General features: G+C 49.1%; 2 protein-coding genes across 2 annotated transcripts; one reads left to right on the top strand and one right to left on the bottom strand.

The window, feature by feature from the left end:
* Window positions 1-8,170: 8,170 nt before the first annotated feature.
* Window positions 8,171-84,463, bottom strand: LOC147101877 (RING finger protein 225-like). Its single transcript, XM_085965990.1, has 2 exons — window positions 84,128-84,463; window positions 8,171-9,017 (listed from the first exon to the last, which is right to left on the bottom strand). Exons 1-2 carry the CDS (start codon window positions 84,265-84,267, stop codon window positions 8,474-8,476), a joined length of 684 nt encoding a protein of 227 aa, XP_085822116.1. The 5' UTR covers window positions 84,268-84,463; the 3' UTR covers window positions 8,171-8,473.
* Window positions 84,464-103,839: 19,376 nt separating this feature from the next.
* LOC147101878 (E3 ubiquitin-protein ligase RNF183-like) lies at window positions 103,840-104,394 on the top strand. The gene has a single exon (XM_085965148.1). It carries the CDS (start codon window positions 103,840-103,842, stop codon window positions 104,392-104,394), a length of 555 nt encoding a protein of 184 aa, XP_085821274.1.
* The last annotated feature ends 39,785 nt before the right edge of the window (window positions 104,395-144,179 follow it).

The following is a 144,179-nucleotide window of genomic DNA, read 5'->3' on the forward strand; positions in this document are numbered from 1 at the left end:
TTGGATACTACTTTATGTTGGATACTACTTTATGTTGGATACTACTTTATGTTGGTTACTACTTTATGTTGGCTACTACTTTATGTTGGGTATTTCTTTATGTTGGACACTAATTTATGTTTGAATCTACTTCATGCTGGAAACTACTTGGTGTTGGATACTACTTTATGTCGGATACTAATTTATGTCAGCTACTACTTTATGTTGGATACTGCTTTATGTTGGATACTGCTTTATGTTGGTTACTACTTTATGTTGGATACTACTTTATGTTGGATACTGCTTTATGTTGGGTACTACATTATGTTGGATACTGCTTTATGTTAGGTACTACTTTATGTTGGACACTAATTTATGTTTGAATCTACTTTATGTTGGAAACTACTTTATGTTGGATACTACTTTATGTTGGACACTACTTTCTGTTGGACACGACTTTATTTTGGACACTACTTTATGTAGGACACTAATTTATGTTGGATACTTATTTAAGTTGGATATTACTTTATGTTGGATACAGCTTTATGTCGGATGCTAATTTATGTTGCACCCCACTTTGTGTTGGATACTTATTTGTGTTGGATACTACTTTATGTTGGATACTCCATTGTGTTGGTTGCTACTTTGTGTTGGATACTACTTTGTGTTGGATAATAATCTATGTTGGATACTAATCTATGTTGGAGGCTACAATATGTTGGATACTACTTTGTGTTGGATACTACTTTATGATGGATACTACGTTATGTTGGATACTACTTTATGTGGGATCGTAACTTCTGTTGGATTCTGCTTTGTGTTGGATACTACTTTGTGTTGGATGCTACTGTGTCGGATACGACTTTACGTTGGATGCTACTTTATGTCGGATACTTATTTATGTTGGCTACTACTTTATGTTGGATACTACTTTATGACGGATACTACTTTATGTCAGATATTAATTTACGTTGGACACTTCTTTATGTTGCATACTACTTTGTGTTGAATACTACTTTATGTTGGTTACTGCTTTATGTTGGATACTACTTTATGTTGGATCATATTTCTTTTTGGATATGGCTTCATGTTGGATACAGCTTTGTGCTGGCTGCTAATTTATGTTGGATACTACAATATGTTGGATACTACTTTATGTTGGATATTACTTTATGTTGGCTACTACTTTATGTTGGCTACTACTTTATGTTGGCTACTACTTTATGTTGGATACTTCTTTCTGTTGGATACTAATTTATGTTGGATACTACTTTATGTTGAGTACTACTTTATGCTGGATACTATTTTATGTTGGACACTAATTCATGTTTGAATCTACTTAATGTTGGAAAATACTTTATGTTGGATACTACTTTATGTTGGGTACTACTTTATGTTGGACACTACTTTATGTTGGATACTACGTTATGTTCGACACTACATTATGTTGGAAAATACTTGATGTTGGATGCTAATATATGTTGGGTACTACTTTATGTTGGACACTACTTTATGTTGGACACTAATTTATGTTGGATACTGCTTTATGTTGGGTACCACTTTATGTTGGATACTGCTTTATGTTGGATACTGCTTTATGTTGGATACTACTTTATGTTGGATACTGCTTTATGTTGGATATTACTTTATGATGGATACTACTTTACGTTGGACACTTCTTTATGTTGGAGTCTACTTTCTGTTGGACACTACTTTATGTTGGAAACGACTTTTGGTTGGATACTACTTTATTTTGGAATCTACTTTGTGTTGGATACTACTTTGTGTTGAACACTACTTTCTGTTGGACACGACTTTATTTTGGACACTACTTTATTTAGGACACTACTTTATGTTGGATAGTATTATGTTTTGGATATGGCTTTATGTTGCATACTGCTTTGTGTTGGATACTGCTTTATGTTGGATACTACTTTATGTTGGTTAATACTTTATATTGGATGCTGCTTTATGTTGGGTACTACTTTATGTTGGATACTGCTTTATGTTGGATACTACTTTATGTTGGATACTTCTTTATGTTGGATTCTACTTTACGTTGGTTACTACTTTATTTTGAATGCTACTTTATGTTGGATACTACTTTGTGTTGGGTCCTCCTTTATGCTGGTTACTACTTTATGTTGGATGCTGCTTTATGTTGGGTATTACTTTATGTTGGATACTACTTTATGTTGCATACTACTTTATGTTGGATACTATTTTATATTGGGCACTAATTTATGTTGGATACTACTTTATGCTGGATACTACTTTATGCTGGATACTACTTTATGTTGGCTACAACTTTATGTTGGATACAACTTTATGCTGGATACTACTTTATGTTGGACACTAATTTATGTTGGATACTACTTTATGTTGGACACTAATTTATGTTTGAATCTACTTAATGTTGGAAAATCCTTGATGTTGGATACTGTGGTAAACCACTGTTGTTGTTGTTGTTACACACTGTTGTACCTATGCATGCCTCAACATGTCTCGGCTGGCTCCACCCACACAGGCCCAGGTATAAAGGTGATTGACCTGCAGCCCCCTGCCTTCTTGGAACCCAGTCAACCACGAGAGGCATGCTCTGTTCTTTGCTAATAAAAGCCTTTAGTTACTCTCTTAACTCTCAGTCTTTTATGAGTAATTGATAGCGCATCAGATACTATTTTATGTTGGGTACTACTTTATGTAGGACACTACTTTATGTTGGGTACTACTTTATGTTGTATACTAATTTATGTTGGATACTACTTTATGTTGGATTCTAATTTATGTTGGATACTACTTTATGTTGGATTCTACTTTATGTTGGATACTACTTTGTGTTGGATACTACTTTATGTTGGTTACTACTTTATGTTGGCTACTACTTTATGTTGGGTATTTCTTTATGTTGGACACTAATTTATGTTTGAATCTACTTCATGCTGGAAACTACTTGGTGTTGGATACTACTTTATGTCGGATACTAATTTATGTCAGCTACTACTTTATGTTGGATACTGCTTTATGTTGCATACTACTTTATGTTGGTTACTGCTTTATGTTGGATACTGCTTTATGTTGGACACTAATTTATGTTTGAATCTACTTTATGTTGGATACTATGTTATGTTGGACACTTCTTTATGTTGGATACTACTTTATGTCGGATACTAATTTAAGTTGGATACTACTTTATGTCGGGTATTAATTTATGTTGCACCCTACTTTGTGATGGATACTACTTTGTTTTGGATACTACTTTGTTTTGGATACTACTTTGTGCTGGATACTACTTTGTGTTGGATAATAATCTGTGTTGGATACTACAATATGTTGGATACTACTTTGTGTTGGATACTACTTTATGATGGATACTATGTTCTGTTGGATAATACTTTATGTGGGATCGTAACTTATCAGGGAATCACAGAATCACAGAATCTACAGTGCAGATAGAGGCCATTTCGGCCCATCGAGCCTGCACCGACACATATCCCACCCTTTCCCCGTAACCCCACGTATTTAATCCCCTAACACTAAGGGTCAATTTATCATAGCCAAATCAACCTAACCTGCACATCTTTGGACTGTGGGAGGAAACCGGAGCACCCGGAGGAGACCCACGCAGACACAGGGAGAATGTGCAAACTCCACACAGACAGTCGCCCAAGGCCAGATTTGAACCCGGGTCCCTGGCGCTGTGAGGCAACAGTGCTAACCACTATGCCACCGTGCCCCCCATCTGCTTTGTGTTGGATACTACTTTGTGTTGGATACTACTGTGTCGGATACTCCTTTACGTTGGACGCTACTTTACGCCGGGTACTTATTTAAGTTGGATACTACTTTATGATGGATACTACTTTACGTTGGACACTTCTTTATGTTGGAGACTACTTTCTGTTGGACACTACTTTATGTTGGAAACTACTTTTGGTTGGATACTACTTTATTTTGGAATCTACTTTATGTTGGATACTACTTTCTGTTGGACACTACTTTCTGTTGGACACTACTTTCTGTTGGACACGACTTTATTTTGGACACTACTTTTTGTTGGACACTAATTTATGTTGGATACTGTTATATTTTGGATATGGTTTTATGTTGCATACTGCTTTGTGTTGGATACTACTTTATGTTGGATACTACTTTGTGTTGGATACTACTTTGTGTTGGATACTACTTTATGTTGGATACTACATTATGTTGGATACTAAATTATATGGGCAAACAAGGGCATCCTCTTTCGTACTACATCCTTGTAGGTTTGGTTCAATCCATGTTAGTTTTTCTAACTGTATTAACCATTGTGGTGCTGTGAGAAGTCAGTTAATGGTATTTCCTTTTACTACTCCTACATTCTCTATTCTAAATAAAGGGTTGAGCCTGGTTCGATTCATTAGACTAGGAATTTGTAGTTTTAGTCCCATCAAACTTTGACCCACTACCTCATGGCATTCATGTTTGACGGGTGAACCCTAATCAAACTTCTGATCTTACATAGTTCTGCATCATCATAATAGCTGGATAGCCCTGATATCTGTTTATTAGTGACTCAAGTGGGGAGACGTCCCTTATTGATGGTCTGAAGGTTTTCCCTAGTTTGTTCGACCTGCCAATTCCCATACATAACGCATACATCATTATGGGCTGCTTGATCAGAGGCATTTCTGTTTTCTCTAATCAGATCATTAATTCGTTTGGCGTGATCCTCTATCCCGTGTATGATGTCTCACAGGTGTATGGTCATTAACTGATTCTCCCCTAGCTCCTCGCTTTCTATACTGTATTCCTCACTGAATATCTCCTTCAATTTCTCCCTTACCGTTTGTAACTGTCTCTGTAAATCTGCAGAGTCCATTGAGTTAACTACTGAGGTTACTGTGTTGAAACCCGTGAGCCCATTTATCAATCCTCTTCTTCACCTACTCTTTCCCTGGCCTTCCTCTTGAATGGTACTAAGCTCGTGGCGGAAGGCCCCTTCTGATTTCTCTGTGCTCATCGACAAAGCCGCCTTTTCCCAGTATTGGCTAAAAACCTGCTGCAGCATTCTGAGTTAATTGTGTTGTTTTGTCAGGGCACCCCTTTGGTAGTATTAGGTCTGTTAAATTGAGGATAACAGGGGCCACGTCTGGTATTACTTGATGATACACTGCTTTATAGGTAGGGGTAATTACAAGACCATTCCCAGGTCCTGGTTTTAATTGGGGGCATTATTTCTCGAGTACTCCCTCTTGGGGTTCTGAATGGTTTGTTTTCTCATAGGGTGTGAGCCTAACGCCATAGAAATACCCATCCTCCCTTACACATCCGGTTATCGCATTTTTGAATTCTACTTTGCTGCTATCCTCGTTCTTGGGGTCTCTATAATTTCCCCAATGTTTAAAGGTTGTCATAAAGGGTTCATCCCCTGTTGTGGTAATCTTGGTATTACCTTCGGGTATAGGAAGCCAATCATCACTCTGATTTTTAAGGTCCGAGATTATATTTGACCCAATACAAGAATACTGGCCGCTGTATTTCTTCCACCACTGAGGCCAACATCATTGTATGTATTCCTTGCTCTCTAAAGTTACTGGGCCCTGGTTTGATTCTTGTACCTGTTCCCAGATTCCATTATTTTTCCTCAGGAATTTCCACGCATTTGGGCCTATTTTGTTCCTTATCCCGCACCTGATACACACACCACACCCATCTTTTATTTTCCCAACTCTACACTTTTTTCTTGTAGTGTACCACAACCCATCACATATGATGTTGTTACATTATCTTTTGTACTGTTTCTGAGCCAAACTGGCACATCCCCACCATATGTCTCAGGTGAACCACTATGGTTCTTTGATTGTTTATGTCCGCCAATAATTTGAGGTTCCGTTCCATAGATGGGGAGTGGAGCGCATTTGCCTCCTTGGTCCAATGTACAGATGTTGCTGGTAATGTTAAGTTTTTGTTACCTCCGTAGAGCTTGTTGCACATCCAAACATCAATATCAGTATAGAGAGACACATCTTTAACCTGTGGGTAGACCAAAATGTAACATCTTACTTCTTAACCGTTTTCATCTGATTGACATGGAACCACTTTAGTTTAGGTTCTCCCTTCAGGCCATATGGAACATTCAGTACACAGCTGGATTTAATTTATCTACTATGGTCTGAGGGCCTGTCCATTTTACCTCGAACGAGTGTTTTTTGTAGAGAAATTTTGTAACATTACCTGGTCCCCAACCTCATACTCAAATGGTTTTACCCTCTTATCATATCGCTTGATTTGTTCACACACTTTGTGTGTTAATGGCCACCAGCCTGTTCACCTCGTCCATATGGGGCCAGAACTTTGGGTCCCCACGGGTGAATACGCGCTGGGTACTCATGCGTAGGCCCAATGGAAGTGCCGGTTTCGTGCATGCACTGCGCATGCGTGGGAAACCGGAACTTCCGTTCCCTTAAAGGAAGGGGTTCACAGGTCGAACGCGTGCGCCGGAGAGGCAGCGCGTACGCCTGGAACTTCCGTTTTTTTGCAGGTTTCTCCGGGAGGGTGAGTCTCCAGGAGCTACGCTTTTAAAAAGCAGTCGCAAGGCCTGCTTTTAGCAAGGTAAGTGGTGAATTAAGGAAAATTAAAACATTTTTTCCACAGGTTTATTATTTTTAAACACTTTAAAGAAAGGTAAGTTTATTTTTAGCCCCATTAGAAACTGTAATTAACTTTTTCAAAAATTTAAATTATTGTTTAAAATAGTTATTTATGTCATTTATAGTTATTTTTAAAATGTGATGTTTTTAAAAATTTATTTGAAGTTTTAGTTATGTTTTGGGGCTGAATTGTATTCATAGATTTGACAGGTCTTCCTGTCAAATCTATGAATACAGATTCCCTGCTACCATTTGCTCTCCATGGCCCACGTGATCCCAGGGGACGCATCGAACTAACTGCACCCCTGGGATACGCGAGCACTGCGCGCCGGCAGTTGGAGGAGGCCCAGGATCGGAACCCCACGCGGGCCCACAGCTCAACGGCCGGCGCGCTAGGTAAGGACAGGTCGGGGGCTTACACCCGCGGGAAGCCCCCGACCCGAATTTCTAGGCCATGATCTATCAAGATTTGTAACCATTTTTGGCTATAGGGTTGTAAGTTTAATGGGGTGTTATTTCCCAATGTTACGTGTCCTGGTATCCGCATTTGTCTCCCAGTCATAGCCTCATATGGACTTGCCCTCGCAGTCCCATGTGGGGTAGAACGTATTGCCATCAAACATAAGGGCAGCATGTTAGCCCACTGAGTGGGGTGTTCTGTACACAGCTTCTGCAGCATTGTTTTTAGAGTTCGATTCCCCCCCTCCATAATCCCCGATGATTGTGGATGGTGTGCAATGTGCAATTTATGTTTTATCTGTAACATTTCTTGTAGGGTTGTGAAAACTTCCCCCGTGAAGTGTGGACCCTGATCACTATCCGCTTGTAGCGGTAATCCCCACCTACAGAACACCTCGCTCAGGAGAATTCGGGCAGCAGTGCGCGCCTTATTGTTTCTTGTGGGAAACGCCTCGATCCATTTAGTGAACTGATCAATTACCACAAACGCGCACTCGTAGTCACCCTTGGATTTTGTGAACGGGCCAATAAAGTCAATCTGTAGGTGTGTCCATGGTCCCTCGGGAGGGGGCGGTGACCTAAGCAAGGCACAATTGGAACACGAAGGAGGGTTTGTCTGTAGGCAGGGCAGGCAGCGATTAGCATATTGTTATGCTACTCCATTTCAGGCCACCAGCAAACGGGTAATAACTTTTGTAGTGTAGTGGCTGCTGAGTAATGTCCCGCCGTCGGGTGAGAACGGACACTACTTTGTGTTGGACACAACTTTATGATGGACGCTAGTTCATTTTGGACACTACATTGGATACATTTTATGTTGGACACTACTTTTTGTTGGACACTACATTGTATTGGACATTTGGACACTCCTTTATGTTTGACCCTACTTTATATTGGCTATTACTCTGTGTTGGACATTACTTTGTGTTGGACACTAATTTGTATTGGCCGATACTTTGTTTTGGATATTCTTCCTTTTAATCACTTCCTTTTTAGACAGGAGTTGAGTAATGCAGGTACCCAGCAGATGGAGAACAGTGTCGAGAACGCCTAGCAGGATCCTGGTCATCACTTAAAAAAACTTGGAGCCTGTTAGCTTCAGCGTGGTTGATTTAACAAAAGTAAAATCAGATATAAGCATGTGAAAATGACATTATATACATGGTGGCCTGTACTTAGAAGATACACAAGATAGAAATACAATTGCAATCCATGTCAATGCTCCAGCAAATTCGATAGTCTGAATATCCTTTTCCATGCACACCAGGAATTGTCATTCTCCATGAAGTTCCTATTTCTGGTCACTTTGAGGTGTTGAATGAATTGGTGCGGGAAGCTGTGATTAATTACCGCTGCTGGTGGTGACTTTTGGGCGGATTATATCCGTTGCCCTTCGATGGCTAATAGACCATAAACACCCAAATGGAACTGATGAGAAGACCTATAATCAGCAGGATAACAATAATTGTCACTGCGCAGGTGCACTTGTTGTGAATCCAACACCAGCAGCTCTTGCCTTGCTCCCTGTGACTGTCCTGTTCGGCTGGGTGACCCACGTCTAGGCTCTGACTCACTGTGCGGATGAAGAACGTCTTGACTTTCTTCTTCTTTGTCTGGGAGCTCGGCCCCTTCACGAAAAGCTTCCCTTTGTTCCGGTTGAAGCGGATGCTGTACGCCCTCTGCATCGCCTCCGGCAGGCCGGACAGGATGGCTGGGTCGTTGCCCAATCTGGGCAGCCCATCCTTGGGCAACGACGTCAGGCCGCGACACATGGGGCACTTGATGGCCTCGGCCTCGTGCGACTTCATGTTCATGCGGGCCAAGCACTCCAGGCAGAACGTGTGGCCGCAGTTCAGCACCTTTGGCGTTTTGAAGACGTTGTTGTAGATGCTGAAGCAGATGGCGCACTCCAAATTGCACGACTTCTCCTCGGACATGCTTCCGCTAGCGGCGGTCCCATTGGAGGGAAAAAAACACAGAACAAGGTCACTCAGGAAGGAATGACTCACCTGCCCCCACTCCCCAATTTCTCCCACTTTCCTTTCATTTTTCACCCAGGTATGGTAGTGTAGTGGTTATGTTACTGCGCTAGTAATCCAGGAACTGGACTATTAATCTCAGTAGAACGTGAGTTCGTAATCCCACCAGGGCAGTTTGTGAATTTGTATTCAGGATTAGCAAAATCTGGAAATAGGAAGCTGGTGTCAGTAACAGTGGCCATGAAGTTGTTGGGTTGTCATAAAAACCCAACTGGCTCACTTATACCCTTTGGGGAATGAAACCTGCTGCACTTACCTGGTCTGGCCAACATGTAACTCCAATGTGGTTGACTCTTAACTGCCCTTTGAAGTGGCCACTTGTATCAAACCGCCCACCACCACCTTCTCAATGGGCCAGAAATTCCAGGCCAGAAGCGTGAGTGCGCTCGGGGTACTCACGCTTCTGGCCGTTGGAAATGCCGGCGTTCAGCAGGAACAGCGCATGCGGGGAACGCCGGCATTTCCAGACCTCGAGCGCGTGCGACTGCACAGGCAGCGCTTGCGCAGTGAACTTCGTGGATTTCATTCATGAAATCCGTGAGGGTAAGTCCTCAGAACTTACACTGAAAAAAAGCAAGTGTAAAGTGGTTCATTGGCTGCGGAGGAAGATATATTTTATCGTGGAGCTTTTGAAATGCAATATTTTTGTTTGGGAAAGGGAGGGAAGTTATTTTAAGAAATTTTAAGTAAGTTTTAAAGTTAAAATTTTTTTTTTTTTTTTTTTTTTTAAAAGGGTTTTCAGAACGGTAGGTAGAAGGAGCAATTGTGGCTGTGTGAATGGAATGTGAGAATGAGTTATGTATGTATGTCCACATATATTCCTTTACGTATATGTATGTATGTTTTATATTCCTTTACTATGAATGTATGTTTTTAATTATGATTTTCCAATAAGTTACTTTCTCTGAAAGTCATAATTAAATAATACATTCATACACATAAGTAAAGGAATATATACATAACACGCAAAGGAATATATACAGACATACATACTTTCAGAAGCTCCACGATAAGAAATATCTTCCTCCGCAGCCTCTGTAGCAACTGTACCCATGCTTTTTTCATGTGTAAGTTGTAATGACTGGACCTCACTGAAAGCATTAATGAAAGCGGCGAATTATACTGCGCACGCGCTGCATGTGCAGTCGCACGCGTTCTGCCTCTGAACCCCTTCATTCAGAGGACAGGAAATGCCGGTTTTCCCCACATGCACTGTGCATGCTGAAAACCGGCATTTCATCCGGCCAGATGCGTAAGTACCCCGACCGTACTAGCGCATTTGGAAGGGAATTATTGGGCCAACATTTTACATGTCAATAAAATAAAAAATTTAACACTTGCACGACTTGCCCCCTCGCATCTGTGACTGAGGGTCCAAGGAGGTGCATTGCGCAAGAGGTCATCATCGGACGTATCCTCACACTGTTCCCTTTGGGGAACTGTATGAAGTGGTGGAAGGATTTATGGCCGTGATTAACGCTCATTCCATGACCGTAACCATCTTTGAACCAGCCATTAGGGTGGTTAGTCCTATGGCGGGAGGGTTTTACGGGCTCCCACAACCCATCTGAGGGGGGGGGGCCACCAACACCCACGGACGCAAGTATCCCGCTGGATGTCCACCCAGAATTTAAAGTTGGAGCTCCGACTCCACTTGCCGGGACTGTCTGGAGTGGGGTTCAAAACCCTACTCCTTCTGGCCCAGCGGAGGGGATGCTTACTGCTACGCAAAAGGCCCACTCCGCACAAAAGGTGACACCCATACGTTTCCTGCGCCTTTTCCCTCCCCGTGACTGGAGCCCTATGCTGCCATTTCACGTTGCTAATCGGATTGGGCGTTTGTCATAGCGGTAGGATCCCCGCCGCTGGGCCAGATCAGGGTAGGGTTTCGAACCCCGCTCCAGACAGTCCCGGCAAGTGGAGTCGGAGCTCCGGCTCTAAATTCTGGGTTGACATCCAGTGGGATATTTGCGTCCGTGGGTGTGGGTGGCACCCCCTCCTTGTATAGCTTGTGGGAGCCCGTAAAACCCTCCCGCCATAGGACTAACCGCCCTAATGGTTGGTTCAAAGATGGTTACGGTCACGGAATGAGCGTTAATCACGGCCATAAATCCTTCCACCACTTCATACAGTTCCCCAAAGGGAACAGTGTGAAGACACGTATGACGACGACATTGCTAAATAAATAAATGGAATTAAAAAAATTCTTTTGGGGCTTTTAAAAGTCTTTAAATTGCTTTAATTCTCTTTAAAACTACTTCAGATTACTCAAAATAATGTAAACATTTAAAAAAGTTTATAAAAGTTACCAAAATCTTAAAAAAACTTCCAAAAACCTATTTAAACTGCTGCTTTGCATGTAAAAAAGCAAAGCAGCTTGACAGAAACATTGGGGGCGTGCCCAGTGAAACTGAGACCTCAAGGGGCGTGTCTCACTTAACACTGCACGCTCCTGGGGCCGCGCTGGCTGCACTCCTGGGCGGCGTGACGTCATACGCTGCCCGGGATTCTTGTTTCAGTTTCTGGAAGTGCAGGCGTCCCTGGAGCTGATTGGCAGGAGCGCGGGGTAAGTGCAAATACGGGGCTTGCACGCGCTGCAAGCCCCGTTCTGGAATTTCTGGCCCAATAAGTGCCAGCATTGCCAGCGACGCCCGAATCCTGAGAATGAATTTCTCGGGCAGCGCTCAACTGGTCGTTATTTGTCATAACTGAATGTAAATGGTTAGTATCAGCAGGTTATTGAACCATGGAGTGCATCACAGCATGAGCTCATTCTCAGCCTCATTCACACTTCCAGTAGGGTAGCTGGAACCGCAGGGGCTGGACATCAGAGCAGTCGGAAAATTTGGAATTGCACTGTCGGGCAGTCAGCGTGTATGGAGAGAACAGGGAGAAAACAAGCGGGTTGTGTGTCATGAATCTTATCATGACTCATGAGGTAACTCTGGGCGGCCAGCTGGTGGTGCCGTCCAAGGAGTATAAATACTCGGGCGTGGGCCCAGCTTGCTCAGGATGTTTCGGTAACCAGGAACTAGTGATGTAACTAGAAATCTCATGGTTTTGAAACAGTTGATTAAAGCCTTGTTTTATACTCAAACCAAGCTCTCAGTAATCTTTTTACATCAGTGTGCAGGGAGAGAACGGGCGGTGTGCAGGGAGAGAACGGGCGGTGTGCAGGGAGAGAACGGGCGGTGTGCAGGGAGAGAACGGGCGGTGTGCACGCAGTGGACGGGCGGTGTGCACGCAGTGGACGGGCGGTGTGCACGCAGAGGACGGGCGGTGTGCACGCAGAGGACGGGCGGTGTGCACGCAGAGGACGGGCGGTGTGCACGCAGAGGACGGGCGGTGTGCACGCAGAGGACGGGCGGTGTGCACGCAGAGGACGGGCGGTGTGCACGCAGAGGACGGGCGGTGTGCACGCAGAGGACGGGCGGTGTGCACGCAGAGGACGGGCGGTGTGCACGCAGAGGACGGGCGGTGTGCACGCAGAGGACGGGCGGTGTGCACGCAGAGGACGGGCGGTGTGCACGCAGAGGACGGGCGGTGTAAGAAAGGGATTAATTAAGAAAGGAAAAATAGAATGAGAGTAAGCTTGCAGGGAACATAAAAACTGACTGTAAAAGCTTTTATAGATATGTGAAGAGAAAAAGATTGGTGAAGTCAAGCGCAGGTCCCTTGCAGTCAGAATCAGGGGAATTTATAATGGGGAACAAAGAAATGGCAGACAAATTAAATACATATTTTGGTTCTGTCTTCACAAAGGAGGGCACAAATAACCTCCCAGAGATGTCGTGGAACATAGGGTCTGATGAAGGGGAGGAACTGAAGGAAATCAGTATTTGTAAGGAAATGGTGTTAAGGAAATTGATGGGACTGAAGGCCGATAAATCCCCAGGGCCTGATAATCTACATCCTAGTGTACTTAAGGAAGTGGCCCTAGAAATAGTAGATGCATTGCTGATCATCGTCCAACATTCGATAGAATCTGGAACAGTACCCATGGATTGGAGGGTAGCTAATGTTACCCCACTGTTCAAAAAAGGTGGTAGAGAGAAAACAGGGAATTACAGACCAGTAAGCCTGACATCGGTAGTGGGGAAAATGCTAGAGTCCATTATAAAAGATGTAATAGCAAAGCACTTGGAAAACAGTGACAGGATTGGACAAAGTTAACATGAATTTACAAAAGGTACATTTTTTGAGGATGTAACTAGTAAAATAGATAAGGGAGAACCAGTGGATGTGGTGTATTTGGACTTTCAGAAGGCTTTCGATAAGGTCCCGCATAAGAGATTAGCGTGTATAGTTAAGGCGCATGGGATTGGGGGCAAGGTATTGACTTGGATAGAGAACTGGTCGGCAGACAGAAAGCAAAGAGTTGGAATAAACGGGTCTTTTTCCGAATGGCAGGCAGTGACTAGTGGGGTACCGCAGGGATGGGTCCTTGGACCCCAGCTATTCACAATATATATTAATGATCTAGACAAAGGAACTAGATGTAATATCTCCAAATTTGCAGCAGACACAAAGCTGGGTGGGCGTGTGTGCTGTGAGGAGGATGCTGAGAAACTACAGGATGATTTGGACAGGTTGGGTGATTGGGCAGAAGCATGGCAGATGCAATATAACGTGGATAAATGTGAGGTTATCCACTTTGGTGGCAAAAACAGGAAGGCAGATATCTGAATGGCAATAGATTGGGAGAAGGGGAAGTGCAACGAGACCTGGGTGACCTTGTGCACCAGTCACTGAAGGTAAGCATGCAGGTGCAGCAGGCGGTTAAGAAGGCAAATGGTATGTTGGCCTTTGTAGCGAGAGGGTTTGAGTACAGGAACAAGGATGTCTTGCTGCAGTTGTACAGGGCCCTGGTGAGACCACATCTTGAGTATTGTGTGCAGTTTTGGTCACCTTATCTGAGGAAGGATGTTCTTGCCATGGAAGGAGTTCAGTGAAGATTCACCAGGCTGATACCTGGGATGGCAGGAATGACGTATGAGGAGAGATTGGGACGATTGGGCTTGTACTCGCTGGAGTTTAGAAGAATGAGAGGGGATCTCATTGAAACTTATAAAATTCTGACAGAACTGGACAGACTAGATGCAGGAAGGATGTTCCCAATGGTCGGGGAGTCCAGAACCAGGGGTCACAGTCTAAGGATAAGGGGTAGGCCATTTAGGACAGAAATGAGGAGGAATTTCTTTACCCAGAGTGGTGAACCTGTGGAATTCTCTACCACAGAAGGCAGTAGAGGCCAATTCATTAAATATATTCAAGAAGGAGTTGGATATATTTCTTAAGGCTAAAGGGATCAAGGGATATGGGGAGAAAGCAGGAATCGGGTACTGAATTTGGATGATCAGCCATGATTGCATTGAATGGCGGAGCAGGCTCGAGGGGCTGAATGGCCTACTCCTGCTCCTATCTTCTATGTTTCTATGTGTGCAGGGAGGGAACAGGCGGTGTGCAGGGAGGGAACGGGCGGTGTGTAGGGAGTGAACGGGCGGTGTGCAGGGAGAGAACAGGCGGCGTGTAGGGAGTGAACGGGCGGCGTGCAGGGAGTGAACGGGCGGCGTGCAGGGAGTGAACGGGCGGTGTGCAGGGAGTGAACGGGCGGTGTGCAGGGAGTGAACGGGCGGTGTGCAGGGAGTGAACGGGCGGTGTGCAGGGAGTGAACGGGCGGTGTGCAGGGAGTGAACGGGCGGTGTGCAGGGAGTGAACGGGCGGTGTGCAGGGAGTGAACGGGCGGTGTGCAGGGAGTGAACGGGCGGTGTGCAGGGAGTGAACGGGCGGTGTGCAGAGAGTGAACGGGCGGTGTGCAGGGAGTGAACGGGCGGTGTGCAGGGAGTGAACGGGCGGTGTGCAGAGAGTGAACGGGCGGTGTGCAGAGAGTGAACGGGCGGTGTGCAGAGAGTGAACGGGCGGTGTGCAGAGAGTGAACGGGCGGTGTGCAGAGAGTGAACGGGCGGTGTGCAGAGAGTGAACGGGCGGTGTGCAGAGAGTGAACGGGCGGTGTGCAGAGAGTGAACGGGCGGTGTGCAGAGAGTGAACAGGCGGTGTGCAGAGAACATAAGAACATAAGAAATAGGAGCAGGAGTAGGCCAATTGGCCCCTCGAGCCTGCTCCGCCATTCAATAAGATCATGGCTGATCTGATCCTAACTGCCAATCCACTATGACAGGACTATCTCCTGAATCTAACAGAATTGAACACACGAAACAGGAGCAGGATCAGGCTACATGGCCCCTGGGCCCGCTCCGCTAACCACAGGGCCATGACCTATCCGAACCGAGACTCATGTCCAAATTCCTGCCCGCGCCCCGTAACCCTTAATTCCCTTTTCTTCTAGGAAACTGTCTATTTCTGTTTTAAATTTATGTAATGATGTAGCTTCGACAGCTTTTTGGGGCAGCATATTCCATGGACCTACCACCCTCTGAGTGAAGTAGTTCCTCCTCATCTCAGTTTTGAAAGAGCAGCCCCTTATTCTAAGACTATGCCCCCTAGTTCTAGTTTCACCCATCATCGGGAACATCCTCCCTGCATCCACCCGATCCAACCCCTTCACAATCTTATATGTTTCAATAAGATCGCCTCTCATTCTTCTGAACTCCAATGAGTAGAGTCCCAATCTACTCAACCTCTCCTCATATGTCCATCCCCTCATCCCCGGGATTAACCGAGTGAACCTTCTTTGTACTGACTCGAGAGCAAGTATGTCTTTTCTTAAGTATGGACACCAAAACTGTATGCAGTATTCCAGGTGCGGTCTCACCAATACCTTGTACAACTGAAGCAATACCTCCCTATTTTTATATTCTATCCCCCTAGCAATGAAAGCCAACATTCCATTGGCCTTCTTAATCACTTGCTGCACCTGCATACTAACCTTTTGAGTTTCGTGCACCAGGACCCCCAGATCCCTTTGTACTTCAGTACTTTCAAGTTTCTTGCCATTAAGATAATAACTTGCTCTACGATTTTTCCTGCCAAAGTGCATAACCTCATACTTTCCAGTATTGTATTCCATCTGCCAAATCTCTGCCCACTTACTTAGCCTGTCTATGTCCCCTTGCAGGTTTTTTATGTCCTCCTCACTCACTACTTTCCCTCCCATCTTAGTATCATCTGCAAACTTTGATGTGTTACACTCGGTCCCCTCCTCCAAATCGTTAATATAGATTGTAAAGAGTTGGGGACCCAGCACTGACCCCTGCGGAACACCACTGGTTACTGATTGCCAGTCTGAGAATGAACCATTTATCCCAACTCTCTGCCTTCTGTTAGATAGCCAATCCTCTATCCATGCCAGAATATTACCCCCAATCCCGTGATTTTTTATCTTAAGCAATAATCTTTTGTGTGGCACCTTGTCAAATGCCTTTTGGAAGTCTAAATACACTACGTCCACTGGTTCACCTTTATCCACCCTATATGTTACTTCCTCAAAGAACTCCAGCAAATTTGTCAAACATGACTTCCCCTTCATAAAACCATGCTGACTTTGTCTTATTAAATTATGATTATCCAAATGTCCTGTTACTGTCTCCTTAATAATGGACTCCAAAATTTTACCTACCACAGATGTTAGGCTAACCGGTCTATAGTTTCCAGCCTTCTGTCTGCTGCCCTTTTTAAATAAGGGTGTTACATTAGCAGTTTTCCAGTCTGCCGGGACCTTTGCTGAGTCCAGGGAGTTTTGGAAGATTATTACCAATGCATCCACAATCCCTACCGCCACTTCCCTCAAGACCCTAGGATGTAAGCCATCAGGTCCAGGTGATCTATCCGCCTTGAGTCCCATTATTTTACCGAGTACCACTTCCTTGGTGATTTTGATCGTGTTTATCTCCTCCCCCCCCTCATAGCCCCCTGCTTGTCAAGTGTTGGGATATTCTTGGTGTCCTCTACTGTAAAGACTGATACAAAATATTCATTCAGTGTTTTTGCCATCTCCATATTTCCCACCATTAATTTCCCGGTCTCATCCTCTAAGGGACCAACATTTACTTAGCTGTTAAGTATGTGTATTGTATTGAACAATTAACACAAAGACTTAAACGTATAACTCAAACAGGTCTTTACTGGTTGGAGGTAGGGACTATACATAGGTCTTTACTTCATGCCCACAGGCGGGAACTGAGGGGGATCAGTACCCACAGTACTATTTATACCCCTATGGCCAGGAGTGGTACTGCGTATCACTACGCCCAACAAGTAGTGCAGTCCTGTCCATAGGTTCAAAGTAGCACACATATTACATACACAACATTCCTCCCTTCCTAGCTTTACAGTCATCTCCCCATTTAACATAACGTAATAACATATATACATATATAACTTCAGGTTTACATAACAGAATAACATAGATACATAGATAACTTCATGTCAAAACAGATCACAGATTCAGTCTCTGCGGAAAACAGTTCACAGATTCAATCTCTGTGGTGTAGTCGGTTCACGTTGCTGGAGTGACTCATTCAATAGTCCTTCCATGGATTTAACAGTTTGAACTTCCGAACTGAATTGGTTCCGTTCGGAGGGACCACGTGTGTGATCTGGTAGAGGTGATAATGGTTCAGATAGGTCATCTTCTGTTTTTCCTTTTCCTTTTCTGCTTCTTGGAGACTCTCTGGGCTCCATTGTCAGCTGCCACAGCTGCCAGCTGCATGCGCAGTTCCTCCTTCTCTTCCTCCTGTTTCCGTCGTAGAGCCAGCTTCTCCCGATGTTCCGTAGACTTTTGGTGCTCCTCCATGATTTCTGCACTTTGGGAGTCGAAGTTACAAGCTGGGCAGGACAGGACATCGTAATATTCGGTGTCGTCCTGAGCTAGACCAGTGAGAGGGTCGTCTATTTCCTCCATACCCAGCTGGACGTTAGCCAGCTCTTGTTCCAAATCCAGACATCTTTCCTGAAGAGACTTCTTCATGTGTACCTCTGCATCCAGCTTTTTCTGGGCTTTCAGCAAGTCGTTTACTAGTGACCTCATTTGTGATTTTAATACTTCAACTTCCTTTGGAGATTGATTGATCGGACTATGCAATCCCTCTACCGGAGCAGCTGTTTCAGCGGTCTGTTGTTCTACGTTGACGTGAGTCAGCGTACTTTTGGCATCCAAGGGCTGCTCTGTTGCAGTCATCTCAGTCTGTGTTGCCACCTCAGCTCTTCCAATAACCTTTGAGAGCTCCGAACCCATACTTTGGTTCTGTATTCACAAAGGAGGACACAAATAACCTCCCAGGAATATCGGCAAACATAGGGACTAATGAGAGGGAGGAGCTGACAGAAATTAGTATCTCTAGGGATATGGTGTTGGGTAAGTTGAGGGGACTGAAGGCCGACAAATCCCCGGGGCCTGATAAACTACATCCTAGGGTACTTAAGGAGGTGGCCCTGGAGATAGCAGATGCTCTAAGGATCATCTTCCGGAACTCCATTGACTCGGGAACAGTACCCGTGGATTGGAGGGTAGCTAATGTTACCCCAATATTTAAAAAGGGGGGTAGAGAGAAAGCAGGGAATTATAGACCAGTAAGCCTTACATCGGTTGTGGGCAAAATGCTAGAGTCCATTATTAAGGATAAAATAGCGGAGCACTTGACAAATGGGGAAAGGATCGGACAGAGTCAACATGGATTTACAAAGGGTAAATCGTGTTTGACTAATCTGCTGGAATTTTTTGAGGAAGTAACTGGTAAAATAGATGGGGGAGAGCCAGTGGATGTGGTGTACCTTGACTTCCAGAAAGCCTTCGATAAGGTTCCACACAAAAGATTGTCATGCAAAATTAAGGCTCATGGGATTGGGGGCAAAGTATTAACGTGGATAGAGAACTGGCTGGCGGATAGAAAACAGAGAGTTGGAATAAACGGCTCGTTTTCAGAGTGGCAGGCAGTGACCAGCGGGGTGCCGCAAGGATCTGTCCTGGGACCCCAGCTGTTCACAATATATATAAATGATCTGGATCAGGGAATTGGATGCAATATTTCCAAATTCGCTGACGACACTAAACTAGGAGGAGGGGTGGGCTCTGATGAGGATGTCAGGAGGCTACAGTGCGATTTGGACAGGTTGGGGGAATGGGCGGATACGTGGCAGATGCACTATAATGTGGATAAATGCGAGGTTATCCACTTTGGGGGTAAAAACAGGAGGGTAGATTATTATCTAAATGGCAATAGATTGGGAGATGGGGAAGTGCAGAGGGACCTGGGTGTTCTTGTGCACCAGTCACTGAAGGAGAGCATGCAGGTGCAACAGGCGATTAAGAAGGCAAATGGTATGTTGGCCTTCATATCAAGGGGGTTCGAGTATAGGAATAGGGATACCTTACTACAGCTGTACAAGGTGCTGGTGAGACCGCATCTGGAGTATTGTGTACAGTTTTGGTCGCCCCATCTGCGGAAGGATGTTCTTGCCATGGAAAGAGTGCAACGGCGATTCACCAGGCTGATACCTGGAATGGCGGGAATGACCTACGAAGAGAGATTAAATAGTTTGGGCTTGTACTCACTGGAGTTTAGAAGATTGAGAGGGGATCTCATCGAAACATATAAAATTATGGCAGGCCTGGACAGGCTGAATTCAGAGAGAATGTTTCCAATGGCCAGGGAGCACAGAACCAGGGGCCACAGTCTAAAAATAGCGGGCAAATCATTTAAAACAGAGATGAGGAAGAATTTCTTCACTCAAAGAGTGGTGAGCCTGTGGAATTCCCTGCCACAGAGGGCTGTGAAGGCTAATTCAATAAATATTTTCAAGAGAGAATTGGATATATTTCTGAAGGCTAAGGGGATTAAGGGTTACGGAGAAAAGGCGGGGACGGGGTACTGAACTGGTAAGATCAGCTATGATCTCAGACGAGGATCAGCCATGATCTCATTGAATGGCGGAGCAGGCTCGAAGGGCCGAATGGCCTACTCCTGTTCCTATCTCTATGTTACTATGTTACTATGTAACCCCTTTCGTTTGAATATTGAAGTTCATGTTCAAGTTTTTCCCATTTCAGAGTCCTGTCCTTCAGCATATGCAGGAGTTGGCTGACCGTTAACTCCTCTGACATCAGACGTTTTGTGTGCTCCTGCTCCATTTTCTCCATCAGCTGCTTCTGTTGTCTTTCCAGATTCTCCAACTCTATATCAAAGAACTCTTTCGTTGCATTCAACTCTTGCTCAAAACGGCGAAGCATTTGTTCTAATTGCTGTTGTAGTTTGAAATGGAGTTGAGTTCGAGCCCGGTGTCCCTCAGAAATGGGCACATCAGTAGACTTGCCAGACTCAGAATCCACAGTTAAACTATGTTGTTGTTGCTCAGTGGAATTCTGTGCTGAAACTTTGTCTTTTGCACCTGAGTTGGGCTTACCATCATCCGTTCCAGAGTCTGGGCCGACTATCTTCACCGAGTTCTCACTCGTTATTGTTTGTAGGAAATGCCAGTCCATATTCATTTTCCTAATCCACTCCCGTCCTAGTAGTGGAGGACCTCCTTCAGATATCACATATAAGTCCATTATTTGACTGTCTTCGCCCTTGTGGGCCACTGCAACCTCTATTTTCCCGATGGGGTACACTCTTTGCCCCGTGTATGTTTTCAATATAATCCCCGTATCCTGTAGGGGAATATGTTGGAATAACTTTCCGTAATCTTTCTTATTTATGACCGTCAATGCCGATCCAGTGTCCAATTCCAGTTTTACTTGGACTCCTTCTATCTGAAGAGTGACCCAAATTGTCTGGAGGTCTGCACCCTTACCAGCGTTGAGTACTCTTAAGCTAGCCAGTTCATTACAGCTTAAGCTAGCCAGTTCATTACTGCTAGCGTCTGAATCGGACTCCTGTTCGGTCACCTTGTGTACCTTTGCGTATTTTCCTTGCGGTGACTTCTTGTTGCTGGTCTTCTTCCCTGACCTGCATACTCTAGCTATATGTCCAAGCCTACCACAAGTTCTACATTCTTGGTTTTTAAACCAACACTGGTTCTGATCATGCGTTGTCTTTCCACAACGATAACATTTGCCAGAACTCACACCCAATTTGTGTGCACTGAGCTCCGGTGACCGTAGCTGCATTACTGCCGTGCCTCTCGCTGCGGCTTCGTGTGCTGCTGCCATAGTGACCGCCTTCTCAAGCGTCAGCTCATTCTCCTCGAGCAGTCGCTTTTGTGTATCCTGTTTAAATAAACCACACACAAATTTGTCTCGAAGTGCCTCTGTCAGTCCCGTTCCAAACTGGCAATATTTCGCTAATTTACGCAATTCCAGCAAATAATCAGCATTGCTTTCATGCTGTAGCTGCCTTCTGTCGTAAAATTTAAATCGTTCCGCTAGCATCAGCGGCGTGGGGTTTAGATGATCTTTCAGGACAGTAACAATCTCATCGAACGTCTTATCCGCCGGTTCATCTGGTGATAACAGGTGTTTCAATTGCCCGTATGTCTTCGCACCCATTAAATTTAATAATGTTAGTGCTTTATCAGCCTCACGAATTTTATTGGCCTTACAATAATTTTTAACTCGTTCAACATATATGGCCCAATCTTCGATGTCACTATCAAAGTTGCTAATATTCCCGTGTTTAGGCATTGTAGTACTTTATCAGATTTGCAATTTCTCAGATTTTTTTTTTACTGTTATCCAAGATGGCGGCTTCCCGCTCTTGCCGTCGTCCTCCGCCCACAAAATGGCGGTTTTCCCGCTTCTGCCTTCTTCCCCAGCGGTTTTCCCGCAAAAAATGGCGGCTTTCCCGCGCTTCTCGCTCTCCCCGCCCACTTCAATGGCGGTTTTCCCGCGCTTCTCGTCGCTGACTTTCAGCCCGACTGCGGCTCTTATCTCCTGTGCGATCGCTGGTGCGCCGCCCGCCCGAAACGGTTCTCAGCCCTTATCACCAGTGCGATCGCTGGCCCGCTAAGCGCCTCCCGCTTGAAGCGGCTCCCGGCCTCTGGCTCACCCGCTCGGCGGCTCTTGCTCGCTCCCTCCCGGGCTCTGGCTTACCCGCTCGCGCCCTCCCGGGCTCTGGCTTACCCACGAGGTTATGGAAGCTTCAGGGTCCTAATGCCTGTCGCTTCCAGTCGCTGGAAGCTGTCAGGATTTCTGCTGCCCTTCAGTTTTCAGTGGGGTGTTGAGGATTGGAACCTCTCTTCAACGTCCTGTCTTTGGACGAAGCCGCTGTGGAATAACTGCCGCAGGGTTCGAACCGACTCGTCGCCAGTGTTAAGTATGTGTATTGTATTGAACAATTAACACAAAGACTTAAACGTATAACTCAAACAGGTCTTTACTGGTTGGAGGTAGGGACTATACATAGGTCTTTACTTCATGCCCACAGGCGGGAACTGAGGGGGATCAGTACCCACAGTACTATTTATACCCCTATGGCCAGGAGTGGTACTGCGTATCACTACGCCCAACAAGTAGTGCAGTCCTGTCCATAGGTTCAAAGTAGCACACATATTACATACACAACATTAGCCACCCTTTTTCTTTTTATATAACTATAAAAACTCTTACTATCTGTCTTTATATTTTTTGCTAATTTACTTTCATAATCTATCTTCCCTTTCTTAATCAATCTTTGTTATTTTTTGCTGCCTTTTAAAGTTTTCCCAATCCTCTATCCTCCCACTAGATTTGGCTACCTTATATGCCCTTGTTTTTAGTCGAATACTATCCTTAATTTCTTTACTTAGCCACGGATGGCTGTCTTTTCTTTTACACCCTTTTTTTCTCAGTGGAATATACTTTTTTTGGAAGTTGTAAAATAACTCCTTAAATGTACACCACTGATCATGTATCGTCTTATCCTTTAACCTATTTTCCCAATCCACTTTACTCAATTCTGCTCTCATACCTTCATAGTCTCTTTTATTCAAGCTTAGCACGCTTGTTTGAGATACAACCTCCTCACCCTCTAACTGAATATGGAATTCAACCATGTTATGGTCACTCATTCCAAGGGGATCCTTTACTAGGACATTTTTAATTAATCCTGTCTCGTTACACAGGACCAGATCTAAGGTTGCTTGCCCCCTGGTTGGTTCAGTTACATACTGCTCAAGAAACCCATCCCTAATACACTCAATGAACTCATCCTCAAGGCAGCCCTGCCCAATTTGATTTATCCAATTAATATGATAGTTAAAATCTCCCATAATTATAGATGTTCCCTTATTACAAGCCTCAACTATTTCCTGATTGATACTCCGTCCAACCGAGTTGCAACTGTTCGGAGGCCTACATACTACGCCCACTAGTGTTTTTTTCCCCTTATTATTCCTTATCTCCACCCAAACTGTTTCATTATCCTGATCTTTTGACCCAATATAATTTCTCTGTATTACAGTGATTCCTTCCTTTATTAACATAGCCACCCCACCTCCCCTTCCTTCCTGCCTGTCCTTCCTGATTGTTAAATAACCTGGTATGTTTAATTCCCAGGCATTGTCACCCTGTAGCCATGTTTCTGTAATGGCCACAAGATCATACCCATATGTAGCTATTTGTGCCTTTAACTTGTCTATTTTGTTACGAATGAACAGGCGGCGCGCAGGGAGTGAACAGGCGGTGTGTAGGGAGTGAACAGGTGGCGTGCGGAGAGTGAACAGGCGGTGTGCGGAGAGAACAGGTGGTGTGTAGGGAGTGAACAGGCGGTGCCCTGAAATCGTGAGGGACTCGAGAGTTGGGAAGACTGGGGAATGGCCAGATGTCATCTGATCAGAACGTCACGTGATCAAACCTCCAGGAATGCCTCCAACCATAGTTGGTAACCCTACTCCGTTTCTGCACTGCGTTTAAAATTTTACCATTTAATTTATATTGCCTCTCCTCATTCTTCCTTCCAAAATGCTTCACTTTATTTCAGGGCAATAACCGGATAAGTAACCTGCTCATCTGGGGAGTCTAGAACCAGGGGTCACAGTCTCAGAATAAGGGGTCGGCCATTTAGGACTGAGATGAGGAGAAATTTCTTCACTCAGCGGGTGGTGAATCTTTGGAATTCTCCACCCCAGAGGGCTGTGGAGGCTCAGTCGTTGAGTATATCCAAGACAGAGATCGATAGATATTTGGATATTAAGGGAATCAAGGGATACAGGGCTAGTGCAGGAAAGTGGAGTTGATGTAGAAGATCAGCCATGATCTTATTTTTTTTTATTCGTTCATGGGATGTGGGCGCCGCTGGCAAGGCCAGCAATTATTGCCCAACCCTAATTTCCCTTGAGAAGGTGGTGGTGAGCCACCTTCTTGAACCGCTGCTGTCCGTGTGGTGAAGGAGCTCCCACAGTGCTGTTAGGGAGGGAGTTCCCTGTGGCGGAGCAGGCTCGAACGGCTGAATGGCCTACTCCAGCTCCTATTTCTTACGTTCTTCTGTTCTTAACTGTCCCCCTGCCCGGTGAGCAGGGTTAAATTCGACCACTGTTGTCAGCAGCGGTGGTGAATTGAGAAAGTACTGAAGGAGGTGTGAGTGCTGAGGAGGGAGATTTATTTTCATAGAATTATAGAATCATAGAAAGTTACAGCACGGAAGGAGGCCATTTCGGCCCATCGTGTCCGCGCCGGCCAACAAAGAGCTATCCAGTCTAATCCCACTTCCCAGCTCTTGGTCCGTAGCCCTGCAGGTTACAGCATCCCAAGGGCACATCCAAGTACTTATTTAAATGTGGTTAGGGTTCCTGCCTCTACCACCCTTTCAGGCAGTGAGTTCCAGACCCCCACAACCCTCTGGGTGAAGAAACTTCCCCTCAAATTCCCTCTAAACCTTCCACCAATTACTTTAAATCTGTGCCCCCTGGTTTTTGACCCCTCTGCTAAGGGAAATAGGTCCTTTCTATCCACTTTATCTAGGCCCCTCATAATTTTATACACCTCAGTAAGATCTCCCCTCAGCCTCCTCTGTTCCAAGGAAAATAGACCCAGCCTATCCAGTCTTTCCTCAGAGCTAAGATTCTCTACTCCCGGCAACATCTTTGTAAATCTCCTCTGCACCCTCTCTAGTGCAATCACATCTTTCCTGTAATGTGGTGACCAGAACTGCACGCAGTACTCTAGCTGAGGCCTAACTAGTGTTTTATACAGTTGAAGCATAGCCCCCCTGCTCTTGTATTCTATGGCACGGCTAATAAAGGCAAGCATTCCGTATTCCTTCTTAACCACCTTATCTACCTGGCCTGCTACCTTCAGGGATCTGTGGGCATGCACTCCAATGTCCCTTTGTTCCTCTACACTACTCAGTGTCCTACCATTTAATGAGTATTCCCTTTCCTTGTTAGCCCTCCCCAAATGCATTACCTCACATTTCTCCGGATTGAATTTCATTTGCCACTGTTCTGCCCTCCTGACCAATTTATTGATATCCTCCTGCAGTCTACAGCTTCCTTCTTCAGTATCAACCACACAGCTGATTTTAGTATCATCTGTGAGCTGCTTAATCATACCCCCTATATTCAAGTCTAGATCATTGATATATACAGTACCACAAAAAGCAAGGGACCTAGTACTGAGCCCTGCGGAACCCCACTGGAAACAGCCTTCCAGTCACAAAAACACCCATCAACCATTACCCTTTGCTTCCTGTCGCCGAGCCACTTTTGAATCCAACTTGACACTTTGCCTTGGATCCCATGGGCTTTTAGCTTTGTGACCAGTTTGCCATGTGGAACGTTATCAAATCCTTGCTAAAGTCCATATAAACTACATCAAATGCACTACCCTCATCTACCCTCCTTGTTACCTCCTCAAAAAATTCAACCAAATTTGTCAGACACAACCTCCCCTTAACAAATCCGTGCTAACTATCCTTGATTAATCTGTGTCTTTCTAAATGAAGATTTATCTTGTCCTTCAGAAATCTTTCCAATAATTTACCCACCACCGAGGTTAGGCTGACTTCTGTAATTACTCGGTCTATCCCTTTCTCCCTTTTTAAACAAGGGCACCACATTAGCAGTCCTCCAGTCCTCCGGCACCACACCTGAAGACAGAGAGGATTGGAAAATGATGGTCAGGTCTGCTATTTCCTCTTTTGCTTCGCTTAACAGCCTGGGATACATTTCATCTGGGCCTGGGGATTTATCCACTTTTAAAGCTGCTAACCCCCTTTAATACTTCCTCTCTCACTATGTTTATTGCATCTAATATTTCACACTCCTCCCCCCTGATATCAATGTCTGCTTCGCCCCTCTTCTTTGAAAATAGACGCAAAGTCGTCATTAAGAACCCTACCAACGTCTCCCGCCTCCACACATAGATTACCCTCATGATCTCTAATAGGCCCTCCCCTTTCTTTAGATATCCTCTTACTCTTAATATATTTATAAAACATCTTGGGTTTTCCTTGATTTTACTTGCCAAGAATTTTTCATGCTCTCTCTTTGCTTTCCTAATATCCTTTTTAATTGCACCCCTGCACTTTCTGTACTCCTCTAAAGATTCTCCAGTATTTAACCCTCGGTATCTGTCATACGCCTCCCTTTTTTTTTATCCTACCCTGTATGTTCCTAGACATCCAGGGGGCTCTAGATTTTAGTCCCACCTTTTTTCTTCAGGGGCACAGATTTGGTCTGAACCCTCCAGATCTCCTCCTTGAATGCCTCCCACTGCTCTGACACTGATTTACCTTCAAGTAGCTGTTTCCAGTCCACTATGGCTAAATCCCCTCTGAGCTTAGCAAAATTTGCTTTTCCCCAATTTAGAAATGTATTCCTGGTCTATCCTTGTCCTTTTCCATAACTACCTTAAATCTAACAGAATTATGGTCACTAGCACCAAAATGCTCCCCCACTGATATGCCTTCTACCTGCCCAGCTTCATTCCCTAAAACTAAGTCCAGAACCGCCCCCTCCTTTGTTGGGCTTGCTACATACTGGCTAAAAAAGTTCTCCCGGATGCATTTTAGGAATTCTGCACCCTCTATACCCTTCACACTAATTTTATCCCAGTTAATATTGGGGCAGTTGAAATCCCCTACTATTACTGCCCTATAGTTTTTGCACTTCTCAGAAATTTGTCTACATGTTTGCTCTTCTATCTCCCTCTCTCTGTTTGGGGGTCTGTAGTACACTCCCAGCAGTGTGATCGCCCCTTTTTGTTTTTTCAATTCGACCCATATGGCCTTGTTTGATGATCGCTCCAACATATCATCCTTCCTCACAGCTGTAATAGTTTCTTTAATCAATACCACGACCCCCACTCCCTTTTTTCCTCCCTCTCAATTCCATCTAAAAATCCTGTAACCAGGAATGTTGAGCTGCCATACCTGCCCCTCTTTCAGCCACGTCTCTGTAATATCATAGTCCCAAGTATCTACCTGTGCCCTCAGCTCATCTGCCTTGTTCGCTATACTCCTTGCATTGAAGTCTATACCATTTAGTACAGGCAAACCTCCTTGTTGACTACTATCTAGCCCTTGATTCCTCTGTCCTTCCAATTTACTTTCCACATTGTTATTTTCCAATTCCAGTTTTTCTTCCCTCCCTATTGACTCTATACTTAGGTTCCCATCCCCCTGCCAAGCTAGTTTAAACCCTCCCCAACAGCACTAGCAAACCCTCCCGCGAGGATATTGGTCCCGTTCCCGTTGAGGTGCAACCTGTCTGGCTTGTAGGGAGAATCCGGGAGCCTACTCCCCGAAAAGGGTTTGATTTTTTTAAACTGTATTTTACCCATTTTCCAGGTATTTTGGAGGTGAACATAATTCTACCTTTCAAACCATAAATAGTTTCTCCTGGAAGGGGATAATTTAAATATGAAAATAAGAGTTTGCATAGACTTCAGGACACCAAAACAAATGGCTAACGTCACCTGTTAAAATAACATAGGGCGTGGAATCAAATGCTATTTTGTCCAGTGTTATCCAAACGCTCATTTGCTGGAAATAAAGATGATTACATACTGTAATATATAATGGCCCGTAATTTCCGATAGGAGGTTTCCTGCGTGCGGATACCTCCTATCGGGAGAAAATCTACGCCCTTACCTGAGGGCTCCCGAGGTCCGGACTCTTGCGCTCAGAGGCCCAGGTATCCCAGGGGCGCAGGCAGTTCGCAAGCGTCCCTGGGATCACGTGGGCCATGGTGAGCCAATGGGAGAAGGGAATCCCCCTTCATACTTTTGACAGATAGTCCTGTCAAATATATGAATGGCGATCACTGAAAAAAGACATCAAAACATTAAATCATTTTTTTTTAAATGAGTTAAAATTGCATTAAATTAAATATTTTAAACAAAAATTAAATTTTTTGAAAAAAATAATTAAAGTTTTTTACGGGGCTAAGAATAAACTTACCTTTTTTAAAAGTATTTTAAAATTATAAATGAGTGAAAACATTTTTTTTTCCATTTTAAAACTCTTATGCTGGTAAAAGCAAGCCTTACGTCTGCTTTTACCAGGCGTAAGATTTTTAAGGGATTTCAGCGGGCAGAGGTTCTGCAGAAAGCGGAACTCTCCACCCGCGGAGGCCCTTCTCCAGGGCAGGCGTCCGATCTGTCAAGAAGATTCTTGACAGATCGGAAATGCAAGTTTTCAGCGCATGCACTTCACATGCTTGAAACCGGTACTTGCGAGGTCCCTACGGCTGTGTACACAGCGCGTACACACCCTTAGGGATCGGAAAATATGGGCCATTGTCTCAATCCCCACCATAAACTCCGTTCCCTAGCCACTGATCACATCCGCCTCATTGTCAAATGTCTGAGGCTAAACCAGACTGTTCGCAACCGTGGCATCCTATTTGACCCTGGGCTGAGCTTCCGATCCCCATAACATCACCAAGACCACCTACTTCTACCTCCGTAAAATCGCCATTCTCCACCCCTGCCTCAGCTCATCAGCTACTGAAACCCTCATCACTGCCTTTGTTACCTCTAGACTTGACTATTCCAATGCTCCCCAGGCTGGCCTCTGTAAACTTGAGCATATCCAAACCTCTGCTGCCCGTATCCTCACTCACACCAAGTCCCATTCACCCATCATCCTGTGCTCGCTGACCTACATTGGCTCCCGGTCCGGCAATGCCTCAATTTTAAAATTCTCATCCTCGTTTTCAAATGCCACAGTGGCCTGGCCCTTCCCTATCTCTGTAACCACCTCCAGCCCTACAAGCCTTTGCAATCTCTGCACTCCTCCAATTCTGGCCTCTTGTGCATCCCTGATTTTCATCGCTCCACCATTGGTGGCTGTGCCTTCAGCAGTGGAATTCCCTCCTTAAACCTCTCCGCCTCTCCTCCTTTAAGACGCTCCTTAAAATCTACTTCTTTGGCCAAGCTTTTGGTCATCCCCCCTAATATCTCCTTATGTGGCTCGGTGTCAAATCTTGTCTTATAATCACTCCTGTGAAGTCCCTTGGGACGTTTTACTATGTTAAAGGCGCTATATAAATGCTGTTACATTATAAAGGTTAAGACCCCTGCGGTCGAGTGTCTTTGCTCGGGGTTTTGTGGCAGCAGCCGCGAGGTTCTGACACGCGGATGGAATGCCCGCGAGCAGGCCAGGAATGTGCCCAGGTGCAAACCACAAGCGCGGAGATCTACTTGTGCAGCGGGAATGAAGCAATGACCTTAAGGACATTTGGTTTGAAAGATATTACCCTGGTAAACTGTTGTGTATGTACCTTTAAGAGAATAACTGGTCTCAGACTGCAGTACCGGCAGTGAACACCCCTGTATAAAAGGCGCTAGAGAGCCTCTGTTTTGTTAGATTCGTTTATGCCTTCCACCAGTAAAGATCGTTTTGTTTTCTCTCCTGCTAGTCCGTGTCTCAATCATTCATGGACTTAACACTGGCGACGAGTTAGAAACAAACTTACCTGCAACTCAGCAACAGCTCCGACAACGTTGTTGAAGGTCGGAGCCAGAAAAAAAAAGAGTCCATTGAAACTCGAGGAACGGGCGTCGACCATCAATCATCGGGTTCAAGGCTTTGCAGGAGAGACTGTCCAGAGCCAGGCTGGGTTCCTTGGTCCGTGGTTTCCCAGCTAATCGGGCTGGTGGCAGGTAGTGCTCTGATCCTTCCTGGGCTGCAACGGGGCCGGGCAGCGAGTCGGGAAGCAAGGAGAGAGAGAGAGGGTGGAGCATACAGGGCACGGCCGGTGTTTTGAAGCTGGGCAGCGTTCGGGCCTCAGAAGAGGGAGGGAAGTGTCCCAGAGGGTCCGCTCCACGACGGGAAAATAATAAAAGAAAAAGAATACGCGCAAGAAACCGTGGAAAGCAGCGCTAACAACAGCGGGGAAGAAGGAAAAGCGCGGGAGGCGCCATTTTGTTAAATCGGGGAAGAAGGCAAAGCGCGGGAGGCGCCATTTTAGATTTGCAAGATGCCGAAGACTGGCTGTATCACTGCTTTTGATAATACATTAGAGGACTGGACCACGTATGTGGAAAGAGTCGAGGTATATTTCGAGGCAAATGAAATAGCGGAGGGGAAAAAGGCATCAACATTGCTAAACGTAATGGGCGCTAGAACGTACGGCCTATTGCGGGATCTGATTACTCCAGCCAAACCGAAGGCGAAGAGTTTTAACGAAACTGTTGCTGTTCTACAGGAGCACTTAAACCCTGCACCGCTGTTGATAGCAGAAAGATTTAAATTCCACAGGAGAACTCAGCACAAAGATGAGAGCAATGCTGAGTATCTTACGGAACTACGCAAGCTATCAAAGCACTGCCAGTTCGGAGCAGGACTGGCAGATACCCTACGGGACAAATTTGTCTGTGGACTCCTGAGTGAAGGAACACAGAAGAAGTTACTCGCAGAAAAAGAGCTGACGCTAGATAAGGCTTTCAGCGTGGCAGTATCGTTTGAAGCAGCAGCCAGGGGAGCTGCAGAAATTCAACAAAAACCACAGGAATACGGCACCCACAAAATGACACGGGGATTTGCAAAATGTTATCGCTGCGGCAGAACTAACCATGACCAGAAGGACTGCTGGTCCAAAGACAAAATATGCCGACAATGCGGGAAGATTGGACACATTGCACGAGTTTGTAGGTCGGGGAAGAAGACCAGCGACAACAAAAAGGCTACTAAGGAACCGTACAAGAAAGTACAAAAGATGACGGACAGTAGTTCCGAAGACCAGATGAGCGATAGTGAATCCGGAAACAGGAGACTAAGCTGTCTCAAACTTCACAATGTAATCGCAAAAGAGGATCACCGAACCATTTGGGTCACTCTCACGATAGCAGGGTCCCAAGTTAAAATGGAATTGGATACAGGATCAGCGCTAACCGTCATGAATTGACGAGACTACGAGCGGCTATTTTCACACATACCCTTGAGAGAGACATCCATCGTCTTGACGATGTATACGGGGCAAAAAGTATACCCCAGAGGAAAAATAAGGGTGCCTGTCGAATACAATGGCAAGAAAATACGGAAATTGTATCTCTACATACTGCCAAATGGTGGACTACCGTTATTGGGACGGGAATGGATCAGGAAGATAAACTTAGATTGGCATTCCACTCATGCAATGACGGTGGACGGTAAAAAAGATGAAGACGTCACTCCTGGACGATTGCCAACAATCTTAGCTAACGCCAAAGAGGTATTTCAACAAGAACTGGGCACGCTTAAAGGCGTAACCGCCTCGATAAAAATAGAAGAGAATGCAGTTCCCAAGTTTTTCAAAGCGCGACCGGTACCATATGCAATTCGCCCAGCCGTCGAGGCAGAGCTGGAGAATCTGGAGAAGGCGGGCGTGTTGTCTAAGGTCGACTGGAGCGAGTGGGCGACACCCATCGTTCCTGTCATGAAGAAAACGTTAACCAATAAGTCCAGAGAGCCAAGGAAGATTCGCATCTGTGGGGATTTCAAGGTGACGGTGAACCCTGTCCTTCGCACAGTACAATATCCTCTTCCAAGGATAGAAGACATCTTCACCTCGCTGTCTGGAGGGAAGCGTTTTACAAAAATTGACCTAGCACAAGCATATTTGCAGATGGAGGTTGAAGAGTCCTCTAGGAAGTATCTCACGATAAACACTCACAAAGGTCTTTACCAGTATCATCGATTGGTATTCGGAGTAGCATCGGCTCCGGCGATATGGCAAAGAGCGATGGAACAAGTCCTGCAAGGGATTCCGGGGACTCAGTGTTACTTGGACGACATCCTTGTAACAGGTGAAGATGACAGTGAACACCTTAACAACCTAGAACAGGTGCTCACTAGACTACGGGAACATGGGCTGCGAGCCAACCGCCCCAAGTGCGAATTTTTTAAGAAACAGATATCGTATTGTGGCCACGTGATTGATGAAGAGGGGTTGCATAAGTCCCCTGACAAAATTGAAGCGGTTGTTAAGGCCCCAGCGCCTGAAAATGTGTCGCAGCTGAGGTCATTCCTCGGGTTGGTGAATTACTATCATAAGTTTTTGCCGAATTTGTCGACAATTCTGCACCCACTGAACGCCCTGCTACGAACGGGGGTAGCATGGAAATGGAGCGATGATTGTAAGCGTGCTTTTCAGAAGAGTAAGGACTTAATCACTTCAAAGGAAGTATTGGCTCACTACAACCCAGCACTGCCAATCAGGCTGGCGTGTGATGCGTCTCCCTACGGCATTGGGGCGGTACTGTCACATAAATTCCTTGATGGTTCGGAGAGGCCGATAGCTTTTGCGTCACGCTCGTTAACTTCTGCCGAGCGTAACTACGCCCAGATTGACAGAGAGGCCCTCAGCCTAGTGTGGGGGGTGAAGAAGTTCAATCACTATCTGCACGGTCAAAAATTTACTCTACTAACCGATCATCAACCTCTTGTCTCCATTTTCAACCCTCAGAAGGGCGTACCGATAATGACAGCACAACAGCTGCAGAGATGGTCCCTTTTCCTAGGGGCACACCAATATGACATCGAGTACAAAGGAACTAAACAGCAGGGAAATGCTGATGGATTGTCACGTCTACCGTTGCCGACGGTGGAAGAAGACCTTGCAGTGGATCCAATGGAGTTATTCCACTCGACCATAGTCGAATGTCTACCTGTGACGAATGCAAACATAGAAAAGGAAACACGGAATGACCCGACACTATCACGGGTCTATGATTTAACGGTGAAGGGATGGCCAACACATGGCGAACCACTGCTGCCAGCATTTTCGTCAAGAAGAGAACAGCTGTCAGTGTGCAGAGGAACCTTGATGTGTGGATCCAGAGTAGTAATTCCACCTAAGTTGACGGATAGAGTGCTCAATGAGCTTTATGAGGGTCATCTGGGTGGGGTAAAAATTAAGAGCTTAGCCAGAGCGTTTGTGTGGTGGCCGGGAATCAATAGAGAAATCAAAGAGATGACCAAGAGCTGTGCAGGATGCCAGAAGGTCCAAAACGCCCCACCACAAGCTCTTCTGCATCCATGGGAGTGGCCCTCATCTCCATGGCAAAGGGTGCACATTGATTTTGCTGGTCCCTTCATGGACTCGATGTTTTTAATTGCGGTGGATGCACATTCAAAGTGGCCAGAGGTAATAAAAATGTCCTCAACCACCACGGAAAAAACTATCACAGTCTTATGAACCATATTCGCCAGGAATGGGCTGCCTGAACAGATTTGCTCTGACAATGGACCACAGTTTGTGTCTGAAGAGTTCCGGAGGTTCTTAAAGAACAATGGTGTTAAGCATTACACATCTGCCCCATATCATCCAGCCACTAATGGATTGGCCGAGAGGTTTGTCCAAACATTCAAGAAGACTATCAAGGCAATGTGTAATGAAGATATACCCCTACAACACAAGGTGGACAACTTCTTGTTTGCCTACCGGAATGCGACACATGCGGTTACCAACCAAACTCCAGCCATGATGTTCTTCAATCGAAGACTACGATGCCGCTTGGATTTGGTTAAGCCAAACGTCCGAAGCGATGTGGAGAACAGGCAGTTTCAGAATATGAATGAAAGGCCAACCAGGAGTTTTAAGATAGGTCAACCAGTTTTGGCCCGGGACTACCGCACTGAGAAATGGCAGCCAGGAACGATTTGTACACGACAAGGACCTCTCATGTATACCGTGGACGTTGGGGAGAGCATTGTAAGACGCCATGTTGACCAGATTCTAGAGTCACTGGAAAACGTCAACTCCACACCACGATCTGATACACCTGGTAATGAAATCGACGTTCCAATTGCAGCTACCGCAGAACCAGTAATATTGGAAGCAGATGAACCAAACCACGACATTGATTCTGACTCAACATTGCCAGAAGAACCTGATACCCCAAAGAGGCGTTATCCAGACAGAATCAGGAAGCCTCCTCAAAGACTGAACTTATAATTGCTTAAACTTAACCAATGTATCTAGCAACAGTAATTGTGATTGTAATTCGTTATCATTAGTTGTTAAATGAATGTTATGTACTGTTTATCTAAAAGGGGAGGAATTGTTGTGTATGTACCTTTAAGAGAATAACTGGTCTCAGACTGCAGTACCGGCAGTGACCACCCCTGTATAAAAGGTGCTAGAGAGCCTCTGTTTTGTTAGATTCGTTTATGCCTTCCACCAGTAAAGATCGTTTTGTTTTCTCTCCTGCTAGTCCGTGTCTCAATCATTCACGGACTTAACATAAACAAATTTCACGCTTTGCTGGTAGTGATGTCAGTGATTTGCATCATGTGATAGTCAAATAAATTTTGTTTACGGTGCTATTGGTCAAACTGTGGTGTACCAATCTATTGATAGAAAACGGTCTGATCAGAGTTCATCTGAACTAATTAAAAACGTACTAACCCCTCACGAAAGGCAGAATGATAGATATTAATCTTCCATTTTCAAGGTGTCCTGTCTCCGTCGGGACTCACCCTCTCATCCTGGCCCTGGGGCAGGAAAGGTCATCCCCTCTTGTTGTCCGCACGCGCGTCCCTTGATCTGCGGTGCTAGTGATGTCAGTGCTCACAGGCCAGCGCGAGGCAGCAGTGGGTTTGTGAAAAAAATGACTTTTATGAAATGGGAAGTTCATTTCCCAGCAGCAGAGGTGACAACATACGCTCTATCCCTGGGGTTTAATTCTGTGCATGCGCATTCCACAACAACAACTTGCATTTATATAGCGCCTTTAACGTAGTAAGACGTCCCATGGTGCTTCACAGGAGCGTCATCAGACAGAAATTGACACCGAGCCACATAAAGAGATATTAGGACAGGTGATCAAAAGCTTGGTCAAAGTGAAGAGGTTTAGGGAGGGAATTCCAGAGCTTACGGCCGAAGGCACGGCCGCCAATGGTGGGGCGATGAAAATTGGGGATGCGCAAGAGGCCAGATATCTCAGAAGGATGTAGGGCTGGAAGAGGTTACAGGGATGGAGATGGGCGAGGATAACTGCAATAACATTTACAAACTACAGGTAAGTGACATGTGATCAGTCGTCACGTGATCACACCACATGGTCTAATGTCATGTGATCAAAACTCCAGGAATACGTCCAGCGGGATTTGGCAACCTTCACGTATTACCCCAACAGTTGCCCTAGTGGAGATGAGCTAAATCAGCACAGACCTGGGATTGAGTCTGGGACAACTCTGGTAACAGATCACGCGGACTGATGCCTCACTGACTCAACTCACAGGCGTGGTGCAAAATCAGGAGCACAAGGGATAAAAGCCCAGCAAACGGTGCAGATAAACAGTGAGTTTGATCTGGAGTAAGACAATGGGCACACTGACGCAACAGACATTTGATAATCAAATCAAATGGGGAACTGTAGGACGGGAACCTCGTCCAGGGGCATGCAAATCAGCCTGATATTTTACTGTACATGGAAAGCTGTCTGTAAGCAAGGAGGTGACAGCAGCCCAAGGTTGTTGGGCTCTCTCCTGGAATTCATGGTGCAGTTCCTCACGCCAAATATTTAATTCATTTTGTGCCATTTTAAAACATATTTTTACTCCAATCTCCCTACACCCTACACCATACATCATTCTCCATTCAACAGGATACCTGTCCCACCACCTCTGCAAACGATACTCTCTCCCTATCTTTTTCTTTCTTTCTCTCTGTCCTTTTTCTTTCTTTCTTTTTCTTTCTCTCTATCAGTGCCCTTTCTTTGTTTCTCTCTCTCTCTCTGTCTCTCTCACGGGCTGCCAGTGGGGAGAGACGTGACTGCAGTCCAAGGTTGGTGCCCTCTGATGCTCTGACATGCTCTGTGGGGAATGTGCCAGGCCCCCGCCTTGTACAGTCGACTGTGCTTCAACATCTCTCTGCACTGTGCCAGTGACCAGCAGCATCTCTTAAAGTGACTCAGCCCACACCTGCCCCTTGTTTTGTGTTGATTAACTTTTCTTCCCTCTCCTGAAGGTGCTGACTCTCAGTTGGGTACGGGTTCCACGGGCACTGATTCTCAGTGGGGTAGGGGTTCCAGGGGTGCTGACTCTCACTGGGGTATGGGTCCTACGGGCACTGACTCTCAATGGGGAGCAGGTTCCAGGGGCGCTGACTCTCACTGGGGTACGGGTTTCATGGGCACTGATTCTCAGTGGGGAACAGGTTCCAGGGGCGCTGACTCTCTCACTGGGGTACGGGTTCCATGGGCACTGACTCTCAGTGGGGTACGGGTTCCACAGGCACTGACTCTCAGTGGGGTACGGATTCCACAGGCACTGACTCTCACTGGGGTACAGGTTACACGGGCACTGACTCTCAGTGGGGTACGGGTCCCACGGGCACTGACTCTCAATGGGGAGCAGGTTCCAGGGGCGCTGACTCTCACTGGGGTACGAGTTCCATGGGCACTGACTCTCAGTGGGGTACGGGTTCCACAGGCACTGACTCTCACTGGGGTACAGGTTACACGGGCACTGACTCTCAGTGGGGTACGGGTTCCATGGGCACTGACTCTCACTGGGGTACGGGTTCCACGGGCACTGACTCTCTCAGTGGGGTACGGGTTCCATGGGCACTGACTCTCAGTGGGGTACGGGTTCCACGGGCACTGACTCTCACTGGGGTACAGGTTACATGGGCACTGACTCTCAGTGGGTTACGGGTTCCACGGGCGCTGACTCTCAGTGGGGTACGGGTTCCATGGGCACTGACTCTCAGTGGGGTATGGGTTCCATGGACACTGACTCTCAATGGGGAGCAGGTTCCACGGGTGCTGACTCTCAGTGGGGTACGGGTTCCACGGGCACTGACTCTCGGTGGGGTACGAGTTCCAGGGGTGCTGACTCTCACTGGCGTACGGGTTGCAGGGGTGCTGACTCTCACTGGGGTACGGGTCCCACGGGCACTGACTCTCAGTGGGGTAGGGGTCCCACGGGCGCTGACTCTCAGTGGGGTAGGGGTCCCACGGGCGCTGACTCTCAATGGGGAGCAGGTTCCACGGGCGCTGACTCTCAGTGGGGTACGGGTTCCATGGGCACTGACACTCAGTGGGGTATGGGTCCCACGGGCACTGACTCTCAGTGGGGTATGGGTTCCACTGGCACTGACTCTCAGTGGGGTACGGGTTCTGTAGTGTATGTACTTTGAAGAAGGAACTATATTCTGCAGCCCCTGTATACTGCAGTACCAGTAGTGACCACCCCTGTATATAAGCCTGTGTAGTAACTTTGTATAGTAGTTCCAGTTTTGTCTCCATTCATTAAACACCTGTTATAACCAACTCCTGCAGTCCGTGTCTCAATTACACACGGATGTTACACTGGCGACGAACAGATCCGAACTTACCTACAGTTCTGCACCACACGGGGATCCATCCCTGAAGCGAAGTTGTTAGAGGTCGAGGCCAGAAGGAAGAAATCCAAAAAGAAAAAAAAACAAACAGAAGAAACGGGCGTCGACCGTGGGCAACTGCCCTTTGATTCATCGAATTCGAAGATTTGCAGGAGAGGCTGTCGAGAGCTGGGCTTGGTTATCCAGTCTATGGTGTTCCAGCTAATCGGGCTGGTGGCAGGTAGTACACTGATCCTTCCTGGGCTGCGGCGGGCTAGAGCTCAATCGGGTGGGTTTTTAACGGGGCCGAGCAGCGTTGTCGGGAAGAGGAGAGAGAGAGAGAGGGTGGAGCACACAGGGCGCGGCCGGTGCTACGAAGCCGGGCAGCGTACAGACCCGAGAAGAGGGAGGAAAGTGTCCCATAGGGTCTGCTCTGACGACGGGAACAAGTCCTGCAAGGGATTCCGGGGACTCAGTGTTACTTGGACGACATCCTAGTGACAGGTGAAAATGACAGTGAACACCTTGCCAACTTAGAGTAGGTGCTCACTAGACTAAGAGAACATGGGCTACGAGCCAATCGCCCCAAGTGCGAGTTTTTTAAGAAACAGATATCATATTGTGGCCACGTGATTGATGAAGAGGGGTTACATAAGTCCCCTGACAAAATTGAAGCAGTAGTTAAGGCTCCAGCGCCTGAAAATGTGTCGCAACTGAGGTCATTCCTCGGATTGGTGAATTACTACCATAAGTTTTTGCCGAATTTGTCCACAATTCTGCACCCACTGAACGCCCTACTACAAACTGGAGTAGCATGGAAATGGAGCGATGAATGTAAGCGGGCCTTTCAGAAGTGTAAAGACCTAATCACTTCAAGAGAAGTATTGGCTCACTACAACCCATCACTACCGATAAGACTGGCGTGTGATGCGTCTCCCTACGGCATTGGAGTGGTACTGTCACATAAATTCCTTAATGGTTCAAAGAGGCCGATAGCTTTTGCGTCACGCTCGTTAACTTCAGCCGAGCGTAACTACGCCCAGATTGACAGAGAGGCCCTCAGCCTGGTGTGGGGGGTGAAGAAGTTCAATCACTACCTGCACGGACAGAAATTTACTCTACTAACTGATCATCAACCTCTTGTCTCCATTTTCAACCCCCAGAAGGGCGTCCCGATAATGACAGCACGACGGCTACAGAGGTGGTCCCTTTTCCTAGGGGCACACCAATATGACATCGAGTACAAAGGAACTAAATAGCATGGGAATGCTGATGGATTGTCGCGCCTACCGTTGCCGATGGTGGAAGAAGCACCTGCAGTGGATCCTGTGGAGATATTCCACTCGACCATAGTCGAATGTCTACCTGTGACGAATGCAAACATAGAAAAGGAAGCACGAAATGACCCGACACTCTCCAGGGTCTATGATTTAACGGTGAAGGGATGGCCAGCACATGGCGAACCACTGTTGCCAGCATTCTTGCCGAGAAGAGAACAGCTGTCAGTGTGCCGAGGAACCTTGATGTGTGGATCCAGAGTAGTAATTCCACCCAAATTGAAGGATAGAGTGCTCAATGAGCTTCATGAGGGTCATCTGGGAGGGGTAAAAATGAAGAACTTAGCCAGAGCGTTTGTGTGGTGGCCGGGAATCAATAGAGAAATCGAAGAGATGACCAAGAGCTGTACAGGATGCCAGAAGGTCCAAAACGCCCCACCACAAGCCCCTCTAAATCCATGGGAGTGGCCCTCATCTCCATGGCAAAGGGTGCACATTGATTTTGCTGGTCCATTTATGGACTCAATGTTTTTAATTGCGATGGATGCACATTCAAAGTGGCCAGAGGTAATAAAAATGTCCTCAACCACCACAGAAAAAACTATCACAGTCTTACGAACCATATTCACCAGAAATGGGCTGCCTGAACAGATTTGCTCCGACAATGGACCACAGTTTGTGTCTGAAGAGTTCCGGAGGTTCTTAAAGAACAATGGTGTTAAGCATTACACATCCGCCCTATATCATCCAGCCACCAATGGATTGGCTGAGAGGTTCGTTCAAACATTCAAGAAGGCTATCAAGGCAATGTGTAATGAAGACATACCCCTACAACACAAGGTGGATAACTTCTTGTTTGCCTACCGGAATGCGACACATGCGGTTACCAACCAAACTCCAGCCATGATGTTCTTCAATCGAAGACTAAGATGCCGCTTGGATTTGGTTAAGCCAAACATCAGAAGAGATGTGGAGAACAGGCAGTTTCAGAATATGAATGAAAGGCCAACCAGGAGTTTTAAGATAGGTCAACCAGTTTTAGGCTGAGCTAATCCCAATCTAACGCTGAGCTTTTCTTGTAGAATACTGTTATATCGGAGTCTTTCGTTTACTCTTGTAGTTCTTACTACCGCGGGACTTGATGCTGGTTTAGACGGTTCTCTTGAGAATTCCAAATTAAGACAGACTTTTCAACAGCTATAGTTTCCTAAACATCCCTGAAGATGGCGAGCAGGGCTTCCTGGATTTGAATAACTGTCAACCACATTCAAAAATAACCGGCTGTATGACTGAACAAAGCACACAGATAAACCTTTGTTTGGGAGTGGTTAACCCACATGCAGGGTCATCGCCAACAGGGACCCACACAGATATACAGGTTTTGCATGCTGAGTTTATACCAGTTGCTCAGCAGCGTAACAAACAAGCTGTAGTTTGTGTAAAATCAGAGAATCATAGAAAGTTACAGCACGGAAGGAGGCCATTTTGGCCCATTGTGTCCACGTCGGCCAACAAGGAGCTATCCAGCCTAATCCCACATCCCAGCTCTTGGTCCGTAGCCCTGCAGGTTAGAGCATCCCAAGTGCACATCCAAGTACTTTTTAAATGTGTTTAGGTTTCCTGCCTTTACCACCCTTGCAGGCAGTGAGTTCCAGATCCCCACAACCCTCTGGGTGAAGAAACTTCCCCTCAAATCCCCTCTAAACCTTCCACCAATTACTTTAAATCTGTGCCCCCTGGTTTTTGACCCCTCTACTAAGGGAAATAGGTCCTTTCTATCCACTTTATCTAGGCCCCTCATAATTTTATACACCTCAGTAAGATCTCCCCTCAGCCTCCTCTGTTCCAAGGAAAACAGACCCAGCCTATCCAGTCTTTCCTCATAGCTAAGATTCTCTGCTCCCGGCAACATCTTTGTAAATCTCCTCTGTACCCTCTCTAGTCCAATCACATCTTTCCTGTAATGTGGTGACCAGAACTGCACGCAGTACTCTAGCTGAGGCCTAACTAGTGTTTTATACAGTTGAAGCATAACCCCCCTGCTCTTGTATTCTATGCCATGGCTAATAAAGGCAAGCATTCCGTATGCCTTCTTAACCACCTTATCTACCTGGCCTGCTACCTTCAGGGATCTGTGGGCATGCACTCCAAGGTCCCTTTGTTCCTCTACACTACTCAGTGTCCTACCATTTAATGTGTATTCCCTTTCCTTGTTAGCCCTCCCCAAATGCATTACCTCACACTTCTCCGGATTGAATTTCATTTGCCACTGTTCTGCCCACCTGACCAATTTATTGATATCTTCCTGCAGTTTACAGCTTCCTTCTTCAGTATCAACCACACAGCTGATTTTAGTAACATCTGCAAACTTCTTAATCATACCCCCTATATTCAAGTCTAGATCATTGATATATACCACAAAAAGCAAGGGACCCAATACCGAGCCCTGCGGAACCCCACTGGAAACAGCCTTCCTGTCACAAAAATACCCATCAACCATTACCCTCTGCTTCCTGTCTCCGAGCCACTTTTGAATCCAACTTGACACTTTGCCCTGGATCCCATGGGCTTTTAACTTCGTGACCGGTCTGCCATGTGGAACCTTATCAAAAGCCTTGCTAAAGTCCATATACACTACATCAAATGCACTACCCTCATCTACCCTCCTTGTTACCACCTCAAAAAATTCAATCAAGCTTGTCAGACACGACCTTTCCTTAACAAAGCCGTGCTGACTATCCTTGATTAATCCGTGTCTTACTAAATGAAGATTTATCCTGTCCTTCAGAATTCTTTCCAATAAGTTTCCCACAACCGAGGTTAGGCTGACTGGCCTGTAATTACTCGGTCTATCCTTTTCTCCCTTTTTAAACAAGGGTACCACATTAGCAGTCCTCCAGTCCTCCGGCACCACACCTGAAGCCAGAGAGGATTGAAAAATGATGGTCAGGGCCTCTGCTATTTCCTCTTTTGCTTCACTTAACAGCCTGGGATACATTTCATCCGGGCCTGGGGGTTTATCCACTTTTAAAGCTGCTAAACCCCTTAATACTTCCTCTCTCACTAGGATTATTTCATCTAATATTTCACACTCCTCCTCCCCGATAGCAATGTCTGCTTCGCCGCTCTCCTTTGTGAAAACAGACACAAAGTATTCATTAAGAACCCTACCGACGTCTCCCGCCTCCACACACACATTACCCTCATGATCTCTAATAGGCCCTACCCTTTCTTTAGTTATCCTCTTACTCTTAATATATTTATAAAACATCTTTGGGTTTTCCTTGATTTTACTTGCCAAGAATTTTTCATGCTCTCTCTTTGCTTTCCTAATATCCTTTTTAATTGCACATCTGCACTTTCTGTACTCCTCTAAAGATTCTCCAGTATTTAACCCTCGGTATCTGTCATACGCCTCCCTTTTTTTCTTTATCCTACCCTGTATGTCCCTAGACATCCAGGGGGCTCTAGATTTGTTAATCTCACCTTTTTTCTTTAAGGGCACAGATTTATTCTGAACCTTCCGGATCTCCTCCTTGAATGCCTCCCACTGCTCTGACACTGATTTACCTTCATGTAGCTGTTTCCAGTCCACTATGGCTAAATCTCCTGAGCTTAGCAAAATTTGCTTTTCCCCAATTTAGAATTTTTATTCCTGGTCTATCCTTGTCCTTTTCCATAACTACCTTAAATCTAACAGAATTATGATCACTAGCACCAAAATGCTCCCCCACTGGTACACCTTCTACCTGCCCAGCTTCATTCCCTAAAACTAAGTCCAGAACCGCCCCCTCCCTTGTTGGGCTTGCTACATACTGGCTAAAAATTTCTCCTGGATGCATTTTAGGAATTCCGCACCCTCTATACCCTTCACACTAATTTTATCCCAGTTAATTTTGGGGTGGTTGAAATCCCCTACTATTACTGTCCTATAGTTTTTGCACTTCCCAGAAATTTGTCTACATATTTGTTTCTCTATCTCCCTCTCACTGTTTGGGGGTCTGTAGTACACTCCCAGCAGTGTGATCGCCCCTTTTTTGTTTTTCAATTCGACCCATATGGCCTCGTTTGATGATCCCTCCCACATATCATCCCTCCTCACAGCTGTGTCTTTGGAAAATGAGGTCACACCTGAAGTCTAACGTTGTAGATAAGGGATTGTCTGTGGATGTTATTTATATAGGCTTCCAGAAGGCATTCAATAAGGTTCCATATAAGAGACTGTTAACAAAAATGCGAGCGCATAGAATTGGAGGCAACCTATAGATTCGGAGGTAGGAGACAGAGTAGGAATAATGGGCATGTACTCAAATTGGTGGATGTGACTAATGGTGTCCCCCAGGGATCTGTAATGGGGCCTCAGCTTTTCACTATATTTATAAATTACTTAGATGAAGGAATAGGGAGCCGTATATCCAAGTTTGCCGACGACACCAAGTTAGGAGGCACGTTAAGTAGTGTAACTGGGAGCAGAAAGATGTAAAGGGACATGGATAGATTAAGTGTATGGGCAAAACTGTGGCAGATGGAGTTCAACATGGGGAAACGTGAGGTCATCCACTTTGAACCTAAGAAAGATAGATCAGAGTATTTTCTAAATGGTGTGAAGTTAGGAACTATGGAGGAGCGAGAGATTTAGGGGTCCAGGTACAGAAATCACTAAAAGCTGGTGGACAGCTACAAAAAATGATTAAAAAGACTAATGGAATATTGGCCTTTATCTCAAGAGGACTGGAATACAAAGGGTGGAAGTTATGTTCCAGTTCCATAAATCTCTGGTCAGACCCTCTCTGGACACTGCATTCAGTTCTGGGCACGGCCCCTCAGGAAGGATATACTGGCCTCGGAGGGGATGCAGCGCAGACTCACCAGAACGATACCTGGGCTAAAAGGGTTAAATTATGAGGACAGGTTACATAGACTAGGCGTGTATTCCCTGGAGTTTAGAAGATTAAGGGGTGATCTAATTGAGGTGTTTAAGAAGATTAAAGGAGTTGATAGGGTAGATGGAGAGAAACCACTTCCTCTGGTGGGGGAGTACAGAACAAGGGGGCATTTAAATTAGAGTTAGACCATTCAAGGGTGATTTCAGGAAGCACTTCTTCACACAAAGGGTAGTGGAAATCTGGAACTCTTTCCCCAAAAAGCTGTTGAGGGTCAGTCAATTGAAAATGTCAAAACTGAGATTGATAGGTTTTTGTTAGGTAAGGGTATTAAGGGTTATGGAACCAAAGTGGGTGGATGGAGTTGAGATACAGATCAGTCATGATCTAATAGAAGGGTGGGACAGGTTTGAGGGGCTGAATGGCCTCCTCCTGTTCCTTTGTTGCTGTGTTCGGAAACAATCTTCCTCTCTTTGTCTTGGCGGTGGCAGGAGGCAGGTGGCAGCCCAGGGACCTGGAACTCACCGGGGGCATCCCATAGTCATTTCAACCAACATCACTAAAACAGATTATCTGCTCCTTTATCTCATTGCTGTTTGTGGGATCTTGCTCAGCACAAATAGGCTGCTGAATTTCCCTACATTACAACAGTGACCACACTTCACTTCATTGGCTGTAAAGCGCTTTGGGACGTCCTGAGGTTGTGAAAGGCGCTATAGAAATGCAAGTCTTTCTTTCTTTCCTATGTCAAGGTAACTCTTGGAGCAAATATCAGGGGCAATTAAGTTAAATAAAGGTTCCTTGAGGCTATTCTGTACACACACTGTGTTTATGACATGTCAGACATAATGCTAAAAGAGAGGGCATTGAAGACAAAGAAAGGAAACTCGTTTACAAATATTTTCCAAAGTTACAAACTGCAGCTTGTTTGTTACGCTGCTAAGCAACTGGTGTAAACTTGGCAGGCAAAATTAAATAATAACGTGTGTGTGTAAGAAAACAAAGACTTGCATTTATATAGCGCCTTTCATGACTTCAGAACATCCCAAAGCGCTTTACAGTCAATGAAGTACTGTTGAAGTGGAGTCACTGTTGTAATGTAGGAAACGCAGCAGCCAATTTATGCACAGCAAGCTCCCACAAACAGCAATGCGATAACGACCAGATAATCTGTTTTTTAGTGATGTTGATTGAGGAATAAATATTGGCCCCAGGACACCGGGGATAACTCCCCTGCTCTTCTTTGAATAGTGCCATGGGATCTTTTATGTCCACCTGAGAGGGCAGATGGGGCCTTGGTTTAACGTCTCATCTGAAAGACGGCACCTCCGACAGTGCAGCACTCCCTCAGCACTGCACTGGAGTGTCAGCCTAGATATTGTGCCCACAACCTTCTAGAAAGAAAGTAAGAAAGTCACCTTCTGACTCAGAGGCGAGAGTGCTACCAAATGAGCCAGGGCTGACACGGGAAAACAAACCAAAACACCCAGGATTACCATCAAACCCAGAAAAGTGATAGCTTCGGCCACTAATGTTGGGAACGTAGAGGAATGGTCATTGACTTTTGTTGTGTATGTACCTTTAAGAGAAGAACTGATTCTATACTACAGTACCGGCAGTGACCACCCCTGTATATAAAGCCATAGCGGGATTCTGTACGTCAGTCTTAAGTTACCCTCTGTTCAGTAAATACCTGTTATTATTGTTCTCCTGCAGTCCGTGTATTATTTATACTCGGACACTACATTGGCGACGAACAGGTTCGAACTCACCTGCAGTACTGCATCACCTCACGGGGATCTTTCCCTGAGAAGAAGCTTTTGGAGGTCGAAGTCAGAACAACAGGCGTCGACCGCGGGCAACCGCCCAAGGATCCATCGGAGTTCGGAGAGTTGCAGGAAAGGCTGTGGAGAGCTGGGCTTGGCTCCCCAGTCAAGGTGTTCCAGCAAATCGTGCTGGTAGCAGGTAGTGCGCTGACCCTTCTGGACTGCGGCGGGCTCGAGCTCGATCGAGCGGCTCTGCAAAGGGGCCGTGCAGCGTCGTCGGGAGGAAAAGAGAGAGAGAGAGGGTGGAGCGCACAGGGCGCGGTCGGTGCTCAAGAACCGGGCAGCGTAGCGAAAATAAAACAAGGGGAAGGAAAAGTGAGATGCGCCGAAGCTGCGGGTCGCCGCCATTACCCTGCAGAATGCTAAGAGCAGCGTGGCAGCAAGGGGAAGAAGGAAAAGCGCAGGAGGCGCCATTTTATTCCATTGGGGAAGAAGGAAAAGCGCGGGAGGCGCCATTTTAATCCATTGGTGAAGAAGAAAAAGTGCGGGAGGCGCCATTTTAAATCACCCAAGATGCTGAAAAGTGGCAGTATCACTGCTTTCGACAACGAGGTAGAAGACTGGACCACGTATGTGGAAAGAATTGAAGTGTACTGCAAGGCAAATGAGGTGGCCGATGGAAAGAAGGCGTCGGTATTATTAAATTTGATGGGCGCAAGAACGTACGGCCTATTGCGGAATTTAATTACCCCAGCTAAACCAATGGAGAAAAGTTTTGAGGAGATTGTTAATATCTTACAGGAACACCTAAACCCTACACCGCTGCTGATAGCAGAAAGATTCAAGTTCCATAAAAGAAACCAGCACAAAGATGAGAGCAATGCTGACTATCTTACGGAACTACGCAAGTTATCGAAGCACTGCCAGTTCGGAGCAGGACTGGCAGACACCTTACGGGATAAGTTTGTCTGCGGGCTCCAGAGTGAAGGAACCCAGAAACGACTACTTTCGGAAAAGGACCTGATGCTAGAACAGGCTTTCAACGTGGCAGTATCCTACGAAGCAGCAGCACGGGGAGCTGCGGAAATACAACAGAAACCACAGGAATACAGCGCTAACGAAATGGCGTATGGAGCAGAAAAGTGCTATCGCTGCGGCAGAACAACCCATGATCAGAAGGACTGCTGGTTTAAGGACAAAGTATGCAGGCAATGTGGGAAAATGGGACACATAGCAAGAGTCTGCAGGTCGGGAAAGAAAACCAACACTACAAGAACTACTAAGGAAAAGTACAAGAAAGTAAAGAAATTGACAGACAGTAGTTCGGAAGATCAGGAGAGTGATAAGGACTCCAGGAGCAGGAGACTAAGTTGTCTAAAGTTACACAACGTGATCGCAAAGGAGGATCACAGAACCATTTGGGTCACCCTCATGATAGCAGGGTCCCCAGTGAAGATGGAACTGGACACAGGATCAGCCCTAACTGTCATGAATCGACGAGACTATGAACGGCTATTCTCACACATACCCTTGGAGGACACGTCCATTGTATTGAAGACATACACGGGGCAAAAAGTCTACCCCAGAGGAAAAATAAGGGTGCCAGTTGAATACAACGGCAAGGAAACACAGAAACTGTATCTATATATACTACCAGATGGAGGACCACCATTATTGGGACGTGAATGGATCCGAAAAATACAATTGGATTGGCATTCCATTCAGGTGCTAACCGTGACTGATAAAAAGGATGATGACGTCATACCTGGACGACTGTCAAAGATTCCGCGAAAGAGGTGTTCCAACAAGGACTTGGGACTCTAAAAGGAGTAACGGCAACGATAAAAATCGAAGATAACGCAAACCCAAAAATTTTTAAGGCCAGACCGGTACCTTACGCGATCCGCCCAGCCGTTGAAGCAGAGCTGGAGAGTCTGGAGCGTTCGGGTGTGCTGTCCAAGGTGGACTGGAGCAAGTGGGCCACACCCATCATTCCTGTAATGAAGAAATCATTGAGCAGCACACCTGGGGAACCGAAGAAGGTTCGCATCTGTGGGGACTTCAAGGTAACTGTGAACCCAATCCTGCACACAGTACAATATCCACTTCCACAGATAGAAGATATTTTCGCCTCACTATCTGGAGGGAAACGCTTTACAAAGATTGATCTGGCCCAAGTGTATCTACAAATGGAGGTGGAAGAAGCATCTAGGAAATACCTCACGATAAACACTCACAACAGCCTTTACCAGTACAATCGACTGGTATTCGGGGTAGCATCAGCCCCGGCTATTTGGCAGAGGGCGATGGAACAAGTCCTGCAAGGGATCCCGGGGACCCAGTGTTATTTGGACGACATCCTGGTTATGGGCAAAAATGACAGTGAACACCTTGCCAACCTGGAGCAGGTGCTCACGAGATTACAGGAATATGGGCTACGAGCCAACCGCCCCAAATGCAAGTTCTTCAGGAAACAAATCTCGTATTGTGGCCACATGATTGATGAGGAAGGGTTGCATAAGTCGCCGGACAAGATTGAGGCTGTAGTCAAGGCTCCAGCACCGGAAAATGTGTCGCAACTGAGGTCGTTCCTCGGGTTGGTGAACTACTACCATAAGTTCTTGCCGAATTTATCTACAATTCTGCACCCACTGAACGCCCTACTGCAAACTGGAGTAACATGGAAATGGAGTGATGAGTGTAAGCGTGCCTTTCAGAAATGTAAATGCCTAATCACTTCAAAAGAAGTATTGGCCCACTACAATCCAACACTACCGATTCAGTTAGCATGTGTTGCGTCTCCCTATGGCATCGGAGCGGTGCTGTCACACAAATTCCTTGACGGTTCAGAGAGGCCAATAGCCTTTGCGTCGCGCTCGTTAACCTCAGCCGAGCGTAACTACGCCCAGATTGACAGGGAGGCCCTCAGCCTGGTGTGGGGGGTGAAGAAGTTCAATCACTATCTGCACGGGCAGAAATTCACCCTACTGACTGATCATCAGCCCCTGGTCTCCATTTTTAACCCAAAGAAGGGCGTTCCGGTGATGACGGCGCAACGGCTGCAAAGATGGTCACTTTTTCTAGGGGCACATCAGTACGACATAGAGTACAAGGGTACGAAACAGCATGGAAACGCTGATGGGCTGTCGCGCCTACCGTTGCCTATGGTAGAGGAAGCACCTGCAGTGGACCCTGTTGAGATATTCCATGCGACCATAGTCGAATGTCTACCTGTTACAAACTCAAGTATAGAGAAGGAAACCCGAAATGATCCGACACTCTCTCGGGTCTATGATTTGACGGTGAAGGGATGGCCAGCACATGGCGACTCACTGTTGCCAGCATTCTCGCCAAGGAGAGAACAGCTGTCAGTGTGCCGGGGGACCTTGATGTGTGGATCCCGAGTGGTAATTCCACCCAAGTTGAGAGATAGAGTGCTCAATGAGCTTCATGAGGGTCATCTGGGAGGGGTAAAAATGAAAAGCCTAGCCAGGGCGTTTGTGTGGTGGCCGGGAATCGATCAAGAAATCGAGGATATGACCAAGAGATGCACAGGATGCCAGAAGGTCCAAAACGCTCCACCACAGGCCCCGCTACATCCATGGGAGTGGCCCTCATCTCCATGGCATCGGGTACACATTGAATTTGCTGGTCCATTTATGGACTCAATGTTCCTAATCGCTGTGGACGCCCATTCGAAATGGCCAGAGGTCATCAAAATGTCCTCCACCACCACGGAGAAAACTACTGCAGTCCTACGGACCATCTTCGCCAGGAATGGCTTGCCAGAACAGATTTGCTCCGACAATGGGCCACAGTTTGTGTCAGAGGATTTCAGGAGGTTTCTGAGGAATAATGGGGTGAAGCATTACACATCTGCCCCATATCATCCAGCCACAAATGGATTGTCTGAGAGGTTTGTTCAGACCTTTAAAAAGGCAATAAAGGCAATGCATAATGACGACATACCACTACAACACAAGGTGGATAATTTCTTGTTTGCTTACCGGAATGCGACACATGCAGTCACCAACCAAGCTCCAGCCATAATGTTCTTCAACCGAAGGCTAAGATGTCGCCTGGATTTGCTCAAACCAAACAGAAGATGAGATGTTGAGGATAAGCAATTCCAGCACATAAATGAGAAGCCAACCAGGAGCTTCAAGATAGGGCAACCAGTCTTGGCCCGCGACTACCGAACAGAAAAATGGCAGCCAGGAACGATATGCACACAGCAGGGACCACTAATGTACACAGTGGACGTTGGAGAGAGCATCGCGAGACGCCATGCTGACCAGATTCTAGAGTCACAGGAACAAGCCAAACCCATACCACGAGCAGGTGCCCCTGGTAATCAACCCAAAGTACAGATTGCGTCTACCTCAGAAGCAGTGGTGTTAGAAGCTGACGAACCAACCAATGACAATGAGCCAGAATCAACTCCGCCGCAAGAACAGGATACTCGAGAAAGGCGCTATCCAGTCAGGATCAGGAAGCCTCCTCAAAGACTGAACTTATAAATGATTATTTCAGTTGATGTATATAGTACAGAGAAAATTGTAATTGTAATTAGTTATTATTTAGTTGTTAAATGAATGTATGTACTGTTTATCTAAAAGGGGAGGAATTGTTGTGTATGTACCTTTAAGAGAAGAACTGATTCTATACTGCAGTACCGGCAGTGACCATCCCTGTATATAAAGCCATAGCAGGCTTCTGTACGTCAGTCTTAAGTTACCCTCTGTTCAGCTGCAAGCACGAGCAGAGGGAGCAGCCAGACTTTGGAGAGTGGATTAAAGTGGTGGTCCCCTGACCAGGAAGAGGAGGAGAACGTTGGACCACCACCACCAACTCCACCATCATTACATCAACTGAGGTGCCTGGAGAGAGAGGACAGAGGAGGAGAAGGAGAAAGGAGGCCTACATCAACATCAACCAGGGGAGAGGCCTTTCTATCACTGCCTCCCCAATTTGGCCTCCACTTCAGGAGAGGGAGAGAGGGGAGAGAAACCAACTGCTTGAAAGGAGGGAAGAAAACTTCATCCGGAACATCTACAGGTGGGTGTTATTTGGGGCACTCTCCCAAGACTTTGTATTTTAGGTGGGGGGAGAAAAGAAGAAGCAAGGCCGGATCATCAAGGGGTGTAGTGTGTGTGTGTGTGTGCTCTTGTTAAAAGCTAGGCCACACACACCACTAATTAGCATCCCTTCTATTGCCTGCCCTGGGAGAGCTTGGAGCTGCCCAAGGTGAAGTCCTTAATTTAATTTAATTACATCGTTAAGACCTGTTGCAGGACTAAGCCTGGGCTTCTCCAGCTTTTCCAGGTGAAGACGTCTTCTCCCCCTGCCAGAAGACCACCATCACCAAAGACTTTTTCCATCGGAGAGTGCAACCCTGCCTACACCCACCCACCATCCTGAGTGGCAACACTGCCCTTTGCGGCCTCCCTCCTTCCCACCCCCCCACCTCTCTCTCTTTGTCTCTCTCTGCCTGTCTTTCTAAGGCACCTTAGTTTCATCTATTTTATTAATTGCCAATTGAGCAGAGGGGGCGAGGGCTCCTCTCCCAATTTAAATCAATAAGGAGAGAGGTGTGTCCTCATTTTAATCAACTCCCTCTGCTCAATAGAGGACAAAAAAAAAAAATATATATATATATACACCGAGGCCATTAACACCTTCAGGCCTGTGACTTGGGGTGAGTGTAGCCCTTAAAAAAAGCACCCCAGAATGGCGACTGCATCTTCGCCGGTGGCGGGGCCAGCCGGGACCTATGCGAGAGTGGTAGCCACAGCCACAGCTGCTCCCGCTGTTCCTGCTGCCCCGTCACCTTTTCGATTAATAACGAAAAAGCTTGGGGTGAAGAGCTACACTCACCCCACTATGACCATCGAGGCCTGCGTCAAGGCCATGGCTGGGGTTGTCGGCCCCTCAGCCATCGTCGCGGCCTCGAAAATGTATGGGAAGGCTGTGTTCTTCCTGGGGTCGGAGCGGGCGGTGTCCCTGGCTGTCGCCAAGGGGCTCACCGTGGGCGGGACCTTCCTGCCGGTGGATCCTCTCGAGGCCACCGCGCAGAGGGTCATTATTTCCAACGTCCCACCCTATGTTCCTGGTGAGCTCCTCCTTCCCCATTTGCGACAACTTGGGGAGGTGAGGTCGGGGATCACGCCCATCCCGCTCGGCTTCCGGGAGGCCAGCCTTCGCCACGTCTTCTCCTTCCGGCGCCAGCTGTTTATCCAGCTGGCGCGGGAGGAGGACACTGAAGGGGCGTTCGTCGTCCTCCACGAGGGGACCGCCTACCGCGCCTTTTGGACGTCGGACGGTGTGAGGTGCCATGCCTGCAGGGAGGTGAGGCACATCAGGAGGAACTGCCCTGCCTCCAAGGCCGCCGGATCATCTCGTGCGGCCGAGGCTGGCGCCGCCGCCGCCGCCCTTCCCCCCGGATCTGCCCGCGCGTCAAGTACGTCTGATGCGCGGTTGACGTCGGGGGCCGATGCCACCAAGGCCTCCGGCGGGGGGGAGGGAGCGTGTCCGGCCGGAAAGAAGGCGCGGGGAAAAAAGAAGCACCTTGGGGCAGGCCCCCCCGTGGATGGTGAGCCCTTGCCCCTTGAGCCCCTTACACCCGCGCTCCTCGCGGAGTTGATCAGGGCAGATGTGAGCGGGAGGGGCCCCGTGCCCGAGCCTGTGGCCGCAACCGCCGCAGCGGTAATGCCAATACCTGCGGCCGGGCTCGGGCCCGAGGAACCCGACAAACCTGCTCCGCCGGAGGGAGTCGAGGAGGAGGCCTTTGCAGACATGGAGGTCTCCCTCGCTCCCTCCGTGCTAAAAAGAAGGCGCGACCCCCTGGATGAGGAGGAGGACCGGGAGGAGGAAGGTCCCTCCGAGCAGGGGGAGTCGTCGCCCGCCGCGGGTACTGCGCCCCCCCGCCCCCCCAGCGCTGTCGTCATCACCAGCGATCGGCAGGGGTCGCCTGTCCCTCGGGAGGCTGAGGCAGATGTGTCTGTCCAGCACGTGCCTCCCGGGGATGGGGATGAGACCCTGCCCGTGGGGGGGGTTGCGGAACAACCCGCGGCAGTAATTGAAGTTGACCTTTTATCGGTGTCGTTACCCCTCGCCGGGTCGGGCAGCCTGGGGGCTGGGTCGGGCGAGCTCGAGGATAATGAGCTCGCCCAATGCGACCCGGACGTCTCCCAGGGGATGCTCGTCCTGGTAGAGCTTTTAATTCAAAACCCCCCGTCCGCTGGGTCGGAGGTTGGTGGCGGGGAGGAGGATGGCCCCCTGGCTGCGTCTCTGGTGCCGGACGTACTGGAGGAGCTGGAAATTGTTCTCTCCCCGGTTTCTCCGGTCGTTCCGGCGTCTGAGGCGGAGGGGAGCTCTGAACCGCCGCCGTCTTCTGGCCCGGCACCCCTAGAGGAGCCCAGGGAGAAATCCTCTGCCGCCGATCCTGGGGGTGGGATCCGGGCGGAGGCGGGGCTGGCTGGCGCGGCCGAGTTGTTCGCTTCGCACTGCGCGGCGGACGGGTCGGCCGCTGGTGACGACCCCCTGGAGGAGGATGGGGACTCGGTGATGGGCACGGAGGACGATTCGGACTCCAGCGCCGACGTGGCGATGGATGACCTCGTGCCCCTTGCCGAGTCTCCCCTCATTTCCGTAAGGGAACTCCGGGATTTTATGGCCACGTGCCTGGGTCAGCGCAATAAGGTCCGGCTGGCCCTCGACAGGTGGTCGGAGCTGGCGCTGCTCATCGATTCCGTCCGCGCCGCCGTTAAGATCTTGGGCGCGGACGAGGGTGTGAACCCGCTCGAGCTGCGTCGGCTCACAACGTTTCTCACTGGGCTGCTGAGGAAGTGGCGGCGGACCAGCGGCTGCGCTTCCTCGCCCCGTTAGGTGTAGGTAGAGGTTGCACTATGCTTCTGACATGAAGATAACCATAGCCAGCCTCAACATCAACGGCAGCAGGGAGGCGCGCCGCAGATTCAATAACTTCTCGGTCCTTCGGGACGGGAAGTATGCGGTGTGCTTCCTGCAAGAAACCCACACCGTTCCGGGAGACGAAGCCACGTGGCTCCTGGAGTGGCAAGGAGGGGTCAGCATGAGTCACCTCTCCAACAATTCCAGCGGGGTGGCTATCTTGCTGGCCCCGCATTTTCAGCCGGAGATCTTGGGGGTCAAGGAGCACGTGCCAGGCCGCTTGCTCCATGTCACTGTTCGCCTGGGGGGCGTGCCGCTCCATCTAGTGAACGTGTACGCCCCTCAGACCAGTGCGCAGCAAGTGCGCTTCTTCGAAGAAGTGTCCGCTCTCTTGGGCTCCATCGACGTGGGCGAGTGCGTCATCCTCGGGGGGGATTTTAACTGCACCCTCGAGGCGAGGGACCGTTCGGGTCCCCCGCGAAGCCCGGCGGCGATGGAGAAGTTGAGGGACCTGGTTGGGTCCTTCGACTTGGTGGACGTCTGGCGAAATCTCCACCCCGACTCCAGCGCCTTCACTAGCGTGAGGTCTGGGGGAGGAAGGTCCAGAATCGACCGCCTCTACATTTCCCGGGCGTTCGTCTCCTGCGTTCCGGCAGCTTCCATGCGGCCGGTGCCGTGCACGGACCACCAGCTGGTGTGGGCGGAGCTCGCTCCGCTGCGCGCGCGGGGGGGGTCCGTGTACTGGCATTTTAACAACCTGCTGCTGGAGGACGCACGGTTCCGGGATTCGTTTCGTCGATTCTGGGCCGACTGGAGAAGGAAGCAGGGGGGCTTCCCCTCCTTGAGGCTATGGTGGGATGTGGGCAAGGCTCACATCCGTCTCTTCTGTCAGGAGTACGCGAAGGGGTCGACCAAGAGGCGGGAGGCCCGGGTCGGGCGGTTGGAGAAGGAGGTGCTCGACCTGGAGTCCCGTCTCGGTCAGGTCGTCGAGGACCCGGCCCTGCGGAAGGTGTACGAAGAGAAGAAGGGCGCGCTGAAGGACCTGCAGCTCGTCGGGTCCCGAGGCGCGTACGTGAGGTCGCGGATCCAGCTCCTGCGGGACCTGGACCGCGGCTCCCCCTTCTTCTACTCGCTGGAAAAAAGACGGGGGGTCCGTAAGCAGCTCTTGGGGCTGCTGGCCGACGACGGATCTCTGGTCTCGGATCCGGAGGGAATCAGCGCGGAGACCCGCGCCTATTACGGGGCTCTGTTCTCTCCGGATCCGTCCAGCGAGGATGCGCGCAGAGTTTTGTGGGAGGACCTGACGAGGGTTGGCCCGGAGGGCGCCGAAAAATTGGACGCTCCGCTAAGTCTGGCGGAGCTGACCGGCGCCCTCCGCCAGCTCTCTAGGGGAAAGTCCCCGGGGCTGGACGGGCTGACCGTGGAGTTCCACAGGGCGTTCTGGGACGTCTTGGGGGGCGACTACGCGCGGGTCCTGGGGGAAAGTTTGGCGACCGGGGAGATGCCCCTCTTGGCGCAGGGCGGTCATTGTCCTGCTGCCTAAGAAGGGCGATCTCCGCCTCCTTAAGAACTGGCGCCCGGTCTCCCTCCTCAGCACGGACTATAAAATCTTTGCCAGGGCCATGTCTGCTCGCCTTGGCACCGTGCTGGCCCACATGATCCACCCCGACCAGTCCTACACGGTCCCGGGCCGGACCATCCACGATAACATCCATCTGGTCCGGGACCTGGTCCACCACTCCCAGAGGGCTGGTCTGTCGGTCGCCTTCCTTTCCCTGGATCAGGAGAAGGCGTTCGACAGGGTGGATCACGAGTATCTCTTCGGGACTCTGCGCGCATTCGGGTTTGGGACGCATTTCGTCGCCCGGATCCGACTTCTGTACGCCGCCGCGGAGTGTCTGATTAAAGTTAACGGGTCCTTGACGGCGCCCCTTCGCTTCGGGAGGGGGGTGCGTCAGGGATGCCCCATGTCCGGTCAGTTATACGCCATTTGCGTGGAGCCATTCCTGCGCCTCTTGCGGAAGAGGTTGACGGGACTGGCTCTGCAAGGGCCGGGCGTGGAGGTGGTCCTCTCGGCTTACGCCGATGACGTGCTCCTCACGGTCACGGATCCCGCTGACTTGCGGAGGATGCAGGAATGCCAGCAGATTTACTCGGACGCATCCTCCGCCAAGATCAACTGGGAGAAATGTTCCGGACTCCTGGTGGGTCAGTGGCGGGTGGACTCCCTGCCGGAGGAGTTCAGGCCTTTCGCCTGGAGCACCACGCACCTCCTCTATTTGGGAGTCTACCTTTGCCCTGCCGAGGACGCTTGGCCGGCGAACTGGCAAGAGCTGGAGGCCAAAGTCACCGCTCGCCTAGGACGCTGGACAGGACTGCTCCGAGTGTTGTCCTACAGGGGTCGAGCGCTGGTCATAAACCAGCTGGTGGCCGCCATGTTGTGGTACCGGTTGGTCACTTTGATCCCTCCCCCTGCGTTTGTCGCCAAGATTCAGAAGAAGCTCATCGACTTCTTCTGGGACAAAAGGAAGCACTGGGTCTCTGCCGCGGTTCTGTGTCTCCCGCTTAGGGAGGGCGGTCAGGCGCTGGTGTGCCTTCGCACCCAGGCTGCGACTTTCCGTCTTCAGACGCTGCAGAGATACCTGTACGTCGAGAATCCTCCGAGATGGTGTGCGCTGGCGACGTTTTTCTTCCGCCAGCTGCATGGCCTCAATTACGACACGCAGCTCCTGTTTGCGAAAGTGGGCAGCAGGCGTGCCGGCCTGCGGGAGCTGCCTGTCTTCTACCAGGAACTACTATGGGTTTGGAACTACGTCGCTTCCAGGCGGAGCTCTCCCCCGTCAGGAGCGGCGGCTCTCCTTCGGGAGCCGCTGCTCAGGAATCCGCACCTCCACGAACACGGGTTCGGGCGGCTGGCGGAGGGTAGGGCTGTGGCTGGCAAGGTGACCAGAGTCGGGGACCTGCTCGATGGCGGAGGAGCGGGCTGGATGGCGCCGGAGGAGCTGGCGCGGCGCCTGTCCTGGGCCAACGTCCAGCTCGCGGTCGAAACCATCGAATCGGTAAAAGCGGCACTGGGCCCCGACTCCACTAGGTGTATCGAGGCGGCTCAAGCACGTGGGGCGATCCCGTCCGAGCTTACCCCCGTTCGGACGGAATTCCTCATCGGCGCCCGGCCCCGAAACTCCCCTCGGGAACCGGCGCCTCACAACTTGAGCCGTCTCGAGGAAATACCCTCCGTGCCTTTTCATTCCGCGCGGAGGGGTTTCCTGTACGGGCTGCTCCTGCACACTCTCCACTTTGCCATCTTCGTCTACCGTCCGGACACGCCTTGGCGTGGCGTTTTGCCGACCGGCGGTAGCGGAGGTCCCCAATGGAGGGCTCTCTATGCGGGAGTCCTCCCTTGTTCCATCGGGGACTTGGCCTGGAGGGTGTTGCATGGAGCGGTCCCGTGCAATAAGGTTTTAAGTAGGTTCACGGACTCCCAGGCCGCCTGCATTTTTTGCGGCCTGGAGGAGTCCGTGTTTCACGTTTATATGGATTGTGAGAGGTTGCAGCCCCTCTTTCACTACTTGAAGGGGCTGCTCCTCGATTTTTGGTTGCACTTCAGTCCCACGCTCTTGATCTACGGTCACCCGGTGCGGAGGGGAGCGGACAGGTTGGAGGACCTCCTTGTGGGCCTGCTCCTGGGCCTGGCTAAAAGAGCCATCAATTGGTCCAGGCAGCGGGCGGTCGAGGGGGTCGTCCAGCCGGATTGCCTGCATCTCTTCCGCGGCCATGTTCGCGCCCGGGTGGCCCTGGAGATGGAGCACGCGGTGTCCGCCGGTGCGCTTGAGTATTTCCGTGACCGGTGGGCGCCGCGGGGACTGGAGTGCATCATCAACACGGAAAACCAAATTTTAATTTGATTTGTTAAGCTTTAGTTGAACTTTTGTTTATTTACAGTCGAATTGTTTTTTTTTTTTTTTGTTTTTTTTTTTTTTTTTGGGTCCAAATAAAAGAGTACCCTCTGTTCAGTAAATACCTGTTATTATTGTTCTCCTGCAGTCCGTGTATTATTTATACTCGGACACTACAACTTTCATTTGTAGAATCATAGAACCAGAGAATATTATAGCACAGAAGGAGGCCATTCGGCCCGTCAAGTCTGCGCCAGCTCTTTCGAAGAGCAATCCAGTTAGTCCCACTCTCCCGCTCTTTCCCCGTATCCCTGCAAATGTTTCTCCTTCAAGTATTTATCTAATTCCCTTTTGAAGGCTTCTATTGAATCTGTTTCCACCGCCCTATCAGGCAGTGCATTCTAAATCCTAGCCACTCGTTGTGTAAAAAGGTTTTTCCTCATGTTGCCTCTAGTTCTTTTGGCAATCACCTTAAATCTGTGTCCTCTGGTTATCGACCCTTCAGCCACTGGAAACAATTTCTCCTTATTTACTCTATTAATTTTCTTTGCTTCAAAATCTCTTGGATCTTGGTTCTCTTCACCCACATTGTATTCTACACACAAACCACATAGAATCATAGAAATTTATGGCACAGAAGGAGGCCATTCGGCCCATCATGTCCATACCGGCCGAAAGAGCTCTCCAGCCTAATCCCACTTTCCAGCTCTTGGTCTGTAGCCCTGTAGGTTACGGCTCTTCAAGTACATATCCAAGTACTTTTTAAATGCAATGAGGGTTTCTGCCTCTACCACCCTTTCAGGCAGTGAGTTCCAGACACCCGCCGCCTTCTGAGTAAAAAAGTTCTCCTCAACTCCCCTCTAATCCTTCTACTAATTATTTTAAATCTATGCCCCCTGGTTATTGACCTCTCTGCTAAGAGAAATAGGCCCTTCCTATCCACTCTATCTAGGCCCCTCATAATTTTATACACCTCAATCAAGTCTCCCCTCAGCCTCCTCTGTTCCAAAGGAAACAACCCCAACCTGTCCAGTCTTTCCTCATAGCTAAAATTCTCCAGTCCTGGTAACATCCTCGTAAATCTCCTCTGTACCCTCTCTAGTGCAATCACATCTTTCCTGTAATGTGGTCCTGTCATGTGGTGACCAGAACTGTACACAGTACTCTAACTGTGGCCTAACGAGTATTTTATACAGTTCAAGCATACCCTCTCTGCTCTTATATTCTATGCCTCGGCTAATTAAGGAAAGTATCCTGTATGCCTTCTTAACCACCTTATCTATCTGTCCTGCTAGCTTCAGGGATCTGTGGTCCCTCTGTTCCTCTACACTTCTCAGTGTCCTACCGTTTATAGTGTATTCCCTTGCCTTGTTAGTCCTCCCCAAATGCATTAAATTGTAGGAATCGATCTATCCCTAACTGAAGCACTGAAGTCGAGTCAGTTCAATAATTCAATTGAATTTAATCAAACAAGTGAACAAAACAAAAACATGCAGGAGCAACAGCAAACAGGTCTTTTCAGCAGCTTGTTACACGAGGTCTGGTCTTAGAACCTCCCACTCTCTGACATCATGACGTCATCACGTTTCCTGCCGTTCGGGGCATCACGTGACCAACGTGATGACGTCATCACGTTGTTTCAGGGCTTTTGCAGAAAGCTTATTTACACTCAGCCAACAAACACAGATGCTGTAGCATTGGGTTAAAGACAGTTATGCATTTGTACAGAAGATCATTGGTGGTTTTGCCACAGGCGCCCCCCCAGAAGTGTCTTTAATCGCAAAGGTCAATCGCAGAGGAGGTCGGACAATCCTGTCGGAGCGACTCCGATATTCCCGGAGAGGAGTGGATGGTGCAGGAGATGAGCTGGGTTGCGGGGCCAACGGGCCAGGCGCGGCGCTCGCGGGCGGTCGGCCACGATGTGGCGGCTGCACTGCTTCGACCGGCTGCTCGAGATCCAGGTGTGCAGCCTTGAGGCAGTCCACGGAAATGTGGTCGGGTTTACCTCCGACGTCCACTAGAAAACTCTTGGCGCCCGCCTGCAGTACTCGGAAAGGGCCTGCGTATGGAGGCATGAGAGGACTACGGTGGGCATCCTGTCGGACGAAAACAAATTTAGCCCTCATAAACTCCAGCGGAACAGTCCGTGCTGTGAAGTCGGAATGGGCCGGAAAGAGTGTGCTGTGGCCCGGTGAGCCTCCAGTTGTTCAGCTGCTGACCACGGACGCGTCGGTGATGGAAGAAAGTCGCCGGGCACCCTGAGCGGCTAGCCATAAACTAGTTCAGCGGCCGATGCCTGCAGGTCCTCTTTAGGCGCTGTGCGCAACCCGAGCATCACCCATGGCAGCTTATCCACCCATGTAGTCCCTTGGAGGGTGGCCCACAGCGACGCTTTCAAAGACCGGTGAAAGCGTTCGCATAACCCGTTGGCCTGCGGATGGTAAGCCATGGTCCGATGGAGCGTGGTGCCCAAACCTGAAGCCACGGCGTTCCACAAAGCAGCCGAAAACTGCGGCCCGCGGTCCGACGAAATGTCTGATGGAACGCCGAAACGAGCAACCCAGGACAAAAGAAAAGCTCGGGCGACATCCGGGGAGGTGGTGGATGTTAAAGGAATGGCCTCCGGCCACCTGGTGGTACAGTCGACGATTGTCAGCAGATGCATAAACCCTTGTGATGGCGGTAGTGGGCCCACGAGGTCGACATGAACGTGATCGAATCGCCGCTCCGGTACCTCGAAAACAGCGACAGGAGCTTTGACGTGGCGCTGTACCTTCGCCCTCTGGCACACAACGCAGGTCTTGGCCCAGTCGCGCACATCTTTTCTCATTCCCCTCCAGACGAATTTGGACGTTAACAATTTCTGTCGCAGAGCAAGGAGGTGCCAGCCGAAGGGAAAGGCACATCTGCTGGCTGCAGGCAGGGCGAATCAGAGCGGAAAGCTTGCGTTTCCGGGTCAGTTGCTTGGTCAGCTGCCATGAGCGAATAATCAAGCCCCATTTGGACGGCCTGGACGGTCGCACGTGAGAGGCAGTCGGCAACCACGTTGTCCTTCCCAGCCACGTGCCGGATGTCGGTGGTAAACTCAGAAATGAAGGTGAGTTGTCGTTGCTGCCGGGCTGACCATGGCTCAGTCGTCTTGGCCATGGCAAATGTCAGGGGCTTGTGATCGACAAACGCGGTGAATTGGCGTCCTTCCAATAAAAAGCGAAAGTGGCAGATGGCCAGGAACAACGCCAACAGCTCCCGGTCGAACGTGCTGTAGCTACGTTCGTTACTACGCAGCTGGCAACTAAAAAACGCCAGCGGTTGCCATGTCCCATCGATCCATTGCTCTTGCACGACGCCGACGGTGTAGTCCGACGCATCCGTCGTGAGCGCGATGGTGGCGCCAGGCAGCGGGTGCGCCAACATGGTCACGTTGGCGAGGGCCTCCTTCGTGTCCCCAAAAGCGCAGTCCATCTCCGGCGTCCAAGACACAGGTTCTTTCCCTGGCTTCCCTCGGAGTGCCTCGTTGAGCGGCCGCATGAGCTGTGTGGCCCGGGGGACAAATCGATGGTAAAAATTTACCATGCCGAGGAATTCTTGGAGCGCTTTGACGGATTGTGGCCGTGGAAACGCAGCGATGGCCGCCACTTTCGCCCGGAGTGGCAGTGCCCCTTCTGCCGTGATGCGGTGGCCCAGAAAATCAATCTGCCTCAGTCCGAATTGACACTTGTGTGGATTAATTATAAGGCCATGCTCCTGGTGTTGTGTCCGTGTATAATAAGAAACAGACTGCAGGAGAACGGTACAGCAGGTGTTTACTCAACGTGGCTCACAGTGGAACTGATCTGTACAGATTACTACTCAGTGCTGTATACAGGTGTGGTCACTGCCGGGACTGCAGTATACATGAGCTGTAAAAGATAGTTCCCCCCTTAAAGGTATATACATTACAATTCCTCCCCTTTTAGATTAACAGTACCATAACACTCATTTAACAATTAAATATCAAACTAATTACAATTAACACTTTTAACATGCAACATTAGCTGAAAATAGTCTATTTATATATTCAGTCTTTGGGGAGGCTTCCTGATCCTTTCTGGATAGCGCCTTTCCCGAGTGTCTTGCTCTTGGTGCGGAGGCGATTCTGGCCCCCTGTCATCGGTTGGTTCATCAGCTTCCGATGCTACTGTTTCTGGGGTAGATGCGACCTGTACGTCGGGTTCATCACCAGGTACGTATGGGCGAGGCATGGGGTTGAATTGTCCCTGTGACTCTAGGATCTGGTCAGCATGGCGTCTCACGATGCTCTCCCCAACGTCCACCGTGTACATTAGTGGGCCCTGCCGTGTGCATATCGTTCCTGGCTGTCATTTTTCTGTTCGGTAGTCGCGGGCCAAGACTGGTTGTCCTACATTGAAGCTCCTTGTTGGCTTCTCATGGTTGTGCTGGAATTGCTTACTCTCAACATCTCTTCGTACGTTTGGTCTGAGCAAATCCAGGTGAGATCTTAACCTTCGGTTAAAGAACATCATGGCTGGGGCCTGGTTGGTGACTGCATGTGTCGCAATCCGGTAGGCGAAAAGGAAATTGTCCACCTTGTGCTGCAGCGGAATGTTGTCATTGTACATAGCCTTTATTGCCTTCTTAAAGGTTTGTACGAACCTCTCAGCCAATCCATTTGTGGCTGGATGATACGGGGCGGATGTGTAATGCCTTACCCCATTCTTTTTCAAGAACCTCCGGAACTCTTCGGACACAAACTGTGGTCCGTTGTCGGAGCAAATCTGTTCTGGCAAGCCATTCCTGGCAAAAATGGTCCGTAGGACTGCAATAGTTTTCTCCGTGGTGGTGGAGGACATTTTGATGACCTCAGGCCATTTCGAGTGCGCATCCACGGCTATTAAAAACATTGAGTCCATGAATGGACCAGCAAAATCAATATGCACCCGTTGCCATGGAGATGAGGGCCACTCCCATGGGTGTAGAGGGGCCTGTGGTGGTGCATTTTGGACTTTCTGGCATCCTGAGCAGCTCTTGGTCAGGTCCTCGATTTGTTTATCGATTCCCAGCCACCACACATAAGCCCTGGCTAGGCTTTTCATTTTTACCCCTCCCAGATGACCCTCATGAAGCTCATTGAGCACTCTATCCCTTAACTTGGGTGGAATTACCACTCGGGATCCACACATCAAGGTCCCCTGGCACACTGACAGCTGTTCTCTCCTTGTCGAGAGTGCTGGCAACAGTGAGTCGCCATGTGCTGGCCATCCCTTCACTGTCAAATCATATACCCGAGACAGTGTCGGGTCATTTTGGGTTTCCTTTTCGATACAAGCATTAGTTACCGGTAGGTATTCAACTATAGTCGAATGGAATATTTCGACAGGATCCACTGCTGGTGCTTCCTCCGCAGTAGGCAGTGGCAGGCGTGATAGCCCATCAGCATTTCCATGCTGTTTCGTGCCCTTATATTCAATCTCATAGTGGTGCGCCCCTAGAAAAAGTGACTATCTTTGTAGTCGTTGTGCAGTCATCACCGGAACGCCCTTCTTCGGATTAAAAATGGAGACGAGGCTGGTGATCAGTCAGCAAGGTGAATTTCTGCCCGTGCAGATAGTGATTGAACTTTTTCACTCCCCACACTAGGCTGAGGGCCTCCCTGTCAATCTGGGCATAGTTATGCTCGGCTGAGGTTAGTGATTGTGACGCAAAGGCTATTGGCCTCTCTGAGCCGTCCGAGAATTTGTGCGACAACACCGCTCCAATGCCGTAGGGTGACGCATCACATGCCAACCGAATTGGTAATGCTGGGTTGTAATGGGCCAATACCTCTTTCGATGTGATTAGTGTTTTGCTCTTCTGGAAAGCTCGCCTACATTCGTCACTCCACTTCCATGGCACCCCAGTTTGCAGTAGGGTGTTCAGTGGGTGTAGTATTGTAGACAAATTTGGCAAGAACTTATGGTAGTAGTTTACCAGCCCGAGGAACGACCTCAGTTGTGACACATTTTCCAGTGCTGGAGCCTTGACTACTGCCTCAATCTTCTCTGGGGACTTATGTAACCCCTCTTTATCGATAACGTGGCCACAATATGAGATCTGTTTTCTAAAAAACTCGCATTTGGGGCGGTTAGCTCGGAGCCCATATTCAAGCAATCTAGTGAGCACCTGCTCCAGGTTGGCAAGGTGATCACTGTCATTTTTGACCGTGACCAGGATGTCGTCCAAATAACACTGGGTCCCTGGGATCCCTTGCAGGACTTGTTCCATTGCCCTCTGCCAAATAGCCGGAGCTGATTCTACCCCGAATACCAGCCGGTTGTATTGGTAGAGACCTTTATGGGTGTTGATTGTGAGGTATTTTTTTGATGCTTCTTCTACCTCCATTTGCAGATACGCCTGGGCCAGATCAATCTTAGTGAAGCGTTTCCCTCCAGATAGCGAGGCGAAAATATCTTCAATCCGCGGAAGTGGATATTGTACGGTGTGAAGGACCGGGTTCACTGTTACCTTAAAGTCCCCACAGATGCGAACCTTCCTTGGTTCCCCAGGCGTGCTGCTCAACGACTTTTTCATCACAGGGACGATGGGTGTAGCCCACTCACTCCAGTCTACCTTGGACGGTACATCTGAATGTTCCAGACTCTCCAGCTCTGCTTCGACGGCTGGGCGGATCGCATAAGGTCTGGCCTTAAAAAATTTTGGGCTTGCGTTTTCTTCAATTTTAAACATCGCTGTCATGCCTTTTAGTGTTCCGAGTCCTTGCTGGAACACTTCTTTCGCGTCAGTTAGGATCTTTGACAGTCACCCAGGTGTGACGTCGTCATCCTTTTTGTCGGCCACAGTCAGTGCCTGTATGGAATGCCAATCCAGTTGTATTTTCCGGATCCATTCACGTCCCAGTAATGGTGGTCTTCCATCTTGCAATACATACAGGTCTAGTTTTGGTGTTTCCTTACCGTTATATATAACAGTCACCCTTATTTTTCCTTTGGGGTAGACTTTTTGCCCCGTGTACGTCTTCAAAATAATTTTTGTGTCTCTCAAGGGTATGTGTGAGAATAGCCGCTCGTAGTCCCGTCAGTTTATGACTGTTAGGGCTGATCCTGTGTCCAATTCCATCTTTACCTGGACTCCTGCTATCTTGAGAGTGACCCAAATGGTTCAGTGATCCTCTGTTGTGATCACATTATGTAGTTTCAGACAACTCAGTTCCCTGCTTTCGGAGTCGTTATCACTCTTTTATTCGTCTGAACTATTCTCCGTCATCTTATGTACCTTCTTGTACTTTCCTTTGGTAGGTTTCTTATTGCTGGTTTTCTTTCCCGACCTGCAGACTCGTGCTATGTGTCCTACTTTTCCACACTGTCTGCACACTTTGTCTTTGAACCAGCAATCATTCTGGTCGTGTGTTGTTCTGCCGCAGCGATAGCACTTCTCTGTTCTATATGACATTTCGTTTGTGCCATATTCTTGCGGTCTCTGTTGTATCTCTGCAGCGCCCCGTGCTGCTGCTTCATATGATACCGCAATGCTGAAAGCCTTTTCCAGCGTAAGGTCCTTTTCAGATAAAAGCCATTTCTGGGTTCCTTCACTTTGAAGCCCGCACACAAACTTGTCCCTTAAGGTATCTGCCAGTCCCGCTCCAAATTGGCAGTGTTTCGATAGTTTGCGCAGTTCTGTTAAATAATCAGCATTGCTTTCATCCTTATGCTGGTTCCGTTTGTGAAACTTGAATCTTTCTGCTATCAGCAGCGGTGTGGGGTTTAAATGTTCCTGTAGTATCGTTACTATGTCTTCAAAACTCTTTTCCATTGGCTTCGTTGGGGTTACTAGATTTTGTAATAAACCATACGTCTTTGCACCCATTAAATTTAACAATACTGACGCTTTCTTGTCATCTGACACCTCATTTGCCTTGCAGTATACCTCTATTCGTTCGACATATGTAGTCCAATCTTTGACTTCAATTTCAAATGCGGTGATACTGCCACTCTTCGGCATTTTGGGTGTGGTTTAAAATGGCGTCTCCCGTGCTTTCCTTCCTCCCCCGCTGCTGCCAACGCCGCTCCCGGCGGTTCTCGTGGCAATGGCGGCGCCCTGTAGGTTTCGCGCGCTTCTCCTGCGCTGCTGCCAACGCCGCTCTCGGCGGTCCTCGTGGCAATGGCGGTGCCTCGCGGGTTTCTGCGCGTGCGTCTCTCCCTCTCTTCGACGCTGCTCGGCCCCTGAACACTGGCTGCGCCCTGTGCGCTCTGCCCTCTCTCTCTCTCCCCCGTCGACGCTGCTCGGCCCTTTGCTGTGCCGCTCGGTCGGGCTCTAGCCCGCCGCTGTCCGGGAAGGGTCTGCGCCTTACCTGTTGCCAGCCCGTTTCGCTGGACCACCTCGACTGGAAAGCCAAGCCTGGCTCTCGACAGCCTCCCCCGCAATTCGCGAGTCTCTGCTGGATGACTGGGCGGTTGCCCGCGGTCGACGCCCGAATCTCTGGCCTTGACCTCCAATCCACTGATCTCCAGGAACGAATCCCCGGGAGGTGTTGCAGAGTTGCAGGTAGGTTCGAACTTGCCTTGTCGCCAATGTTGTGTCCGTGTGTAATAAGACACAGACTGCAGGAGAACGGTACAACAGGTGTTTACTCAACGTGGCTCACAGTGGAACTGATCTGTACAGATTACTACTCAGTGCTATAGACAGGTGTGGTCACTGCCGGTACTGCAGTATACATGAGCTGTAAAAGATAGTTCCCCCCTTAAAGGTATATACATTACACCTGGAGGCGGCGGAAAAGGATGCGCAGGTGTCGTAGATGCTCCTCCTTTGAAGCGCTGGCGACGAGGATGTCATCAAGGTACATGAAAAGGAATTTGAGGTCCCATAGCACCGAATCCATCAGGCGTTGGAACGCCTGCGCCGCATTTATGAGACCGAAAGGCATTCGTAAGAATTCAAAAAGTCCAAACGGGGTAATGACCGCCGTCTTCTGGACGTCTTGGGGGTGGACGGGCACCTGGTGGTACCCCCGGACGAGGTCGATCTTGGAAAAAACCGAATTGCCTGCTAAATGAGCGGAAAAATCCTGGATGTACGGTATTGGGTACCGGTCCGGAGTCGTGACCTCATTGAGGCGCCGATAATCGCCGCAGGGCCGCCACCCACCGCCTGGCTTTGGCACGATATGCAGCGGAGACGACCAGGGACTATCGGACCGGCGAACGATGCACAACTGCTCCATGGTAGCGAACTCCACCTTCGCGGCCTCGAGTTTACTGGCCTCCAAACATCGAGCGCGGGCATAAACCGGGGGGGGGTGGTCGTCGCGATGTGGTGCTCAAAACCATGTTTGGCAGTCGTCGCCGAGAAGGTGGGTCGAGTGAGCTCCGGAAATTCCTTGAGCAGGCGGGTGAAGTCGTCGGGTGTCGACTCGGCGCAGGCGAGCGCGGGGGCCGCGCCTGAGCCCCGAAAACAGAGGATGGGGGCCCATGAGGCGGCGTGAATCAGGTGGCGATTACGTACGTCGACCAGTAGGTTATTAGCACAGAAAAAGTCAGCGCCGAGGATTGCTAGTGGTATTTTGGCGGTTATAAACTCCCAGTGGAAGAGTTGCCCGCCGAGACACAACCAATTTCGCCGCATCCCAAACGTACAGATAGCGCTGCCATTGGCGGCCTGTAGTGGAGTACCACGCCTCCTGGACCCGACGTCGAGGGGCGAAGCGGGGAGGATGCTGCACTGGGCGCCCGTGTCGCACAAGAACCGCCGGCCCGAAATGGAGTCGGTGATATACAACAATTTCCCGGAATCACCAACCGTCATTGTGGACGTGAACCCGACCTCGGTGTCGTTCTTCCGTTCTCGCGCACGGTTTTGCTGCTTTCTCTGAGCCGGTGGCACGAAACTACATGGGGGTCGGCAGTATCTGGCTTTCAGTCTGAACCGGGCGTGGTAATAACAGAGGCCGGTCTGTGGAGGCGCTGAGGCGGGGTTCCTTGAGGCGGGATGCTTCGAAGTGGCACAGTACTGTTGCATCACCGTGTGAATGGTGTCGGCTTCGGCCGCGAGCGCTACGCCGTCCGTAGCCTCCGACCTGGCGAGGGCTGCTTGTACCTGCTCAGGGAGCTGGCTCAGGAACAGTTCCCGAAACAGAAAACGCTGTGGCTCAGACCCGAGGAGTGTGAGCATTTGGCTCATCAACTCAGAAGGCTTAGCGTCGCCTAACCCGGGGAGTGCCAGCAAACGTCGTGCGTTCTCCGCTTTCGTGAGACCGAATATTTGCATAAGGTGTGCCTTAAGTGTTTCATACTTGTCATCCACGGGCGGGTTCTCCAGCAGGCTGATGACTCGGGAAGCCGTCGAGCTGTCCAGTGCGGAGACCACGTAAAAGTAACGGGTCTGATCCAGCATGATGTTCCGAAGTTGGAACTGAGCCTCCGCTTGCACGAACCAGGAGGCTGCCTGTCGTTCCCAAAATTGAGGGAGCTTCAAACTCGCTGCGTTCACATCCATCTTGTTCTCGAACTTTCCTCCGCGAAAATCGTCCGCGAAGCTTCAGGGTCACCAATGTAGGAATCGAGCTATCCCTAGCTGAAGCACTGAAGTCAAGTCAGTTCAATAATTCAACTGAATTTAATCAAACAAGTGAACAAAACAAAAACATGCAGGAGCAACAGCAAACAGGTCTTTTCAGCAGCTTGTTACACGAGGTCTGGGCTTAGAACCTCCCACTCTCTGACGTCATGACATCATCACATTTCCCGCTGTTCGGGGCATCACGTGACCAACGTGATGACGTCATCACGTTGTTTCAGGGCTTTTGCAGAAAGCTTATTTACACTCAGCCAACAAACACAGATGCTGTAGCATTGGGTTAAAGACAGTTATTGGTGGTTTTGCCACAACATCACACTTCTCCGGATTGAATTCCATTTGCCACTTTTCTGCCCACCTGACCAGTCCATTGATAATTAATATCTTCCTGCAGTCTACAGTTATCATCCTCACTATCAACCACAGCCAATTTTTGTATTATCTGCAAACTTCTTAATTATGGCCCCTATATTGATGTCTAAATCATTAATGTATACCACAAAAAGCAAGGGACCTAGTACTGAGCCCTGCAGAACCCCACTGGAAACAGCCTTCCGGTCACAAAAACATCCGTCGACCATTACCCATTGCTTCCTGCCGCTGAACCAATTTTGGATCCAACTTGGCACTTTCCCTTGGATCCCATGGGCTTTTACTTTTCTGACTAGTCTGTCATGTGGGATCTTGTCAAAAGCCTTGCTAAAATCCATGTAGACTGCATCAAATGCACTACCCTCATCAACCCTCCTTGTTACCTCCTCAAAAAATTCAATCAAGTTAGTCAGACACGACCTTCCCTTAACAAAACCATGCTGATTGTCCTTGATTAATCCATGCCTTTCTAAATAACGATTAATACTGTTTCTCAGAATTTTTTTCAACAATTTTCCCACCATTGAAGTTAGTCTGACTGGCCTGTAGTTACTCAGTCTATCCCTTAAACAAAGGTACAATGTTATCAGTCCTCCAGCCCTCCGGCACCACACCTGTACCCAGAGAGGATTGGAAAATGATGGTCAGAGCTTTCGCTATTTCCTCCCTTGCTTCTCTTAACAGCCTGGGATACATTTCCTTCGGGCCTGGTGATTTATTTACTTTCAAAGATGCTAAACCCCTTAAAATTCCTCTCTCACTATGTTTATCACTGTACGTAGAATTTACAGCACAGAAACAGGCCATTTTGCCCAACTGGTCTATGCCCATGTTTATGCTCCACACGAGCCTCCTCCCATCCCTCTTCCTCTAACCCCATCAATATATCCTTTTATTCCTATCTCCCTTGTGTGTTTATCTAGCTTCCCCTTAAACGCATCTATGCTAGTGGCCTCAACTACTCCCTGTGGTAGCAAGTTCCACATTTTAACCACTCCCTGGGTAAAAAAGCTTCTCCTGAATTCCCTATTTGATTTATTAGTGACTATCTTATATTTCTGACTTCTAGTTTTGGACTCCCCCCACAAGTGGAAACATTTTCTCTACGTCTACCCTGTCAAACCCTTTTATTATCTTAAAGACCTCAATCACCTCACCACTCGGGGGCCTTCTCTTGTCTAGAGAAAAGAGCCCCAGCCTGTTCAGTCTTTCCTGATAGTAATACCCTCTCAGTTCTGGTATCATCCTTGTAAATCTTTTTTGCACCTTCTCCAGTGCCTCTATATCCTTTTTATATTATGGAGGCCAGAACTGTGCGCAGTACTCCAAGTGTGGTCTAACCAAGGTTCAAGACAAGTTTAATGTAACTTCTCTGCTTTTCAATTCTATCCCTCTAGAAATGAACCCCAGTGCTTTATTTAATAATATATAATGTAAAATAAAAACAGAAAATGTTGGGAATACTGAGCAACATCTGTGGAGAGAGAAACAGAGTTAACGTTTCAGGCCGATGACCTTTTGTGGAAAAAGTTGGAGATGTAACAGATTTTAAGCAAGTACAGAGACAGGGGAAGGGAGGAGAAGAGGAAAGAACAAAAAGGAAGGTCTGTGATCGGCTGGAAGGCAGGAGAGATTAAATGACAAAAGAGATGATTGTACAAAGCAAAAGGAGATGGTAATGGGGCAAGTAAAGATGGGTCTAGAAGAGGTGTAAATGTGGAGAAAACATCACCTCAGTTTTAAAAATACTCCTGGAGTTTCCGCGGGATTCTCTGGCGGGGAATGGGCGGAAGCGGTTAAAAATGGCCGTGGTCTGACAGAGTTTCCTCCAATCTTCAGCCAAAGTTACGGCGGGAGATCAGAAGAACCTCACAACAGTTTCCCCCCAGATTATCTTAGAAAAAAGGATAAATTTCCTGGGATTTCAGAAGCTGTTTACTCGATGTGCTGGAGGATTGTTAGCTGTGACTGACATCCATGAGCTCCAGAATGGAGCATAGAAGCAATGACTTTGCCCAGCACCCTGACACAACAGAAAGAAATGAGTAAATAAACACCTAAACTTATCAATTATCATAATTTCTTATAAAACGTCCTGCTACGTATTTTGTTTTCTTAAGTAAAGCTCTCTCTTACTCTGTCCCACAGTCAGAATTCCCTTCTGCACCAGTGTGACATTGCCATCCTTCCCATCATTCACTGTGTGGCCTCTTTATGTGTGACTGCGAACTTCATTTCGATTTGTGTTGTATTATGGAGCCACATCCAGCCAGCATTAGATTCAAAATGACCAAAATCGTTTCACATAGGCCTCTCACAGAGAGAGTAGACCAGCACCCCTTCATTCTGGGCTGCATTTGAGCCAAGATCCCAGAGGTGAAATGGCAGTGTCTAACTCACTGCGCCACCTAGCCCCTCAATAGAGCACTTATCAAATAGCTTGAAGTCTCTGTTATTTTTAGCAATAAAGCGGACCGTACAGTCCCCACTGCTTAAACCGCTCAATTTTAACTGGGACAATTATTTAAATCGACCAAAAAGTACGAACTATTTCCATTACCATTATTGTCAATTACAAAGTTGCCACTTACAGCTTGTTAAACGCTCCATGTGTTTCGGGCAGAAACCGGTGTTCAGTGAGTAGCTCACACCCTGTTAAGGGACAATTCCCTTGATCACCTTAATCACCTCTAACTGGTGCCAGGATAGAGCTTCCACCGCTCAGCAAGGACTGCAATAACCAACGGGTTCGTGTCCGACTTCTGTGGCGGAAATCTCGATCATTTTTAATGTGGAACTAATAATTGTAATAACTTTTAAATAAATCTGGTTCTGTGTACAATCTTCTTTGGTTTATTCAATAGTGATTTAGTCTTGTTCCATAGTAATAGCGTGACCTCTTTAAATCGGGCCAATCACAGTAGCACCAACACATTTGCTATAAGCGGTAGGGACTGTATTGATATTAAAAAATTGTTTTAAACATTTATGATCAGCAAGCCACAGGGGCTGAAGTTGACATCAGTGGGGCTCTCTGCCTCTGTCACTCAGGGCACAGAGGCAAATTGGAACCTGAGTATAGATGTTTAGAAGAATGGGAGGTGATCTCATTGAAACTTATAAAATTCCATCAGGACTAGACAGACTGGATGCAGGAAGGATGTTCCTGACGGCGGGGGAGTCCAGAACCAGGGGTCACAGTCTAAGGATAAGGGGTAAGCCATTGAGGACTGGGATGAGGAGGAATTTCTTCACCCAGAGAGTGGTGAACCTGTGGAATTCTCTACCACAGAAGGCAGTTGAGGCCAACTTATTAAATATATTCAAGAAGGAGTTAGATATATTTCTTAAGGCTAAGGGGATCAAGGGATATGGGGAGAAAGCAGGGACAGGGTACTGATTTTGGATGATCAGCCATGATCTCATTAAATGGCGGAACAGGCTCGAGGGGCCGAATAGCCTACTCCTGCTCCTATCTTCTATGTTTCTATGTCAGCTGTGGCTCAGTGGGCAGCACTCTCTAGGTGGGAGGGGCTAGGAGTGAGCCAGGTGTTACTGGTTGCCTGATTGCAGCTGGGTGTTGGAGGGAGTTTTGTAAAAAGTTGGTGGTGGGTTTTGGGGTGTTGTTTTCAGGTTTTAGGGTCTTTTTGGCCCACAAAAAACAGCCAGATGGCTGCTGAGGGGTCCGGAGTGCTGGGCCCCTCAGAGGACAATATTCCCAAGAGGAATTTAATTAGGGAAGAAACTGTGGTGGGAAGGGGAAAAAAAAGGCCCAAAGATTTGGGCCGGGACCTCAGGAGGTTTGGTAAAGAAAGTACGGTGGCGGTGCAGTGTGAAGATAAGAAGATTCGAGCCTGGGATATAATCCAGGCGGTTCATGAGGACTGTGGCGAGGGAAGCTGCTTTGCCTGCCGACCAAAGCCGAATGTGGGATTTGAGGTGACGGTCAGTGGCCGTGAGGAGGTGGAAAAACTGCTACTCAGTCTGAAAGTTGGTGAGAAATTCTTGGAGGTGACTCTGCTATATTCAGAGGAGGTGGTGGTTTCATTTTTGAACTTGCCAGTGTACATTGAGGATGAAGTGCTGAGCAAAAAGTTGGAGTCGTGGGACATTAAAATCTGTTCTGAAATAAAGAGGAGGTACTATCCGGGAACACGGGTAGCAGACGGAACCCGGTATGTAAAGGTGCGGTTCCCAGAGGGGTTGAGGTCTTTGCCGTACAGTATGAAGTTCGAGACACTGGAAGGAGTGCAGTACTTTTGTGTGCTGCATGATAACCAAGTAAAGGTGTGCTACTATTGTCTGGGACATGACCATCTCGTAAGAAACTGTCCAGATTTGTATTGTTACAATTGCGGTGAGTCGGGACATATCGCTCGGAGCTGCAAGGCGGAGAGCTGTGGGGTGTGTCACAAAGGCCCCACCCGCTGTGAGTGTGTGGCAGAAGGGAGCGATATAAGTGATGAGGAGATGGGAGAAGGAGAAGGAGATGAGAGTGGAACAGCCGGTAAAATGAAGGAGAAAGGAGCACAGGAAGAGGCAGAGGATGGCGGAGGACGGGATGGAGATGGCGGAAAACACGCCGAGTGCTGTGGAGGGGAACAAAGACAGCAGCGGGCAGCGAGGGTCGAGTGCAGACTCGAGCCTTAGTGCGGTTCGGCTCTCCCTGGGGTGTCTGGTGGTTGTGGGGGGAGAGGAGGCGGGAGCGGGGTGTGTGGTGGATGTGGGTGCTCCGGGGAGAGGCGGGGAGTCGGATATCTTGGTGAGCGGGAGGGGGCAGGACGGGGAGAGGGAGCAAGAGGCAGGAGCCTTAAAGGGACAGCAGGATGGGAGCGGCGAGATAGAGACGTCAGAAGGGAACAATTTAGGTGCGCCATTGTCCCATGGAGAGAGGGAACAGGGTGCAAGGGTCAGAGGTGGAGATGTGGTCGAAGGGGGCGGCACAGTGGGAGAAACTGCGATAGCAGGAAGACTCTCTGTGGGAGATGAAATATCTGACGGGGAGCAGGATTATGTATCGGACGGGGAGCAGGCACAGGGGGTTGCAGAAGAGCTTGAGTGTGAGGAATTAGAGGGGGACAGAGACATGGAAGTCGGGGGTGGGGTGGCATCATGTGGAAAGGGAAAGGTTAGTGAGGGGCAGAAGGAGGGAGGAAGGGCAGCTCCTGGGCCCAAACTTAATGCAAGGAAGAGGCTGAAACAGCAGGGAGAGTTTAAACAGGGGGGGGAAAAGAGTCAGAGGCTGCAGGAAAAAGCAACAGCTACCCGAAAAGTTGAGAAGGAGCATGAGAGGAGGGAAGGGCCAGAGATTAAATGATGGGGAGATTATCAGGCATACTTCCCTTCTTTTGAGCCATGATTACATTGGTCTCGATTAATGTGAACGGACTGAGGGGTGAGAAGAAATTGCAGCAGTTGTTGCAGGGTTTTAAAGGCACGGACTTGTTGTGTCTGCAAGAAACCTTTTGGGATGAGGATATCCTAGAAAGAGTTCAGAAGGTTTGGAAGGGAGAGGTGTTTGCAAGTTGTGCAAACAATAACCGTAGACGGGTGGCTGTTTTGGTGAGTCCGTCCATAAAAGAGAACGTTGCCTTGATGGACAAGGACGCTGAGGGGAGATTTTTACGGCAAAGGGTAAAAATGGAAGGATTTAATTGCGATCTCTTTAATATCTATGCACCGAACGACCATTGCAAGCGTCGCGAGTTTTTTCGGGGGTTATTCACTGAAACGGCAGAGGTGGAAAATCCTTGTATAGTGGGGGATTTTAATGTATTTTTATCTCGGATGGACATTTCAGCCCAGATGACCTTTAAGGATGATAACTCCAGAGGGATGATTGTAAAAATGATGGCAAATTTAAATTTGAGAGACTTATGGAGGGACCGGAACCCATAAAAAGGGAGTTCTCCAGATCAGGTTGGGTGGGTGATGTTTTAAAACAGAGCCGAATAGATTTTGTGTTAATGCGGGAAGGGTTAAGTTCTGAGGTGATGGAGATTTATTATAAAAAAGTATTTTTTAGTGATCATTCGGCTTTGGTTCTTAGAATTAGGAACAGCAGAGTTAAGATCGGTTCAGGGGTGTGGATTTTAAACAATCAATACCTGAAAGAAATTGCTTATAAAGAAAGGATTATAAATATAATAAAGGATGCTCGGAAGGAACTTTTGTTCTTGAAAGAAAGAAGAGTTTGGTGGGATAATTTCAAATATGAGGTAAAAGTTTTTTCGGTACGTTATGGGAAAAAGAGGGCAGCAGCTAACCGGCATCGAGAAGAGAATATAAATAAAAGGTTTATGGATGTCTGTAAAGCAGTTGACGGAGGGGATAAGGGAGCGGAGACTAAGTTCCGGGTGCTAAAGGAAGAGTGGGAATTATTGCAAGCTGAAAAATGCAAGGGGGCCATTCTCCGTGCAAAGGCTAGAGATGCATTGGAGGGCGAAAGATGCACTAGATATTTTCTAGAGCAAGAAAAGCTGCGACAGAGATTATCGTTAATTGAAGAGTTGAAGGTTGGGGAGAAGATCATTCATGAAAGTGGGGAGATTTTAGAGGCGGCTAGCAGCTTTTATCAAGAGTTATATACTAAAGAAGACATTTCCAATTTGGCGATGGAGAAGGTTACTGCTTTTATTGAAGAGGGTTTAAAGGAGGATGAGAGAAGCATGTGTGACAAAGAAGTAGGATTAGCGGAAATAAAAGTAGCAATAAGTGGAATGAAGGGGGGGAAAAGCCCAGGGTCCGATGGACTAAGTGCAGAATTTTATAAAGAATTTTGCGAGATTTTAAGTCCATTACTCTTAGAAGTTTTTAAGGAAATTAAAATTGAGGGAAGCCTGGCCCCATCTATGAGGAGAGGGATCATAAGCTTAGCTTATATAAAAATAAAGGGGATAGACGGGATCTGAAGAATTGGAGGCCCATCACATTATTAAATGTGGATTATAAGATCTTGGCGAGGGTTATGGCAAATCGTTTGAAGGAGGTGTACCGGAGATAGTTTGGCCCTCTCAGTCCTATGGAGTCATAGGCCGGGACATCGCAATCCGAGATGCGATAGAGCTCATGGAAGAGAGTGGGAGGGAGGCTTATGTATTAAAGATAGATCAAAAGAAAGCCTTTGATAGGGTCTCTCATGAGTTTTTATTGAAGGTTTTGGAAGCATTTGGTTTCAAGGAAAATTTCATTCAGTGGATAAGGATTTTTTATTCAAACATATTTAGCTGTGTTAAATGTAATGGTTTTTTATCCAAGTATTTTCTGACACAGATATCAGTGAGGCAGGGTTGTCCCCTGTCCCCATTGTTGTACACATTGGTAGCAGAACCATTAGGTTACATGATGCGAAAGAAACAAGGTGTAGTTGGGATTGTGGTCCCCAGTTCTGGGCTGGTGTCGGTGATACACCAATATGCAGATGACACAACCTTAATATTGAGAAATGGGGAGACAGTGAGGAAAGCTATGGATGTAGTGGAGGAATATTGTAGAGCTTCAGGAGCCAGAGTGAATTATAGTAAGTCCCAATGCCTGGTTGCAGGGAGGGGTAGGGGGAAATGGTTGGGGGAATGTCCCTTTAAGGTAGTGGAGGTTTTGGAAGTTCTGGGGGTGCATATGGGGTGCAAGAAAGACAGGGATGAAGTGGATCGATTAAATTGGGAACCGAAGGTTATGAAAATTAAAAAGATTTTGGGAAGATGGGAAAGAAGGTGGTTGAAAGTGCAAGGAAGAGCGACAGTGGTGTCTGCCCTCCTGCTATCTAAACTACGGTACTTATTGACGGTGGAGGATATTCCTGAGTGGGCGGAAAAGTCCATCCGAGAGGCTTGTGTGAGGTTTTTATGGGAAGGGAAACCAGCCTTGGTGGTTTACAATACCATCATTGGACGGAGAAATCAGAGAGGACTCAATTTCCCAGATATTGATTTGAAGATAAAATCCTTTAGAATCAAATGGGTGAACAGATTTCTTCAGAAGTCAAATACAAGTTTTTGGAAGAGTTGTTTGGAGCATTTTTTTAAACGAAGTGGGATAGGAGGGCAGGGGATATTGTATATGGAATACAATAATATGTTTTTGAAATCGATTAAACTTCTCCCTAGGTTTTATAAGGGGGTTGTAGAGACTTGGGCCCAATTTTTAAAAAGTGTGCAGTTTATGCCCAAGGGGGCTGAGGAATTTTTAGAACAGCCCTTATTTTTGAACAGGTGGGTCAACATCGAAGGAGAGGTTTTATTTAATCAAGCTTTTATAAAAGCTGGGATTGTATCTGTGAAAGATGCAAGATACAAGGTGATTCCAGGTTGGTTGCCGGAAGCGATAGTGAGGGACATGGTGTGGGAGGAGGATCAGGAGGTAGAGGAAAAAGCAATAGGAATTATGTATGAGAAGATTGTGAGGGCAATGCCACAGGATTGGATGGAAGAAATAAATGCGGAAATCTCCAAAGGAAGTAAAATGCGTCCTGCTTTTCCAAGCTTTGTACTGGAGAAAGGGGGAGAGTTGGTCCAATTTAACAACTGTAATACTCAAGATTTCTATGAAGTATTTAGAGAATGGAGATTCAAGACACCTCTGGTCAGGAGTTTTGGCAGAGTATATACCCACAGCTGGACTTCAACAGGATTTGGAAGGGAGTGTGGGCGAATTTTAAATGTCCAAAGTGGATTGAACTGGATTTCAAATTGGCTCATAACCGGATTTTTACCATGACGGTCTTGTGCAAGATTGGGCGAGTGGAGGCGGCAACTTGCCCAGTGTGTGGGACATGAGATGAGACTCTGTCCCATTTACTGGTGTTATGTCTGCAGTTAAATGACTTTAAGTACTATTTTCGACAGTTGTGTGAAGCTTTTTTGCTGGGTGGGGATCGAAGAGCGAGAATGGGAATCCCGTGGGACTCAATTTTGAGATGGGGATTGCAGGAGAGTCTGCCCGAGTCTAGCGGAGCGGCAATTAATTTAATGTTCAGTTTGGCTAGATTCGTGATTGTGCAAAGAAGGAATGCTCTGTTTTTTAAGGGGAGGAGAATCAATCTAAAAGAGTATTTTAAATATAAGCTAAAAGATCATTTTAAGGCTCTGTGGATGTTTTATTCAGAAAGGAATTTAAGGATAGTATTTTACAACCAATTTTTAAAGTACAATCGATTAATATAGGAGACAAATTAAACTTCAGGTTTTGATGTTAAAATGTGGTGGCGGAATGGCTGTGCAGAGCAGCGGAATTGATTTATATCATACAATGAAATGATCAAGATGTTGTAAATGTTCTTAATGTTCAATAAAGTATATTTATAAAAAAAAAAGTGGGTAGCACCCTCACCTCTGAATCAGCAGGTTGTGGGCTCAAGTCCCACTCCTGAGACTTGAGCACATAATCTAGGCTGACACGCCCGTGCTAGTACTGAGGGAGTGCTGTGCTGTCTTTTGGATGAAATGTTAAACTGAGGCCCTGTCTGCCCTCTCAGGTGGATGTAAAAGAGCCCATGGCACTATTCAAAAGAACAGGGGAGTTCTCCCTGGTGTTCTGATCACTATATAGCCCTCAACCAACAGATAATCTGTTCAGTATCACATTGGCTGCTACGTTACAACAGTGACTGCACTTCATTGGCTGTAAAGAATGGTGAGACGTTCTGAGTAAATGCAAGTTTTTTCTTTTTAACTTTGAAATGACAGACGTGGCCGTTGTACACAATCTCCTGGGGCAATCCGCCACCTCCAAACACACAAAAGCAGGCTCCTTCTGATACTCGTGGCACTGGCCAGGTGGAAAGTGCTTCAATGCAGTAAATGCCATACTCTCCATTGCCCAAGCAAACACCCGAGCTGTGAAAGAATTGCAGCCAGTGCCCTGGGCCCCTCTCACCTCCCCCACACAAAGGCGCAAGCATTAATCAAACAGCGAATTCAGCACTCCTCAGACCTACAGCTGACTGCCAACCCCCTTCCTCCAGACAACAGCCAGCAGCTGCACATTACAGAGTTAATATAACACAGGCTGGATTTGCCTGATATACAGGCTGCAGACGGGTAATAAAGTGATCTGCTCCCATTGACCCACATTGTAAGCTCGTCCTGGGTGTTTAAGGATCTATCGGTAAACCGGTTTCTGTATTCCAGGGATAATACTGGAGTATTTCTGGAGAATGATAAGATCTTGGATGATGAGCTGCCCAGGAGAACCAGGTGCAGGTCAGGAGGAGGTGCTGCCTCGGACTAGCCTCCATCCTGTAGCTCCTTACTGCCAAGGAGGGCAATAATTTTAACACCGGTTTACTGCCAAGTGGAAAATGATAATCTGTGCATTCACCCTCCTTCTGCTTTCATGCCATGTTGCATTTCCTAATATATATATATTATAATAATCGTTGTGCTCTAAGTCCAAGTGGAACCGAGCTTTACACAAGCACAGGGTGAAACACTGGCTGGCTAAGAAAAGATTTACTTGCTCTTGAGGCGGTTCAGAGAAGGTTCACTCGGTTGACTCCGGAGATGAGGGGGTTGACGTATGAGGAAAGGTTGAGTAGGTTGGGACTCTACTCATTGGAGTTCAGAAGAATGAGAGGCGATCTTATCGAAACATATAAGATTGTGAGGGGGCTTGATCGGGTGGATGCGGGGAGGATGTTTCCACTGATGGGTGAGACTAGAACTAGGGGGCATAATCTTAGAATAAGGGGCTGCCCTTTCAAAACTGAGATGAGGAGAAACTTCTTCACTCAGAGGGTAGTAAATCTATGGAATTTGCTACCTCAGAGAGCTGTGGAAGCTGCGACATTAAATAAAACGGAGATAGACAGTTTCCTAGCTGATAAGGGAATTAGGGGTTACGGGGAGCGGGCAGGGAAGTGCACGTGAGTCTAGGTTCGGATCAGCCATGATCCTATTGAATGGTGGAGCAGGCCCGAGGGGCCGTATGGCCTACTCCTGCTCCTACTTCTTATGTTCTTATGTTGGTAGGAGCCTTGTGTGTGTGTGAGGAGAGAGGCAGAGTGATGCTCAGGTACGTCTCACAGTGACATAGTCGGACCTCCCTATATGAGGGGGTTGTGGGCACGGATAATGTACATGCCACCTTCTCAGGAAGAGAGGAAAAGCCAAAGGGAACCTTATCCTGGGTCATTGTGGCACACCTTTAAGCAGCAGTGAGACACCGTCGGAGAGTGGGGAGGATATCACCATTTCACTCTATGTCATGATAACTGTGGCTGTAAACGGGATTAATTCCATTCTATTAACAACCCAACAAAAGCAAGCATGATGGCAAGATTGTTATTTTATATTTGGCAGTATGTTGTTAAAATTAGATAACTAAGTAGATCCTGCATCTATAGAGCAGTATAGTCTGCATGAGCTCCTTGATGGTGCCGTACTATATCTGGGCCATCCCATTGGGGGCATCATCCTGAGGATATTAGGCTGCGTGCATGACGTTAAGAGAGAGAAAGAAAGAAAAACTTGCATTTCTGTAGCGCCTTTCATAACCTCAGAATTTCCCAAGTCATTTCACAGCCAATGAAGCAGTTTTTGAAGTGTAGTCACTGTTGAAACGTAGCAGCCAATTTGCGCACAGCAAGCTCCCACAAATAGCAATGAGATAATGACCAGATAATCTGTTTCAGTGATGTTGGTTGAGGGATAAATATTGGCCAGGATACCAGGGTCTGAAACTAATGTCTTAAACTTAAATAAAGACAATTACAAGAGTATGAAGACAGAGTTGGCTAAAGTGGACTGGGAAAATAGATTAAAAGGTAAGACGGTAGATAAGCAGTGGGCAGACTTTTAAGGAGATATTTCATAACTCTCAACAAAGATATATTCCAGTGAGAAAGAAAGACTCTATGAGAAGGATGAACCATCCGTGGCTTACCAATGAAGTTAAGGAGGGTATCAAATTGAAAGAAAAGGCATACAATGTTGTGAAGTTTAGTGGTAGGCCAGAAGATTGGGAAATTTTTAGAAACTTGCAAAGGATGCCTAAAAAAATAATAAAGAGGGAGAAAATAGATTATGAGAGTAAACTAGCAAGAAATATAAAAATGGACAGTAAGAGCTTCTACAAGTATATAAAAAGAAAGAGAGTAGCTAAAGTAAACGTTGGTCCCTTAGAGGATGAGACTGGGGAATTAATAATGGGAAACAAGGAAATGGCAGAGACTTTGAACAAATATTTTGTATCTGTCTTCACGGTAGAAGACACTAAAAGCATCCCAATAAGAATAGATAATCAAGGGGCAAAAGGGAGGGAGGAACTTAAAACAATCTCTATCACTAGAGAAAAAGTACTAAGCAAACTAATGGGACTAAAGGCTGACAAGTCCCCTGGAGCTGATGGCCTACATCCTAGGGTCTTAAAGGAAGTGGCTGCAGAGATAGTGGATACATTGGTTGTAATCTTCCAAAATTCCCTAGACTCTGGAAAGGTCCCAGCGGTTTGGAAAACCGCAACTGTAACACCCTTATTCAAGAAAGGAGGGAGGCAGAAAGCAGGAAACTATAGGCCAGTTAGCCTAACATCTGTCTTTGGGAAAATGCTGCAATACATTATTAAGGAAGTAGTAGCAGGACATTTAGAAAATCATAATACAATCAAGCAGAGTCAACATGGTTTTATGAAAGGGAAATGGTGTTTGACAAATTTATTAGAGTTCTTTGAGGATGTAACGAGCAGGGTGGATAAAGGGGAACCAACAGATGTAGTGTATTTGGATTTCCAAAAGGCATTCGATAAGGTGCCACATAAAAGGTTACTGCACAAGATAAGAGCTCATGGTATTGGGAGTAATATATTAGCATGGATAGAGGATTGGCTAACTAACAGAAAACAGAGAGTCGGGATAAATGGGTCATTTTCAGGTTGGCGAACTGTAACTACTGGGGTGCCACAGGGATCGGTGCTGGGGCCTAAACTATTTACAATCTATATTAATGACTTGGATGAAGGGACCGAGTGTACTGTAGCCAATATTGCTGATGATACAAAGATAGGTGGGAAAGCAAGTTGTGAGGAGGACACAGAGTCTGCAAAGGGATATAGACAGGTTAAGTGAGTGGGCAAGAATTTGGCAGGTGGAGTATAATGTGGGAAACTGTGAGGTTACCCACTTTGGTAGGAAGAATAGAAAAACAAAATATTATTTAAATGGAGAGAGGCTACATAATGCTGCAGTACAGAAGGATCTGGGTGTCCTTGTACATGAAACACAAAAAGTTAGCATGCAGGTACAGCAAGTAATTAGGAAGGCAAATGGAATGTTGGCCTTTATTGCAAAGGGGGATGGAGTATAAAAGTAGGGAAGTCTTGCTACAACTGTACAGGGCGTTGGTGAGACCACACCTGGAGTACTGCACACAGTTTTGGTCTCCTTATTTAAGGAGGGATATACTTGCATTGGAGGCAGTTCAGAGAAGGTTCACGAGGTTGATTCCTGGGATGAAGGGGTTGTCTTATGAGGAAAGGTTGGGCCTATACTCATTGGAGTTTAGAAGAATGAGAGGTGATCTTATTGAAACATATAAGATTCTGAGGGGGGTTGACAGGGTGGATGCTGAGAGGATGTATCCCCTCGTGCGGGAATCTAGAACTAGGGGGCATAGTTTCGGAATAAGGAGTTGCCCATTTAAGACAGAGATGAGGAGGAATTTCTTCTCTCAGAGGGTCGTGAATCTTTGGAATTCTCTACCCCAGAGAGCTGTGGAGGCGGAGTCAGTGAATATATTCAAGGTGGAGATAGACAGATATTTGAGCTACAAGGGAGTCAAGGGCTATGGGGAGTGGGCAGGGAAGTGGAGTTGAGGCCAAGATCAGATCAGCCATGATCTTATTGCATGGCAGAGCAGACTCGAGGGGCCGAATGGCCTACTCCTGCTCCTATTTCTTATGTTCTTATGTAGAACTCACCTGTTCTTCTTCGAAAATTGCCATGTGATCTTTTACATCTACCTGAGAGGGCAGACGGGGCTTGGGTTTAACGTCTTACAGGAAAGAGGGCACCTCTGACAGTGCAGCACTCCCTCAAGTTTTGTGCTCAAGTCTCTGGAGTGGGACTTGAACCCACGGCCTTCTGACTCAGAGTGCTACCAACTGAGCGCCTATCTGAAAGAACAGGCCGTGAATATTGGGCGGCTCTCGACAAGACAATGGATTTATATCTTGCCAAATTAAAGAAAATCTCACTCCTTCGAAGCTTTCCCCGCGTTCAGCACCGTTGCCACTTCCAGCTAAAGGAAGGCCCGCAATCAATTTCCTTTCCCCAGCCCACTTTCTCCGTGATAAGTGCCTTGGCACCTATTACTACGTTAAAGGCACTAGATCAACGCTTGCTGTTGTTGTTGATTGCTCCCTGTATGGGGGGTACCAGGCAGCTCCACTCAACACCTATTTCTGATGGCTTGTTTGTAGAGTACCCAACTCCGACTGGACATATCCCTGGAGGCTTCATCACATCACCTCCGACCTCCAACCGCCCCACTCGGTCAAACAGCCTTTTTTCCCCCATCGCCAATATTTTTATAACTAATTAATAAAAGTGTTCGAAAGAGAATGAGCAAAACACTTTGGGCTAGAAATTCAGTAGGCATTGCGCCCAGTTTTCGCCCAAAGAGGGCTTTTGCGCCACTTGCTGAGATTGCGCCGATATTCAGCGCTGCGGTAATGGCGGCGTTAGCCAGTAGCGCTGCGCCGCCACCGATGACGTCATCGGTGTGCGCAGTGCCCCGCTACCGCCCCGCTACCGGCCCGACCGCCATATTTAGTTGTGGCCGCCTCTTCCGCAGCGGCCGCAAACAACGATCTGAAAACGGGGCCGTCCTGCAGCCTTAGTGGGGTGAGTTAAGGCGGAGGTGCGGCCGGCCGCTTTTTCGGCAGCCGCCTGCCCGCACCTCCTTCCCCGGCCTCCTCCACCCCCCCCCCCCGCGGCATTGCCGGCTGTTTTCCGGGAGCCCGGCACTTCTCCGTGGTGCCGGGCTCATTTGCCGGCACTAGCGAGCGGCGATCTCGCTGTTGCAGGCACCTCCCCCTTAAGAGAGGGAGGAAGGCCTGCAGTACCGCAGCCTGCCGCTCCGCAGCGGGTGGCGCTGCGGCACCTAGCGCGCCGAAATTCAGTTTCAGCGCCCCAAGCGGGGGCGGCCACACCCTTGAATAGCGGCCGGCTTCGACTTGGGGCGCTGAAACTGAATTTCCGGCGGGCGCAAGTGGCTCCGCGCGCAGCGGTAACTTCTGGGCGCAAGCGAGCTGGCGGGCCCAAACTGAATTTCTAGGCCTTTTTTTTTAATGCCCCTAGGATCGTTTTCTCCCGGGTTAGAAACATAGAAAAATAGGAGCAGGAGTAGGCCATTCGGCCCTTCGAGCCTGTTCCGCCATTCAATATGATTATAGCTGATCCTCTGTCTCAATACCATATTCCTGGGTTGCTTGCAGGAGCGACCTGGAGATTACATTTTAATTCCTTAAGACTCCAGGAGCATCCTGGAGCATTGACAGCCCGACTTGTTTGAGATGTCTATATTAGGGACATTTTGATGGGGTACATCAACCATGTAATCTACTAGCAATTCCCTGAAAATTGCAGTGTTTGCTGTGTTGCACTGAAAACTGGCCTTACCCAAAATACATCAAATATATTTAGAGGAAAAATATTTTTGCAGGAGAGCTCATGCACTGTTAAAAGTCTAAGTAAAGGCGAAGCATCTTAAGAGATACTCACGTTCTACTGTTGCCACTGACCGCTCGGCAGCTCTCCTCTTCTCCACCAGGCCGGACTTCCCTTCCTGATGCTGTTCCGCTGGGAATTGTTCCGCACTGTGGGAAGCTAACGCTGGATCGCTCTGAGGCTGCCTGTCCCATGTCGGGAAAGAGGTGTCTGCCTGCCCTTGTAGAGAGTTGCACACTCCCCTCAGAAGTATCAGGCAATGGACCAGCACTCCCACAGGCGTGTCCAACACACGCTCACACACATAGGCATTGAAAGACTCTTTGTTCCCATACATTTCCTAATGTGCTATTCAGTTGAAACCTGAGGAGCTTTAGTTAAATGAGAGAGGAATTTTAAGCTCTGGCCCTCCCCGGGCAAATTCTGTCACTAGGCTGGGGGGAGGAGCAATTGTAACCTAATCCGCCTGTTGGGAAACTAATGGGATCGGGGGCAATGCTGGTTTTATACCCTGCTCGATTTTACCCTCCGTTGCAGAGTAATATTGGGCGGGGTATAAAACTGGCGTTCCACCCGATCCTGTGGGTTTCCCGCCCAGCGAGTTGGGTTAAAATGACCCCCCTCCTGGAGTTCTAACTCATTCACCTCTGAGCAAAGCTGGACCCTGAAGTTCTGAAACACCACGGGCGAAAATCTCTGGAAGGAACATAAGGAAGAACATAACAAATAGGAGCAGGAGGAGGCCATTCGGCCCCCTTCGAGCCTGCTCCGCCATTCAATGAGATCAGGGCTGATCTACATCGTACAGAGATTTTGTTTTACTGAATCTGGAGGCCTAACCCAGAAGCACATTCGTAGGTCCATATTTCTCTTGGTCTATGGTGCTGTTGTTTCCCAGAAGATTGAATCATTTACACTACAGAGTGTGGCCTCGGAGGGAGAACTCCACGTGTTGGTTGCGCTCGGTTCTACACGTGTCACAGAGCGTGCGAAATTCCCAGAGAGAATTTGGCTTCCTCCTCTCACGGAACATTGCCACAAACATTCCATTTTCCTCCATTAACTGCTTTTATTTTCAAGGGTATTTTTCTTTCCTAACTTGTGAATCCGGGGGCGTGCGTTGTAAAATGTTGTCGGGCTCACTTAGACCTCGAAGAAGTTTAGAATCGGGCAGATTCACAGAGAAGGGAACACATCTCCTATCCTTAGGCGTTGTTCCAAACTGCTCGAGCTTGGCTGAGGCTGCTGGAAACAGCCCCTCACCGCCTCTGCAGGAGTTCCCAGGCACCTCGGAGCGGCCCTTGTCCAATGTGTCCTGGACAAGTAACATGTCTGATAGGCAGTTCTCTCTCCCCCAGCTCCCAATCTCTCTATCTCTGGTCACTGCAACCTTTCTTTCCTTTAGTTTATCAGCAGTACTATGGCAATTGCTCCTTATCTTGTTCCTTCTAAGCGCCAAATGGCCCATCCTAATCATTAATCGTCCTTCCTGCATTCTCACCATGTTTAAATCAGGACTCTTTGTGCAGTCTCTTACTCTAACCCATTCTTTGCCAGGATTTCAAAACTGTGGAATTCCTTAACTCCCTCAGTTTTGTTTTCTTCTGCAATCTATAGGGCTTTAAAACCCAAGATTGATGCCAGCAAATCAGTATTTTCTGACTTAACCCTGCTCTTTATTTGACTTGCGCCATGGACCTTGGTCCTTCACCTAGGTTTCGCAATAGAAAAAACATTTCCAGTATTCATCTGACAATGACACGCCTATACATGGTACGATAGCAAAATACTGCAGATGTTGGAAATCCGAAATAACAACAGAAAATGCTGGAAAAACTCAGCAGGTCAGGCAACATCCGTGGAGAGAAATTTGAGTTGACGTTTCGGGTTTGACCCTTCTTCAAAACTGGAGAGAAAAGGAACTAGATCGAAGGCAGGGCTGCGATCGGACAAAAGAATAAAAGAACCAAAAGAAGTAAAAGAGATTAGAAGCTAGACGAGATGGTAATAGGCTGTGATGAGGTGTAAAGTGTACTGGCAGGGCAAAAGATAGCTGCCAGGTGTGAGAGAGAAACAAAAGGAAAGGGGGGGGGGAGGAAAGGAGTGGAAAAATATAAGTAAAAATGAAATAGGGGCCGAGGTTATGATCTGAAATTGTTGAACTCGATATTGAGACCGGAAGGCTGCAGAGTGCCTAATCGGAAGATGAGGTGCTGTTCCTCGAGTTTACGTTGAGCTTCCGTGGAACAGTACAAGAGGCCAAGGACGGTGAGGTCCGAGTGGGAATGGAGCGGTGAATTGAAATGACAGGCGACCGGAAGCTCGGGGTCACCCTTACGGGCTGAACGGAGGTGTTCCGCAAAGCGGTCACCCAATCTGCGTTTGGTCTCCCCAATGTAGAGGAGACCGCATCGTGAGCAGCGAATACAGTATACTAGATTGCGAGAAGTACAAGTAAATCGCTGTTTCACCTGGAAGGGGTGTTTGGGGCCCTGGACAGTGGGGAGGGGGGAGGTATAGGGGCAGGTGTTACACCTCCTCCGCTTGCACGGGAAGGTGCCAGGCGAAGGGGAAGGGCTGTTTGGGGTGATAGAGGAGTGGACTAGGGTGTCTCGGAGAGAGCGGTCCCTGCGGAATGCTGAAAGGGGAGGGGAGGGGAAGATACGTTTGGTGGTGGGATCACTTTGGAGGTAGCGGAAATGCCGGAGGATGATCCGTTGAATGTGGAGGCTGGTGGGGTGAAAGGTGAGGACAAGGGGAACCCTATCGTGGTTCCGGGAGGGAGGGGCAGGGGTGAGGGCAGAGGTGCGGGAGATAGAACTGACACGGTCGAGGGCAGTGTCCACCACGGTAGAGGGGAATCCTCGGTTGCGGAAAAAGGAAGACATGTCTGAAGCACTGGTGTGGAAGGTGGCATCGTCGGAGCAGATACGGCGGAGGCGGAGAAACTGGGAGAATGGAATAGAGTCCTTACAGGAAGCGGGGTGGGAGGAAGTGTAGTCCAGGTAGCTGTGGGAGTCAGTGGGCTTGTAGTAAATATTGGTCGATAACCTATCCCCAGAGATGGAGACGGAGAAGTCGAGGAAGGGAAGGGAAGAGTCAGAGATGGACCATGTGAAGGTGAGGGAAGGGTGGAAATTGGAGGCAAAGTGAATGAAATTGTCAAGTTCGGGGCGAGAGCAGGAAATGGCACCGTTACAGTCATCAATGTATCGGAAAAAGAGGTGAGGGAGGGGACCCGAGTAGGACTGGAACAAAGATTGTTCCACATAGCCCACGAAAAGGCAGGCATAGCTAGGACCCATGCGGGTACCCATGGCAACGCCTTTGATTTGGAGGAAATGAGTGGAGTTAAAGGAGAAGTTGTTCAATGTGAGAACAAGTTCAGCCAGGCGGAGGAGGGTCGTGGTGGATGGGGACTGGTCGGGCCTCTGTTCAAGGAAGAAGCGGAGTGCCCTCAGGCCATCCGGGTGGGGGATGGAGGTGTAGAGGGATTGTACGTCCATGGTGAAAAGGAAGCGGTTGGGGCCAGGAAACTGGAAACTGTTAAAGTGGCGGAGGGCGTCCGAAGAGTCGCGGATGTAGGTGGGAAGAGACTGGACAAGGGGAGAAAAGATAGAGTCAAGATAGGAAGAGATAAGTTCCGTAGGGCAAGAACAGGCTGAAACGATGGGTCTACCAGGGCAGTCCTGTTTGTGGATCTTGGGAAGGAGGTAGAAGCGGGCTGTGCGGGGTTGGGGAACTATGAGGTTGGTGGCAGCGGGGGGAAGATCTCCAGAGGAGATGAGGTCAGTGACAGTCTTGGAAACGGTGGTTTGATGTTCGGTAGTGGGGTCATGGTCCAGGTGGAGGTAGGAGGAGGTGTCGGAGAGTTGGCGTTCAGCTTCCGCTAGGTAGAGGTCAGTACGCCAAACAACAACAGCACCACCCTTGTCAGCGGGTTTAATGACAAGGCTGCGGCTCACAAGGTTCTGGGTCCAAGTCCCACTCCAGAGACTTGAGCACATAACCTGGGCTGACACTCCTGTGCAGTGCTGAGGGAGTGCTGCACTGTCGGAGGTGCCGTCTTTCGGATGAGACATTAAACCGAGGCCCCGTCTGCCTGTTCAGGTGGACATAAGGGATCTCATTGCTCTATTGGAAGAAGAGCAGGAGAGTTCTCCCGGTGTCCTGGCCAACAATTCAAGATTCAAGATTCAAGATTCTTTATTTGCCATATGTAACTAGTACAATGGAATGCTTACTCCCCAATCACTCCCACAATAAAGCTATGGGAGCTCACCGAGACACGTCAGCTATTTTTACAGCGCCGTGTTCAGAAAGTCAATTCTTTGGCATCCAGTGGCAGTGGGAGCACGATGTCCCTCAGCCGCTCCATCCTCCTCACTGTTGCCGGCTCGGCTCCATGTGCGGTGGCCTGCTTCTCCCGCTCACCCTCTGGCCACCATTCCCGGCTCCCCTCCTCCCAGTCGGACTGCGAGTCGTCGAGTCTGCTGCTGCGTCCCGATGCGCTGCGCTCCTCCGCCCGACTCGCCGTACACATCCTCCGGTCGCCGCGGCCTCCACCTCACCGTCGCTGGCTCCACGGTCTGACGGCCCAGGCCATCGGCCCAGGCCCAGACCCAATTATCCTTCAGTCAACACCACCAACAACAGATGACCTGGTCACTGTCTCCATTGGTGTTTGGGGGACCTTACTGTGCATAACTTGGCTGCTGTATTCGCCTACATAATAATGATTACATTTCAAAAACAAATTTATTGGCTGTGAAACACTTTGGGAAATCTAAGGACATGAAAGGCTCTGTATGAAAGCAAGTTATTTCTTTCTGTAACACACAAGTAGGATATGAGGTCGCTGAACTGGTTTATTCAGTCATGGTGCAGTGAAGCCCTACACAGCTGAATATCCTACCTGCACCCTGTCCAATATGAACAGATTGGTGGTGCAATGCTTGTGTGTACGCGCTTGAGTGTGTGTCTCTGCCTGCATGTACGCATGCATATGGCATGTGTGCGCATGTATGTGTGTGCGTGCCACTGTGTATGCATGTGTGCATCCGTGGGTGTGCACACATGTATGTTCCTTGTGCGTGCACACGTGTGCATGCTTTCATGTGTGTTAAATAGCCCGCTGACACTCAGTGTTGAGGCTCGCACAGAAATAATGACAAGGGTGCTGATGCCCACGGTACCCTATCCAGCAAAGAAAAAGAAAGCCTTGAAAGACTTGCATTTCTGTAGCGCCTTTCACAACCTCAGAACGTCCCAAAGCGCTTTACAGCCAATGATGTACTGTTTGAAGTGTAGTCCCTGTTGTAATGTGGGAAACACGGCAGTCAATTTGCACACAGCAAGCTCCCACAAACAGCAATGTGATAATGACCAGATAATCTGTTTTTTTTTAGTGATGTTGAGTGAGGGATAAATATTGGCCAGGGCACCGGGGAGAACTCCCCTGCTCTTCTTCGAAATAGTGCCATGGGATCTTTTACGTCCACCTGAGAGAGCAGACGGGGCCTCGGTTTAACGTCTCAGCTGAAAGATGGCACCTCTGACAGTCCAGCGCTCCCTCAGTACCGCACTGGAGTGTCAGCCTGGATTTTCGTGCTCAAGTCTCTGGGGTGGGACTTGAACCCACAACCTTCTGACTCAGAGCTGAGACTCTGTCAGGGGTGCGGAGGTGCAGAGTTAAAAATTGGTGAAAATGGAAAGAGTTACAGTATATCTGCTTCTTCCTCCCCCGAATGAGTTGGCAAAAAAGTTTCCAGATCTGCGTAGATAAATATTAAAATGTGCAAACCACAAAGATTATAAACAAATGTTATTAATATCCAGGGTGCAGCTACAGTTCTATTCTAATTCAAATGATCTCATCTCGATGCTGATTTGTGTCAACTGTGCAGCTGTGGGTTCCTCGCTGTTCCCCACTGCTGTTTCCTGCTGCAATATTCTCCTCTTCCTTCCCTCTCAGAAAAGCGCTCGACTTCCACGCGTTGCTCACCATGTTCCCAGCTGTGGACCCACGGCTGTGACCAACTGTCCTGGGCTGCGCCGGCCAGTGCTCCATCAAGCCCGTCGCGTAATGTCAAGGAACAACTTCCAAATGCCGTGACTTCCACTCTCCCCGGCCCTCCTCCCACTGAGAATCAAAAGCCCCAGCTCTCGAAGCCCAGTGTGGTGACTGAGGGCCTTTAAACCAGGTGCCCATCTAGTGGTCTTCCTCTGTACCTTTTCCAGTGCCTCTGTATCGCCCACCAGACAATGCCCTAGATGGGGCCAAGCCAAGATCTAATACAGAGACAGTATTTCTTGTCTTGTATTTAATCATCATGACACTGGTCATGGACCTTTAAAGGTCAATCCACTATAACACCCAGGTCCTCTTCCCACTCCAAAGCCTTGACTATGTAACCCCGTATAGAGCACACATGCTTGGCGTTGGCCCTACCCACATGCATATTACCACAGTTATTGATATTAAAAGGCATCTGTTGTACACGGGCCCATTCTCCCATCGCGTCTAGATGTGCCTGTAATCAATTTTCCTCATTTAAAGGTCTTTGCACCCACACATCTCTTTGTATCATGACTGAACTTGCAGGCTGTTCGCCCAACGCCTTCATCCAGATTATTGATAATTGCTTCCTGCATTACACTTCAAAAGTACTTCATTGGCTGTAAAGCATCCGGTGGTCATGAAAGGCGCTATATAAATGCAAATCTTTCTTTAATTCAGATTATTGATAAAGATGGGGAAGAGCAAAGGCTGATACCTGGGATGGCAGGAATGACGTATGAGGAGAGATTGGGTCGATTGGGCTTATACTCGCTGGAGTTTAGAAGAATGAGAGGGGACCTCATTGAAACTTATAAAATTCTGACAGGACTGGACAGACTAGATGCAGGAAGGATGTTCCCGATGGCGGGGAGTCCAGAACCGGGGGCCACAGTCTAAGGATAAGGGGTAAGCCATTTAGGACAGAAATGAGGAGGCATTTATTCACCCAGAGAGTGGTGAACCTGTGGAATTCTCTACCACAGAAGGCAGTAGAGGCCAATTCATTAAATATATTCAAGAAAGAGTTGGATATATTTCTTAAGGCTAAAGGGATCAAGGGGTATGGGGAGAAAGCAGGGACAGGGTACTGAATTTGGATGATCAGCCATGATCGCATTGAATGGCGGAGCAGGCTCGAGGGGCCGAATGGCCTACTCCTGCTCCTATCTTCTATGTTTCTATGTTCCCACACCGATCCCTATAGTACTCCACTAGTAACCTGTCCCCACGCGGAGCCACTGTCATTACTAACAACCTTCTATCTCCAAGAACAACCTTCTGTCGCCAGTTACTTATCTGGCCCCAAATCTGCCTGCCAATCCTAGATGACTCAACCTTGCTTAGTAGTTTATTGTGTGGCACCTTGTTAACGGCTTTTGGAAAATCAAGATACACAAAGTTGCTACCTACATCCACCAACCAGCAGACTTCCTCGGAAAATCCAACCAGGTTGGTGAAGCAGGACCTTTTCTTCCAGAAGCCATGTTGAGTTTCTCTAACGACCTAGACTAAATCGTCATTCAGTGTCTCTCTAATGATCCTTTCTAGTAACTTGCCTGTAATTGAAGTTAAGCTAATGAGCCTGTAAGTTCCCGGTTTAAATAATGTCACCACATGGGGCTGTCTCCAGTCCACGGGTCAACCCCTGACCCCAGCGAGCTGTTCAATATATGAGCGAGGGGCTCACAGAGCACAGCCCCCGTTTCTTTGAGCACCCTTGGGTGAATGCCATCAGGGCCAGCAGCCCGATCTGATCCCTTAATCTAGTCAGGACTATATCCTTATCGATCCACCCGATTCTGCCCTGAAATATCTTTGAATGGCCTTATATGTCCTTAATGTCCTCAGTGTCAGCCAGTGGCTCAGTTGGTAGCACACCCTTGCCTCTGCATCAGAAGGTTGTGGATTCAAATCCCAACCCAGAGACTTGAGCACAATAAATCTAGGCTGACACTGAGGGAGTGCTGCACTGTCAGAAGTGCTGTCTTCCAGATGAGACATTAAGCCGAGGCCCCGTTTGCTCTCTCAGGTGGATGTAAAAGATCCCATGGTGCTATTTTGAAGAAGAGCAGGGGAGTTATCCCTGGTGTCCTGGCTAATATGCATTCCTCAATCAATATCACTAAAAAACAGATTATCTGGTCATTATCACATTGCTGTTTGTGGGAGTGTGCTGCTGCGTTTCCTACATTATAACAGTGACTACACGTCAAAAAGTACTTTGGCTGTAAAGCGCTTTGGGACGTCCGGTGGTCGTGAAAGGCGCTATAGAAATGCAAGTCTTTCTTTCTGACTCCTAACACAGCTGGAAAGTCCCTTGCTATTCTTCCACAGTTATCCTCTATTTTCCTCTCCAGTGCCAAGCTGCAGCATCAGCAGAATTTCCCCCCTTTCAGTGGCGGACTCCTGTTGGTTGCAGGCGGGGGGATGCACCAGGAGCCTGCACTCTATGATGCAATGACATAAGGACCTCCGACCTGGGAAAATGGATCGGGGTCATGGTGGGGTCGGGGTGGCGGGTGGAAATTCCACCCTGACCCTCCTGCGGTGTGAAGAGGAGAATGCAAACCTTAAAGTCCCATTTGTGAGGAGGAAGGTTCGTTCAGGAAACGATTTGCTCCGTGCATGTAAGGGCCCCCTGTAGATAGGCAGTGCAGAAGAGTTAAAAGAGAGACTGCATTGTTTGTGGGGGTCCTGTGTGGTCCCGGTCAGTGGGCATCGTGCCTGCTTCAGGAATTCCGCACGGTCCTCCCACACGGGTCGCCTTCATTTCACACCACAGGGGTTCGATCGATTGTCCAGTTTTGGGACTGGGCAGCTGGTGGAAGAGGCAGATTATTACAGAGAGAAACGCCTGTCTCTGAAAGGGCAACGCTCACAGACAATGGCCCGGATATTCCGATCCCTACGGGCGTGTATGCGCTGTGTACCCATCCGTAGGGACATGCGCTGAAAACCGGCATTTCCGATCTGTCAAGAAAGCTCTTGACAAATCCTCTGCCTGCCCTGGGGAAGGGCCTCTGCGGGCGGACAGTTCCGCTTTCTGCAGAACCTCCGCCCGCAGAAAACCCTTACAATTCTTAGGCCTGATAAAAGCAGGCATAAGGCCTACTTTTAGCAGGATAAGAGTTGAAAAAAACTTTTTAAAAAAGTTTTCACTGATTTATCATTTAAAAATACTTTAAAAAAAAGGTAAGTTTATTTTTAGCCCCATAAAAAAACTTTAATTATTTTTTTCAAAAAATAAAATTTTTGTTTAAAATATTTAATTTATTGTAATTTCAAATCATTTTAAAAATATGATTTTTAAAAAATGTATTTAAAGTTTTACTATGTTTTTGGGGGTGATCTCCATTCATATATTTAACAGGTCTTCCTGTCAAGTATATGAAGGGCGATTCATTCTTTGATGGGCTCCCCATGGCCCACGTGATCCCAGGGACGCTGCGAACTACCTGCACCTCTGGGATACCTGGGCCCCGCACACTTGGAGTTTGGAGAGGCCCAGGAGTGGAGGTGTGTGCGCCCCGGGAGCCCTCAGGTAAGGGCGTAGATTTTTCCAGATCGCCGGCCTCTGCCTGCGATCGGAAAATACACGCCATTAAAGGAGAAATTGGGACTTTCAGCTCAGAACCTGTGAAAGAAAGACTTGCATTTATATAGCGCCTGTCATGACCTCAGGACGTCCTAAAGAGCTTTAGAGCCAAGGAAGTACTTTTGAAGTGTAATGTAGGAAACACGGTAGCTAATGTACACGCAGCAAGATCCCACAAACAGCAGTGAGATAATGACCAGATAATCCGTTTTAGTGACGTTGGTTGTGGGATACATATTGGCCCCAGAATACTGGGGAGAACTCCCCTGCTCTTCTTCGAATAGTACCATGGTGTGGCGGAGCCACCAGGGGACTCTGATCTAATGTACATAATTATCTTTAACAAATTATTAGCTACAGAATGAATCTGTATCTTTGTTCATATCATTGCATGTACATAGCGCGGTCCCTTTAAGAATGAGACCAAACGCGATGACGTCATTGCGTTGATCACGTGATCCTCCAGCGGCGGGAAAATGTGATGACGTCATGATGTCAGGCTGGGGAGCCGCCCTAGCCAGTCCTCGTGGAGTACTACTGTACTGTAGTTCTCCTGTGTTTTCGTGTTAATAGTATTAAACATCGTTTGTTTGATAGACTGACTCGACCTCAATCCTTTAGTTAGGAATCTAGCCATTCCTACAATGGTATCTTTTACGTCCACCTGAGAGGGCAGACATGATCTCGATTTAATGTTTCATCCGAAAGACCTGGATTTCACTTGATATCTTTGTAATAACCTTGAAACTTGCAGTTGGATCGTGAGATCGGGAACCCACTGGGGGCCTGGTGGCATCCCATAGTCATGTCAACCCCCCCCATCACTAAACAGATTATCTGGGCTTTTACCTCATGGCTGTTTATGGGATCCTGCTGTGCGCATCTTGGCTGCCGCGTTTCCCTACATTACAACTGTGACTACACGTCTAAAGTATTTCCTTGGCTGTAAAGTGCTTTGGGACATAGGAACAGGAGTAGGCCATTCAGCTCCTTGAGCTTGTTCTGCCATTCAATGAGATCATGGCTGATCTGTATCTTAACTCCATTTACCCACCTTGGTTCCATGACCCTTAATATCCTTGCCTAACAAAAATCTAGCAATCTCAGTTTTGAGGATAGGGCCAAGAGCGAGGTCGAGGCCCAGGAGCGAGGTCGGGACCCAGGAGCAAGGTCGAGGCCCAGGAGCGAGGACGGGACCCAGGAGCGAGGACGGGACCCAGGAGCGAGGACGAGGCCCAGGAGCGAGGACGAGGCCCAGGAGCGAGGACGGGACCCAGGAGCGAGGACAGGACCCAGGAGCAAGGTCGAGGCCCAGGAGCGAGGACGAGGCCCAGGAGCGAGGACGGGACCCAGGAGCGAGGTCGAGGCCCAGGAGCGAGGTCGAGGCCCAGGAGCGAGGACGGGACCCAGGAGCGAGGACGAGGCCCAGGAGCGAGGACGGGACCCAGGAGCGAGGACGAGGCCCAGGAGCGAGGACGAGGCCCAGGAGCAAGGTCGAGGCCCAGGAGCGAGGACGGGACCCAGGAGCGAGGACGGGGCCCAGGAGCAAGGACAGGACCCAGGAGCGAGGTCGAGGCCCAGGAGCGAGGACGGGACCCAGGAGCGAGGACGAGGCCAGCAGCGAGGTCGAGGCCCAGGAGTGGCATTGCGTGGACCAGCAGCGGGGTCGGGAGGACCACACTGCAGCCTATGAAACCCAGGCAGAGAGGACCTGCGGGAAGGAGGGAGGAGGACAGTAGGAGTATGTTTGTGTGTGTCTGCTAGGCCGCTGTAGCAGAGCCTGGTCTCCAATCATCTTGGACCCCCTTGCCATTGGACCAAGACCTTGCTCTGTCAAGCCCGTGTGGTAGCTGGTGTGCAATGGCCACCCCACGTTAAAAGAATTCACGCACAGGCATCTTCCACCCTTTAAAATGAAGTTCAGGTACTGGAACATCAGGACCCTCATGGACAACCCCAACAGTGACAGACCGGAACGCCGTACTGCTATCGTTGCCCAGGAGCTCAGACGTTTCAACATAGACATCGCCGCCCTAAGCGAGACCCGGCGGGCAGGGGGAGGCCAGCTCAAGGAGCAAGGCGGTGGCTACACCTTCTTCTGGAAAGGCAAACCTGAAGAACGCCGCCTCCATGGGGTAGGTTTCACCATAAAAAATGAGCCAGTTGAACGTCTCAGAGACTCCCCCTGTGGAATAAACGAACGCCTCATGACGCTATGGCTTACCCTGGCCCGGAACCAGTGTGCTACGGTCATCAGTGCGTACGCCCCAACACTGGAAGCCACAGACGAGACCAAAGAGGAATTCTACTCCAGCCTCGAACAATCCCTGTCCCGAGTCCCAACGGGCGGCAAGCTGATCCTCCTTGGCGACTTCAACGCCAGGGTTGGAAAGGACACAGACCTGTGGGGAGGTGTGATCGGCAGAGAGAAAGCCAACTCCAACGGTACCCTCCTCCTGATGAAATGCTTAGAACATGGCCTTGGCATAACCAACACCTTGTTCCGTCAGAGAGACAGTATAAGGCTTCATGACAACACCCTCGCTACAAGCACTGGCATCTGCTGGACTACATCATCGTCCGAGCGAGGGACCACAAGGACGTCCGCATCACCCGTGCCATGACAGGAGCTGACGACTGCTGGACAGACCACCGCCTAATCCGCTCTGTCATCTCCATCAATGTAGCCCCAAAACAACGGCGGCAACAGAAGCAATGCCGCAGGAAAATCAACGCTGGAGAACTCAAAGACCCTGCTAAGAAAGCCCTATTCAGCCTGTGCCTCACAACCAACCTGATGACTCCCAGTGATGCAGAGACACAGAGTGTCCACAGCGCCTGGTCTGCACTCAAGGCCTCCATAATCAGCACCTGTGAAGAGACGCTCGGTCACTTGACCAGGAAACACCAAGACTGGTTCGACGAGAATGACCAGGAGATCCAGGAGCTAATAAGCCACAAGCACAAGGCATTTCTGATCTGGAAACAGCAACAGAACTCGAGAGCAAGAAAGCAGCTCTACAGATGCCTGAAGGCCGAGGTCCAACAAAAAACTCGGGACCTAAAGAACAGATGGTGGGTGGAGAAAGCGCAGGAGATCCAGCAGCTAGCTGACAACCACAATGTGCGTGAATTCTTTAGCGCAGTCAACACCACCTACGGCCCAAGCACCCAAGGTCCTACCCCACTGCGGGCCAAGAATGGAGAGGTACTCACCAAGGACAGAGAGGCAGTCAGTGCCCGCTGGAAGGAGCACGTCGAAGATCTCCTTAACCGAGACTCTGTCTTTGACGTGAGTGTCCTCAACTCCATCCCGTAGCATGCTACCCGCCACCAGCTCAGCACAACCCCAGCCCGGCATGAGGTTGAAAAGGCCATCCGACAACTGAAGAACAACAAGGCCTCAGGAGCAGATGGAATCCCCACCAAGGCGCTAAAACATGGCAGAGAAGCACTATTGGCGCGAATACATGAACTCATTTCTCTTATTTGGAAGGAGGAGAGCTTGCCAGGGGATCTCAGAGACGCCGTAATCGTGACCATCTTCAAGAAAGGTGACAAGTCCGATTGTGGTAATTACAGAGAATTGCTGTCTGCCACAGGGAAAGTCATCACAATAATCCTCCTCAATCGCCTTCTCCCAGTGGCTGAAGAGCTCCTCCCAGAGTCACAATGCAGATTCCGCCCACTAAGGGGCACAATGGACATGATCTTCACCGCACGTCAACTACAAGAGAAATGCAGGGAACAGCACCAACAACTGTACATGGCCTTCTTTGACCTCACAAAGGCCTTCGACACCGTCAACCGTGAGGGATTATGGAGTGTTCTCCTCAAATTCGGCTGCCCTCAAAAGTTTGTTACCATCCTCCCTCCACCTGCTTCACGACGACATGCAAGCCGTGCTCCTGACCAATGGATCGACCACAGACCCAATTCACTTACGGACTGGGGTCAAGCAAGGCTGTGTCATCGCACCAACGTTTTTCTCAATCTTCCTGGCTGCAATGCTCCATCTCACCCTCAGTAAGCTCCCCGCTGGAGTGGAGCTAATCTACCGAACAAACGGGAAACTGTTCAACCTCTGTCACCTCCAGTCCAGATCCAAGGTCATCACATCCTCTGTCATCAAATTACAGTATGCGGATGACGCTTGCATCTGCGCACACTCTGAGGCCGAACTCCAAAACATCGTCAACACCTTCACTGAAGCGTACAAGAGCATGGGCCTTACACTAAACATCCGTAAGACAAAGGTCCTCTACCAACCTGCCCCCGCCACACAGTACTGCTCCACGATGATCAAAATCCATGACGAGGCCTTGGACAACATGGACCACTTTCCATACCTCGGGAGCTTACTGTCAACAAGGGCAGACGTCGATGACAAAGTCCAACATTGCCTTCAGTGTGCCAGTGCAGCCTTTGGTCGCCTGAGGAAGAGAGTGTTTGAAGACCAGGACCTCAAACCCAGCACCAAGCTCATGGTCTACAGAGCAGTAGTGATACCCACCCTCCTGTATGCTTCAGAGACATGGACCATGTACAGCAGGCACCTCAAAGCACTGGAGAGGTACCACCAATGCTGCCTCCGCAAGATCCTGCAAATCCATTGGCAGGATAGGCGCATCAACGTCAGTGTTCTCGCTCAGGCCAACATCCCCAGCATCGAAGCTTTGACCACGCTTGATCAGCTCCGATGGACGGGCCACATCGTCCGCATGCCCGATATGTGACGCCCAAAACAAGCGCTCTACTCGGAGTTCCGGCACGGCAAGAGAGCCCCAGGTGGGAAGAGGAAACGCTTGAAGGACACCCTCAAAGCCTCCTTGGAAAAAGTGCAACATCCCCACCAACACCTGGGAATCCCTGACCCAAGACCACACAAAGTGGAGGAGAAGCATCCGGGAAGGCACCGAACACCTCGAGTCTTTTCGCCAGGAGCAAACGGAAGCCAAGCGCAAACAATGGAAGGAGTGCACATCAACCCAAGCACCCCACCCACCTGCCCCTTCAACCACCATCTGCCCCACCTGTGACAGAGACTGTAGGTCCTGCATTGGACTCATCAGTCAACTGAGAACTCATTTTTAGTGTGGAAGCAAGTCATCCCCAGTTCCGAGGGACTGCTTAAGAAGAAGAGGCCATTCAGCTCCTCAATCTTGTTCTGCCATTCAATTAGATCATGGACGATCTGTATCTTAACTCCATTTACCCAGCTTGGTTCCATGACCCTTAATATCCTTGCCTAACAAAAATCTAGCAATCTCAGTTTTGACATTTTCAGTTGACCTAGGCTCAACAGCTTTTTGGGGGAGAGAGTTCCAGATTTCCACGACCATAGTTTTGTCCACTCACTTAATCTATCAATGTCCCTTTGCAACTTTCTGCTGCCATTTACATAATTTACTGTGCCAACTAACTTGGTGTTGTCAATAAACTTAGATATATGGCTGTCTATTCCTTCATCCAAGTCATTTGTAAATACAGTGAAAAGCTGAGGACCCAGTACAGATTCCTGGGGGCTACCACTAGTCACATTCATACCCAATATTCCTACTCTCTGTCTCTACCTTCTAACCAATACCCTGCCCAAACCAATAGGTTGCCTCCAATTCCATGCGCTCTCATTTGTGGAACCTTATCAAATCGTCCATATAAATAACATCCATAGACACTCCCTTATCTACCACGTTTGTTACCTCCTCAAAAAAATCAACCAGGTTTGTTAAACATGACTTATCCTTAACAAATCCATGCTGGCTCTCTCTGATCAGCTCATATTTGTCCAAATGCTCAGTCACTCTGCCCCTAACAACAGATTCTAGTAACTTTCCCAAAACTGACCTTAGACTAATAGGCTTATAATTTCCTAGTTTGTCTCTCCTGCCCATCTTAAATAATGGAGTGACGTTTCCAAGCTGAAGGACACCTTCATTTCTGAATCGAGAGTGTTTTGGAAGATCATGACTAATGCATCAACAATTTCCTCACCTACTTCTTTTAACACCCTGGGATGGAAACCATCAGGTCCTGGAGATTTGTCTATCTCTAATCGCATGAGTTTCCCCATTACCTTTTTTTTACTTGTACTGAATCTAGTTCGTTCCTCCCCGTGATTTATTAAAATTTTTCCTGGCATCTCTGGTATTTATGCTCATCCTCGGATACAAAGTAGCTGGTTAGTAAGTCTGCCATTTCTTGATCTCCAACGACAGTATCACCTGCGCCAGTCATTAAGGGGCCCGCATTACTCTTAACCACCCTCTTAATATATTTGTAAAAATCTTTCGTATTGTCTTTGATATCCCGCACAAGCTTTCTTTCGTATTCCCTATTTGCAGCTCTTCCCACTTTCTTTGTATCCCTTCATTGTTCTTTATATCTCTCCCAGTCCGCAGGATCTCTGCTGTTCTTTGCTTTGGTTTCTTTTAGTTATGTACTATCTCTTACTGCCCTTGTTGACCAAGGTTGTTGAATTACACAAGTAAAGCTCCTGCCCATTATGGAATGTGTAGATCTTGTACACCGTCCACTGTTTATCCATAGTTTGATCCGTTAATACTTCTACCCAGTCTATTGTGGTCAATTCCTGCCTCATCCCTCCAAAGTCAGCCTTACCTAAATTTAAAGCCTTACTTCGTGACTCATCCTTCTCCCTCCCAAACCTAATATCAAATCCATTATGGTCACTGTTAGCTAGGTCTTCCCTTACCGTTAGATTATTGACTAATTCAGGCTCATTACTCATCACTCAATCTAATTGAAAAAAGTTTTTTTTTAATTTTCACTCATTTATAATTTAAAAATACTTCTAAAAATGGTAAGTTTATTTTAAACCCTGTAAAAAACTTTAATTATTTTTTTCAAAAAATTAAATTTTTGTTTAAAATATTTAATTTATTGTAATTTGAACTCATTTTTAAAAAGTGATTTTTTAAAAATGTATTTAATGTTTTATTGTGTTTTGGGGGTGATCTCCATTCATATATTTGACAGGTCTATCTGTCAAGTGTATGAAGGGAGATTCCCAGCACGATGGCATAGTGGTTAGCACTGTTGCCTCACAGCACCAGAGACCCGGGTTTGAATCCAGCCTCGGGCGACTGTCTGTGTGGAGTTTGCACATTCTCTGCGTGGGTTTTCTCCGGGTGCTCTGGTTTCCTCCCACAGTCCAAAGATGTGTGGGTTAGGTTGATTGGCTATGATAAATTGACCCTTAGTGTTAGGGGGATTAAATACGTAGGGTTACAGGGATAGGGTGGGATATGTGTTGGTGTAGGGGTTACGGGGATCGGGTGGGATATGTGTCGGTGCAGGCTCGATGGGCTGAAATGGCCTCTATCTGCACTGTGGGGTTTCTGTGATATTGGCTCCCCATGGCCCACGTGATCCCAAGGACGCTTGCAAACCACCTGCGCCTCTGGGATACGTGGGCCCTGCACATTTCGACTGTGGAGAGGCCCAGGAGCGGAAGTGTCCGGACCTCTGGAGCCCTCAGGTAAGTGCGTAGATTTTTTCCAGATTGGAGGCCTCCACACGCAGGAAGCCTCCGATCGGAAATTACAGCCCATTGTTCCAGAAAACTGTCTTGAAGACTCTCAAGAAAATCGCTGCTTTTGGGACTCGAGCTGTTCTGCTTCTCCCAGTCTATGTGAAAATTAAAGTCTCCCATTATAACTACGCTGTTTTTGCAACAAGCATCTCTGATCTCCACGTTTATGTCTCCGGCTACTTTATCACTGCTATCTGGAGGTCTATAAATAACACCCACCAAAGTCTCACATCTTTTTCTATTCCTCAATTCTACCCATAGCGTTTCTACTGCCTGCCCACTCTGACTGATATTCCCTCTTTCTCATGCTGTAATGGTGTCTGGTGTCAATATTGCTACCCCACGCCCCTCCTTTTCCAATGCCTCTGTCTTTTCTCAAGACCTTATAACCTGGAATATTTATCTCCCAGCCATGACTAGCTTGTAGCCAGTTCTCCGTGATGGACACCCTTTAAAATGAATTTGGGCTTGTTTTATTTCTTATGTTACATGCATAGAGACCTGGGGTTGAGAAAGGAGCTATATAAATGCAAGTTCTTTCTTTAAGTGAAGTTTGGACATGCATGCATTGGATATTTGTGATGGAGTTTTGAATCCCTCCCATACTGCAGGTAGGTGTCTTGAGTTCGGAGGTGTTAATTAACAACATCAACAACTTGTATTTATATAGCGCCTTTAATGTAGTAAAACGTCCCAAGGCGCTGCACAGGAGTATTTTAAGACAAAAAATTTGACACCGATCCACATAAGGAAAAATTAGGGCAGGTGACCAAAAGCTTGGTCAAAGAGGTAGGTTTTAAGGAGCGTCTTAAAGGAGGAAAGAGAGGTAGCGAGGCGGACAGGTTTAGGCAGGGAATTCCAGAGCTTCGGGCCCAGGCAACAGAAGGCATGGCCGCCAAAGGTTGAGCGATTATAACCAGGGATCCTCAAGAGGGCAGAATTAGAGGAGCACAGATATCTCGGGGAGTTGTGGGGATGAAGGAGATTACAGAGATAGGAAGGGGCAAGGCTATGGAGGGATTTGAAAACTAGGATGAGAATTTTGAAATCGAGGCGCTGCTGAACCGGGAGCCAATGTAGGTCAGCGAGCACAGGGGTGATGGGCGAACGGGGCTTGGTGCGAGTTAGGACATGGGCAACCAAGTTTTGGATGACCTCAAGTTTATGTAGGGTGGAATGTGGGAGGCCAGCCAGGAGTGCATTGGAATAGTCAAATCTAGAGGTAACAAAGGCATGGATGTGGGTTTCAGCAGCGGATGAGCTGAGGCAAGGGTGGAGACGGGCAATGTTACGGAGGTGGAAGTAGGTGGTCTTTGTTATGCTGCGGATATGTGGTCGGAAGCTCATTTCAGGGTCAAATATGACACCAAGGTTGCGAACAGTGTGGTTCAGCCTCAGACAGATGTTAGGGAAAGGGATGGAGTCAGTGGCTAGGGAACGGAGTTTGTGGTGCGGACCAAAGACAATGGCTTCGGTTTTCCCAATATTTAATTGGAGAACATTTTTGCTCATCCAGAACTGTATGTCGGAGAAGCAGTCTGACAACTTAGACACCGTGGAGGGGTCGAGAGAGGTGGTGGTGAGGTAGAGCTGGGAGTCGTCGGCGTACATGTGGAAACAGACACTGTGTTTTCGGATGATGTCGCCAAGGGGTAGCATGCAGTTGAGAAATAGGAGGGGGCCAAGGATAGATCCTTGGGGGACCCCAGAGGTAACGATGCGGGAGCGGGAAGCCAGTTGGCTACGATTAGATAGATAAGAATGGAACCAGGCGAGTGCAGTCCCACCCAGCTGGACGACGGTGGAGAGGCGTTGGAGAAGGATGGAGTGTTCAACCGTGTCAAAGGCTGCAGACAAGTCAAGAAGGAGGAGATGGGATAGTTTACCTTTGTCACAGTCACAAAGTATATCATTCTTCGCCCCAGGCTCTCCCACCCCTTTGCCTCTCCCATTCCGTTCCAACCCCTTCTCCTCTCAGTCCAGGCTGCCTGGATTATTTCAATGTAGAGCCGCAGTCCTGCCTCTGCCCCTTCTCACCGGGCTCCGATCTAGCAGCTGCCAGGGGCGAGTCAAGTCCTGGCCCTTGCACCAAAAGGCCAGTTGCTAAGGAAGGAGCTCGACGCTGCAGGTTGGGTCTGAGCGGCTGGTGAATGAAGGCGGTAACCAGGCGGACAAAGAGTCCAAGGCACCTTAGAAACGGCCAGCAAACACACATACACACATTCGCAGAGAGGACAGAGAGAGAGAGAGAGAGGGGTTCTGGAGAAAGGGCGAGAGACTCTCACACCTGGGGATATCTGTCAAGCACAAAGCGGGCGGCCAAACAGACCTCCCATAGGAAGCAGATTATTACAGAGAGAGACACGCCAGTCTCTGAAAATAAGGGCAACACTCGCACAGACAATAAAAGAGACATTGGGACTTTCAGCTCAGAACTCCGTGGCGTGGACAGCCTGGATTTCACTTAATGTCCTTCCAACTTCTTTGGAGCTTGCAACTCTCCCCGGCTGAGGGCTACAGAATGGAGCTGGTGGGTCCTGGTGAATCCTGAGCACATGGCTGTTGAGAGAGAGGAGGCTGAGCTGCAGAGGACTATTTCCGAATGTCCGGTCTGTTACCTGGTCTATGACAATGCCTCCAAGACACCATTGCTGCTGTCCTGTGGTCACACCTTCTGCATGGAGTGTCTGGCGCGAATCTGCATCTTCATGAAGCAGAGCGAGACTTTCCCCTGCCCGCTCTGCCGGACTGCCGTCTCCATCCCACCAGGAGGAGTCCCCAAGCTCAACCCCGACCTGGAGATGATGTCCACCTTCCCCCCAGGGCTGCAAACCGCGCAGCAGGTTTGGTTGGAGGGGTCTCGGCTCTGCTGGCTGAAGATGGATGAATACGACAATACTGCGATCGTGGTGACATTGCAACTCTTGCCCCATCCCAACCCTGAACTCTCCAACCCTTCACATCTGGTGGGTGTCCACCACACGCCCCGGATCTCCAGGTATTGGATTTTCTCCAGTAACTGCTGCTGTCTCAGTCTCCTGATGATGGGCGGATTTGTTATGATGGTTGGCATCATAGTCTTCCCCATCTACCTCATCAAAGGTCTATGAAGCACTTTATTCAGAATCGCTTCTCGAGACAGAATGATGGGACCCCCCCCCCCCCAAAAAAAACCTAAAGGTTATTGGACAATCAGTAATAGTTATCAATGTGCCAGGTGAAAATTCACTTGGTGGGTTATAAATATACTTCACACAGTTTACCATGCAAAGGTTCAGTTTGGGGCCCCTACATTTTACAAGATAATGGGCCATAATTTTGCTGTGGCAGGACATCTAACGCCGTCTGCCGTTGGTTAGACTTGCCCTTGCACGTTTAGGTTTTTTAATTTTTTGGGTGGCAAGTTGCTGAAAGTGCGAGCTGATAACGGCACAGCGAGGGAAACCGGGCATCTGGGACCCGAGTGAACAGGGCAAGCAACTGTGAATCTCTCAGACTGAAGGATTGAGAAATTAACAGCGCAAGGACTGAGAAGGAAGTGTAAATTAGAGCAGGTGAATTCAATGTCAAATCAGGTATAGAAAGAGAGGGAAAGCAAGATTGATTAAGAGAAAGAGAAAAAGAGACAGGAAGGAAAAGTTCAAAAAATTATTTAAAATGTTACAATTTTAAAATCTCCAACAACAATTAAAACCAGAAGGAATGAGACTCCACACTTGTAATAGTTAATTTTCAGTGCTAGAGAGGTTGTTTGGCAGTAATTAACACTTATCACGTTAAAAGGGTACTTAGACTGGAATGGACAGGACTTAACTTTTGTGGCAAGGTTAGTTTGCATCTACCGTGCAAATACAGCAACTTCAAGCCATTCAATGCATTTCAATGGTGAGGCAGACAGCGAGATGCCATTTTCGCAAAGCTAATGGAGGAGCGATGCAACTCGGACAGCAACTTTTGGATATTTGAGTTTAAACGCACATCTGCCCCTCACCTGAAGTTGCTGTACCATTTGCACATAAATTAGCCTCACCGCTATTTTGACAGCAAATTATGGCCCAATGATACTAAATATTCGTTGGGTCCTGATGCCGTTCCTGAATTCACACTCTTTATCTGTGCTGGGGGAAATGTTTTTCAACATTAAATGTAAAAACATTTATACATTATGTAAATATCAGCTGTCTGTAGCTTTGATATGATTGTATTAAAAATGATTGATTAGAAAATCCTGTGGCGTGGAGGATATCTGAACTAGAGAGATGTAAGTGCCTTCCTAATACTTGGAAACAACATGCATCATAAATATCAACATGGCAGCCAAGAATTATAGATATTTATAAATTCATTTTAAGCTAGTGTCGGCTTAACCAATATGGTCATGTTATAGCAGTGGGCTGAGAATTGTGAAGATTATTTTCATATCGTGTGACGTAATAAAAATGTCATTTGAAAAAAATGGCATTTGAAACTCGTGGTCTATATAGAAACGAGCAGTTGTGTGAAACGGGCTCATGAGTCCAAGGGAAATAAAATAGGCTGTGGTGTAAAACCAGCTGCTGCTTCACTACAGTTTTGCGCTACTGGCGGAGACCAATTTCACCCTCATAGACTTAGAGTGAGATGATTTCCTCTTGCCCCTTCTTGGGAAGAACATTATAGGAAGAGGAAGGGAAGATTTACAATGCCCCCCCAATAGAAGAGGGTAAAACATTTTGAGCGTTATGTAGCGGATTGACGAGCGTAGCCTCACTAGGGAGGATTAAGAAAGGAAGTGTGGCCAGGATAATAATTAATGACAAAATGTGCTTGCTGGTAGCATTGTGTCTCCAAGCTCACTCTCGCCAATTCTTTCCAGAGGTTTTTTTGGTCATATTGCATAAGCTGCTTTAGAATGGCAGGTCCTTTGCCTGTCCTGGTCCTCTCTCTGGGGAATCCTTGTTATGGAAGCAGAACACATTTGAGAACATGGCAGCAGCTACCTGTGCATCCCAAACAGTACCTCCTGCTCCAATCAGCTTCTCCCTGGTGCCAGAACTCTGCAAATAAGCTAGCATGGTGTTTCAGCCTGCAGTAATCTTTGTGAGCTGAACCATGAACTGCTACATGGTCACTGAATCTCTCTGCAAGCGTGCCTACCATCACCTGTTGTGAGGAGGGGCAAATGGTCTCTGCACTCCATCTCCTAAGGGTGCAGGGCAGGAACATTGACACTGGGGCTACACCTTCTAGGGAGGAAGAGTAAGTGCATATATAAAGGTGAGTACATTTGCTTTGGCACTTCTCCTGATACCAGAAAACATTTGCTTCCAGGTATGATGGACCTGGGAGATTGCATTGACTGTCTCTGGTGTCTCTCTGCTTTAACCAATGGAATACCCTCAGCTCCCAATATGGCCAATCTCCTTCACGGCAACTCCTGCAACACGACCCCCAAGAGATTGGGGCTAAGTGCTGGAGTCTTCCGCCCCGCCGTCATTTTGGCGAGGAATTCTCAACCTCCATTCAGCGATGGCACTCATGGACTCCCCTTTAACGGCCAGCAGCAGCCCTTTAGGAGCTGCTGGCTTACCCAATTTTCCAACTGGCCTGCAGGTCTTCCTCGCTGCGTATGTTTTCCACGTGCAAGAAGTCTATACATAAGAAAGAGAGGAACTTATCAGGCAAAATTCCCAAGGCCAGCCCCCTCCCTCCCCAACGTGGGTCTGCCCACACCGCACATGAGCACAGCCCCAATTTTAATGATTTTCAAAAAGAAGGAAAATGATGTGTAAATAAACAGTAGAGGTGGTAGGAGCAGGTAAGCATGTGTTCATGAGAAATGTCTTATAATCTACCAATCCTGAATATCTTCAGTGCAACAAATATCATAACCTTGAAATTACTGCTGGTAATATTGTTGGATAAACATTGACTGTATTTGTATTATGTTCCTTTATCCATTATATATGTGGAGACACTAACCCATTTAAAATAAATAGGTTGAAGCCTGGGTTAAAATAATGGACAGAGGAATGACATTCTAAGTTGCTAACTCTAGGTGGGTTTTGGGCAGGTGGGTGGCGAGGTGAGTTGGAAATGAGGCTTGGGCTAGCTTAACTCCCGGGTCTCCTAGTAACATGTGTCCGGTTCACTTCCCACCAGAGTGGGCAGGAACTCGCCAGAAAGGAGTGGAAAATTGTGCGGCCTGGGGGCTGCTCGCCACCACAAGGTATTTAGCGGGGTCTACCCTCTCTTGACTTTTTTTTTATTGAAAATTGTCAGCATATCGACATACAAGTTTCTCCACTCCCCTCACTCACTCTCCGAACATACAAAATTGACAGGCAGGAAAAGATCAGCTGGTCCATCAAGCCTGCCCCACACCATGGTGGCTGGAGCATCATGGTCAGACACTTCCCACCCACACCGCCCTGCCCACCCCACAGCCATGTCATCTCCTGGGAGAGGCAAAATACCAGAAGAAAACCCAGGGCCAGTAAGGGAAAAAAATACGCTGGAAAATTCATCTCCGACCTCCTGAGGGAATCGAAACCAGTCCAGGAGATGATATGGACGAAGTATTACCTGTAAAGACACTTGCCTTCTAGATGATGCGATCTCTGACCCAATGAAGAACCGAGATCCCTCTTGAAGGCAGACAGAGAGTCAGCACCCACCACATCTCCCTTTGAACTTGCAGCACTTTGTTTTCTCAGGTCCAACCTTGACATTGTTATTAAACTGCTGACAAATGAGGTGCTGTTGTTGTATGGCGGAAGGACCTCTACCTTGCTGAGACTGAACGACAATTCTCTGACAGCCCTTCCTACCTCCCCTGGACCACAGTCCCACTACTGAACACCAAGCCATCATGACCTCAACTCCTCTGGAGATCTTTCTCCCATGGTCTCCAACCTCATAGTTCCCAGCCCCACACACTAATTCTACCTCTTCACCAAGATCCACAAACAGGACTGTCCTGGTAGACAGCCTCCTGTTTCAGCCTCCTCCTGACCCATCAAACTTATTTCTTCTTATCTCAACTGTTGTTTTACCCTTGTCCAGTCCCTACCCACCTATATCCACGACTATTATGATGCCCTCTACCACTTTAACAAATTCTAGTTTTCTGCCTCTAGCTGTTCACTATGAATGTATAGACCCTCTACAACCCCATCCCTCATCAGGATGGCCTGTGGACCTTGAACGGGAGCCCAACCAGTTATCATCCACTACCCTCTTCCCCTGGCTGAACTTGTTCTCATTTGGAACTTTTCCAACTCTACTCACTTCCTCCAGATAAAGGATGTTGCTATTGGAACCCATATGGGTCCTAGCTACATTTGTCTTTTGTAGGATATGTTGAACATTCTTTCCAGTCCTATTCAGGTTCCCTCCCTGATCTCTTTCCCATTACATTGCTGCTACTTCCTGCTCTCATCTGATCAAGAGAACTTCATTAATTTTGCTTCAACATTCTTCCCTCCCCTTACCTTTTAGGTTGTCCATATCTGACTCTTGCCTTCCCTACCTGGACTTCTCTATCTCTATATCTGGAGATAAGCTGTCCACTGATATTTATTACAAGCCAACTGACTCAAACAACTTACTGGATTATACTTCTTTCCACCCTATTTCCTGTAAGGACTCCATTTCCTTCTCCCAATTGCTCCAGCTCTGTCACATCTACTCTGATGATACCACCTTCCACACCAGAGTGTTCTCCGCTGAGGATTCCACTCTACAATGGTGAATAGGATCCTTGATCGTCTATCCCACTTCCAATGCTTCTGCCCTCTCCCCTTCTCCTCTCTCTCAGAACTGTGATAGGGTCCCCCTTATCCTCACCTTCCACCCCACAAGCTTCTGCATTCAGCAGATCACCTTCAGCCATTTCTTCCATCTTCAATGTGATCCCACCACCAAACATATCTTCCCCTCCCCATCCCTCTCAGAATTCTGAAGGGACTATTCCCTCCGTGAGGCTCTGGTTCACTCTTCCATCACCTCCACCACCTGCTCTCCTTCCTCTGGCACCTTCCCATACAAGTGCAGGAGAGGCAACTCCTGCTCATTCACCACCTCCCACACCACTGTCCAGACTCCTAAACATTCATTCCAGATGAGACAGCACTTTACATATTGTTCTTCTAATTTAGTATACTGTATTCGCTGCTCACGGCACAGTCTCCTCTACACTGGGGAGACCATACGCAGGTTAGGTGATCGCTTTGCCGAACACCTCCATTCTGTCTGCAAACTCGTCCCCAAACTCCCAGTTTCTTGCCACTTGAGTTCTCATAATCAATCATAATCATAATCAACTTTATTGTCATTGTTAGTGCACAAGTACTTTACAACGAAATGTAGGCTTGCGGCTCCCGAGAGTGTACATTTTGGTTAAGACATTTAACATTCAACATTCATTTGGCTTGTAATACATAAACATAAACATAATAAAGTGCATTGGCAGATGTGCAGGCTTTAGAGTTTATTTGTAGAGTTCAGTAGGATGACAGCCCTGGGAAAGAAACTGTTCCTAAATCTGGTCGTTCGGGTGCGAATGCATCTGTAGCGTCTCCCAGATGGCAGGGGGGCGAACAAACTTTGGCTGGGGTGGGTAGGGTCTTTGATGATGGTCAGTGACCTCCGTAAACAGCATTTCTGGTAGATATTCTCTATGTTCGGTAGCCGGGTGCCGGTAATGCGTTGGGCAGTTTTGACTACCCGCTGCAGGGCTTTCCACCCCACTCTCACGCTGACCTCTCTGTCTTTGGGTTCTACACTGCTCCAATGGAACTCAATGCAAGCTCGAGGAACAGCACCTCATCAAATTTAAGGCCTTCTGGCCTTAATGGTGTCTTTAACAACTTCTGATCTTAACTGTAGTTTCCATTTTCTCTCCAGCAGTAGATACTGGAAATGTGGGATTGGTGTGTAGCAGCATGTCGGGGGATGGGGAGGCAAGCAGGTTGATAATAGGGATGGGGACCGCATCAGAGCATTGCACTGGCAGGGCCGTCTGCACCCTTATTGTCAACCACTTTTTTTCCCCACCAGACCCGAGACACTGGAGCCTGCTCCACTTTGCCAGTTTTTCATGCTCCCCATTCCACTTTAGTTGGGGGCAATTTTAACCCTACTCGCTCAGCAGAAACCTGGCGGGTAGGCAGTTAAAATCGCCCTGGCTCTTGCCTGTCCGAAAGCCACCATGATCGCAACATCTGCAATTTTAACCTGCTCTCCTGAGCAGGAAGCAAGGACATGTGCCCGAACCCAACAGGGTCCTTCCTTCCATATGCATGTTGTGGCCCGATGACATCATTGAGACCCGACTGTAATTTTAACTCCGGCCTGAGCGAGGAATCCACCTGGAGTTAAAATCGGGACCTGATGTGTCTTGTATATATCTTTTATTTCCTGTATTCCTATCAGTATGCCTCCTTTTATCTGCTGCACATGTCACTTCTTCCCTGTAACAATTTCCTGATCCCCACCTTAGCAGTTTACAGCTCATTCTATGTCATCTCCTGTGTCTGCGGTCACTTGGTGTGTTTCTCCTCCTTTCTTTTATTCCGTTCCTTCTCAAATGTTGTTTATCTGCGATATTTTTCAGTTCTGGAGAAGGGTTGTATACCTGAAATGTCAACTGTCTCGTGCTGTCTCCACAGAAGCTGCCTGACCTGCTGAGAGTCTCTGTTTTTGTTTCAGATTTCCAGCACTGGCAGTTGAGGAGACAGAACAAAAAACAATGGACAAAATTGTATTTTGTCATATCGCTCCCCCACTCCGAACATTCAAAATTAACAGGCAGGAAAAGACCAACTGATCCATCAAGCATGCCCCACACCATGATGGGCAGAGCATCATGACTAAACACTGCCCTGCACCGCACCCCCACCCCCCGCTGCAACTCTGCCCCACAGCCAGGAAGAGGCACAAAACCAGAGAAAAAACCCAGGGCCCATTAGGTGGAAATAATACACAGGAAAATTCCTCTCCAACCCTCTCAGAAAATCAAAACCAGTCAAGGAGATCACAAGATGGATAGATCTCTCACACTCGAGGCTGACACTTTGCTCATGGGGCTCGTGTGGGGAGCACGGTGGCATGGTGGTTAGCACTGTTGCCTCACAGCGCCAGGAACCCGGGTTCGAATCCGGCCTCGGGCGACTGTCTGTGTGGAGTTTGCACATTCTCCCCGTGTTTGCGTGGGTTTTCTCCGGGTGCTCCGGTTTCCTCCCACAGTCCAAAGATGTGCGGGTTAGGTTGATTGGCTATGATAAAAAAATTGACCCTTAGTGTTAGGGGGATTAAATACGTGGGGTTATGGGGTTATGGGGATAGGGTGGGATATGTGTTGGTGTAGGGGTTACGGGGATCGGGTGGGATATGTGTCGGTGCAGGCTCAATGGGCCGAAATGGCCTCTATCTGCACTGTGGGGTTTCTGTGATTCTGTGACATCTGGCATGACAGAATAAACTGCCTGGGTTTCCGTGTTGTGCGGAAGCCTGCCCGAAAGATGCCCACTGCTGTGCCTCGCTACGATGGTGATCTCAGGTGCCTCACATGGCAAGGGGCGCGGGCACTGCCCAGCTGGTATTGCGTTGGCTGCATTTGCCTGTTGGACAAATGTCATACATTTGGGAGACGCTCAGGTGTGCCACAAGGAGAACCAAGAAAAGGAGAAGGGCAAGGGGATGCCTGCCTTCAGATAAAAATAAAGATAATTTGTCTCCGAGCATATTGTGCACATAATCCAGGTTGACACTCCAGTACCGTACTGAGGGAGTGCTGCACTGTCGGAGGTGCCGTCTTTCGGATGAGGCGATAAATCCGAGGTCGCGTCTGGCCTCTCAAGTGAAAAGATCCCATGGCACTGTTTCCAACATAAGCAGGGGGGTATACCCTGGTGCCCTCGCCAACATTTATCCCTCAACCAACACCTAAAAACAGATTATCTGGTCATTATCACATTGCTGTTTGTGGGACCTTGATGTGTGCAAATTGCTGCCGCATTTCCTTATGTTACAACAGTGACTATACTTGAAAAGTACTTCATTGGCTGTAAAGCGCTTTGGGACATCCTAAGGTCGTGAAAGGTGCTATAGAAATGCAAGTCCTTCTGTTCGTTAAAGGTCGCTCCCTCCTGCTCGGCCCACAATACACAGCACACTGGTGTGTGTCTAACTGCAGCAATGAGACGTTACCGTGAGAAACCTGTTGCTTGGTGAGAACACGTAAACACTACCTGGGGAAAAGGCCATTCTGGTTTCAGAAACTTGCTTGACTAAGGAAATTAAACATTGTGGTGGTGTGTGTGTATGCCATTATATCAGCAGTACAAACCAGCCCTTTCAAGCTTGGGGCCCCATCTTCAGGTGACAAGTTTATTGGAGCTCAGCCACTGTTGCTTAGTAACCACTTTACGACCTGAGCAGAAGCTTCTCCAGTTTCAGAAAATTCCGTGACAGGAAAATAAATTTAAACAAGGAAAATAAATTGTTTTGCTCTTTATCTTTTAAGCGCTGAAAATCTTTCCGTGGTCTTGCAGTGTTGTATAGCTTAACCTTTCTGATTGTCCACAGTCCATCTTTGCCTGGTGCGTATGCAAGGACCAGCCCTCCTTCTGATGAACTGGGCTGCCACCTTTCACTGAAGTCAAAAACTGAACAAGGCTCAGACTGAGCTGGGGCAGGGGGGTCAGATCAGAGCGTGGCCTTTGGTGCTTTCTTTCCTGATGAAAATTCATTGAACAACTTCGTAACTAAACACGTCTCTGTCACCAGACACTTACAGAAGTGGAAAAAGTGTTCTGTTTTCCAGAATAGATTTTCCTACATTTTCCGTTATGCCTGCAGTTTACACCTGAATAATTAGAAATGTGTTTTGTACTGGCACGTATGGAAGTATTCTCTTTGCACCGATTGTCCGAGGTCATCCTGATATTTAGTTATGCAGTGCTCCAGGTGCAGATTTGCACATGTGCAGGCAATGTTCTCATGATGGGGGCGATAAAGAGCTTGCAAGTGAAATTTAAGAGATTGGGCAATCTAAAGAGTCTCGCTACTTATAGTCCTTTTTACACTTCTTAGTCCAGACTTTTTTTTCAGTCTGTGTACTTCAGACTGCTTTCACAGGTGAGTCCGCACTCCCTACACCATAGAGAGTGAACCAGCCGTGGTTCAGTGGCAGCACTCTCGCCTCTCAGTCAGGAGGTTGTGGATTCAAGCGCTCACTCCAGAGACTTGAGCACAAACTCCAGGCTGACACTCTTCAGTGTTCTCCCCAATGTCCTGGCCAATATATATCCCTCAACCAACATCACTGAAAAACAGATGATCTGGTCATTATCACAATACTGTTTGTGGGTCCCTGCTGTGCCCCAATATCTGCCCTGTTTCTTACATTACAACAGTTCAAAAAGTACTTCATTGGCTGTAAAGTGCTTTGGGATGTCGTGAAAGCCCCTCTATATGTGCAAGTCTTTCTTTCTTTTGATTTTCGGTAGCATACCCCTGGAAAGTAAACAGGAAAACATTTCTGTTAATTATTTTTAGCAATCGGAACTATCATTTCTCCCCTTAGGATCTCTCGCCTGTATTCGATAAGTGATCGGGCATCACAACTTCAGATCTCATTTTAAGTTTAATTCATTCAGTGAATATATTTTTTGAAAAGGTGAACAAGCAAATAACTAACAGTGTTATAATGTATACATTTACAATAGCGATCCTATCTATTACTCAAAAAACAAATCAATAAAAGGTTGCAATCTAACGCTGAGCTTTTCTTGTAGAATACTGTTATATCGGAGTCTTTCGTTTACTCTTGTAGTTCTTACTACCGCGGGAGTTGATGCTGGTTTAGACGGTTCTCTTGAAAATTCCAAATTAAATCAGACTTTTCAACAGCTATAGTTTCCTAAACATCCCTGAAGATAGCGAGCAGGGCTGCCTGGATTTGAATAACTATCGACCACATTCAAAAATAACTGGCTGTACGACTGAACAAAGCACACAGTTTGGGAGTGGTTATCCCGCATGCAGGATCATCGCCAACAGGGACTGGTTGGGCCTGTTACCGTGTTGTAGCCCTTATGCATTTTCACAACTCCTCCCTCGACTCTTGAAAGTCCGAGCGATGCCGTGTCACTGTAAAGGCAGAGGAGACGGCCCAACAACCAGCTAGGTTTTCTTGATGTTTGCTCAAATTGGAGCTCGCAAAGCATTTTTTGGAGTTACCTTTGATGTTACCATTGGCTGGTTGAGGGGTTTGGGACTTTTGAAAAGGCCTCATAGGAACAGGAGGTGGCCATTCAGCCCATCGAGCCTGCTCCGCCATTCAATTAGATCATGGCTGAACTGTACCCCAACTCCATTTACTCGCCTTAGTTCCTATCCCTCGATATCCTTACCCAACAAGAATCAGCCATCAGCTCTCAGCTGGCATAGGTTCCGCTGAGGCCTTATCAGTTTGGAATGGGCAGGATTTCCAGGGCAGCCCTGAAGTTCCTCAAGCACGCCCCCTTGTCTTGGGAGCGAGCGAAAGATCCAGCCATGGCGATGCCCCCTCACTGCATTGATAAAATGAAGCGGAATCTCAGTGAGACTGGGCTCCACACCAAATTACAACCACTTGTGGCTGATCCAGGCCAGAATTGTGAGTGGATTTAAAGGGACAGTCGCTAAGCTAGGACTAGAGAAAACACTACCTTCATTTATGTCACAGTCACAATAAGCTGACAAAGATTCTGAAAGCCTGTGGAAATTCTCAAGGGGCATCAGATGCCCCTTAGCAGGCTTCGTGAAGTCTAAAGGGACAGGGGGCAAAAATGAAGGGAACAGTCACTCAAGATGCAGGTATGAGCCTGTGGACAAGTGACAGTGCAGCCCAGCACCCAATCCTTATGTAATGGTGCTGAAGTGGAGGTGCTGTTGCATGAGATGGTTTGTATGTGGAATATGCAAACATTTATAGTACACCCATGGAGTTCAGATCTAAAGTCAGAACTATAGACATGAGCACCTTATGCTGTTAGTCATACTATGGGAATCCTTTAATACTAAAGCCAGTCCTTTGACGTCATCAAATAAAACTAGGAATGCGGGTCTAACATCTTCAGAGATGGGGAGTTACTCTCTTCCTCCATGCCTTTTCCTCGATGGTTCACAATTAGAGAAACAAAAGTTGTCTATTCCATGGTCTGTCAATCCATATATGCTAATACTTCAAATAGTCCATTTATTTTTGATACCTAATGGTAATTGAAGGCAAATCTTTCTCTGATAAATTACCCAATGGCCTGTGAATGACCAATAATTTGAATAGCTTAGATCCAAGGGCTGCGGCCAGGAGACTTCACCTGCTCTGCTCAATGAATTTTGGTATGCGAAAGTTACTTCCATTTTAACTCTAGCAAGAATATCAGAAGTGCTTGGGTATATCAGGGAGTGTTACAGTGAGGAGTGTGGAGTTTATCAGGGAGTGTTACAGTGAGGAGTGTGGAGTTTATCAGGGGGTGTTACAGTGAGGAGTGTGGAGTTCATCATAATTTATCAGTGGGTGTTACAGTGAGGAGTGTGGAGTTTATCAGGGGGTGTTACAGTGAGGAGTGTGGAGTTTATCAGGGGGTGTTACAGTGGGGAGTGTGGAGTTCATCAGGGGGTGTTACAGTGGGGAGTGTGGAGTTTATCAGGGGGTGTTACAGTGAGGAGTGTGGAGTTCATCATAGTTTATCAGTGGGTGTTACAGTGAGGAGTGTGGAGTTTATCGGGGGTGTTACAGTGAGGAGTGTGGAGTTTATCAGGGGGTGTTACAGTGAGGAGTGTGGAGTTCATCATAGTATATCAGAGGGTGTTACAGTGAGGAGTGTGGAGTTTATCAGGGGGTGTTACAGTGAGGAGTGTGGAGTTTATCAGGGGGTGTTACAGTGAGGAGTGTGGAGTTCATCATAGTATATCAGAGAGTGTTACAGTGAGGAGTGTGGAGTTTATCAGGGGGTGTTACAGTGAAGAGTATGGAGTTTATCAGGGTGTGTTACAGTGAGGAGTGTGGAGTTTATCATAATATATCAGGAAGTGTTACAGTGAGGAGTGTGGAGTTTATCATAGTTTATCAGGAAGTGTTACAGTGAGAAGTTTATCAGATAGTACATCAGCTGGTATTGTGACAATTGCAGTTCATTGTAACAGAGGATTCAGGAATTTAAAGCTCTTCATTTTTGTATCAACAACGTAGAGGTCTATAGTGCTTCTCATGTACAATGAGATGTCTGAGAGCACTTTACAGGAGGGAGCAAGGAAAGAGATATTAGGAGGGAGTGAAACACAGTCAAACAGAAGGGTCTTTGGAAAGCTTTTGAAAACAGGGAGGAGATGGCAAAGCAGAGGGGCTAAGGAAAGGATTGGCAGAGGATGGGGCCTAGTAGCTGAAGGAGTTAACCAGTGTTAGAAGTGTGGAGGATGCATGAAGGAACATACAGTTGGAGCACATTACAAGGGTATGAAGGGAAAGGCTGTGTGGGAATTTGAAAGTGAGGATAAGAATCTTAAAGCCAATTTTCTGGGCAGGGAGCTAGTGGAAGTCGGCAAAGACATGGGTGATGAGGGTTGGGGGCCATAGTGTGGATAGGATCGGGGGACGGTGATCTGGATGATTTAAAGCTGATGTAGGATGAAAACCTGTAAGGAAAACCTTGGAGGAATCCATCTTGAAGTTGATAACGGCATGGATTAGGGTTTATTCAGCAAAGGGGAAAGTGGGGGGGCGGGGGGCAGTGGAGGTGGGTTATGTTTTGGAGGTGAAAAATCTGGTGTTGACAGTGAATCAGATGTGGGAACCCATTTCTCTGTGTCAAGCGCAGTTTCCTCTTTTGTGCCAAACAATTCTTTTTCCTTAACAACTCTCAGCCCTCAATAAAGTCCATCTGAGATTTGAATACTGCTCCCATACTTGGGAACTCTTGTCCCTTCAAAGCCTCAAATAAATGCTCTTGATGTTGAAATCAAGACTGAATCGGCATGGACTGGTTGGGCCGAATGGCCTGTTTCTGTACCGTATATCCGATGTAATCTTACGTACAGAAGGTGGCCATTAGGCCCATCATGCCTGTGCTGGTTCTATGAACGAGCTATTCAATTAGTCCCACTCCTTTGCTCTTTCCCCATAGCTCTGCAAATGTTTCCTTTTTAAGTATTTATCCAATTCCCTTTGACAATTATCTTAAATCTGTGTCCTCTGGTTATCAACCTCCTGCCGATGGAAAGTTTCTCCCCATCTACTCCTTCAGAATCCTTCATAATTTTGAACACATCTATTAAATCTCCCCTTAACCTTCTCTGCTCTAAGGAGAACAATCCCAGCTTCTCTAGTCTCCTCCACAGAATGGACGTGCCTCCTCCCTGGTACCATCCTAGTAAATCTCCACTGCACCCTATCTAACACCCTGACATCCTTCCTATAGTGTGGTGCCCAGAATTGGACAGAATACTCCAGCTGGGGCCTAACCAGTGATTTTATAAAGATTTAGCATATCTTCTTTACTTTTGTGCTCATTGTAGCATTTCTTACCCTAACTCACTTATCCTAGGATTTCAAAACTATGTCCCTCAGTGTTTCCCTCCTCTTACAATCTACAGGCTTTTAAAACCCAAGCTCATGTTTTGTCTAATCACTATTCATTACTCTTGTCTTCTCTCTTACTCTTTTCAAACTTGGTGATGTCCTGCACTCTGGGCCTTGGCCTTTACCTGGGGTTCTCATTAAAATAACAGTAGAATGGAGCAGGCCTGCACACAGGAATTGTATTACGGAAGGATTTCCACCACACTAATTACAAGCAAGCAAGGAAGTGTGTTGTGACAACAGGCTGATCAGTGATCACTTGTGGCTGTATCTTAGACGGATGTTGTAATGTCACACACTGGGATTTGTTACGGCCTTTCTCGGAAAAAGGTTGACCAACATTGTTCCAGAATTAACACTTAATGCTCTGATAATTTGCATAAGGTAGCAACGGTATTTTTGGCAGCTCTGAAAGAAGTCAGAATGAGTGAAGAGGGCATTGTGTTAAAAACAAACACTCGATGGTTACTGGTGTGGGAATGTGCCTATTCATGCTGAGTCTGCGGACATGTCTAGATTTGCTGAGCTGGGGATGGGTGGTTCATTGTCTGCACACATGTTGCTGCTGCTGACTCCTGAGGTTAATTCTTTGTCATAATGTTTATATTTCCACTGTATCCTGTTCAGTGACACACTAGAATAAAGAAGGAGAAAGAAAGATTTGCATTTCTATAGCGTCTTTCACGACCCACCGGATGTCTCCGGTGAAGGGATAATTACTAGTCCTAGCCCCTTTAGGGCTACCCCGGATCAGGCGTATTCCTCAGACGTATTCCTCATACGTTCACTTTCAACTAAAGTTTGAGGTAGCCGAATCCTAAAGACGCTTAATTGGGTCTAAAAGTCCGGACTATCTCTCCCTAAAGGAAAGGAACAACCTGAAAATGTTACCGTCCTCCAGATAGCACTTTTAATAAGTTTAGCTAGACTGTAACGTTCCGGATATTATGAGGGTCCGGAAAACTCCCCCAGAATTCTGCATCTCCTCACCAAAGAGTGTATAGAGATTGAGTTCGTGAGTTTGATACAAAAGTATTATGTGAGACAACTCTAAAAATATATAGATTTATTAAAGAACTGACATAATTTACAGTTGGTGAGTCAATCGCAACATTAACAGTTCCAAAAAAAGAAAGCTTTACAATTCTATTATCAGAGATCCTTACTCTCAAATCTTAACTTCGCTAGAGTTTTACAGTTCTTAGTTTTACTCAGGATATCCACCAAAATCAAATACAGTACCTTTGATCCCTGGGGTACAAAGAGTTGGAGACTTACAGAGCTGGCTCTGAAGCTGAGAATCGCTTTGCCCCTTTAAGCGAGTCTACTATCCCATTTGAGAGTTCAATATTTATACCCTTTTCCAGTGGTATTTCCTTTAAGGATTTCTGCTGATGTAAGCTAATTATCTCTAGTCATTTTTCTGCTGACCCCTGCAGTTCTTACAGTCACCTCAGCTGGTAGCACTACAGAACCATGTCTCTCCTCTAGGTGTTCTAAGTTTATCATAAAAAATGGTGTAACAGCAGGTGCGCTTTACTTGGTATCATTTTTATGAAGGCAGATGTTTGTTACTTTTATGTGCTTCTTTACGAGGTGTAAATTAGAACACCTTATACAGGGTGTACTATTGTCTTGTTCCCAAAGGTTCAGACTGTCAGGAGCCTTTAACCTTCTGTTTCAATAAGGTTATTGATTCAGTGTCAGCAACTTATCTTATCTCAATAGCCAGAATGCTATCACAGCTTTTTCATAGTTCGGTTTCTAGATTTCCAGACCCAGTTTGTCATGTTTTAATAAAGCCAGAATTCTTTCATAGAATGCTGTATTTTTCTGAATAGGCTATGTGGCTTATTAGAGTCATAGAGTCATAGAGTAATACAGCACGGATAGAGGCCCTTCGGCCCATCGTGTCCGCGCCGGCCATCAAGCCCTGTCTAATCTAATCCCATATTCCAGCATTTGGCCCGTAGCCTTGTATGTTATGGCATTTCAAGTGCACATCCATATGCTTCTTAAATGTTGTGAGGGTTTCTGCCTCCACAACCCTTTCAGGCAGTGAGTTCCAGACTCCAACCACCCTCTGGGTGAAAAAGTTCTTTCTCAAATCCCCTCTAAACCTCCCGCCCTTTACCTTGAATCTATGCCCCCTAGTTATCGACCCCTCTACTAAGGGAAAAAGCTCCTCAGCATCCATCCTATCTATGCCCCTCATAATTTTGTACACCTCAATCATGTCCCCCCTCAGCCTCCTCAGCTCCAAGGAAAACAAACCCAACCTGCCCAGTCTCTCTTCATAGCTGAAGCGCTCCAGCCCTGGTAACATCCTGGTGAACCTCCTCTGCACCCTCTCTAACGCGATCACATCCTTCCTGTAGTGTGGCGACCAGAACTGCACACAATATTCCAGCTGTGGCCTAACCAGTGTTTTATACAGCTCCATCATAACCTCCTTGCTCTTATATTCAATGCCTCGGCTAATGAAGGCAAGTATCCCATATGCCTTTTTTACCACCTTATCCACCTGTTCCGCCGCCTTCAGGGATCTGTGTACTTGCACACCCAGATCCCTCTGACCCTCCGTCTTGCCTAGGGTCTTTCCATTCATTGTGTATTCCTTTGCCTTGTTAGTCCCCCCAAAGTGCATCACCTCGCACTTTTCCGGGTTAAATTCCATTTGCCACTGTTCCGCCCATCTGACCAACCCATCTATATCGTCCTGCAGACTGAGGCTACCCTCCTCGCTATTTACCACCCTACCAATTTTTGTATCATCCGCGAACTTACTGATCATACCCTTTACATTCATATCCAAGTCATTAATGTAGACCACAAACAGCAAGGGACCCAGCACCGATCCCTGTGGTACCCCACTGGCCACAGGCTTCCAGTCACAAAAACAACCTTCGACCATCACCCTCTGCCTTCTGCCACTAAGCCAGTTTTGTATCCAATGTGCCAAGGCACCCTGGATTCCATGGGCTCTTACCTTCTTGACCAGTCTCCTGTGCGGGACTTTATCGAAGGCCTTACTGAAATCCATGTATACCACATCCACTGCGTTACCCTCATCCACACACCTAGTCACCCCCTCAAAAATTTCAATCAAATTAGTCAGACATGATCTTCCCTTGACAAAGCCATGTTGACTATCCCTGATTAATCCTTGCCTCTCCAAGTGGAGACACATTTTGTCCCTCAGGATTTTTTCCAATAATTTTCCTACCACTGATGTTAGGCTCACTGGCCTGTAGTTCCCCGGTTTTTCCCTACTACCCTTCTTGAATAATGGTACTACATTAGCGGTTCTCCAGTCCTCTGGCACATCCCCTGTGGCCAGAGAGGTCCTGAATATATGTGTTAGAGCCCCCGCAATCTCCTCCTTTGCCTCACACAGCAGCCTGGGATACATTTCATCCGGGCCTGGGGATTTATCCATTTTTAGGCCAGCTAAAACCGCCAATACCTCCCCCCGCTCGATGTTAATATGTTCGAGCATATCACAGTCCCCCCGCCCTATTTCTATGTCTACATCGTCCTTCTCCATAGTGAAAACAGACGCAAAAAATTCATTCAGAACCCCTCCTACATCTTCCGGCTCCACACACAGATTGCCACTTTTGTCCCTAATGGGCCCTATTTTTTCCCTAGTTATCCTCTTACCCTTAATATACTTATAAAACATCTTCGGATTTTCCTTTATTTTGCTTGCCAGTGTTATTTCATGGCCCCTCCTTGATCTCCTAATTTCTTTTTTAAGTATCCCCCTGCACTTTTTGTACTCCTCTAGGGCTTCCTCCGTCTTTATTCCTTCACAAAAGCACTTTACAGCTAATGTACTTTTAGAGTGTAGTCACTGTTGTAATGTGGTCACTGTTGTAATGTGGGAAACAATGTAAAGTCCAATAACGTCCCAATGCATTGCACTACAGAATGAGACAATGATTGTTCACAGTTACAATCTTAACTCCCGAGGTGGTGAGCGAGTATACGGAGAAAGGTCTCCTTGAAGAAAGGCGCGTACCTAGGTCTGCTGTATACCTCCTGGTGAGCAACTACTAGTAGCATTTGTAGATGGTGAGGAGAACGTGGCCCTGTGTGTCCTCTCAGCTGGGGAATACTGTGCAACACGGGTCGGGGTACGGGGGTAAGGAAGCCAGTAATGCAGAGGGAAAGAAAAAGGAATCAAAAATTCTGAGACTATGTGAAGAAATTTGGTGCCCACTGTGACAGAAAAAGAGCCCAATCATGCCTCAAACAGCACAATTTCTGGATTCTATCAATTTTAATTGTCTTTAGATAGAGGAAAGCTGGTTTAAAGCTTGAGCTGCAGTCTGGTAAGCGTGTAGATTCAATCTGCCTACTGAAAGTGAAAAGGTCTCAGGGCCGAACCCGACATACTCCAGCAAGGTGCAATACAGTGGCAACGGTTCTCCATTCAACCCGTGGATTGCACTACACGTACGGAGATATTGGAACCGTTAAGACATATACAGGTTCTTAGTTCCACTTACAGGAATGGTCATTGACGCTGAAACCAAGTGAATATCCAGTGTAAAAAACAGAGCTGACATACTCTGATTCTCTAACTGGACAAACAACACTTTTATTTTTTTAATTGGAAATCAGATCCAGGGTAAAAAACATTTTTACAACATCTGTCATCAAAATTCACAAAACCCTGTCTATCTGCTATTAAACCGAGAGACCCCGACTCACCCTGACCCTGGGCTATTAAACTGATAGACCCCGACTCACCCTGACCCTGGGCTATTAAACCCATAGACCCCGACTCACCCTGACCCTGGGCTATTAAACCGATAGATCCCGACTCACCCTGACCCTGGGCTATTAAACCGATAGACCCCGACTCACCCTGAACCTGGGCTATTAAACCAATAGACCCCGACTCACCCTGACCCTGGGCTATTAAACCGAGAGACCCCGACTCACCCTGACCCTGGGCTATTAAACCCATAGACCCCGACTCACCCTGACCCTGGGCTATTAAACCGATAGATCCCGACTCACCCTGACCCTGGGCTATTAAACCGATAGACCCCGACTCACCCTGACCCTGGGCTATTAAACCGAGAGACCCCGACTCACCCTGTCCCTGGGCTATTAAACCTATAGACCCCGACTCACCCTGACCCTGGGCTATTAAACCGAGAGACCCCGACTCACCCTGTCCCTGGGCTATTAAACCTATAGACCCCGACTCACCCTGACCCTGGGCTATTAAACCCATAGACCCCGGCTCACCCTGTCCCTGGGCTATTAAACCCATAGACCCCGACTCACCCTGACCCTGGGCTATTAAACCCATAGTCCACGACTCACTTTGACCCTGGGCTATTAAACCGAGAGACCCCGACTCACCCTGACCCTGGGCTATTAATCCCATAGACCCCGACTCACCCTGACCCTGGGCTATTAAACCTATAGACCCTGACTCACCCTGACCCTGGGCTATTAAACCCATAGACCCCGACTCACCCTGACCCTGGGCTATTAAACCTATAGACCCCGACTCACCCTGACCCTGGGCTATTAAACCCATAGACCCCGACTCACCCTGACCCTGGGCTATTAAACCCATAGACCCCGACTCACCCTGACCCTGGGCTATTAAACCGATAGACCCCGACTCACCCTGACCCTGGGCTATTAAACCGATAGACCCCGACTCACCCTGACCCTGGGCTATTAAACCCATAGACCCCGACTCACCCTGACCCTGGGCTATTAAACCCATAGTCCCCGAATCACCCTGACCCTGGGCTATTAAACCCATAGACCCCGACTCACCCTCGCCCTGGGCTATTAATCCCATAGACCCTGACTCACCCTGACCCTGGGCTATTAAACCCATAGACCCCGACTCACCCTGACCCTGGGCTATTAAACCCATAGACCCCGACTCACCCTGACCCTGGGCTATTAAACTGAGAGACCCCGACTCACCCTGACCCTGGGCTATTAAACCGATAGACCCCGACTCACCCTGACCCTGGGCTATTAAACCGAGAGACCCCGACTCACCCTGACCCTGGTCTATTAAACCCATAGACCCCGACTCACCCTGACCCTGGGCTATTAAACCCATAGTCCCCGACTCACCCTGACCCTGGGCTATTAAACCGATAGACCCCGACTCACCCTGACCCTGGGCTATTAAACCGATAGACCCCGACTCACCCTGACCCTGGGCTATTAAACCCATAGACCCCGACTCACCCTGATCCTGGGCTATTAAACCTATAGACCCCGACTCACCCTGACCCTGGGCTATTAAACCGAGAGACCCCGACTCACCCTGACCCTGGGCTATTAAACCGATAGACCCCGACTCACCCTGACCCTGGGCTATTAAACTGATAGACCCCGACTCACCCTGACCCTGGGCTATTAAACCGATAGACCCCGACTCACCCTGACCCTGGGCTATTAAACCGAGAGACCCCGACTCACCCTGACCCTGGGCTATTAAACCGATAGACCCCGACTCACCCTGACCCTGGGCTATTAAACCCATAGACCCCGACTCACCCTGACCCTGGGCTATTAAACCCATAGACCCCGACTCACCCTGACCCTGGGCTATTAAACCCATAGACCCCGACTCACCCTGACCCTGGGCTATTAAACTGATAGACCCCGACTCACCCTGACCCTGGGCTATTAAACCCATAGACCCCAACTCACCCTGACCCTGGGCTATTAAACCGATAGACCCCGACTCACCCTGACCCTGGGCTATTAAACCGATAGACCCCGACTCACCCTGACCCTGGGCTATTCAACTGACAGACCCCGACTCACCCTGACCCTGGGCTATTAAACCCATAGACCCCGACTCACCCTGACCCTGGGCTATTAAACCGATAGACCCCGACTCACCCTGACCCTGGGCTATTAAACCCATAGACCCCGACTCACCCTGACCCTAGGCTATTAAACCGAGAGACCCCGACTCACCCTGACCCTGGGCTATTACACCCATAGACCCCGACTCACCCTGACCCTGGGCTATTAAACCCATAGACCCCGACTCACCCTGACCCTGGGCTATTAAACCGATAGACCCCGACTCACCCTGACCCTGGGCTATTAAACCGATAGACCCCGACTCACCCTGACCCTGGGCTATTAAACCCATAGACCCCGACTCACCCTGACCCTGGGCTATTAAACCGATAGACCCCGACTCACCCTGACCCTGGGCTATTAAACCCATAGACCCCGACTCACCCTGACCCTGGGCTATTAAACCGATAGACCCCGACTCACCCTGACCCTGGGCTATTAAACCCATAGACCCCGACTCACCCTGACCCTGGGCTATTAAACCCATAGACCCCGACTCACCCTGACCCTGGGCTATTAAACCCATAGACCCCGACTCACCCTGACCCTGGGCTATTAAACCGAGAGACCCCGACTCACCCTGACCCTGGGCTATTAAACCGAGAGACCCCGACTCACCCTGACCCTGGGCTATTAAACCCATAGACCCCGACTCACCCTGACCCTGGGCTATTAAACCGAGAGACCCCGACTCACCCTGACCCTGGGCTATTAAACCCATAGACCCCGACTCACCCTGACCCTGGGCTATTAAACCGATAGACCCCGACTCACCCTGACCCTGGGCTATTAAACCGATAGACCCCGACTCACCCTGACCCTGGGCTATTGAACCGAGAGACCCCGACTCACCCTGACCCTGGGCTATTAAACCGATAGACCCCGACTCACCCTGACCCTGGGCTATTAAACCCATAGACCCCGACTCACCCTGACCCTGGGCTATTAAACCGATAGACCCCGACTCACCCTGACCCTGGGCTATTAAACCGAGAGACCCCGACTCACCCTGACCCTGGGCTATTAAACCCATAGACCCCGACTCACCCTGACCCTGGGCTATTAAACCGATAGACCCCGACTCACCCTGACCCTGGGCTATTAAACCGAGAGACCCCGACTCACCCTGACCCTGGGCTATTAAACCGATAGACCCCGACTCACCCTGACCCTGGGCTATTAAACCGATAGACCCCGACTCACCCTGACCCTGGGCTATTAAACCGATAGACCCCGACTCACCCTGACCCTGGGCTATTAAACCGATAGACCCCGACTCACCCTGACCCTGGGCTATTAAACCGATAGACCCCGACTCACCCTGACCCTGGGCTATTAAACCGATAGACCCCGACTCACCCTGACCCTGGGCTATTAAACCGATAGACCCCGACTCACCCTGACCCTGGGCTATTAAACCCATAGACCCCGACTCACCCTGACCCTGGGCTATTAAACCGATAGACCCCGACTCACCCTGACCCTGGGCTATTAAACCCATAGACCCCGACTCACCCTGACCCTGGGCTATTAAACCGATAGACCCCGACTCACCCTGACCCTGGGCTATTAAACCCATAGACCCCGACTCACCCTGACCCTGGGCTATTAAACCCATAGACCCCGACTCACCCTGACCCTGGGCTATTAAACCCATAGACCCCGACTCACCCTGACCCTGGGCTATTAAACCGAGAGACCCCGACTCACCCTGACCCTGGGCTATTAAACCGAGAGACCCCGACTCACCCTGACCCTGGGCTATTAAACCCATAGACCCCGACTCACCCTGACCCTGGGCTATTAAACCGAGAGACCCCGACTCACCCTGACCCTGGGCTATTAAACCCATAGACCCCGACTCACCCTGACCCTGGGCTATTAAACCGATAGACCCCGACTCACCCTGACCCTGGGCTATTAAACCGATAGACCCCGACTCACCCTGACCCTGGGCTATTGAACCGAGAGACCCCGACTCACCCTGACCCTGGGCTATTAAACCGATAGACCCCGACTCACCCTGACCCTGGGCTATTAAACCCATAGACCCCGACTCACCCTGACCCTGGGCTATTAAACCGATAGACCCCGACTCACCCTGACCCTGGGCTATTAAACCGAGAGACCCCGACTCACCCTGACCCTGGGCTATTAAACCCATAGACCCCGACTCACCCTGACCCTGGGCTATTAAACCGATAGACCCCGACTCACCCTGACCCTGGGCTATTAAACCGAGAGACCCCGACTCACCCTGACCCTGGGCTATTAAACCGATAGACCCCGACTCACCCTGACCCTGGGCTATTAAACCGATAGACCCCGACTCACCCTGACCCTGGGCTATTAAACCGATAGACCCCGACTCACCCTGACCCTGGGCTATTAAACCGATAGACCCCGACTCACCCTGACCCTGGGCTATTAAACCGATAGACCCCGACTCACCCTGACCCTGGGCTATTAAACCGATAGACCCCGACTCACCCTGACCCTGGGCTATTAAACCGATAGACCCCGACTCACCCTGACCCTGGGCTATTAAACCGATAGACCCCGACTCACCCTGACCCTGGGCTATTAAACCGATAGACCCCGACTCACCCTGGCCCTGGGCTATTAAACCCATAGACCCCGACTCACCCTGTCCCTGGGCTATTAAACCGAAAAACCCCGACTCACCCTGACCCTGGGCTATTAAACCGATAGACCCCGACTCACCCTGACCCTGGGCTATTAAACCCATAGACCCCGACTCACCCTGACCCTGGGCTATTATACCGAGAGACCCCGACTCACCCTGACCCTGGGCTATTAAACCCATAGACCCCGACTCACCCTGACCCTGGGCTATTAAACCGAGAGACCCCGACTCACCCTGACCGTGGGCTATTAAACCCATAGACCCCGACTCACCCTGACCCTGGGCTATTAAACCGATTGACCCCGACTCACCCTGACCCTGGGCTATTAAACCCATAGACCCCGACTCACCCTGACCCTGGGCTATTAAACCGAGAGACCCCGACTCACCCTGACCCAGGGCTATTAAACCGAGAGACCCCGACTCACCCTGACCCTGGGCTATTAAACCCATAAACCCCGACTCACCCTGACCCTGGGCTATTAAACCCATAGACCCCGACTCACCCTGACCCTGGGCTATTAAACCGATAGACCCCGACTCACCCTGACCCTGGGCTATTAAACCGATAGACCCCGACTCACCCTGACCCTGGGCTATTAAACCTATAGACCCCGACTCACCCTGTCCCTGGGCTATTAAACCCATAGACCCCGACTCACCCTGACCCTGGGCTATTAAACCTATAGACCCCGACTCACCCTGACCCTGGGCTATTAAACCGAGAGACCCCGACTCACCCTGACCCTGGGCTATTAAACCGAGAGACCCCGACTCACCCTGACCCTGGGCTATTAAACCCATAGACCCCGACTCACCCTGACCCTGGGCTATTAAACTGATAGACCCCGACTCACCCTGACCCTGGGCTATTAAACCGATTGACCCCGACTCACCCTGACCCTGGGCTATTAAACCCATAGACCCCGACTCACCCTGACCCTGGGCTATTAAACCCATAGACCCCGACTCACCCTGACCCTGGGCTATTAAACCCATAGACCCCGACTCACCCTGACCCTGGGCTATTAAACCGAGAGACCCCGACTCACCCTGACCCTGGGCTATTAAACCGATAGACCCCGACTCACCCTGACCCTGGGCTATTAAACCGATAGACCCCGACTCACCCTGACCCTGGGCTATTAAACCGATAGACCCCGACTCACCCTGACCCTGGGCTATTAAACCGAGAGACCCCGACTCACCCTGACCCTGGGCTATTAAACCCATAGACCCCGACTCACACTGACCCTGGGCTATTAAACCGAGAGACCCCGACTCACCCTGACCCTGGGCTATTAAACCGAGAGACCCCGACTCACCCTGACCCTGGGCTATTAAACCCATAGACCCCGACTCACCCTGACTCTGGGCTATTAAACCGAGAGACCCCGACTCACCCTGACCCTGGGCTATTAAACCCATAGACCCCGACTCACCCTGACCCTGGGCTATTAAACCGATAGACCCCGACTCACCCTGACCCTGGGCTATTAAACCCATAGACCCCGACTCACCCTGACCCTGGGCTATTAAACCCATAGACCCCGACTCACACTGACCCTGGGCTATTAAACCCATAGACCCCGACTCACCCTGACCCTGGGCTATTAAACCGAGAGACCCCGACTCACCCTGACCCTGGGCTATTAAACCCATAGACCCCGACTCACACTGACCCTGGGCTATTAAACCCATAGACCCCGACTCACCCTGACTGTATGCATGTGCGTGTGTATGTTCAAAAGATCAACATTCGTTAGCAAACTGTAAGTGAAACCGACAGGGACTTTAGTATGAATGCAACAATTCAGCAGAATTACGAGAAACGGGCCTGAGCTACAACATTTGCTGTTTGCTGCAGTGAGCAGCTCGTCGAGGGAACTGTGCTCCACTGCTCCAGCATCCATTTCTCAGTGGAAAAATTATTTAAAAACACAGGGATGCTGTCCCAACTCTGTTACCAAGAGATGTGTCAACAAACACATGTGCACTCACACTGGCTACATCGTGTTAGTGTTCAGGCTGATTCTTTTGTGTCATTCAGAAAAATATATAATTCTGATATTTATCCGACTTCAACTCAAGAATCAAACCTCATATTAGTTCAGTACAATCCTGGGAGCTAAGGAAAGAATGTGGTATATTTATTGTGTATACATATCATATGTATCTCCAAGCTCCTGTACACCATGGTCTCAGATACGAGGTGGTATGTCCTCGATTCTCAATTCTTGTTATCGTCAATGTCACGTTTTACAGTTCTTATATTTCATCATTTAAATATGGGTATTTACATTGCACATAACTGTAAATAGTGTATCGACGTGGCTCCTCCTATTGTTCAGTAAGTTTATCCAGTGAAAGCTGAGCCAGACAGACCAACCGGGCCCCAGGCTTGATCCCTGCTCTGTGCTAACTTAGCTGATCTCAGGTGAGCTGGCGCTAGGGGCACTACTATTGCACTCAAATGTTCCTGGGAGAGCGGGCGGGCGGAGGGAGGGATTCCTAACCTCATCACTATCCAGTGAATCCTGCTAGGAGTGAACCTTACACGGCTGTCGGGTGAAGAGATCAGGTTCAGCTGGGGCGTCCCCTAAAGTTGAACAGCCAGCTGGCACTCACGGTCTAAACTCACATCGGAAGAATGGTCACATGGGGGAGGTACTGGAGGACAACTGACCTTGGAACCATACCCCAACCAGGAGTCAATTCCTTCGATGGGGGGTCAGGGGGATATTGACAAAACATTATAGTTCGAGTCAGTCACCTCTTTGGTTTTGGAGCTGTTTTTCAGTGATGTGTCCAGAAACTTTTAAAATCTAATCAGTTTTTTTTTGTTGCAGTCATGTTTGTGTTTGATGATCTAGAGCCTGTGAGCTTATCCTTCCTCGTCCTTCCTGATGTTCTAGCAGTGTTCGATACAGTTGACCACGTCATGCTCGTCCAACGCCTCTCCTCCATCACCAAGCTCTGTGGGCCTGCCCTTGCATGGTTCTATTCCTACCTATTCAAATATAGCCAGTCAATCTCCAGCAATGGCTTCTCTTCCCTTGCTGCACTGTCATAGAAATATAGAAACATAGAAGATAGGAGCAGGAGTAGGCCATTCGGCCCCTCGAGCCTGCTCCGCCATTCAATGCGATCATGGCTGATCATCCAAATTCAGTACCCTGTCCCTGCCTTCTCCCCATATCCCTTGATCCCTTTAGCCTTAAGAAATATATCCAACTCCTTCTTGAATATATTTAATGAACTGGCCTCCACTGCCCTCTGTGGCAGAGAATTCCACAGGTTCACCACTCTCTGGGTGAAGAAATTCCTCCTCATTTCAGTCCTAAATGGCTTACCCCTTATCCTTAGACTGTGACCCCTGGTTCTGGACTCCCCGGCCATCAGAAACATCTTTCCTGCATCTAGTCTGTCTAGTCCTGACAGAATTTTATAGGTTTCGATGTGATCCCTTCTCAATCTTCTAAACTCCAGTGAATTTACCCCCAGGAATACCCCCAGGATCTATCCTTGGGCCCTTCCTCTACCTCAATCACATGTTGACCCTTAGTAACATCACCCACAGGCACAGGGGCAGCTTTCACATGGATGCTGATGCCACCCCGCTCTACATCTCCACCACCCTCCCTTAACCCTCGACTGTCTCCATGCAGATACACTGCTAGTCTGACGTCTAGTTTGGGATGAGTCATAAATTCCTCCAACTCAACATTAGGAAGACATCATCTTTGGCCCCTGCCACAAACTCCACTCTCTTACCATTGACCCCATCCACCTCCCTGGCCTAGAAATTCGGTAGGCTTAGCGCCGCTTTTGAGGCGCTAGAGGGCCTAGCGCCGGAGTTATGGCCAGTTTGGAAATTGAGTGGGTCCCTAAATCGGCGTTAGGCCGTTAGCGCTGCGCCGGCACCGATGACGTCATCGGTGTGCGCAGCGTCCCGGTTGCCATGGTAACCCGCCCGAACTCCGAAATTGACTTGCGGCCGCCTCGCCCGTGGCAGCCGCAAGCAACGTTCTGGCAGAGGTGCCTTACTGGACTTTGCGCCGGCGCATTAAAGGCCCCGCGGCGGCCGGCCGCTTTCCCGCCGGCCGCCTGGCCGCAGCTCCCTCCCCGGACTTCTCCCCCCCCCCCCCCCCGGGACAGATGCAAGCCCGGCACTTGTCCGAGGTGCCGGGCTCATTTTTACAATGATTTTCGCGGGCCGCGGCCGGGTGCAGGCAGCTCCTCCTTAAGGGAAGGAGGAGGCCTGCACTTCCCGAACCTGCCGCACCGCAGCGGGCGCCGCAGCGCCGGAATAGCGCCGCAATTCAGCGCGTAGCGCCAGTTTTCAGGCGCAAACAGCTTTCAGCAGCGCCGGCAGCCGTTTGGGCGCAGAACTAGTGAATTTTTGGCCCGCCCAGCGCGACTTAGCTCCGGCACTAACTTCCGGCGCTAAAGCCGTCGCTGCGCCAAAACCCAATTTCTAGGCCCCTGTGTCTTAGGCTGAACCAGACCATTCCCAGCCTTGGTGGTCTGTTTGCCCCTCAGCTTAGATTTAAACCTCAGATCCAATCCATCGCTGAGATTGCTCACTTTCACCTCTGTAGTACTGCCCACATCTGCCTCTACCTCAGCTTCTTCATCACTGAAACCCTTTGTCACCACCAGCATTGACTATGCTAAAGCTCTCATTTAAGGCCTTGCATCCTCAAACCTCCACCAGCTCCAACCTGTCCAAACCTCTACTGCACACCTCCTGTTCTGCATTAAGTCCTATTTATTAGTCACCCCTGTCCTCATTGACATACATTGGCTCCCTATCCGTCAATGCATTAAATTTAAAATCCGTGGGGGAGAAATTTATTATAGCCCAGGAGTGGGCGCTAACTTTGGAAAAGTTTGAGATTTAGCGCCTGGTGCTAATGAATCTCGCAACACGCAAAATTCGGTGTCATTGCTCAAAGGATGGGAGCGCTAAATCAAGCGCTAATGACTGAGCACAGTGGCGTTAGACTCAAAGTGCTAAGCAATTTCAGGTGCAGTCTAATCGCTAATCATTGTTACCACAGGCTCTTCCCAGTTCTTAAAGTGAGGTTCAATTATGCTGCAGAACCTCATTCTCACCATTGCTGGTTCTGCATCTGTCTCAGCAAGGAGAGGAGAGGAGAGGAGAGGAGTCAGAGAGACAGAGGGCAGAGTAGAGACCACCACTACGATCATCACTACTGCTGTTGCTGCTACCGAGGTGCCAAGAGAAAGAGGAGAGGAGAAAGACCAGGACCAACATCAGAGGGGAGCCATTTTCAATCACGACCTCCCCAACTGGCCTCCATTGCAGGAGAGGGAGAGAGGGAAGAAAAAGAACATCCTTCAAACAACCAACATCATCTGTTTGGAAGGAGGGAGAGCCATTTGAAACATCTACAGGTGGGTGTTTATGGTGCACTCTCCGAGAGACTTTGGGGGAGAAATTCGGTTGTTAGCGCCACCGATTAACGCCTAAAGAGGCCGAGAAGTGGGGCGCTAGCCAATTTCCGGGCGGGCGCAAGGCACCTAGCACCTCGCCCCATATTGAGCATGCATTTAGCGCCGGTGCTAAATCTTAGCGCCCGCTCATGGGTGCAGGCTGATTATGACGTCATTTGAGTGTGCAACGCCTTTTGGGTGCCCTGGACCGGAAATTCAGTGGCGCCCCCCTCCGTAGCGCCTGGCGCTAATAGTGACAGCTTACCTGGACCTTACCAAGTTGCTCTCGGGCTGGAGGAGCGTTATTTAAAGGGGACTGGTGTGGTTTAAAAGCGGCAGCCATTTTTGGAGCACAACTTCCTCGAGAGCTACAAAGAGTTGCTGAGCTGTACATTGAGAGCCATTTGACCACTGAGCCAGCGCAGGCAGACAATCTTCAGCCTTCTGACCATCACCTTGCTGTTGGTGAGCCTTGACAACGGGGAACCTCCCTGTGGGCACTTATTATGGGGGCTGCATTGGAGGGGAACGTCCTGCTGCTGAATCATCTGGAAAGGGCACTGAGACGCTGGGAGAGGGGGGCGGGCATGGCCAGACGGAGGAGGGCCAGCAGACGTTGCCACAGCAGACCTTACGCTGGCAGGGTTTTCTGACAGCAGTTTTCCTAGGAGGAGCAGTGTGTCAGAAGGCTGCGATTTAGAAAGGAGGTGGTGACTGAGCTGTGCCAGCTGCTTCAGCCAGATCTGCAGCCTCAGATAAGGTGCAGGACATCTCTGTCGGCGGCTGAGAAGATGCCTGCTGGCCTGAACTTCTATGCGAGCGGCTCTTCTCAGGCTGCGCGTCAGAGGCTGATCAGAAGTAGCTTCTAGGCCCCTCTCACGGAATGCTTGCTGCGATTCCAAGAACAGGAATGGAACCGGTCTGATACCCCCAAGCCTGTGAAGGGCAAGATGCATGTAAATAGCAGGCATGGCCATTGTAAATGAAGAAAGTGTTTCATTAAACAAAATGTGGTTCTTTCAAACATGAGAAAGCTATGGCAACAGAAAGCAAAACTTATACACTGACACATAACTGCCTCTCACACCCGGGAGACTGTCCAAAACATAAATCACATTCCGACCATCTTTCTTGGCCTTGATTCCACTGCACCAACCAATGCATCCAATGTCCCATCAGTGAGTCGTTCCGCCCTCTGCCTCACCCTTTCCATGTCTTGCTAGGCTGGTGCGCCACAGGTAGGCTCCCACCGCTTTGAAGGCCCACAAGGCAGTGAGTGTGTCTGGTGATGCCAATTGACCTGCCCCTTTAAGAGCTGGCCGGCGCCACTGTGTCTCAGGGAAAGTGATTATTGACAGCACCCTCGCTGCGCCCTGCCGCCGCGAAATTGGGTTGCGCCGCCGGGTTAGCGCCTTAAGAGTAGCATGCAGCGCCTGATTTAGCGCCGCAATCACCTTTAGGGGCGCTGCAACCCAATATCGCGCTAGGTGGCGCTAAATTGCGCCTGGCGCTAAACTTTGTGCATCGCCAGGACTAGCGCCCCAAACGCGGCTATACCGAATTTCTAGGCCTTTGTATTTTAGGTGGGAGGAGGAAAGAAGAAGAAGAAGAAGGCCGGAACATCGAGGAGTGTGTGGTTCTTGTAAAAACTAGACCACACACACCACTAATAAACACCCCTCCCCATTGCCTGACTTGGGACAGCTGGAGCTGCCTAGGTGAAGTCCTCAATTTATTTATTTCAAATTGAACATTGTTAAGACCTGGTGGTGGACTGAGCCTGGGCATCTCCAGCTTATTTTTCCCAGGTGAAGACATCTTCTCCCCCCCACAAGACCATCACCATCAAAGACTATATTTTACACTGGAGAGTGCACCCCTGCGAGCACCCACCCACCATCTTGAGTGGAGACCCAGCCCCTGCGGCCTCCCTCCTTCCCACCCCTTTTCTCACTCTCTCTCTTTGTCTCTATCTGCCTCTCTCTTTAAAGAGGCACTGTGTGGCGGACCGCCACCTAAACGGGCGCAATCCACTTTTCCGTCCGTGGACAATAAATCGGGCACCTTGCCTTTAAGAAGCATGCTGCCTTTAAGGCATGACAAAGGAGCGGGCATCACCCTCAGTGTGTACACAAAAGCGCGGGCATCGCCCTCATTCTGTTTTCGGGTTTAGCAGAGAGAAGAGCTGGGGCAGCCATCTCTCAAGAGAATGTAATAAAAAGCCATGTGTTCCTCAGATCGGTTCGGCCTCCATTCGTGTTCCGCGGCAGCCTCAACATTGGTGACCCCGACGCTCAGAACGTATTCCGAGCACTGCAATGGCGGACATGAACGCAGTTTCCGTGAAACTGCCGGAGTTTTGGGAAAACCAGCCCGAAGCCTGGTTCCTCCAAGCTGAGTCCTGATTCTGGCTGCGACACATCACCACAGATGGGACGAAGTTTGACTACCTCGTCGCATCACTCGGTAGCTCCACAGTCACGAAGGTCTGGATAGCGCTGCAGAACTCACCAGAGGAGGGCAAGTATGCACATCTTAAGGCCGCACTCCTTAAAAAATTTACGACCTCGACATATCAGCGAAACTGCCGCCTCCTCGACCTTCCAGGCCTCGGTGACGCCTCACCGTCAGACCTCCTCTCCCACATGCTCTCACTCACCGACGAGAGCCCACCCGGGTCCCTCTTCCGCACGCTGTTCATCCGCCAGCTACCTCCCAGCATCCGCCCAGCGATCATGGCGTCTGGCCTCACGGACCTAGAAGCCCTGGCCGACGAGGCCGACAAGCTGCTGTCCGCTCACTCCAGCCGCGACGTCGCTCCGGACCTGGCAGCCACAGCCTGGGCGCGCCCCTCACCGGCCACCATGCGGCCACAAGGCCCAGCCACGGGGCCCACGGGGCCTTCACACCCCACAAACCCAGGCTACTGTTACTACCACGCCCGGTTCGGCGCCAGGGCACAACGGTGCACACCCCCCTGCTCCTTCAAGTCCGCTCCCGTACCAGCCCCCGCGATGGCCGTGGGCCACGCGGGCTCCCTGCTGTACGTCATGGATGACAAAACTGGCCGCCGGTTCCTGTGCGACACTGGAGCTCAGCACAGCATTATCCCGGCCTCCGCCCTCGACATCCAAAAGGGCGAACGAGGACAGGCGCTGGCTGCCGCTAATGGCTCGGACATCCGGACGTACGGCACCCGCACAGTCACCCTCGACCTCGCTGGTCGCCGCTACCGATGGGAGTTCATCACTGCCAAGGTACTCTCCCCTCTCATCGGCGCAGATTTCCTGTGCGCCCACGGCCTACTGGTAGACATCCCTCGAAACCGCCTCATGGACATGAACACCATGTCCCCCATCCTGGGCGCCATGGCCCCCCGTCAACCCGCCGACATGGCATCACAGTGCCACGCCTGGGCCACGGATGACTACTCGGCACTCCTGGCCGAATTCCGGCCCTCACCAACCCGACCTTCTCCGTGGAGGTCGCCAAACACGGGGTGGAACACTTCATCCCCACCACAGGCCCCCCAGTGTACGCCCACGCCCGCAGGCTGGACCCGGCCAAACTGGAGATCGCGCGGACCGAGTTTGCCACTATGGAACAGCTCGGCATCATCCGCCGCTCCAACAGTCCCTGGGCCTCCCCACTCCACATCGCCCCCAAACCAAGCGGGGGTTGGCGCCCCTGCGGGGATTACCGCTGCCTCAACGACGCCACCACCCCTGGCCGGCCGCTCAGTCTTTTCCAAAGTCAACCTGGTGCGCGGCTACCACCAAGTCCCCGTCCACCCCGCGGACGTCCCCAAGACGGCCGTAATCACCCCCTTCGGGCTTTTCGAATTCCTGCGGATGCCCTTCGGCCTCAAAAACGCGGCCCAGGCATTCCAACGGCTCATGGACTCGGTCCTTTGGGACCTGAAGTTCCTGTTCGTCTACCTGGACGACATCCTGGTAGCCAGTTCCTCCAAGCAGGAACACCTCGAACACCTTCGCATCCTGTCCGGGCGCCTCAGCTACCACGGGCTCATCCTCAGCCCAGCCAAGTGTCAGTTCGGCCTGGACAAGATCGACTTCCTCAGCCACCACATCACCCATGCTGGGGCCATTCCCCTGCCCACCAAGGTGCAGGCCGTCCAGCAATTTCCCCGCCCCACCACCATCAAAGGACTCCAGGAGTTCCTCGGGATGGTGAATTTCTACAACCGCTTCATCCCCAAAGCGGCGTCCCTCATGAGGCCCCTGTATGAAGCCCTCCGGGGCAGGAGCGGCAAGATGGCGGTTGAATGGACGGCAGACGTATCAGCCGCCTTCAACTCCACCAAGACCGCGCTCGCCGACGCCACCCTGCTCGTGCACCCACGGCCCAATGCCAGAGTAGCGCTCACCACAGACGCCTCCAACCACGCGGTCGGCGCCGTGTACGAGCAGTGGGTCAACGGCGCCTGGCAACCACTTGCCTTCTTCAGCCGCCAACTACGCCCCCCGGAGGTCAAGTACAGCACCTTCGACCGCGAGCTCCTCGCACTGTACTTGGTGGTCCGCCATTTTCGGTTTTTGCTGGAGGGCCACCCCTTCACTGCGTTTGTCGACCACAAACCCCTGACATTCGCAATGGCAAAGACAACCGACCCCTGGTCCACCAGGCAGCAGCGCCAGCTCGCGGCAGTGTCCGAGTTCACCACGGACATCCAACACGTCTCCGGCCGAGACAACGTGGTAGCCGACTGCCTCTCCCGCCCCGCCATCCACGCCGCACACCTGGCAGTCGACTACGCTCAACTCGCAGCAGACCAGCTCACGGACCCTGATCTGCTCTCCACACCTACCAACCTACCAGGGCTACGCCTGGCCGACGTCGCCTGCGGCCCAACCGCAGTCACGGTCAAGTGCGACATATCGCTATCTCAACCTCGGCCCGTCGTCCCAGCGTCCTGGCGCCACCGGGTATTCGAGATTCTCCACAACCTCTCCCACCCCGGCGCCCACGCATCCATCAAATTGGTAACCAACCGCTTTGTCTGGCGCGGCCTTCGCAAGGATGTGCGTACTTGGGCCAACTCCTGCCTAGCCTGCCAACGGGCCAAGGTGCAGCAACACACGAAAGCACCCCTTGAGGAGTTCACCGTCCCTTCACGTAGATTCGACCACATCCACGTGGACATCGTCGGGCCCCTGCCGCCGTCGCAAGGCCACACGCACTTGCTGACGATCGTTGACCGCACCACGCGCTGGCCCGAGGCAATTCTACTGACCTCTACCACCACCGCCGACATTGCCAGAGCCTTCGTCAGCACCTGGGTCGCACGGTTCGGCGTCCCCTCCGACATGACGTCGGACAGAGGTCCGCAATTTACCTCTGAACTCTGGACCGCCATCGCACGCAATCTCGGGGTGACCATTCACCGCACCACAGCGTACCACCCCCAAGCCAACGGACTGTGTGAGCGGTTCCACAGATCCTTGAAGGCATCTCTTCGAGCCAGCCTCCAGGACGGCGCCTGGACCGACCGACTCACGTGGGTCCTCCTCGGCCTGCGCTCCGCGGTTAAAGAAGACCTCCACGCATCGGCAGCAGAGCTCGTGTACGGCCAGCCGCTGCGCGTACCCGGCGAGTTCCTGCCCACCGCCACGACACCCTGGTCAGCCGACCAGCAACGCCACAACTTCGCCTCACCGGTGCTACAGTTCGCCCCGGTGCCCATTGCCCGGCACGGCGAATCCACCTCACATGTCCCGCTAAGCCTGCACCAGGCACGGTTCATTTTCATCCGGCACGACGCCCACCGTGGACCCCTTCAACCCCCATACGACGGGCCCTACAAAGTGCTACAGGCTGGGGACAAATTTTGTGCCCTACAAGTGGGCGACGGGACTGAAAAAGTGTCGGTTGACCGACTCAAGCCAGCACACTCGGAGCCCGGTGAGCAGGTCCCAGTAGCTCGTCCACCACCACGCGGCCGACCTGCCCTCAAGCCAGTACACCCAGCTGCTCCACGCCCGGCCGTTCCACGTCCACCGGCGTCCTACAAGAGCCGCTCCGGCTGGCCCATCAGACCGCCGCACCGTCTCGTCCATACCTCCTAAGCGGATTCTGGGGGGAGCTGTGTGGCGGACCGCCACCTAAACGGGCGCAATCCACTTTTCCGTCCGTGGACAATAAATCGGGCACCTTGCCTTTAAGAAGCATGCTGCCTTTAAGGCATGACAAAGGAGCGGGCGTCGCCCTCAGTGTGTACACAAAAGTGTGGGCGTCGCCCTCATTCTGTTTTCGGGTTTAGCAGAGAGAAGAGCTGGGGCAGCCATCTCTCAAGAGAATGTAATAAAAAGCCATGTGTTCCTCAGATCGGTTCGGCCTCCATTCGTGTTCCGCGGCAGCCTCAACAACCTCATAATATTCTTTACTTATTAATTGCCCATTGAGCAGAGGGGAGAAGGCCTCTCTCCCAATTTTAATCAACAAGGGGAGAGGTGTGCCTTCACTTTTTACAGCTCCCTCTGCTCAGGGGAAAAACAAAGACAAGACCAAGGCCATTACAATTTTCAGGCCTGTGACTTGGGGCGAGTGTAGCCCTTTATAAAAACACCCGGCTATGGCGACCACATCATCGCCGGTGACGGGGCCAGCAAGGACGTACGCGGGTGTGGCAGCCACGGCCACAGCTAATCCTGCTGCTTCTGCTGCCCCGTCACCATTTAGATAAATAACAAAAAAGCTTGGGGTGAAGAGTTACACTCACCCGAACATGATGATTGAGGCGTGCGTCAAAGCCATGGCTGGGGTTGTCGGCCCTTCAGCCATCGTTGCCGCCTCAAAAATGTACGGAAAGGCTGTGTTCTTCCTGGGGTCGGAGCGGGCGGTGTCCCTGGCCTTCGCCTAGGGGCTCACCGTGGGCGGGACCTTCCTGCCGGTGGATCCTCTCGAGGCCACCGTGTAGAGAATCGTGATATTCAACGTCCTGCCCTTTCTTTCGGGTGAGCTGCTCCTCCCCCACCTACGTCAATTGGGGGAGGTGAGGTCAGGGATCATGCCAATCCGCTCGGCTTCTGGGAAGCCAGCCTCCGGCACGTCTTCTTCCGGCGCCAGCTTTTCATTCAGCTGGCGTGGGAGGAGGAAACCAAAGGCGCATTTATGGTGCACCATGAGGGGACTGCCTATCGCGTCTTCTGGACTTCGGACGTTGTGCGGTGCCATGCCTGTAAAGAGGTGGGGCACATAAAGAACTGCCCCGCCTCCAAAACATGAGGCGGCCAAGGCTGGCGCCGCCGCCACCCCTCCCCCTGACCTGTCCATGTGTCCATGACACCTGATGCGTGGTCGACGTCGGAGGTCAACGCTGTCACGGCCTCCGGCGGGGGGAGGAGGAGCGTCCGTGTGGAAGGAAGTCGCGGCGGAAAAATAAAAACCTTCGGGTGGGTCCCCTCGTGGAAGACGATGAATTACCGGAACTTATGCCCGCGTTCCTTGCTGGGGTGGCAGCGGAGTTCCAGAGTTTGGGGGGGCCTCGTGCTCAAGCCTGTGACCGCAACCGCCGAGGCGGAAAAATTAAGACCTGCAGTCGGGGAGGTACCCGAGCAACCCACTCGGCGGGAGGGAGCGGAGGAGGAGGCCTCGGTAGAAATGGAGGTCTCCCAGCCTCCGTGTCCCTCCACACCAAAAAGGGGGTGCGAGTCCCTAGATGAGGGGGAGGACTACGAGAAGCAGGGTCCCTCGTCGCAGGGTGAGTCGCCGGGTGCCGCGGGTGCTGAGCACCCGCCACCATCACCACCATTCGGCAGGAGTCGCCTGTCCCTCGGGAGGGTACGACAGATGAGTCTGTCCAGTCTGTGCCTCCTGGGGATGGGGAAGAGACCCTGCTCATGGGGGGTGGGAGGCCCGCGGAACTACCTGCGGTAGTCATAATGGAGGAAGAACCATTGTTACTTCTCGCCATGTCGAGCGCCCTGGGGACTGGGGTGGGTGAGGCCATTGAGGCTGAACCCACCCAAAACAGCCGGGACATCCCCCCGGGGGCTGCTCAACATGGTCGAGAATCTTAATAAAGCTCCCCAGCCCGCTGGGTCGGGGGCTGGTGGCGGTGAAGGGGAAGGCCCCCTGACTCCATCTCCGACGCTGGCGCCGGGGCTGTTGGGGGAACTGGGAATAATGTTTTCCCCGGTTTCCCCTTGCCGGTGCCTGGGATGGAGTGGGGCCCCGGGCTGCCGCCGCTTCCTGACCCAGCATCTCCGGAGGAGCTCAGTGAGGACTCCTCTGCCGCCGATCCTGGGGGTGGGATCGGGACAGATTCAGGGCCGGCTGATGGCGACCTCCCGGAGGAGGACAGGACCCGGCGGAGGACACCAAGGTCACGTCGGCCTCCATCGCTAGCGAGGCGGTGGACACCCTCGTACCCCCTCTGAGTCCCCCCTCATCCCCGTTGTGGAACTCCAGGACTTTATGGCCACGTGCCAGGGTCGCCACAATATATAATCTGGCTGGCCCTCGACAGATGGTCAGATCTGGCGCTGCTCGTCGGCTCTGCCCGTGCCGCCGCTAAAACCATGGGCATGGACGGGGGCGTGGGCCGGCCCGAGCAGCGTTGGATCAAGTCATTCCTCGCTGGGCTGCTGAGGGAGTGGCGGTCGACTCGCGGCCGCATTCCTTCCTCCCGTTAGGTTTAAGTAGAGGTTGTACTATACTCTTGTCATGAAGATAACCACAGCCAGCCTCAACATCAACGTTAGCAGAGAGGCGTGCCGTAGATTTAATAATTTACTTCCTGCAAGAAACCCACACCGATCCGGGAGACGAGGCCACGTGGCTCCTGGAGTGTCAAGGAGGGGTCAACATGAATTCCCTCTCCAACATTTCCAGCGGGGTGGCTATCTTGCTGGCCCCACATTTTCAGCCGGAGATCTTGGGGGTCAAGGAGCATGTGCCGGGCCGCTTGCTCCAGGTCACTGTTCGCCTGGGGGGCGTGCCGCTCCATCTAGTGAACGTGCACACCCCCGAGGCCGGTGCGCAGCAAGTACGCTTCTTTGAAGAAGCGTCCGCTCTTCTGGGCTCCATCGATGTCGGCGAGTGCGTCATCCTCGGGGGGGATTTTAATTGCACCCTCGAGGCGAGGGACCATTCGATGCCCGGCAGTGATAGAGAAGTTGAGGGACCTGGTTGGGTCCCTCGACTTGGTGGACGTCTGGCGGAATCTCCATCACTTGGGTTGGGTCTGGAGGAGGAAGGTCCAGAATTGACCGCCTTTATATTTCCCAAGCGTACGTCTCCTGCGTTCCGGCGGCTTCCATGCAGCCAGTGCTGTGCGCGGACCAGCACCTGGTGTGGGCGGAGCTCGCTCCGTTGTGCGCGCCAGGGGGGGTCCGCTTACTGGCATTTTAACAACCTGCTGCTGGAGGACGAGCGTTTCCGGGATTCTTTTCGTCGGTTCTGTGCCGACTGGAGAAGGAAGCGGGGGGGGCTTCCCCCCCTTGAGGCTATGGTGGGACGTGGGCAAGGCTCACGTCCATCTCTTCTGTCAGGAGTACGCAAGGGGGTCGACCAAGAGGCGGGAGGCCCGGGTCGGGAGGTTGGAGAGGGAGGTGCTCGACCTGGAGTCCTGTCTTGGTCAAGTCGTCGAAGACGCGGCCTTGCAGAAGGTATACGAAGAGAAGAAGGGCACGCTGAAGGACCTGCAGCTCGTCGGGTCCCGAGGAGCGTACGTGAGGTTGTGTATCCAGCTCCTCCAGGACATGGACTGCGGCGCCCCCTTCTTCTACTTGCTGGAAAAAAGACGGTGGGTCCGTAAGCAGCTCTTGGGGCTGCTGGCCGACGATGGATCTCTGGTCTCGGATCCGGAGGGGATCGGCGCGGAGACCTGGGCTCTGTTCTCTCCGGATCCATCCAGCGAGGATGCGTGCAGAGTTTTGTGGGAAGACCTGCCGAAGGTCGGCCTGGAGAGCGCCGAAAAACTGGACGCTCCGCTAAGCTTGGTGGTGCTGACCGGCGCCCTCGGCCAGCTCTCGAGGGGAAAGTCCCCAGGGCTGGACGGGCTGAACGTGGAGTTCCACAGGGCGTTCTGGGACGTCTTGGGGGGGGGACAACTAGGAGCGGGTCCTGGGGGAAAGTCTGGTGACCAGGGAGATGCCCCTCTCTTGGCGCAGGGCGGTCATTGTCCTGCTGCCTAAGAAGGGTGATCTCCGCCTTTTAAAAACTGGTGTCCGGTCTCCCTCCTCAGCACGGATTATAACATTTTTGCCAGGGCCATGTCTGCCCACCTTGGCACCGTGCTGGCCCACATGATCCACCCCGACCAGTCCTACACAGTCCCGGGCTGGACCATTCACAATAACATCCATCTGGTCCAGGACCTGGTCCACCATTCCCAGAGGGCTGGTCTGTCGGTCGCCTTCCTTTCCCTGGATCAGGAGAAGGCGTTCGACAGGGTGGATCACAAGTATCTCTTCAGGACTCTGCGCACATTCGGGTTCGGGACGCATTTCGTCCCCGGATCCGACTTCTGTATGCCGCCGCGGAGTGTCTGATAAAAGTTAACGGGTCTTTGATGGCACCTCTTCGCTTTGGGAGTGGGGTGCGTCAGGGATGCCCCATTCCCGGTCAGTTATATGCCATCTGCGTGGAGCCTTTCCTGCGCCTCTTGCAGAAGAGGTTGATGGGACTGGCTCTGCAAGGGCCAGACGTGGAGGTCGTCCTCTCGGCTTACGCTGATGACGTGCTCCTCATGCTCACGGATCCCATCGACTTGCGGAGGATGTGAGAATGCCAGCAGATTTACTCTGACGCATCCTCTGCCAAGATCAATTGGGAGAAATGTCCTGGACTCCTGGTGGGCCAGTGGCGGGTGGACTCCATGCCGGAGGAGTTCAGGCCCTTCACCTGGAGCACCATGCACCTCCTCTACTTGGGAGTCTACCTTAGCCCCGCCAAGGACACCTGGCCGGCGAACTGGCAAGAGCTAGAGGCCAAAGTCACCGCTCGTCTAGGACGCTGGACAGGACTGCTCCGAGTGTTGTTCTACAGAGGTCGAGCGCTGGTCATAAACCAGCTGGTGGCCGCCATGTTGTGGTACCGGTTGGTCACTTTGATCCCTCCCCCTGCGTTTGTCGCCAAGTTGCAGAAGAAGCTCATCGACTTCTTCTGGGACAAAAAGAAGCACTGAGTCTCTGCTGCGGTTCTGTGTCTCCCACTTCGGGAGGGCAGTCAGGCGCTGGTGTGCCATCACACCCAGGCGGTGACTTTCCGTCTTCAGACGCTGCAGAGATACCTGTACGTCGAGAATCCTCCTCGATGGTGTGCGCTAGCAACGTATTTCTTCCGCCAGT

Source organism: Somniosus microcephalus, chromosome 23 (genome assembly GCF_052327205.1).
Source record: "Somniosus microcephalus isolate GS21.2 chromosome 23, FLI_Smic_1.0, whole genome shotgun sequence".
NCBI lineage: Eukaryota > Metazoa > Chordata > Chondrichthyes > Squaliformes > Somniosidae > Somniosus > Somniosus microcephalus.

What these genes read in the sequence shown, in the direction of transcription:
- LOC147101877 (XM_085965990.1), bottom strand. Translation starts at nt 84,267, where the DNA reads ATGGGACAGGCAGCCTCAGAGCGATCCAGCGTTAGCTTCCCACAGTGC. An exon ending in GTCAGTGGCAACAGTAGAAC is followed by an intron (nt 9,018 to 84,127) that starts GTGAGTATCTCT and finishes GACCGCCGCTAG; the next exon opens with CGGAAGCATGTCCGAGGAGA.
- LOC147101878 (XM_085965148.1), top strand. Translation starts at nt 103,840, where the DNA reads ATGGCTGTTGAGAGAGAGGAGGCTGAGCTGCAGAGGACTATTTCCGAA.